This window comes from Phytophthora cinnamomi (assembly GCF_018691715.1).
Source record: "Phytophthora cinnamomi strain GKB4 chromosome Unknown Contig125, whole genome shotgun sequence".
Classification (NCBI taxonomy): Eukaryota; Oomycota; class Peronosporomycetes; order Peronosporales; family Peronosporaceae; genus Phytophthora; species Phytophthora cinnamomi.
Window position 1 is genome coordinate 12,311 of NW_027151058.1, and position 131,874 is coordinate 144,184.

The following is a 131,874-nucleotide window of genomic DNA, read 5'->3' on the forward strand; positions in this document are numbered from 1 at the left end:
GTGCTCCCGGCCATCGAATCGATGATAACATCTTTTCGCGGTATCGGCGTCTGCGCCGGTGCCGTCGCATCGTTCAGCTTGTTATACGCATGAACGATGCGCCATCCGCCCTGTAGCTTTTTGACACAGAACGTCGGAGCACTGTGCGGGGACTTTGATTTCCGCACTTGTCCTGCTTTACGACGACTTTCAAAGAAGTCGTCGATTGCTTTTACTTGCTCTCGCGGCAGTGGCCACTGCCGCGTGACACAGTACTTCGGCAGTGGCCACTGCCGCGTGACACAGTACTTCGTGCCCGGCACGAGATCAATCTCGTGCTGAATGCCCTTATCCTGCGGAAGCTCCGCAGGAATCTCTTCCGGGAGTACGTCTTTGTACTCCCTCAACAGTTCGTAATAGGGATTCGACTTCAGCGAGTCCCAACCTTGTTCCTCGAAGCGCTCTCGCTTCGTCTTCGCACTGAGAGTGTCTTCACTCTCAGTGGTACTTCCCATGAAGAGCTGCCTCAGCTCTTCGCTCTCGCTCTCCGTTCTTTCGCTGTTCGAAAGAACGCAGACTTGCTCGATGCGTCCATCGTGCAAGTCGCGCGTGAAGCGCTTCCAGCTCATGGCTGGAAGCGAAGTCAACTCCGACGCCGTCGTCGGAGGACTAGCGAGTTCCATCTCACGATACTGGAATCCAGTATCGGTGCGCGTCAAGACGCTTAGCGTCTCGACGTCCGGCGTCACCGCCCCAGTCTGCCCAGCAGACTGCTCTTGTTGCGTCTCGGTCCGGACCGAGACTTGCGCAGCGTTTTCCGCTTGCGCCGTTTTCTTGTTGTGCGGAGCCCGGCTCCGCACAGTTGTTCTTCTGGTTCAGGCCCGGCCGTGGACAGTTGTTCGCCGGCGGACCCTTTCCGCGGGCGCGCGGTATCAAGCCCGGCTTGACCGCATTTTCCTTCGCGCAGCCCGGCTGCACGGTAATGAGTTCCTTGGTTGGCAGACCCTGTCTGCGGGCGCACGATATCAAGCCCGGCTTGATCGCATGGCGCTTCGTCGTGCAGCCCGGCTGCACGACAGCTTGCAAATTGCGTCAGTGCGGTACGTTTGCAACCGTCCGCACTGTTTGCAGCGTCAACTCCCGGAGTTGACACGCCTTCGCCACCTCGACGCCATTCATTGGCGGAGCCGACGCGTCGTCGTCGACCTGACCGCTTCGGGTCAGGGACTGTCCCTTACACGCTTGAACGTGGGTGTTGGTTCCCGGAAACAACACATCTTTTTCTTCCGACGTCGGCAGCATTGCCGACGTGGGTCTCGCTTGTGTGCGCCCTCGCGCACCTCTTGGGCACTCCGGGACAGCAGTATTAAGCGCTGTCTCGACTGGTGAGCCGCGGTAACAGGGCCATCGCTCTCTGTTCCGCTGTCGCGTCCGAAGCGCACGAGCGTGCGCTTCTTCCAGTCTATCACCGGATCATGCCGTGCAAGCCACGGCATGCCCATTACCACGTCGAACTTATCGTCCAGGTCCAGGACGATAAAGCGTTCGACAAACACTCGTTGTTTGTACGAGAAGCGCACGTTCACGACGCGCTTCTCGGTCTTCACGATGGCACCTGTTGCCAGTCGTACCTCCAGAAGACTTCGAGGTACATTTACCTCCTCGAAGTCAAGTCTCGACAGGCTTCGTAGCCGAACAAAGTTGTTCGACGCGCCTGAATCTACCAAAGCTCGAAGAGAGTCACTCGCTCTCTTCGAGTAAATCTTCAAGATGACTAGGTTTGGCCTGTCATCTTGTTTCTTGCAGTGAGAGCTGGTCTCACTGGGGGCTGCAGTCCTCAGTGTCGCGTGCCCGATGTCGGCACGCGCGACTGCATTACCAGTAGGGCGCCCCGCGCCTACTGGATGTTCGCGTTTTTTGTTGGTCCGCGGCGATGCCTAGCATCGCCACGACGGCCACCTCCAGGGGGCATGGGAGCTGTGCACTCCCGTACAAAGTGACCGATCCTTCCGCAACGGGAGCATCGCACGTTACCTCCCTGCTGCTGGTAACCAGCAGTTGTTGCGTTCGAGAGGTCCATTGGCTCCGGACCTCCCGTCCTCGCTACCGGGCGTGGTTGCGACCTCGGCACGTTCACATGGAGTTTAGCCTGCCGCAGGCTAAACTCTTCTTGCATGGCAAGAGTAATCACAGCTTCGAGAGTACTCGGGTACTCTCGGAAGAGATAGGTCTTCACAGGCCCATCTCTAAGCCCCTTCATGAACGTGACGACCTTGGTCGCCTCGTCAATCGGGTTAGTCACGATATTTGATACCAAATATCGTGCGCGCTGCGCGTAAGCATGGACGTCATGCTTACCCTGCTGAAGGTCGAGGAATTCCGCCCTCGACCGGAACTCGTTTTGCGGGGGCTCAAACGCTTGTTTGAGCTCCTCTTTGAACACTTCGTACGTGCTGAAGCACGTAGGATTGGAGAGTCGGCGTCCATACGCCCAACTCCTTGCGCGTCCGCCAAGGCAGGACATGGCGAACGCGACCTTCGACAGCGGGTCGACGATGCGTCGAGCCGCTATGGCTGTGTCGAGTTCGACAAGCCATCGGAGGAGAGGCTCGCCCTCTCTTCCCACGTAATTGCTTACGCTCAACTTTAATGGTTGAGCACGCGGTGTCGTCCCTGACGGCGCCGTCACTGAGGAAGCAGCGTCACGCTGCTCCTTCATGATGAACCCCAGAGCAACACCATGTTGCTCCGTCGGCGATAGCGTACGCAGCATTGTAGCTATCGCCGCTTCTCCAATGACTGTTGACAGTCGTTGGAGGGCTTCCCACTCTGGGTCAGACAGGTGGGGGCAGTCAGCGCGTGCAACATGCGTTGCAGGCGTGTTGGAGCTCTCCATGGGCACCTCCGTGCTCATGGGGTTCTCGGCTCCGCGTTCGTACACCGCGTACGAACGTCAAGCAGTCGGTCGCTGGACGGACTACAAAGTGCTACCAGGTGTAGTGGGTCTAACTTGACTCACTACTTTAGCTTACACGTTGCGCAACGTGTAGGAGGAAGCGTAAGTACTTAGTAATTACTTAGGTTAATTATATTTGAATACACAAATATAAGTTAACTTAGACAAGACTCCAAGTAGCTAGTTTAAGGTAAAATGAGAACTGTAATGCTTGTAAATTGATCTTCCTCTAAAATCTGCTAAAAACTGTTTATCATCTATGAAAGGGTTGACAGCGGCTGGCTGTCAGAGCCCCGCTAATATGCATGACTCTGATTGGTAGAAAGATGCTGCTTTCTACCAATAGGATCTTTGGGTATGTGTGGACCACTCATTGTGGTGGTCCACTTCAATGTATCCTTGGTGTGTCTTACACCAATGTGAGGAAGTATCCAAAACTTTTAACAGATAACCTATCTGTTCAATTCACAAGTGGCTTGCAGCCACTTGTGCGTGTAACCCCGTTACAGCAGGGCACCAGACGGCCACTGACCTCACGTTTGTGAGCACCACGCGCACGGCTGTGCCATTCTGGTTGACGATCACACTGGAGACCCAGTTTCGTGTGCGCCGCACCACAAGTCATGCGTCGAGTCGTCCGGTTGCTGCTTACGCAACTTGAACTCTGCGGGGAGCCTACTCGGCAAGCTCATAGGCTCCGCAGGCCCGTCTGTGATGTACAGGCTGTCCCGCGGCATTTCCGTGGCATTCTTCGACCACAGCAACGGAACAGTCACCTCGTCGGGCAGTTTGGCCGTCGAGTTAAACAAGTCGAGTCAGATCCCCGCGGGGATCATGAAGTCGGTCCCCAGGATCAGGTCGACTCCTGCATGATGGTTCATAACCCACACATCGAACTCGTAGGCCACTTCCCAGCCGAGTGTCATCTTCACAGTCGCCTTGGTCTGAGTCGGGACCTTGTATTCCCCAATGCCTTGTACATCGATCTGCATATCTTGGTTCACGACTCGCTGCTTCAGCCGCAGCTTCCGGGCGAATACTTCTGTTGTGACCGTCACATTTGCCCCCGTGTCCAGTAGGATCTTCGTTCGCTGGGCGTTCACCGCTCCCATCACGAGCGCTCTCATTCGAACTCGGCGGTCGAACTTCTGGGACGACCACCACCCCAATCTTTCTCCAGGGAGCAACTTCATAACCTTCGTGGTCGTCACCGACCCTCTCATCCGCCGAGTCACCACTGCACTATTCACTATCGCTCGACGTTCTTCATCCGATCCGTCGAGCTCACTGCCATCACCGTCGTTGTCACTTGCACCGTCACCGTCCTCACTCAGTTCCTCGGGCCATTTTGCTTCGCCAACGAAGGCAAACACGAAGTTCGCTTCTACTGCCAACTCAGCTGACTGTGGCAGCCCGGTGGTGTCCAACCCAGTCAGTGTTGGCGGGCCGCCGAGTTTAAATCACTCGGCGTATAGAGGTCCTGTAGATCATCGGGCACCTTGGACTTGTCGACATTTGCTTTGACAAATGAGGCCAGCTTCTCGTAGCGTTGGAACAGTTCGCATTGCCGTGTATCATGGACGTGCTTGCAGAACTTGCATCGCCAACGGCAGAAGTGGACGGAGTGGTTGGCTCCACCACAGGCGGCACAAGGGCCGTACGGTGGGCGCTCACGGGAGTCACGACGCCCATCATAGTCTCGGCGCTCGGCGGGCCGCCCAGTTCGCTCAGTTGCCCCGGGCGGAACCCGGCGAACATCACCACTCGGTGTCTTCGCCGAGTAGTTGCGATCACCAGACCAACGACCGCGATCGCTCACGTTCCCAGCATCTAGGTAGTCTTCTTTCGAGTCGTCCGCCGAGTCCGAGTAGCTATCATAGCTGTCTTCGCTGCGGTCGCTCTCGGAATCGTACCGAGCCATGCGTCGCCGGCCCGCCACCTCGTACGGATCATCCTCCAGCACTGCTGCTACTGCAAGTCGGCGGTCCCGGCCCTCATCTCGGCGCTGTCGCCGGTCGTCTCGGCAATAATCTCGCCGATCATCTCGGCGATCTCCGCGTCGGTCATCTCGGCGATTTCCGTGTCGGTCATATCGGCGATCTCCTTGTCGGTCATCTCGACGTTCGTCACGCCGGTCGTCTCGGCGGAGGTCACTCCGCCGAGTCGACTCAGACCGCTTCCCATCTTGACTGTATGCCCCCACGAGCCGGTCCCGCTGCTTCTTCCGCTTTTCCCCCAGGATCTTCTGGTTGATAATCTTCTCAACTTTCTTGATGTCGTCGAGTTGCTGCGGATAGAGCAGGTCCATGATGTCGTCGTCTCCACAATTCAGCAAGAAGTGCTCGACGTGATCAGCGGCGTCAGGTCGTTTAGACTCATACTGGATCTTGGCCGACTTCGCGTATCCGTTCAAGCGCATCAGGAAGTCGCACACAGGTTCGTTCTCCTTGCGTCGAGCTGAGTAATAGCGCGTACGTGCTGACTGGTCGAACTGTGAGTAGTAATAGTCCAGGAATGCCTCGCTGAGAAGATTCCACTTCCGCTGAGTCTTCTTCGGCAGCTGACGGTACCATCCTTTCGCCGCTCGACCCAAACTCAGCGAGAACGGCTCGCACCATGCATCTTGTGCGATCCTCGTGCCTTTCATGTCATAGATGAATCGCTTCAACCACTGGAGCAAGTCTTCAGAGCGGTAACGCTTTCCTTCGAACTCGGCGATCCTGTCCAGCGAAGCGTGGGTACGCACTTCCAAGTACTGGGTCCTGTCGATGTCGGTGTCGTCGAAGCTCAGTCGCTTGATTACCGCCTTCGCCGAGTCTTCCGCCGAGTCTTGGTAGTCACTTTCTTCATCGTCGTCGTCTCCGCCGAGGTCTGCTTCGTCCGCCGCGTCGTAGAACTCGGCGTACCGATCCCCACTCGACCTCTCTCTCACAGGAGTCTTCATGCGGGAGTCCTCAAAGTACGGGGTCCCTTCCGTCGCCCGGAACACCTCACGCTGACCTTTCTTCGTCTTCGGCGTCTTCGGCAATGGCATCCTGCTGGGGTCTTCGCCGAGTTGCTGGGGCTCGGCGGTTCGTTTTGCGATCGATTGCCGAGGTCCCGCCGGGTGTTCGAGCCCGAACGCCCATCTCAGTCGCCGTTTCCACCGCATCAACTCCAGCGAGGCTCGCCTTGGGGTCCATTCGTCCAGCATCAAGCTGCTGGGTCGGCTCTTGCACCGATACCCCATTGCCTTCAGAAGCAGCATGGTATCCTCCGCCAACTGGTTGACATCGGTGCTGTTCACGGGCTGGACCAGCTCTGGCCCCATCATAGGCCATTTCGCTTGGGCCGTTGCCACCGGCCCAAACATCACCATCCAATCACTCTGCGTATTCATCTCTTCGTCGAGTCGAGCCAAAACCTTGTTTGCACTCGGCGTATCCGCATTCTTCGTCGCTCGCGGTATTAGCGGCGGACTGTCCCCTGGAGCAACGTCGTCATCATCATCGTCCGCATCATTGCCGAGCTCGGTGGTTAAGTTTCGCTGAACTGGGCGCGGGTTTCCCATGCGCCCAACTTGTAGCGACAACTCCTCGACTTCGTCGAGTAGTTCCGCTGTCGACTTCACCGCGTCATACTCGGCCTTCATCTCCAACTCTTCCTCATCACCACTTCCATGGCCTCGGGCCTCCTCATCGTCAAACGAGACGGAGCGCGTCCCTTCCGCCGTCGCGTCCATAACCATCGCCGCCGTCGAGTCCGTCAAGTTGGTTAGCTCTGCCGAGTTAGCTCTGGCCGTCGCCAGGCTCGGCGTTACAAATCCCTTGACCATCTTCTCTCTCCTTGCTCTTCTCAAACCTTGGTTTGCTGGTACCTTCGAAACACAAGCTCACCCCTGTTCCCGGGTCGCGGCACCAGTTGTGGTGTTGCAGAACACACAAATATCGTCAGATGTGGATCTCCAGCACAAACCACAACAATCGCCGAGTTAGGTCGGCGCTTGTTGGCCTGCGCAGGGGTTGTCCCCTCGCGGTTCGGCCCAACCGGGACAGCGGGTGTCTCGTCTCTCGCCGACACCTGCCAACCAAAGTCCACTCTTCCGGAGATCCGTCGAGCTAGCGGACTCCGTTCACAAACCCCTGTGCCCTCCACCAAGGATGGACGGCGGCGCGCTAACGCTTTTACAGGCCGCCGGGGCAGAAGCAATCCGACTTGAAGAGTAACGGCACCCGGGCTGTCCGGCGTACCGGCTCGCTGAGTTGGCGAGACTTTTCCTTCGCACTTGGCGAGCACCCAATGTAACGGGGTTACACGCACAAGTGGCTGCAAGCCACTTGTGAATTTAACAGATAGGTTATCTGTTAAAAGTTTTGAATACTTCCTCACCTTGGTGTAAGACACACCAAGGATACATTGAAGTGGACCACCACAATGAGTGGTCCACACATACCCAAAGATCCTATTGGTAGAAAGCAGCATCTTTCTACCAATCAGAGTCATGCATATTAGCGGGGCTCTGACAGCCAGCCGCTGTCAACCCTTTCATAGATGATAAACAGTTTTTAGCAGATTTTAGAGGAAGATCAATTTACAAGCATTACAGTTCTCATTTTACCTTAAACTAGCTACTTGGAGTCTTGTCTAAGTTAACTTATATTTGTGTATTCAAATATAATTAACCTAAGTAATTACTAAGTACTTACGCTTCCTCATACACGTTGCGCAACGTGTAAGCTAAAGTAGTGAGTCAAGTTAGACCCACTACACCTGGTAGCACTTTGTAGTCCGTCCAGCGACCGACTGCTTGACGTTCGTACGCGGTGTACGAACGCGGAGCCGAGAACCCCATGAGCACGGAGGTGCCCATGGAGAGCTCCAATACGCCTGCAACGCATGTTGCACGCGCAGACTGCCCCCACCTGTCTGACCCAGAGTGGGAAGCCCTCCAACGACTGTCAACAGTCATTGGAGAAGCGGCGATAGCTACAATGCTGCGTACGCTATCGCCGACGGAGCAACATGGTGTTGCTCTGGGGTTCATCATGAAGGAGCAGCGTGACGCTGCTTCCTCAGTGACGGCGTCGTCAGGGACGACATCGCGTGCTCAACCATTAAAGTTGAGCGTAAGCAATTACGTGGGAAGAGAGGGCGAGCCTCTCCTCCGATGGCTTGTCGAACTCGACACAGCCATAGCGGCTCGACGCATCGTCGACCCGCTGTCGAAGGTCGCGTTCGCCATGTCCTGCCTTGGCGGACGCGCAAGGAGTTGGGCGTATGGACGCCGACTCTCCGATCCTACGTGCTTCAGCACGTACGAAGTGTTCAAAGAGGAGCTCAAACAAGCGTTTGAGCCCCCGCAAAACGAGTTCCGGTCGAGGGCGGAATGTGGTATCGGGAAATGAAGCCGAAGCCAAAACCCAAAGGCGGGACGAGGGACGAAGAAGACTCGAGGCGCCGGCGTTAACTGGCAAGTCACAACCCATCGCCAGTCATTGGACTAAACTCCCTGATCGCTGATTGGCCTAAAATAGGCCGGTGACGATGACTCGTCGACGGTCCCAAGTCAAGCGCGGGTGGTTGCAGCTCGCTAAGTACGGTGCGAACCTACTGGCAAGATCCGAACCTATGAGTCGTCGGCGCCTGTCCCGAGTCGTCGGTGGCGTTTCAGCGGCCGTTTGAGTCGTCGGTAACGCCGCCACGTCGCAGAGAAAGCGCCGAAGAGTCGTGAGTTACAACTGGCGGTCCAAAAACGGACGCGTTTATACTTGATATTTGTATTGATCGATAGGAAACGTAAGAGAAGACCAGATAAGCCTTCGGGCAACAATAACAGAACAATCTTTTCCTCCCAACCACGCAAGGGCGACACCGGTGCCTGCAGTGAACGACCTGCAGCTCAAGGTAAACCTGGTAGGTAGGATTATGACTGTCGGTGGGCACATCTACTAGTGTAGCGTGTGTTCATCCCTGGCAGGGCCAAGAGTTAGTGGCCGGTGTATTGGTAGCGACGAGTCGTCGCCAGGAACTGGAGGAGCGAGAGCGCACTCCATTTATTTCTTCCCGCCGGAGTATAGCTCCGGCACCCTCGTATCACGCCGTAAAAGGCCGGGACCCTTCCTTCTGAGGGCCTGCGAGGTATATTTTGTGTGTGAAGCGTGCTAGCCTTTGCTCGTGGCTAGTGACGCTGAGTCTTCCGTCGGTCGACTAGCGGAAGCTCGGTACACAGGGGAAACATCAACCCGGTGCAAGGGAAAGTTCCTGGGCCTTCAGGTTCTAACCCTAACAAGCCCATTGAGTCTTCGGTGACTCGGTGGGTGTTGTTGGTGGGGAAAGTGTGCCATATATAATTTAGCGCGTGTTCCTACACGACAACTGGTGCCGCGACCCGGGATTGGTGTGACCTTCTGTGTTTCGTGCTACAGCAGGTCGATCGACTTTACGAGCAACCAAGAAGAAGAAGAAGAACAAGAAAAAGAAGAAAAAAGACGAAGAAAGAAGAAAATGGCGAAAGGATCACGTTCAGCGGTACCAGCAACTCCGATGAAGACTGGCGGAACGCGTGGCGACGACTCGACGGCGGCCCTGATCACGCCGCACCTCGACCCGATTGCTGAGCGGACCGTCAGCTTCGACGACTCGATGACTGGATCCGACGCCAAGGACGAAGAAATGGATGAAGACTACGACGATTACCTGGAGGAGAAGGCGCCTGCGCCAGCGGTGGTGACACCCGAGACTCCGGAAGATGCAGTGCTGTCTGCGGGACGCAGCGTGGGCACGCGTTCGTTGTCGCGAAACCTCGCGGTTGAGCTTGACGATGACACGCGCTCCGTGACGCGCAACCTCGCGGATGAACTGGATGATGTGGATGGCCCAGGGCCTGCATATGACGACTTGGAAGACTTTGAAGACGCCGCCGACGACTCGAGGTCACCAGTCCTGACGACGCAAGTGACCGAGCAAACCTCCGGTAACCGGCCGCCACTCAACGGTGACACGCCGGCGGCCAACAAGGTTCTCGGTCGACTATACGAAGAGATGAAGAAGAGCGACTGGGGTGAGCTATTCGAGCCAACGATGACTCGCCAGGCGGTTTGGGCCGATTTGTATCACGAGTTGGCTCGCCCAGTGAGTTCGGTAACAATCGAACAAGTGGTGAAGGAAACCAAACGATTTCTGAAAGCATTGGGTCTTCGGCCTCTGGAGTACCCTTCGCCGTCGACTCTGGAGTGCTGGGTGCCGGCCGAAGCAGGCGCGGAGCTCTGGAAATGGAAGAAGCGACTCCGCACAGCCTTCGGCGTGAACTCGTTCACTCTGGACGACTCGCGGAAGACTCGTGCGACTCGCGAAGTGGTCGACCCGGCTAGCGTACCGCTGCCGACGACTCCAAAGAGGACAATCCGCGAAAACCCCAGCCGAAAACCCACCGGAGGGGTGATTAGCGCGTCAGGAGAGCGATCCCCGTACTTTCAAGACTCCCACATAGTGAGTCCACCAACTACGGGCTACTCAGACCGCGCTGGACGCACCACCGATGACTCAAAATCGGCCAGGGGCACGAAAAGCAACTCAAGACGGAGCACGATCCGCCGCAGCGGGCCCACCGACGACTCGTCGGACGAAGAAGCGGACTTTACCGGCGATGGGGGAGCGCAGATGGGCGAGTACCTGCGCCAAATCCGTGAAGTGACCGAATCCGAGTTGCTTAACGCGACTCCGAGGATCGAGGTGGCAACGCATCGCCCACTGGGGCAGATTAAGGCGTTTTCGGGCACCAGAAACAAGAGCGAGAACTCGATGCAATGGCTTCGCGCCTTTGTCTACGAGATGAAAGGAACACGAGCATCGCCCAACGATTGGTGCATGCCTTTCGAGCTGAGTCTTCGGGACGGCGCTCTACATTGGTACCGACAACTACCCAAGAAGACCAAGCGAACGTGTAGCCTCTTAAGCGAAGCTTTCATCAAGTACTATTGCTCCCAGTTCAGCCAGTCAGCGGAGACTCGCTACTACTCAGCCAAGCGCGAAGACAAGGAACATGTTTGCGACTACCTAAACCGGCTCAATGGCTATGCCAGGAACGCCGGAATTCGGTTTGAGAGCAACGGCCGCAAAGCACGCGACCACGTCAAGCGGTTCCTCGAGACTTGCGGCGACCGAGGACTCGAACGGCGCCTGTGCCACCTGCGCATCTCAGACATACACGAGTTGGAAGAGATGATCCAAGAGATACTGAAGATTGACGAGCGTAGTTCGTCCCGCGAGTCGTCGCCGCCTCACTCTCGAGCTCGGGATGCCTCCCGACGACGCGATGACAGACGTCGCGATGACTCGCGCCGCCACGAGCGCTCGGAGGACGCTCGCCGACGTGATGACCGCCGCCGCGACGAGTCGCGGGATGCTTACAACCGTCGCGACCGACGCGAACGAGATTATGAGCGTCATCGCGACGACTCACGCAATATGCCTCGCGTGAGCCTAGCTGAAGCATCTGTCGCCGATATCGTCGCCGAACTTCATGGACGGGACACGCGAGACACGCGGAGCGAGCTGCAGCAACAACGCCACAGATATGATGGCGACAGCAACAGCGAAGATGGAAGTGAACACGGCAGCGACGACTCACAACGTTGCGGCGAAGACTGGGGTGATAGCTATTCGTCAGACGGAAGCGACCACTACCTTGCGGCAGCCAATGACAACGAACGACGAGTCGCTGCCGAAGGCACGTACGCCCGGTCCGCCAACCGACAACCCTGGGGTGACTCAGCGGGGCGCAGCCAAGGCCGGGACAATCGGCTCCAGAACCGCGGTCACCGCGACGAGAGACCTCGCCAGTATGGATCGTGCGCGGCCTGCGGGGGTCTCTATCACTCGGCGCACTACTGCCGACGTCGGTGCAAGCTGTGCAAACAAGTGCACGACTCCGGAAAATGTGAAGTGTTCCAAGAAATCACCAAGATCATCAAGTCCAAGGTGGACAAGAAAGACGTCACACCCGAGCTCCAAGAACTCCTGTTTTCGGACCATTTAAACTAGGCAGCCCGCCAACTACGACTGGGTTGGTCTCAATCGGGCTGCCACAGTTAGCCGAGCCCGCAATTGAAGCCGAGTGCATCTTTGCATTTGTGGGCGAGTGCGAATGGACGAAGACTGAGCAAAACAACGACATGAAAACGACGGAATTGGAAAAGGAGAGAGGCGATTGCCTCGGTGGAGGTGTATGGTGTGAAGAAGACGATAACGAAGAGGTGGGAGATACCGCCGAAGACTGGCTGACAAGCGCAATACAAGAAGACTCGCGCCGACGACTCGTTCCAGAAGTGCGACTCTTAGCTGGAGAACGGATGGGATGGTGGTCGGCGCAGAAATTTGACAAGCGTGTAAGGATGCGGACACTGGTGAACGGAGCCGTGAACGACTCGCGCACGAGGATATTGCTGGACACTGGGGCAAACGTCAGTGTCATCTCGGAGAAACTTGCCAAGCGACTGAAACTCCGCGAAGTAGTGGGGCATGGACGTTGCATGGATGTACAAGGGATCACCAAGGGCAAGATGATGACGACTCGCCGAGCGAAGGTGAAAGTCACCCTTGGATGGGAACGCGTTTATGTTTTTGAAGTCTGGATAATGGATCACTGCGCCGGGGTAGAAGTGGTGCTTGGCACCGATTTTATGATCCCGGCCGGTATCCGACTGGACCTCCTAAACGCAACGGCCAAGCTCCCCGACGAGGTAATGATCCCGCTGATCAAGACACAAAACATGATGGACGAGGCCGAAGGAAGCCACGTCGCGTACGGTCCGACGAAACCAATGCAAATACCGGGCCATGAATGGGACGAGTTCAAACTACAGCGGCGACAACCCGAGCCGACGACTCACGTGCCGTGGATCCGCCGAACTGAGACGTTCATCCCGACTGTCACCAGGTTCTACAAGGGACGTCCGGTCAGGATTCGACTTACCAACGCCACGGATAGGCTGGCGAGTTGTCCGGTACACTTCCCGGTGATAGTCTGGGTTCCGATTGGGTCGTTGCCGAAGCCTGAAGGCTACGTGCGACTAGATTCCGCAAAGTACAAGGAGTGGCAGGTACTCGCATACGCTGCCGCACGAGACAAGACGCTACTCAAGTGGGAAGCTGAACTCTACCAACAATGGTTGGCCAAGCAGCCTCCAGCGGTGGAACAAGTGCGTTACCCGACACCCAAAGGTATCTTGCAGCGACCTGACGAAGACTCGGCCGAGAAACCACCCGTCAACAGTGAACGTGACAGTGCCGACGACTCGTCGGTGACGGATGAATCAGAATGGATAGCGGAAGAACATCACCGACGACTCGACGCTACTGCCGGCGACTCGACGGGGGTGATGACGACTGACGATGAAGCCATGACTCCAGAAGCAGTTGGATCAGGACTGGAGACTGCTGAGTCGATGGTGCGCCGCGACGAAGACCAAGGACTAGAGTGCAGTCCGAAGAGGCATCCACCGATGACTCAGACTGCACCCAGCCGAGAAGCCGGAGACATCTCAACGACACTCGACCAGACGTTCATAGCAGTAATGCGTGTACTGGCCACGGAAGGTACCGTCGACAGTAGCGACGAGACGGCGGAACACCCGGCAGCGGACATCGAACTGGAGGACTACGCGCATGAATTAGCGTTCCTCCCCGATTTATCGGAGCCGGAGCCAACTACACTCGACTACTCGGCGGCGAACGTCAAGAATCCCGAGTTGTCGGCAGACCAACAAGGGAGCCTGATCGAAGTACTCCGACGCCATGAAAGTATCATGATTGCAAGCGGGAATGCACTCCCACCGCCGGCATATGGCGTTGTCTGCGACATAGATGTGCAAGGGCATGCGCCGATCAAACAGCGGGCCCGACGGATCCCATTCAAGCATCTCAAGAAATTGTACGAACTCCTCAAAGGACTGCTCAAGGCAGGGCTCATCGCGTTCTCGGACAGCCCATGGGCCTCGCCAATCGTCATTGTCCTCAAGAAGAATGGCCAAGACATCCGCCTCTGCATCGACTACAAGATGGTCAACGCGGTAACGGCAATCCTGGAGTACGCCATGCCGCTCGTCGACGACTTGCTCACAGACTTGGAGACTTATCTTTGGTTCTGCTCGCTCGACGCGGCCAGCGGATTCTGGGCCATCCTGATGACTCTACGTGCGCGCAAGCTTTCGGCATTTGTGTGTCCTCTGGGGCACTTCGAGTGGCTACGAATGCCTTTCGGCCTCAAGAATGCGCCGATGATCTACCAACGGATGATAGACAACACGTTGTGGGATTTGTGCAACCGAAGGGCGGCTGGAACGCCTTTGCAGCAAAACTGAAGGCCGCCGAAGACTCGTCAGAACACTGCCGGCGACTCGAGTCGTCGCCTCGCCTACCAGGCACTACAGCGACGACTCGAACCAAGTTTGCAGCTGCCCGCGATGACTCGAAGACAGCTGAACCCATTACTCGACTCATTAACAGCCCCGAAGCCGACGAGTCGTCGCTGGTACCTGTGTTCGACCGGCGATCCTTCGTGGACGATATCTGTTTCGGTGGCGAAGACTTCGACAGTTGTTTGGCGACGCTGGATCGGCTCCTCAGTCGTTTTGAAGAGTGCCAGATCAGCGTCAGCTTTACCAAGAGTACTTTCGTGCAAGGACGCGTTGACTTTCTGTCCCATGAAGTGTCAAAAGACGGCATTCGGCCCGATCCGAAGAAGCTGGACGCGATCACTAAGCTGTCTTTCCCACGAACGAAGAAGGGAATGCAGTCTTTCCTAGGTGCGCTGAATTATTACAACCGCTTCATCCAAGACTTCGCTGTCTACGGCGCGGCGCTGTACCAGCTCAAAGAAGACGATTTCGCGCCAGGGGGTGACCTCACAGTTGCCCGCCGGAGTTTCCAAGCTCTCCAAGACAAGGTTGCGGCAGCGCCGATACTCCGCCACTTCGATCGCACCAAGGAAATACACGTCATGCTGTTCGCAAATGAGTGGGCATTGAGCTCCACGCTGCTACAGTTGCATGATGACAAGTTACACCCTGTTCGCTTCTGCGGACGTGTATTGAAGGATGCCGAGATGAACTATCATGCGGCGGAGAAAGAGGTGCTAGCGCTGTTGCTACTGCTGAAGACTTGCTACACTCAGTTGGCGGGGCGGACAATACGAGTCTACACTCGCTTCTCCACATTGAAATGGATTACCAAGTCGAAGTCACTCTTTGGGAGAGCTGTGCAATTCGCGGTATTGCTCTCCCCATGGCACCTGATCGTCCAGCGAGTCAAGGAGAAGGACTGCGCCTTCACCCAGTTGCTCCAGTCGACGGTGACCAACTTCGTGGATCTCGATGACTCACTGGAACTGGTCGCCCCGCCGACTAAGGGCTCACCGACGACTCGCATGGACCCAAATTTGCTTTATGCACGCCTACCGACGACTCATACAGGCTTCGTGGTCTCTTTCGATGGGTCAGCGAAGACTGAGAAGTACGGTGGTTACGGCAGTTGTTCATGGATCGTGTGGAGCCTTCCGGAGTGGAAAATAGTTATTGCAGCGAACGCTTACCTCGAGAAAACCACGGTCAATATCGCCGAGTACACCGGTATGAACAACGGCGTTCTCGCCGCGATCGAACACGGCGCCGAAGACTTAGTGATCGTGGGAGACTCGAGACTCGCGATCCAGCAATCCATAGGGGTGATAGCTTGCCGGAAGGAATCACTGATGGCACAGCTGAATCATCACAAGGAGATCACAGCACGGTTGCGGTCAGTCAAATACCTGCACGTGGTACGCGAATACAATGCTGCCGCGGACTCGTTGGCAACAGAAGCCTTGGAGTCAAAAGTTTCCAAGGTCATTCTGAGTGAAACCCGGAAAGCAGAGTTAGCCGGACTCAATCGGATACAAGAAGTGATCTACGAGTCGCCGCCGCAAGGATCAGAAGCACAAAACCTGGTTCCAGGAGGCTCTATTCAAATTCTGAACGGCGTCTCAACCGTGAAACGCAAGACGTTTGGTGATTTCGAACGTCCAGAACCTGGAATGCTACTGGCGATGACTCGGGCGCAGACCAAGAGCAAGAAAAAACATGTCCGATTCACACACGACAAGCCGAAGCCACCGCCGAAGACTCACCCTAACCGGAGACCTCCCGAGATTCGACCTCCAGAACCAACTCAAGCTCCACCAGCAGTTCCTAACGCACAAGACATTGATCCTGTGGAAGTCCAAGAAGAGAGACGACGGCGCATAGCTGCTGCACAAGACGAAGAATTACGATGGGCTAACCTGAAGAACGTGTTACGAGGAGATGTCGAGAAACTTGGATACCGAGCCGCCAGAGATGCATGGAAAATCGCAGATAAGTTCGTGTTGTCGGAGGACAATTTGCTACACTACATGGGAACAAGTCGTCGGCGTGATGCTGAGTCGCAAGAGGAGATCTCGCTACGTCTGGTGGTACCCACCACAATGATCCAAGAAGTACGCCAGAACTGCCATGACTCGCTGGAAGGCGGCCATCAGGGTGTGGTGAGAACCTACCAGCGAGTCAAGCGAGATTACTACTGGTTGGGACTCTACACCGACGTGGAGAAGCACGTGAGATCGTGCCCCGATTGCAGCACCAGCAAGAGCCGCCCCCAACTGAAGGGATACTCTCCTGGCAACGTGCTGGCGGAACGGCCTTTCCAGTTAGTGTCTATGGATTTTGTGATACCACTGCCGAAGACTCGGAGGGGCAACACAGCCCTGCTACTCTTCCAATGTTCCTTTACGGGTTTCATCATTGCAAAAGCCATGGCGAATACGAGCGCACTCAAGGTGGCACAAGCATTCGAAGAATGCATATACCGACGATTCGGTGCGCCATCACTTATCCGTCATGACCGCGACCCACGGTTCATGAGCGAAGTGTTCCAAGCGTTTGCAGAAATGATGCAGTCAAGGTCCCGAGCAACGCAGAGTTACCGGCCGCAAGCCAACGGACAGCAAGAACGGTCAGTCAAGACTGTAATGCAATCCGTCAAGGTATACGCCGAAGACCCGCTCCAACAAGACTGGGACGAGATCGTGGAGCGCTTAGTCTTCGCCATCAACAACTCACAAGACACGACTCGGAAGGAAACACCATTCTACTTGGTGCACGGGTGGGATGCCCAGTCAACGCTGAAAGCCATGTCATCCTCGCTCCGACACGGCACGCCAAAGCAGTCAGACGCACTGGCGTGGCGCCGCGAAGTCAACAGACAACAGCAGATTGCTATGGAAATGGCCAAGGAATACCAGGCCACCGAGAAGACTCGCAGAGCCCGGGAACACAACGCCAAACTCAGTAGGAAAGAGAAGACAATACTGGCGAAGACTCGGGATCACGAGTCGTCGGCGGCGGCACAGGACCAACCGTCTACGGGACAAGACACCCCCGTCCCAAGTCACCTGTCGCTCAAACCAAGTACGCATTTGCCACCGACGACTCGCGAGTCGTCGGCAGGTACCCCACACCAACCGTTTGTGGGACAGGGGGGACATGTCTCTCGGGACAGGGTGGATCCACCGAAGACTGGCGGAATTGAGCCGATTGCAGGCCGAAAATCAATGCTGCCGGTCCCATTCGATGTCGGCAGCAGGGTCTGGTTGTACATGGAGAGAGTCAAGCCCGGCCTTACCAAGAAACTGGCACACCGGTGGCATGGACCCTTCCGGATAAAAAAGAGGATCGAAGACTATGCCTTCGAACTCGAGTTACCGGACCGCAGTGGATACCGATTTTACCCAGTCGTCCATATATCCCGACTAAAGCTGGTTGATGAGTTTGGAGATCGACCGAAGACTCGCCTCGCGCCCGGACTCGTCGACGACACGCGACTAGACTTTGACGAAGAACTGCTCCCTGAAAATAGTTGGGAGCCAGATCACGTGGCAGGAGAGTATGAAGTTGAAGCCATCCTCGACGACCGTGTGCCGTTGTCCACGGGAACTGAAAGAGCAGTGCGCGAGTTTAGAGTCAAATGGGTCGGCTACGATGAACCAACGTGGGAGCCAGCCGCTAACCTTTCTTGTGGAGGGCTCCTCTATGATTACCTACGGCGAAAACGAAGTGAACAGCGCCTGCAGATGGTTCAAGTCGCCGACGAAGACTAGGTGGCTATGAGTCACCGCCATGACGACCTGTACTTGGGGCAACGCAGCCCAAGACCACAGACGAAAACAGCTACTGCAGTACTACCTTTTTGCATTTGAAAATTAAACGCTATCAAGACGGACAGCTAAACTCAACGGCAACTCAGAAGCGGAATTGGAAACGAAAACCAAATGGATAGAAGACGCTGCCGACGACTCGCTTGAACCCGACTACAACTCAATCAGGATCGGAGGCAACGGCTGCCCGAGCCAAGACACCAAGCAAGCTCGAGTCATCGGAACCACCAGCAGCATCCAGAACTGGTCCTCCCGGAACAGACGCAGCAGTCGGCGAAGACTCAGACGCAGCAGGAACGCGAGCACCACCAAACTCGGCCACCCATTCTGAGCTCAATTCACCCGGCTGCAGCGACGAACTTGGAACAACTCGACGACCAACATCGACGCGCGAAGAACCAGCCGGGACAAAGAGCGGAGCCGACGGGTTGCATGGGACGAACGTGGTGTTGTAGGGTGCTGCTCCGGCACATCGATCCAGCCGTTCCGCCAAGGCTCCGCAGCATCCAGGGCAGCGACCTCGCTCAACCAGTCGGCAGTCTTGGGCTCCCAAGGCAAGTACTCCAGAGAATACCCGGGCATGGTCGGCTCAAGCATGAACTCGGGCTTCACCTCCGAGAAACCAGGATCCTGGCTGCTGCCCCACTTCCAGGTGTACGGGACCACCTTGGCGCGGAGACGGTCACTGCGTTTGTTGCGCTCGACCACGTATCTCGACCAGGCGGCTTTCAAAGTATCCAAGTCCTTCCTCGTCCGAGTCTTCCGCGCGGCAGTCCAGTCCATCATGTCCAAGTCAGCGGCAACTGCGGAGAACGTAGTCTCCACTGCCTTCGGAAGGATCCAGTGATCACGTTCCCAAAGCGAGAAACCAAGGTCGACGTTGTCCGAGTCGCCGCTCCCACGAAAATTGCTCCAGTACCCCATCACTCGAGTCATCGGCGAAGCCCGCTGGGATACCTTGGAGTCGGGATCAAACTCTGAAGTGTCAAAAAGACACGCTTGAGACGGGAGTCGCCGCCGAAGCTTCTGCCACGGATGATCAGGGTTTTTGTAGTCCGCGAATGCCGCGATACCTTCAGGACTGGAAATAATTCGGAGATCCCGGGGCACCGGTGCAGGCAACCGAGCATTTAGCATCTGGGTCCAGCACTTGAGAGCCCCAGGACGCGTAAAAGGCGGCTCGATGTACGGCACAGCCCACTTAGCCACTTGCTTGGAAAATCGGACGAGGGGTAACTGACCCCGCGCCGGCGACGGCACCATCGGATGACGCCGGGGGCTGGAATCTGACCCAGGGGTGGACGACGAAGTGGCGACGAATCGGCTGCTTCCGGAAGACGCAGACTGGCGTGGAACGGAAGAACGACGGGGTTGTCGACGGTGACTCGTGTGAGTCTTCGGTGGGACAGGAGGTGTTTTCTTAGGCTCCACACCAGCACCTGAGATAGCTCCCGACGACTCGGAACCTGGGAGCTCCAAGAGAGAAGAGGATTGAGGGACGCCCACCGATAACTCAATCACTGATCCAACGACCAAATTCTCCGCCTCCGAACCAGTGTCCGGAAACCACTCGAGAGAAGCGCCAGAATCAACGTGAACTTGCTCGGAAGGAGGAGAAATAGTGCTCGACGAAACAGCATCTTCATCCGATGACTCCACCACACGAGACGGCTTGCGGGAAGGAACAACGGGTGAGCTGTCCGACGAAGACTTGGCAGCGGCCCCGGAGAAGGCGGCACGAGCGGGCGGACCAGTAGATCGCTGAGAACGAGCCCATCGCCCCTTGGGTTTCCGCCTCGACTTGCCCTTGGACGACGAAGCCCTGGAAGCACTCGGGGCTTGCACTGCCAACGCGGGCGGAGACTCTGCGGCCGCAGGAACACTTCCGGAAGACTCGACAACCTCCACCTCCAATTCCAAGCGCTCACCATCTTGAGAAGGAACCCGAGAACCACCAGGAGCTGTCACCGAAGACTCGCGGCTACCACCTCGACGGGAAGAAGACGTACGAGAGCCACGGACAGCGGAAGCTGAGTCTTCGGCGGGGCGGCGAGGTCTCTTACCCGGGCGACTGGCGGACGGACTGCGACGGAGTGACGAGGAACGAACCCGCTTTTGCGACGCCGGACGAGAAACAGAGCTTGACCGACGACGAACATGATGAGAACCGGCTTCCCTTTGCGAGGAACGCTTGCGTGAGCAACCAATCTGCGCAGCGCGTACAGCCCGGTCCGCTTCGATATCGGCAGCACGAGTTCCCGGCGTTGTCTTGTTCGCCTCAGCCGACCGCTCCTCCGACGACAACTCAACATGAGAGTCCGATTCCAGGAACGCAGCACGGGCCAGGTCAACAGCAATGGCATCCTCGGTTCGAGACGGATCCGCATTGGCCAGCATGTCCTTGAGGACCCGCCGAGTCTCGTGGCTAATGTCCAGCAGGTCCCAGTTCAACTCGCCAGTCGACAAACCTGTAAAGCATGAGTCATCGGCAGAATCAGAACACAAGCCAGCACATCCAGCAACACAACGACCAGTACGAACCTTCAGAGATCAGCACGAGGACGTCTGGATCCATGTCTTCAAACTTGACATGCGCCCGAAGAGTCCTGTTGGCGCGCGTAAGCCGCTTCACCTGCTCTTGAAGGTCTTCATTTCGGCGCTGGAGGCGAGTCGACGACGAGTCATCGCCGGCATCCAAGCGAGCCAGAAGATCGTGAAGACGCTTGCTCTGTGCAGTCGACGACGCCACAGCAGCCTTGAACACCGTCTGCTCGCGAGTGAGCTGGAGAGCCATACGCTTGCACTCGTCGTCAGCAACTCTAACGCGGTTCTCCAAGCGGGCGGCCGTCTCGGTGTGCGCATTCACGGCTCCACGAAGACCCTCCATCTCCTGGAGGTAGTGAGCCTCCAGGACCCGCAGACGCTTGACCTCTTTCTTGGAGTGCTCGAGTTCAGCGCGCGCTTGCTTGAGGAACACCATGGTGTTCTCGTGCTTGAACGACTCCTTCATCGCCGAGTTTTCGGCGGCAGCACGTGCAGCTTCAGCGGAGTGCAACTGGCCTCGCATCACGGCCAAATCCAGATTGACGTCATCGTGGACCCCCATGTTGGGCTGAGCCGCCGCCACCACGTCTTCCAGCGAGCGAGCAGCGGCCAAGCGAGAGCCCACGTGGCGGTCCCCACGAATGTTGGGACCCTGGTGCAGAGTGACATTGAGACGACCGATGAGATCCAACCGAGGACCCAACACCGCGATCACGCGCTCCGACGCCTCAGCACTGGCTTCCATGACGATTTGCTCAAGGGCCTCACGCGACACCGTGATCAGCGAGTCGTCGGTGGTGGAACGACTGGCCTCAGCGCTCGAAGTAGAACACCGAGCAGCTTGCTCCGACGACTGGATCGAAACTGAGTCGCCGGCAGCACTACCAACAGGCACATCAACCAGGGAAGTATCCTGAATGACAAGAAATGAAGGCAATAACCATGAAGGTAAGCGAGAGCAGCTCAAGATCAAGGTGCCAGTCAACGAGACGTACCGAAGGAACAGCCGGAGAGGTGGCCAGAGACGCGGACGACTCAGCGGAAGCGTCCAGCGAAGCTTGGCTCGGCGCATCGCCAACAGCGAGTGAGCCCAACTCCGGAGATGACAAGACAACCTGGGAAGCAGACGCACAAAGCCGCCAAGCATCAGCATCTCACGTGAAGCTAACAGAAAGCGAGAAGACGGCAGGAAACTCACCGTGGCCGAACTGGCCGTCGACTCAGCAGCGCTCTCATCCTCAGACACCGCCGACTGCGAGGGAGCAGGAGCAGCAGGCGAACTTCCAGCACCAAGCGAGCTTCCTCGACCTGGCGAAGACTGACCAAGATACCAAGATCCGGGTTAGGAATGAAGACGGCAAGAGAACAAGAAGAAGACGGCTTACCTGGAGCGAAGACCGAGATACACCGAGAGCCCTGAGGGCCGAGTTCACGGCGGACTGGGCAGCGCGCGAAGAACCAACCATGGCACAGGAGCACCCCGACGCTCACCAGCACGCGGCTCGAGTCGCGGTGGGGGCAGTTGTGGTATCGGGAAATGAAGCCGAAGCCAAAACCCAAAGGCGGGACGAGGGACGAAGAAGACTCGAGGCGCCGGCGTTAACTGGCAAGTCACAACCCATCGCCAGTCATTGGACTAAACTCCCTGATCGCTGATTGGCCTAAAATAGGCCGGTGACGATGACTCGTCGACGGTCCCAAGTCAAGCGCGGGCGGTTGCAGCTCGCTAAGTACGGTGCGAACCTACTGGCAAGATCCGAACCTATGAGTCGTCGGCGCCTGTCCCGAGTCGTCGGTGGCGTTTCAGCGGCCGTTTGAGTCGTCGGGAACGCCGCCACGTCGCAGAGAAAGCGCCGAAGAGTCGTGAGTTACACCTGGCGGTCCAAAAACGGACGCGTTTATACTTGATATTTGTATTGATCGATAGGAAACGTAAGAGAAGACCAGATAAGCCTTCGGGCAACAATAACAGAACAATCTTTTCCTCCCAACCACGCAAGGGCGACACCGGTGCCTGCAGTGAACGACCTGCAGCTCAAGGTAAACCTGGTAGGTAGGATTATGACTGTCGGTGGGCACATCTACTAGTGTAGCGTGTGTTCATCCCTGGCAGGGCCAAGAGTTAGTGGCCGGTGTATTGGTAGCGACGAGTCGTCGCCAGGAACTGGAGGAGCGAGAGCGCACTCCATTTATTTCTTCCCGCCGGAGTATAGCTCCGGCACCCTCGTATCACGCCGTAAAAGGCCGGGACCCTTCCTTCTGAGGGCCTGCGAGGTATATTTTGTGTGTGAAGCGTGCTAGCCTTTGCTCGTGGCTAGTGACGCTGAGTCTTCCGTCGGTCGACTAGCGGAAGCTCGGTACACAGGGGAAACATCAACCCGGTGCAAGGGAAAGTTCCTGGGCCTTCAGGTTCTAACCCTAACAAGCCCATTGAGTCTTCGGTGACTCGGTGGGTGTTGTTGGTGGGGAAAGTGTGCCATATATAATTTAGCGCGTGTTCCTACACGACATTGGCCTGTCATCTTGTTTCTTGCAGTGAGAGCTGGTCTCACTGGGGGCTGCAGTCCTCAGTGTCGCGTGTCCGATGTCGGCACGCGCGACTGCATTACCAGTAGGGCGCCCCGCGCCTACTGGATGTTCGCGTTTTTTGTTGGTCCGCGGCGATACCTAGCATCGCCACGACGGCCACCTCCAGGGGGCATGGGAGCTGTGCACTCCCGTGCAAAGTGACCGATCCTTCCGCAACGGAAGCATCGCACGTTACCTCCCTGCTGCTGGTAACCAGCAGTTGTTGCGTTCGAGAGGTCCATTGGCTCCGGACCTCCCGTCCTCGCTACCGGGCGCGGTTGCGGCCTCGGCACGTTCACATGCAGTTTAGCCTGCCGCAGGCTAAACTCTTCTTGCATGGCAAGAGTAATCGCAGCTTCGAGAGTACCCGGGTACTCTCGGAAGAGATAGGTCTTCACAGGCCCATCTCTAAGCCCCTTCATGAACGTGACGACCTTGGTCGCCTCGTCAATCGGGTTAGTCACGATATTTGATACCAAATATCGTGCGCGCTGCGCGTAAGCATGGACGTCATGCTTACCCTGCTGAAGGTCGAGGAACTCCGCCCTCGACCGGAACTCGTTTTGCGGGGGCTCAAACGCTTGTTTGAGCTCCTCTTTGAACACTTCGTACGTGCTGAAGCACGTAGGATCGGAGAGTCGGCGTCCATACGCCCAACTCCTTGCGCGTCCGCCAAGGCAGGACATGGCGAACGCGACCTTCGACAGCGGGTCGACGATGCGTCGAGCCGCTATGGCTGTGTCGAGTTCGACAAGCCATCGGAGGAGAGGCTCGCCCTCTCTTCCCACGTAATTGCTTACGCTCAACTTTAATGGTTGAGCACGCGGTGTCGTCCCTGACGACGACGTCACTGAGGAAGCAGCGTCACGCTGCTCCTTCATGATGAACCCCAGAGCAACACCATGTTGCTCCGTCGGCGATAGCGTACGCAGCATTGTAGCTATCGCCGCTTCTCCAATGACTGTTGACAGTCGTTGGAGGGCCTCCCACTCTGGGTCAGACAGGTGGGGGCAGTCAGCGCGTGCAATATGCGTTGCAGGCGTGTTGGAGCTCTCCATGGGCACCTCCGTGCTCATGTGGTTCTCGGCTCCGCGTTCGTACACCGCGTACGAACGTCAAGCAGTCGGTCGTTGGACGGACTACAAAGTGCTACCGGGTGTAGTGGGTCTAACTTGACTCACTACTTTAGCTTACACGTTGCGCAACGTGTATGAGGAAGTGTAAGTACTTAGTAATTACTTAGGTTAATTATATTTGAGTACACAAATATAAGTTAACTTAGACAAGACTCCAAGTAGCTAGTTTAAGGTAAAATGAGAACTGTATTGCTTGTAAATTGATCTTCCTCTAAAGTCTGCTAAAAAAACTGTTTATCATCTATGAAAGGGTTGACAGCGGCTGGCTGTCAGAGCCCCGCTAATATGCATGTCTCTGATTGGTAGAAAGATGTTGCTTTCTACCAATAGGATCTTTGGGTATGTGTGGACCACTCATTGTGGTGGTCCACTTCAATGTATCCATTGGTGTGTCTTACACCAAGGTGAGGAAGTATCCAAAACTTTTAACAGATAACCTATCTGTTAAATTCACAAGTGGCTTGCAGCCACTTGTGCGTGTAACCCCGTTACATCTCCGATCCAAATGTGAAGCTGACACGACCATGCCGCGCAAGACCCGCCCTAGATTTTTACATACATGCATGTCCACCCTTGAGAGGGGGATGGTGTGACAGGCTACTGTCACACGGGTGCCACCGTGAGTGCGCGGTGGCCAATCACAGTCCCGTATAGGTTTAATGGTTGGGACGGTCTCGAGTGCCGCGACCGTCCCAACACTCAATCAGAGTCTTATTTCCTACGCGCCTGTGCAAGTCGGTAGCGGCCTCAAGCCCGTTACAGTTTTGGTGGAGACGAGAACCTCTACCTGCGTTAATCGCTATAGAGGCCTATACATGGAAACATGAGACAGACGTCTCGGCTTGCTCGTCGATCGCACAGCGATCCAGACAGCCCTATCTTAAAGGAGGCTGCTATACCGACGATTTTTGAGAATGCAGCGCCCGCACGGAGTGCAGACCGACGACAACGGCTCCCAGTCCTTATTGGGCCGGACTGATGCGGTAACGCAGCACTAAACGTCGAGGGCTGTGGTATGATCTTCGCGAAGTCAACTGCGATTTTAGGAGGACATTCTCCGCTCATCTAACTATTGCGTAATTTTCTATCGGATACGTGCCGCGTAGTGCTTAGTGAGATGAAGAAATATCAGCGGAGACACCGTTTGCACACTTTGGTCATTTTTAGCATCACGCAGCGCAGGCGACCGGGGTGGTATTTGAAAATGGTTTGATCATTTCGTGGGCGCTCAAGTGGTCATATTTTTGCTAGTTCTGACCCCCCAATTATATTAAGTGATTCAATATACCGCATCGCATCTCCCATTGGCATCTACGTCAGTGGTGAGCGCGGTGGCGTGAGGTATACATCCATAAGCAGAGTGTGTTTGGCTGCAGCCCGCAGAGTCGCATCGCGGCCAGCTAAGTTCGCATAACGACCCTAACGTGTACTGGGATTTAATCAAGACAGCAGCGGAGTACATATTTACTGAATTATGGGAATAATTCCTCTACAGTACATCGGCACTGTACTGTATTTGCAGTGTGCCAACCATCCAGTGTTGTTTGCCCCGTTGCTGCTCGTTTTCGCTGGCAAGGGTGGACCGACTTGGGACTGTCACAGATGCGGGTATGCATTGAAGTCGGGGATCTGCTGGCTTGCAGCTCGTGCTTGGAGTCCAAGCCTCGGACGACCGCCTCGCGGTGCGGTGGGACTGCAGTGGAAGGTAGGGCCAACGGGGCTCGCGCACCTGGCCAGCACGCCACCACTCGTGCCCAGGGTCGCACCCTATAAGCGCGCAGGCGAGCTCGAGCGGTTCCGATAATGCTGTCTACAGAGGGTCAAAGCGTCCTATGGCGATGGCTGTTGCAGCAGTTGCAGTTGGTGACGATGGTCTCCGCTGCATTATTGAAGGGAGACAGTGTATATGTTGACCACCTTCGCTCAGGCCGCGGCAGATTGTCGACAGGTGGCCACCGCTCCTCGCGTTCATTCCACTTGATTCATCGACTCAAGCACGCAGCCCGGCGAGAGACGCTGTCCGCAGACAAGACCCACTGCGCTCCCTTGCAGTCCTAACGATCACCATCGGGGCCGGATGGGCTGCTTCAGATTGACGCGTTCAAGCATAAAGCTCCAGCCGCATCGCGCGCCGCGAAACGATCGCTTGCACGCCGGGCGCTTCCAGCAACAAACAACAGCAACTTGCTACATGTACCACACACACACACCAGCAGCTAAATTGGCGGCAAAGTGGGGTTCGCAAAAGCGCCGCCGCTACTGCCACCGCTGGACCCATGTGGTCGGCTGTAACGATTGCCACCTACGCTCGCTTGGTCTCTGGGCTCGGAACCACAGCGCCTCGCGTTAGGCAACGACGACTCGCTCCTGCCACGAAAACAGCCCCCTCTGTGTCCTACATCGCCACCCCTGCTCAGCGAGCGAGCGAGGCGTCGCCCGATTGCCTCTCTGCGAAGCCTTCCTCGCGCTGTCGTTGGCGGCAGCCAGGTGGCAGGCGAACCCTGGAGGAAGCGCGCCCTATTACGGTACATGTACGGTGTACGCGAAAGCCGGCGCCGGCAAAGCCTTCGTGCGCTCTCGGGGCGGGTTTAACTCGATGACTACAGGTACAGTAAAAGGGGCTCCGCGGTTCAAGTCGCCGGAAATGCCAGGCTTGCGCATGTCCGGGCTGGAGACCGAGAACGCTCCAGCGGCCTCATCGTAGAGGCATTGTTGAAGCGGCCGCGGCATGTCGCTACATGTGCGAGCATGTGCGAGCAAGCGCGGCGGCGACGGCCGTCGGAAACGCCCCGACGGCGCCTTTATTTAGCGCCGCAGAACGCGTGCCGACGCCGCTCGGAATGCGAGCGAGCGCTGGTACCCGGCCAGCGTGGCGAAATCGGTTTCAGACAAAGCGGTCAAAAAATAGAATCCTGAACTTCAGGACCTGCCGGACGGTCCCACCTGGAGCTAGTCTCCACCATGACACCTGTCAGCATGCGCAGCGCTTCTCTCTGCGGCGCAGGCGAGGTCGCTGCTGTGCGGACGCACCAGGATGTCTAGAGCCCCGCTCCGCCGCACACTCGCCGCCATCCTGCGACCTTAGTCTCCAGCCGGGTGGCGCCAGTTGGCGCTGCCAAGCCAATGTCATGGCTTGATGCCATTCCTGTCGCCGCGTCTCGAGCGTTAGGCTCAGTCCGGTACTGGCGTGCGTCGCGCAGCGACGGGTCAAGTGACGCACGTGGAGCGACCGGATGTCGAGCAAGTCGCCATCCTTGTCGCGTGCCAGCCAATGCTGCTGGTTAAATGCCAGACGATCAGTCGATAGCGCTGGCCGGGTCGCCGCTTGATCATTTCGGAACTCGCTGCAACTCGCACACTCACTTCTTGCCCTCTATCCGCCAACCATGTTGCCGCCTAACTCGCCCACCTACTCCGCCGTCGCCCTGAGCGACGTGCGCTGCTCCGTCGTGGCCACCCGCAAGGTGGCGGGCCACACCGACTACGCCATCCGCGTGCAGACCGACCGCTTCGGCGGCGAGGACCTCGTGTACCGCCGCTTCTCGGCCTTCCTGCAGCTGCAGCAGCTGGCGCGCCGCCACTTCCAGGAGCACGCTGTGTGCTGCGGCGGCGACAAGAGCTGCCTGCTCGCCTCCTGCCTCGAGCGCGTTTTTGTGGACACTGAGTTCCCAGTCATGCAGGGCCGCTTCCTCGGCAAGAACTCCAAGAGCGTCGTGCGCGAGCGCGTGCTGTTCCTCAACGCCTTCCTATTGGAGCTCGAGGAGGCGCTCTGCAAGTGTCCGCCCGTGGTCATGAACCGCTGCGAGAAGCAGGGCTGCAAGATCACCAAGCTGCTCAAGAGCTTCTACGGCTGTCTCGACGTCGCCAACGTTGACGACACCATGTAAACGGGCTACGACACCCACCCGTTACCTACTCCTGTCCCGACATTCAGCCAACTCGTATCACTGTTGCGTGTTCGCGACGCGGGTCCAAGTGACGACTCGGCGGCGCGACATTCGTCTCCACAGAGGTTGACTAGCTTTAAGCAGTGCACCGGCTCCTCCGAACGAAGGAGGGCTACACGAATCTGCGCGGCTTCTGGTGGTATGGTCACAACCCTGTTACATCAATTACTTATTAGGTCGACCAACTCGAAAGCGAGTGTAGATTATCTCCAGCCAGCACATGCACCAGCATGTAGATATTTAACAATTCAGCAAACGCCATTCATGCTACGCACTTCCTTCTTACTTTCCTTCATAAATTTAGCCTCGGGGTCAACCGTCGTCTAGATCTGCGTGAAGAGGCATTTGAAGAACTGATAAAGCGGGCGCAATGGAGCTGGTGACGAAGGTTCGTGACGCCGAGCACTGGGCGCAGGTGTTGGAGAGCAGCGAGAAGAAGCTCGTCGGTAGGGTTTTGTTCTTGAAGAAGGCGAAGAGCTCATCTTCTAAGGTTATAGTGGCAGTTGTCGATGTTCACAAGGACTGGTGTGGCCCGTGCAAGATCGTGGAGCCAACATACAAGCGCTTGGCGACAGACATCGATCACGCGGAGCGTCGACTCATGTTCACGACAGTACGATATAACCTTATACTTTGCCACGTTGATATTGAAATGCTGACATTATCACGTTCCAGCTAAATGTTGGTCTTCATATCGATGGCATCGAGGACACAGGGAGCTGCAAGCCTCGATTCCTGTTTTTTAAGGTTTGCTCTGTATCACGCTGGCTGTCACTTGGTGCTTCGACCAACTAACATTATTGGTCACTGGCGATCAGGATCGCAAGCACATCGCAGATGTGGATGGCGCGAACGCTCCGCAATTGGAGCAGCTTGTCAAGCAACACTTACCGCCTCTCGGAAATGATGACGAAGAAACCTGAACCTGCAGTATAGTCGCTAATGACAACACGAAGCTACACTTTTGCGGCTTAAAGGGACTTTTGTATTACAAGTCGTAAATATTCGGGGGGGGGGGGTCTTGGGGTCTGCGCGAACATTGGCGATCTTGTTTGCAGGTTAGATCGGAGCATTTATCAGCGAGTTTCAAAATATTAAGTACCGGTGCTGTGGCCGCCTGCTGCAAACTTAAGTCGAAGGATCACTTGAGGATGACGAGGAGAAGACAAAACCAGCGTCTTCTTGGCGACCAACTCGGCACCGCTTGCATGCATCCCTGCTGAAGCATTAGTCTTCGATGAATTTTCCTGCTTAAATAGTATTACTGTCAAACCTGTAAGAGAAATTCTGTGACTCGGAAAAGTTATGAGGTTAGCACTGCCTTCATCACAAATAGAGAAGTCAAAGGAACAGGTACGTGGTTGCCTAAATGAGACGAATAGGTGTACAAGTAAGTACACAGCTAAGGAAGCATAACAAAAAGGTGCGAGTTGATGTATCCTACCACAGTTGGTGCATTTCCAGTCCCCCTACACAACAAAGTCCAAATACGTTCTCAAATGTGTCACTATGGACATTTTTGCAAGCATAACAGAACTGTAACCACGTTACCGGCCACCAATCCATGTGTGGGGCGACCTTCTTGGATGACAGTGACACCTTAAGCTGGTAATGCCATCGGAGAGAATCATGAAAGTTAGTAGGATTGCCTACCAGCTCGCTGTGCCTTACTACCATTTGTATGAGTTCGCTCGTGTCAGTGGCCTGGCGAGGATAAAACGTTGGCGTGTTTGCTGATAGCCCAACACTCTGTGTGTAACACAGCCCATCTAAAGGATCCTTGTTGCCCGAAGATAAGCGAAAACCAGCCACAGGTGGTGCTTCCTTCTCTTCAAATGCCTCAGGTTCACTAAACATAACAGAAATGCAGGACCGTGTCAGTGTGGTCAAAGGGACGAAGGCTTCGCAACAACGGCTCACTATTGATGTAGTCCTGATGGAGTGAAGACTGGTAAGGCGTAGTATTTCTTGAACACCCGCCTAGGTTGGTCCACTCCCTCCTCCGTCTTCTTGTGCTCACCATGATTCTCCGTGAGCCCAGGCAGATTTCGCTTGCTGGCTTCAGCATAAGAAAGCTTCCCAAAACGTTCAATAGACTGCGCATTCACTGCAATCATCTCATCCTCCAACGCAGATAGTTCCACTGGTGTAATACTCCAAATAGTGTTGCCAGATTGTAAAGCGTCTTTGTCGAGCTCCTTCACTTCGGGTGCTAGTGGGCTCTTCAGCGACAGCACCGAGAAAGGCTGCGTTAGCTCGCGCATGTCTTCTTCAACTGTAGCACTCCACTTCATGGATGGAGTTTTTAAGCCACGGTCTGCGCTGAACGTCAGTGCGGGTTTCCCCTTCTTCACAATGTGCGATGTTTTGAGGGACGAATGCTGCGGCAACTGCTGGTAGTATCTCTTCGACGCCTCCGCCGCTCTGGGGGATGGCGGCTTGATCACCATATTGTCTCTAGTCGAAGCACCAGCGTCTGTGCTCAACACGTTCGTGATCTCCACTCCAAACCTTCTCGACGGGGCCTCACTGCATGTTGCAGTCGGCTCCAAAGGCGGAAGTGGGGGCGTCTTTCCCGGCCACGAGTTCTCTTCGTCCGACGGGGAGAGCGGCGGAAGTGGCGGGAACACTAGAGACGAAGGCGGAAGCTGGGGTCGCGATGTCGGTGGCGTGAAGTGCTGCGCGTTCTCCTTGTTGGACCCCATGGCTGTCGCTGCTGCTGCGCGTAGGAAAGTGCTGTCGGAGCAGCACAACTCGAAGCAGGAGTGAAGGTCAAACTTCAACTTTCAGTAAGTACGACTACAAAGCAGCATCGAGAGGATGGTACATTGTACCCTTTCTTTTCGCCCCATGTTGGCCACACACAGCTGCTCCGTCGATGCGTCCGCTGCGTCAAGTCGGCGCGCGCGCGCGGCTGCTGCGTGCGCCCCGGGCGCCTCCCCGCCTCGCTGCCCCGCTGTTCATCATTGCAGATGCCCCCTCCGTTTATTCGGCCCTAAATTATCCCGCGTCGGTGAGATTCCTACACGCAGAGCAAGCCGAAACGGAGCTGCTCGAGCCACACTCGACAACTCCCTCTGCTGTTGTGGAGGTTCCCACGAGCAACCAGTCTGAAGCGAACACCGAGCCCACCGCCACACTATTCGGGCGCATCAAGGACTCCAGAACGACTTACCACACGGCGCTGCAGGCGTTCAACGATCTGCGGTCCCGTGGCCTGAAGCTCAGCGAGGGGATGTATCTGTCGCTGCTGTACAAGGCGTCGCGAGAGGGACGGTACGAGCGCGTGTGGGACGACTACATTGCGTTCCAGGAGGACGAGAAGCAGGGAGAAGTGTTCTCGGTGCCCAGATCCCCGTCCACGTGGCCACGACTGACGCAGGCCAGGATGCAGATGCACCGCTTCGTGCTCTGGGCGATGCTTGACACGCAGCGGGAGCAGGCGATGGGATCGTTCTACCAAAGCGAGGTCATCGGAAAGCACAACTTGCTGGGTATCCACGAGGCTGACGCGCTCAACTTCTTGCTGAGGATGGAGTGCACAGCCAAAGTGCTGGACGAGCAGGACCAGGGGCTGCGACAGCGTGTGGAGACACTCCTCAACTCCTTAGACCGCCTCAAGTTACACACAAGCTATTCGTCCACACACGCGCTGTGCAGACTTATTTTTCACCGCCCGGAAATTTTCTTGGAGGAGAATGCGGAAGAGGACCAACAGGGCTCTGAACTCGACGCGGATGCCAAAAAAGCTTCTGGATTCACGGCCGGAAAAATTGGAAAGTGGATCATCGAGTACATGGAGCGATTTCCGAATGCTCTCCGGCTAGACCCGAAGCGACACTCGATTGCTGTAAGTGCTGCCGCAGCTGCAGACCAGCACAACGCGGCAAAGCTGCTGCTAGAGTACGCAGCCAAACATCACGTGCCGATAGACGCAGGCTCCTTCGCGCATGCAGTCGAGAGTGCTCCCGACGAAGTGAGCCGCTTGAAGGTCGCGGATTTGTACATGCACGCCAAGGAAAACGAGCTCATATACACAACGCAGGACACGGATAGCAGCATCATCAATTACCTCCTGCTTCATGCTGTGTGGGATGGCAACTTTAAGCACATGATGGAGCTCCTGCATGAAATGCAGCTGTACAACAACAAAATGAGCAACCGGGTGGTGCGTGAGCTCTTCAAAAGTATTGCGCAGTACCGCGCCAATATCCGCCATTCAGTGATCGGAAGTGACGCACATGACGACCGGAGACGTAGCGCCAGCGACACGACCAAGAAGTTGGCCGAATGCCCAACAATAATGGAGCTGTTCGAACGGTTCCCGGACGCCATTCCGCGCACGGTGCACTCGTTGTCTCAAGGAATCCTCCTGAGTCTGCATGCCGGAGACCTGGCGGTAGCACTTGAGCTCATGCGCGCAGCTCTCTGGGCCGAAGATGTTACGTTGCGGCCAGAAATTTATTCCCAGCTTCTGTATCCCCTGCTCGCAGGCGGCCAGCGCGGAGGAGACGAAGCTAGTGACGCCAGTGTGTTTGACCGTCTGGAGGTGGAGCGGTGCTATGACAAGCAGCACCCGAGGCAACGGACGCACCTGAACTCGCTGATTGTCAACATTTGCCAGTCCAACGACGACCTGTCCACGATGCTGGTGTGCTTGGACCGCTGGCAGGGACAAGGGCACCCGCCAATGAGCCGGCGAGTGATGAAGCGCATGTTTGAGGTGATCTCCAAGCAGATCCAGCAGCTCCAGCAGCAATGCGACGAGGTCACGCCTGGCACGGCGTTCATCGTGGATGGGGTGCAGCTTTCGTACTTGGCGTTCCTGCTGCGGTATCGCAAGATCGTGACGTGGGACGCCTGGACAATAGAGCGCGCGATCGTTCGCGCCCGCACGAGCGGCCTGCAGGCGGACGTGGTCGCGCTGCTGGCGGAGGCTGACTCGCGTAACCTCGTGCTCAACAGCGCTGCCTACGTGGTGTCGCTCTGCGTGCTCGAAGAGGTCGGCGAGCCATTCGCAGTCGTGGCTTGCGCGGAGAGGATGAAAGCGAGCGGCGTGTGGGACAAGACCGTGAGCAAGGACCCGGAGGTGCAAGCGGTCTTGGACCGCGCGTCCGCCAAGCTTGAGCAGGCGCCTCCAGGCCGCGAGCAGTAGATAGCCCCTCCAGTAGACCAGGCGACCTCGGCCAGCAATCAGAGCCTCCATGTTGAACGTCCAGCACTGTCCTTCGGCGCTTATTCCTTTGGCCAAAACATTACTGCGATTCCTGCTCTTCAAGTTGCTCAGCTCATCCCACGCCGAGCGTCTCCGCAGTCGGGTCAGTCGCCATTTGGGTCTGTGCAGCGCAGACGCCCGACACTTGCAGCGCCATGGCCGAGCTGAACTACGCCCTTATGCGCCAAGCCGTGCAGGTGGAGGAGGCCAAGCGCGCGCGACAGCGAGAGCACGTCAAGAACAACTACCATCGAAAGCAGGTGCGCTGGTGAGCCGTCGGCCTCGAGGGTATCTGCTAGCTGGCATCCTAACGCTCTTCGGCTTGGCAGAGCGTGATCAAGGCGCTGCGCCAGGAGATGCAGGGGCTGGAGCACGAGTACTCGCGTACGCTCCAGCGCAAGCAGCAGCAGTTGCAGTGGCGCGAGGTCGCGGAGGCGCTGGGCTGCGACGAGAGCCGCAAGCACTCGGACGACCTCGTGGAGCAGTACATGCAGCTGTCCATCAAGAAGGAGCGACTGCGCCAGGAGAACCAGGAGCTGGCGCTCATGACGGCGAAACACGCCAAGCTCCACCTCAGGGCGGAGAACTTGCTGGCCTCCAACGACCTGCCGCTGCTCAAGCCGCCCACGACGACGGTAGGTACACGCGCTCCTGCTTCTGGGGACCAGGGTGGTCCTCCCTGAGGCCCGTGGGACCGGCGAGGATGGGGTTTTACTCACGCGTGTTTGCTGTCTTGCCCTCCAGTTGAACAGCATGACCTTCGAGCCGATGACGATATCCGAGTGCCACCAAGTCGCCATCGAGGCGTATCAAGAGATCCGCGCGTTCCTCGAGAGCAACAACTACCTGACTACCGGCCACGAGCTGTTCGGGTGGACCGAACAGCGGCGAGAGGCGACGGACCATGTCAAGTTCACACTCAAAAAGAACTTCATGGGCTCCACGCCAGCGGAAATGTCGGCCCGTGCTTGGCGAGTAGTGTCGTCGCCGCAGGGTCTGGCAGGGCTCTATTCGTCCACGATGCGCGTGTCTCTCAAGGTGCTTCAGGTCGTCGACAACCACAACGTCATCATGCACCGTGTGCTTCAACCCGCGCGCACCAAGAAGATGGTTCGATCTCTATTCCTAGTGTCGCGCTTCCACGTGGAGAGCGGCGGCTACATGGTCCTGTTCCGGTCTGTCAATCGCAACCGGCTGCAGAACCGGTGCCATGGCGACATATTCGAGTCTGTGTGGGATGAGGGCGTGGATGACGAGTGGCTTGACTTGTTTGCATGGTACGTGATTGTTGGGGAATCGGTAGTGAAGGAGAGGTTTGTTAATTTTTATTGTGGTCAACTTGTCGTAGGACGCTTTTCGAAGACGTCCCCGAGAACAACAAAGCCCTTACGTTCAGCTACGGCGGTATCGTCTACAGTACGGAAGCAGTCGGGACCCACGTGTGGATGCTGGAGATTTTAATGCTTGCCATCCAGTGGGAGACCAAGGTCGTGGGGCCAACTTTCAAGCTGTGCGCCTGACCCTAACGGGAAGGAAACGACCGTGGCCAACTACGACTACGAATGAATCAATCAAATTAAGGTTTACGAGGAGAAATGAAGTCTAGCATGGTACAGGGTGTCGTTTAGTGCCTCGCAGCGAGGCGCTCGAAGCCGCCCAGCACCGCGTCCACGTCGTCGTGCTCGGCACAGAGCTCCTCGATCTCCGCCGGCGTGAAAGTTTGCGACGAGAGCTCGAAGGCCTCGCCCAGCCGACGGACCTGAGACTCGGCCAGTGTGGCCACGCAGTAGTACTCGATCATCTGCTGGATCTGCGTGCAGCCCATGTAGCCCAGCAGCAGCTTCTTGTTCACGCGGCCGGGACGCACGAGCGCCGGATCGAGCTTCTCCGGGTGGTTCGTCGTCATGATCACGATGCGGCCCGGACAGTCGATGACGCCGTCCAGCACGTTGAGCAGCCCCGACAGGTTGAGCTTGTCGTTGCGCATGTTGTACTTCTTCTCGTCCTCGAGACAGGCCTTGATCATCGAGGACACGAGCTTGTCATCGTCGGACTGCGGCGGCTTGTCGGAGGCGGCTGCGTCTGCGCTCTTGGTGTCCGTCGCTTCGCTCGCGCGCGCCTTGACGATGGAAGACGCGCAGTCGATGTCCTCCATGACGAAGACGGCGTCCTCGAAGCCCATGTCGATGGGCGAGTCCAGCCCCTGCACCGCGAACTTCATGTCGAAGAGCGCGTCGAGCAACTGCTGGTTGGTCTTGATCTTGCCGAGCGAGATGGTGACCACATGCCGCTTGGTGTACTGCGCGATGGCCTTGATGAGGCTGGTCTTGCCCGTGCCGGGCGGGCCGTGCAGCAAGAGGCCGAGCTTGTACGGGAAGCCCTTGATGGCGAACTTGCCCGAGCGCGACGCGAAGTTGTCGAGCAGCTGCAGCACCTGCTGCTTCTCCTCGAAGAAGAGGTTGTCGAACGTCTTCTCTTCGCCCAGCGCGTAGCGCTTGTAGGCGACCACGGGCGTGGTGTTGTTGTCTCCGTCGCTGCTGCCGGTCGCCGTATCCGCTTGGACGTAGAAGTAGCGGGCCTTGTCCTCCACGTGTTTGCGGCGCTCGATGGCCTGGTAGTTCCTGAAGGCCCGGTCGATGATGGCGTCGATGCGCTTGGAGGCGTCGGGCAGGGCCGACTCGAAGCGGAAATTCACCGTCGACTCCTTGACGGTGGCTTTCTTGTCACCGCTGGAGCTCTCGGGCGCGACGGTCTCGTGCTTAAAGTACACGCCCGGCTCGATCTTGATCCACTCGTTGAGCGGGGGCAGCGCCTCGACGTTCAGGCGGTTGACCTCGCCGCAGTACTCGCCGTCGTCGTCGTCACCATTCGAGGACTCGGAGCCCGTCGTGGAGCAGTCGGACTCGCTGACGGCCGCGTCCAGCAGGGCCTTGGTGGTCCTGGGCCTCCTCTTGATCTTCTCGAGCAGCTCGTACTGCGCGTTCTTGCTCTTGAGGTCCAGCACGCCGGCTAGGTAGAGCGAGATGGCCTTCTGCAGCAGGTGGTTCTTCTGGTCGTAGTCCCAGACCTTGCCCCAGCGGTTGAAGCGCTGCTTGACCTCGATGACCCGCGAGACGCGGCGCTCCTCCTTCGGCGGGAAGAGCAGGTGCCTGAGCATGGCGGCGAGCGACTTGGGCGACTGCTGCACGTAGGCCACGACCTTCTGGATGAGCAGTGGCACGAGCATGCAGAGCAGCGTGTCGACCAGCACGTTGTGCGTGCGGAAGGTGTTGATGAGTCCGAACTCGACGGCCGTGGAGCTCATGACGGCGGCGCGACTACTGTAGCGTGGGAGGAGTGTGTTGGGTGGTTCGTGCGACTCGGCGCAAATTTGGAAGTGAACTCTTGATGTTCGAGCTGCAAATGCACTTCCATCGGTCTGTATCATAGTGGCGAGGTGCACCCATTTCCACCGAAGAGGCACTTCGCTCGCTAGCCAATCAGCGGCACTAGTTGAAGTTGCCGTGAATGATGGTGGGTTGAAACCTGCGAGATCGCGTACCATGCGGTCTTGCGACGTATCGGTCACCCGGATCGTATTTGTATGTGAAACCAGTTGCTTCTGTGAATTCATTTATAGGTAGCAACCTAATACGCAGGGAATGGAGTATGCAATTATCACAACACACGGTCTGATCCCCTCACCATCACTCACGCTTTCGATAGTCGAACTTTCTGGGTCTGGGTTCAGGACGGCGGAAAGCTACATGAGTTTGAACACTGACGCACAGACTCGAACGCTTCACCACCGCCTTCGCCTTCGCCTCGAACAGCTCATTGTCCAATTTACCACCCGCGCGGCACGCACACTCACGCCACCCCACCCCACCCCGGCCACTGCACCGCCCGCAAAGCTGACAACCATGGACAACACGACGGCGACGACCCCGCTCAACCCAACGGACGAGTTCCTGCGCGGCCTCAGCACCGGCTACGTCGTGGTGGACGCATTCGTGTGCCTCGTGGTGTCGCTGCTGCTGCAGCAGCTCGTCACGTACCTGCAGGGCTCGGGCGACTCGCTGCTCAGCCGCCTGTACGCGCTGGTCTTCGGGGCGAAGGAGCCCGAGGGCGTATACCGCATCATCGGCATCACGCAGCGCTTTAGCTCCGAGGGCCACAAGATCTGGGACTACGAGCAGAAGAACCATCTGCTGCAGAAGGCCATCTCGCTCTACCTGGCCGACGTGCTGGACCTGACCAACAAGGACGCCAAGTACGATCTGCTGCACCGACCGCAGAAGAAGACCAAGACGCTCGCGGCCAGCGACGACGGCGACACGAGCGAGTCTTCGTACGACTCGAACGGCGACGACTCGGACGACGAGGGCTACTGCGGCGCCGTGGACGGTCTGTGCTGGGAGGCGCTGCCCCAGGAGAACGAGTGGATCGAGGTGGAGGAGGGCATCCAGTTCAAGCACGAGACCGTCGAGCCCGAGGACAAGGAGGAGAAGAAGACCAAGACGCTCACGGAGACCAACGTCAACTTCAAGTTCTTCTCGACGCTGCCCGACGGCTCCGAGCGCATCGACGCGCTGATCAAGCGCGCCTACAAAAACTACCAGGACATGGAGCGCAAGCGGTACACTAAGGACACGCTCCGCTACTACTACATCCAGACTGGCGGACCCAGCATCCTGGACAAGGACGCCCAGGTGAAGTACAAGCGGTACGCGCTGGGCGAGGAGAAGACGTTCGACAACCTCTTCTTCGAGGAGAAGGAGAACGTGGTGCAGCTGCTCGACAACTTCACCAACAAGTCCGGAAAGTTCGCGATCAAGGGGTTCCCGTACAAGCTCGGCCTCTTGCTGCACGGCCCGCCCGGTACAGGCAAAACCAGTCTCATCAAGGCCATCGCCCAACACACACGGCGGCATATCGTGACGATTTCGCTCGGCAAGATCCACACGAACCAGCAGCTGCTCGACGCACTCTTCGACATGAAGTTCGCGGTGCAAGGGCTAGATTCCCCCGTCGAAATGGACTTTGAGGATGTCGTGTTTGTCATGGAGGATATCGACTGCGCGTCTTCCATCGTGAATGCCCGCAGCGACAGCGACACGAAGCCGAGCAAGGCTGATCGCATGTTCGACAGCCAGAAGAAGGCAATGGAGGAGGACCCCGAGGACGGCGTGGCAGGACTGATGGGCCCCATGCTCAAACCGAAGGGTGTTGAAGACAAACTGAGCCTCTCGGGGCTGCTCAATGTACTCGATGGCGTCATCGACTGTCCAGGCCGCATCGTGATCATGACGACGAACCACCCGGAGAAGCTCGACCCGGCGCTCGTGCGTCCCGGCCGCGTGAACAAGAAGTTGCTGCTAGGACACATGGGCCCCGAGCAGGTGCAGCAGATGATCGAGTACTACTGCGACTCAAGTCTGTCCGAGGAGCAGCAAGCGCGTTTGGACGCCCTCGTCGTCGTGAAGCGGACCCAGTTCACACCTGCAGAGGTGGAAGAGTTTTGTGCCGAGTTTGACGATGTTGACTCGATTCTGGGTGGGCTTGAGCGAGCTCATGAGGCCTAGAAGCTACGAGTAAATTTCAAAATACACTAGATGCATTTTTTTCGAATTGCTAGATGATTCAACGAAGCGTTGAAAGCTGGTGAATTGGATCACGCATCCTCAAACTAGGGACAACCATGAGGTTGCTAGCAAATGGAATGCCCAGTAATTAGTTAGTTTATCAGCTTTAGCAACTTGACATTCTCTTGCCGTTCTGCTATTGTACTGGAGACTACTAGATGCCAAGAAGTTGCAGGCTGTGCAGTGATGGCCAAAAATACATTGCTGGGCATTGTAAAAAAGTAAAAAGCACGCAATATCTACTGCAACTACTCTCCGGTCCTGCAGTAAGTACTGCAATACCTGGTTTGTTTGCAATACTATTGCAATACTACTCCTCAACACTAGCGTCGCTGCTGCCGTTGCCCCCCCCCCCTTTCATCGCCACCTAAATACGCTCAACTCCTTCCCGGACAGGTACTGCTCACGAACAAATCCCAGTGGATTAGGTTGAGCACGAATACTCTGCTCGTATCTCTCCATGTAATCATCTCCAATGCAGCTCGCGAGATGCTTCCGCACGTTCGAGAATCCAGACTTCCAAGTCTGTTTGGTCTGGTGGGGCACTTTCGGCATTGATACGAGACCACGCCGTCGGCGAGAGATGTTGCAGTAGAAGCGGACGTCGCCAGGAACGCTGTCGATCGAAAGTGGGCTGGAGTGGAGGGCCATGGCGTCTGCTGGTTAGAAGGCAAAAACCAAAGTGAGACCTGCTCACAGCTCCAGCTAACGAGTTCGCGCCCAAATTTGGAGGCCGAGCTCTCGTGACCACACGCGTCGCAGTTCGCGCCAAAGCGCTCGATGCGTAAATCAGCGGGACCTTTGGATATCACCTTGAAAAGGGATCGTACTGCAATATCCGGCGGCGCTGCAATACGTATTGCAATACCCCAGAGCGCTTGCAATAAAGTATTTCTACTGGTATTGCAAAATGCCAATACCCGCAATACATTTTTGGCCATCACTGAGGCTGTGTATTGCGATAATAGCTTAACTTATCATTGATGCTATACAAAACCCGGAAGAGCTTCCCCATCTAGGCTTCACCTTCGATGTCTACTTCCAGCCTCGACTCCAAGCTGTTTGAAGGATTTCGATCATCGAATCCAAGCGCTTTCGAGTGTCAGAATATGAATTGGCTGTGCCTGTCGAACGATGCCGTAATGTATTTGGTTTTTCAGCGTCCGTTTCTTAGTGCCACGTCTCAACCAGTGCTGCTGAGCACAAGTAAAAGCAGTGTTCTCATCTTGCAATCGCAAAACACGATTTATTAGGTTAGGTTGGTACGTACGACGGAAAAGATACATTAGTTTCTCATCCTACGATTCACGAACATCCTCCACTTCATTTTCCTACCCCAACACAGCCAAATGAAATGCATCTAGTGTATTTTGAAATTTACTCGTAGCTTCTAGGCCTCATGAGCTCGCTCAAGCCCACCCAGAATCGAGTCAACATCGTCAAACTCGGCACAAAACTCTTCCACCTCTGCAGGTGTGAACTGGGTCCGCTTCACGACGACGAGGGCGTCCAAACGCGCTTGCTGCTCCTCGGACAGACTTGAGTCGCAGTAGTACTCGATCATCTGCTGCACCTGCTCGGGGCCCATGTGTCCTAGCAGCAACTTCTTGTTCACGCGGCCGGGACGCACGAGCGCCGGGTCGAGCTTCTCCGGGTGGTTCGTCGTCATGATCACGATGCGGCCTGGACAGTCGATGACGCCATCGAGTACATTGAGCAGCCCCGAGAGGCTCAGTTTGTCTTCAACACCCTTCGGTTTGAGCATGGGGCCCATCAGTCCTGCCACGCCGTCCTCGGGGTCCTCCTCCATTGCCTTCTTCTGGCTGTCGAACATGCGATCAGCCTTGCTCGGCTTCGTGTCGCTGTCGCTGCGGGCATTCACGATGGAAGACGCGCAGTCGATATCCTCCATGACAAACACGACATCCTCAAAGTCCATTTCGACGGGGGAATCTAGCCCTTGCACCGCGAACTTCATGTCGAAGAGTGCGTCGAGCAGCTGCTGGTTCGTGTGGATCTTGCCGAGCGAAATCGTCACGATATGCCGCCGTGTGTGTTGGGCGATGGCCTTGATGAGACTGGTTTTGCCTGTACCGGGCGGGCCGTGCAGCAAGAGGCCGAGCTTGTACGGGAACCCCTTGATCGCGAACTTTCCGGACTTGTTGGTGAAGTTGTCGAGCAGCTGCACCACGTTCTCCTTCTCCTCGAAGAAGAGGTTGTCGAACGTCTTCTCCTCGCCCAGCGCGTACCGCTTGTACTTCACCTGGGCGTCCTTGTCCAGGATGCTGGGTCCGCCAGTCTGGATGTAGTAGTAGCGGAGCGTGTCCTTAGTGTACCGCTTGCGCTCCATGTCCTGGTAGTTTTTGTAGGCGCGCTTGATCAGCGCGTCGATGCGCTCGGAGCCGTCGGGCAGCGTCGAGAAGAACTTGAAGTTGACGTTGGTCTCCGTGAGCGTCTTGGTCTTCTTCTCCTCCTTGTCCTCGGGCTCGACGGTCTCGTGCTTGAACTGGATGCCCTCCTCCACCTCGATCCACTCGTTCTCCTGGGGCAGCGCCTCCCAGCACAGACCGTCCACGGCGCCGCAGTAGCCCTCGTCGTCCGAGTCGTCGCCGTTCGAGTCGTACGAAGACTCGCTCGTGTCGCCGTCGTCGCTGGCCGCGAGCGTCTTGGTCTTCTTCTGCGGTCGGTGCAGCAGATCGTACTTGGCGTCCTTGTTGGTCAGGTCCAGCACGTCGGCCAGGTAGAGCGAGATGGCCTTCTGCAGCAGATGGTTCTTCTGCTCGTAGTCCCAGATCTTGTGGCCCTCGGAGCTAAAGCGCTGCGTGATGCCGATGATGCGGTATACGCCCTCGGGCTCCTTCGCCCCGAAGACCAGCGCGTACAGGCGGCTGAGCAGCGAGTCGCCCGAGCCCTGCAGGTACGTGACGAGCTGCTGCAGCAGCAGCGACACCACGAGGCACACGAATGCGTCCACCACGACGTAGCCGGTGCTGAGGCCGCGCAGGAACTCGTCCGTTGGGTTGAGCGGGGTCGTCGCCGTCGTGTTGTCCATGGTTGTCAGCTTTGCGGGCGGTGCAGTGGCCGGGGTGGGGTGGGGTGGCGTGAGTGTGCGTGCCGCGCGGGTGGTAAATTGGACAATGAGCTGTTCGAGGCGAAGGCGAAGGCGGTGGTGAAGCGTTCGAGTCTGTGCGTCAGTGTTCAAACTCATGTAGCTTTCCGCCGTCCTGAACCCAGACCCAGAAAGTTCGACTATCGAAAGCGTGAGTGATGGTGAGGGGATCAGACCGTGTGTTGTGATAATTGCATACTCCATTCCCTGCGTATTAGGTTGCTACCTATAAATGAATTCACAGAAGCAACTGGTTTCACATACAAATACGATCCGGGTGACCGATACGTCGCAAGACCGCATGGTACGCGATCTCGCAGGTTTCAACCCACCATCATTCACGGCAACTTCAACTAGTGCCGCTGATTGGCTAGCGAGCGAAGTGCCTCTTCGGTGGAAATGGGTGCACCTCGCCACTATGATACAGACCGATGGAAGTGCATTTGCAGCTCGAACATCAAGAGTTCACTTCCAAATTTGCGCCGAGTCGCACGAACCACCCAACACACTCCTCCCACGCTACAGTAGTCGCGCCGCCGTCATGAGCTCCACGGCCGTCGAGTTCGGACTCATCAACACCTTCCGCACGCACAACGTGCTGGTCGACACGCTGCTCTGCATGCTCGTGCCACTGCTCATCCAGAAGGTCGTGGCCTACGTGCAGCAGTCGCCCAAGTCGCTCGCCGCCATGCTCAGGCACCTGCTCTTCCCGCCGAAGGAGGAGCGCCGCGTCTCGCGGGTCATCGAGGTCAAGCAGCGCTTCAACCGCTGGGGCAAGGTCTGGGACTACGACCAGAAGAACCACCTGCTGCAGAAGGCCATCTCGCTCTACCTAGCCGGCGTGCTGGACCTCAAGAGCAAGAACGCGCAGTACGAGCTGCTCGAGAAGATCAAGAGGAGGCCCAGGACCACCAAGGCCCTGCTGGACGCGGCCGTCAGCGAGTCCGACTGCTCCACGACGGGCTCCGAGTCCTCGAATGGTGACGACGACGACGGCGAGTACTGCGGCGAGGTCAACCGCCTGAACGTCGAGGCGCTGCCCCCGCTCAACGAGTGGATCAAGATCGAGCCGGGCGTGTACTTTAAGCACGAGACCGTCGCGCCCGAGAGCTCCAGCGGTGACAAGAAAGCCACCGTCAAGGAGTCGACGGTGAATTTCCGCTTCGAGTCGGCCCTGCCCGACGCCTCCAAGCGCATCGACGCCATCATCGACCGGGCCTTCAGGAACTACCAGGCCATCGAGCGCCGCAAACACGTGGAGGACAAGGCCCGCTACTTCTACGTCCAAGCGGATACGGCGACCGGCAGCAGCGACGGAGACAACAACACCACGCCCGTGGTCGCCTACAAGCGCTACGCGCTGGGCGAAGAGAAGACGTTCGACAACCTCTTCTTCGAGGAGAAGCAGCAGGTGCTGCAGCTGCTCGACAACTTCGCGTCGCGCTCGGGCAAGTTCGCCATCAAGGGCTTCCCGTACAAGCTCGGCCTCTTGCTGCACGGCCCGCCCGGCACGGGCAAGACCAGCCTCATCAAGGCCATCGCGCAGTACACCAAGCGGCATGTGGTCACCATCTCGCTCGGCAAGATCAAGACCAACCAGCAGTTGCTCGACGCGCTCTTCGACATGAAGTTCGCGGTGCAGGGGCTGGACTCGCCCATCGACATGGGCTTCGAGGACGCCGTCTTCGTCATGGAGGACATCGACTGCGCGTCTTCCATCGTCAAGGCGCGCGCGAGCGAAGCGACGGACACCAAGAGCGCAGACGCAGCCGCCTCCGACAAGCCGCCGCAGTCCGACGATGACAAGCTCGTGTCCTCGATGATCAAGGCCTGTCTCGAGGACGAGAAGAAGTACAACATGCGCAACGACAAGCTCAACCTGTCGGGGCTGCTCAACGTGCTGGACGGCGTCATCGACTGTCCGGGCCGCATCGTGATCATGACGACGAACCACCCGGAGAAGCTCGATCCGGCGCTCGTGCGTCCCGGCCGCGTGAACAAGAAGCTGCTGCTGGGCTACATGGGCTGCACGCAGATCCAGCAGATGATCGAGTACTACTGCGTGGCCACACTGGCCGAGTCTCAGGTCCGTCGGCTGGGCGAGGCCTTCGAGCTCTCGTCGCAAACTTTCACGCCGGCGGAGATCGAGGAGCTCTGTGCCGAGCACGACGACGTGGACGCGGTGCTGGGCGGCTTCGAGCGCCTCGCTGCGAGGCACTAAGACAGTACCCTGTATAATAGCATGTATATAAATTCTTAAGCGACCGATGAAAACACATATTTCGGGGTACGATGAATCGGTGCCGCACCAATCTGGTCGCCGCGCTCTGCTGCGGCGCCGCTGCAGTCTCTGGCGCCTTCTCTCCGCTCCCAGACAGCCCACTGCAGAGCGTGGATGGGTCTGCGCTGTTCGTCCTGCAAGACTCGATGGACTCGTCGCTCGCGTGGGCTGAATACGAGCGCTTCCTGCTGTCGAGGAGTCGGGCGACTCCCCTGCTGCTCTACTTCGCCCCCGACCCCACCTGCTTCAACGACGAAGGAGAAGACGAAGGCGAAGACGACCAAGTGCAGACAGCAACCAAGCCTCTCACTCCCGCCCAACAGGCCTGCGTGCGTCATGGGGAGTTGCTGGAATCGGCCATGGAACGCGCAGCAGAGACCCTATCCAGGCCGCAGCCTCCCGTCGTCCGCGTGGATGTCCGCGCGTGGCCCAAGATGCTGCACTATGTGAGTGCAATAGAACTGTGGTAGACTCTGTTGTTGTGCCGCTACTAACGAGACTGGTGCTATCGTTGTGCAGCACCTGGTCTCAACGACGCCGTCGCTGCTGTGGATGCCTGGACGCTCGTCCGGCCGCTTCCAGCGCTACCCGCACGTGGAGACCAACTTCCTGGAGCTGAGCATCAACGGATCGCTGTTTGCGGGAAAATTGAGCGACATCGACTTCAGTGAGGGTCGGGAGGGCCTACAGCAGAGCGGAATGGCCAAAGACGCGGTGGCTGCAGAGGTGACTGCGTTCGTGCGTCTGTGCCAAGAGCGAAGCGGCTACCTTGTGCGCAATGCGCGTGGGGGACTCTCACCAGCGGTGCCAGTCAGCCACAGTCCTGGAGAAGACGCGTTCTCGGTGCTGGAGCTTATTCCGATCTTTGGCTTCCTGGCGTTCATTGCCTTTGTGATCAACGAGAACCGTGAGTTCGTTATGGGGGTGGTGCGCACGAAACTCTTTTGGTTCGTGCTGTGCCTGGGGGTCATCTACGTCGCACTGAGTGGGCTCTTCCACTCGATCATCCACCAGCGAGCCTGGTACTACTTCGGTCGGGTGCATGGCTTCGTGTTCGTTTATCCGAGCTCGCGGCGGCAATTCGTGCTGGAGGGGCTGGTGAATGGCACCTGGAGCTTCTGGCTGTCCCTGGGAGTGATGAGTATTTCGGACGTGGCGCCGACGCTGCGCTCGCGCCTCGCGCGGGAGGAAGTCATTCGTTGGTCGCTGCTGCTCGTGGTCGTCTCGTACATGGCGTTGTATATGACGTTCCTGATGAAGTACAGGTGGTTGGCCTAGAGAGTCCCATGAACTCGAATACAAGGTCTTCTGGTGAGCTAACGAGCAAAATTGATTCTTGAATGTGACGTTTACTTGCATGGCACGGTGATATTTGATCTAGACAGCAACTGGAGACTCGATGACCAGCTCTTTAGATGTTACTGCAGATAGCTGGCTTGTAGACTTGCCGCGCTGGTCTTCCCCAACTTTCTTCGGTCGCTTTTCCAGCCACAGCGAGAGATACACTAGCGCAAGCATGGTCGGAATCTCAATGAGCGCTGCGACGACGCTCATCATTGCTGGGTCGGAATCCAGACCGAAGGTGGCCACGGCGACACCTAACGACAGCTCGTAGTTGTTGCTGGTTGCTGTGAATGCCAGCGTGACGCTCTGTGCGTGCGTGGCGCCGCAAGTCTGGCTCATGAAGAGGGAGCCTGTAAACATGACGACGAAGTAGATCATGAAGGGCACCATCGAAAACAGCACCGAGCCGAAGGTGGTCGTGATGCGTTGGCTCTGCGACGCGAACAGCACCACGATCGTGAACAGCAGCGCAACCACCGCTACGACGTCCAGGCGAGGCGTGAACTCGTCAAAGTACCATGCGTTGCCCTTCCAGCGGCGAAGGAAGACCCACCCCGAGATTCCGAGCACGAAAGGGATGCCCATGTAGATACCCACGTTGCTGGCCACCTCGCCTACAGATATGTGGAGGCTTTCTTGCTCTCGAGAAGCATCGTCGATCCCCATGGCGCTCGGCATCGTGCCGAGGAAGAAGCTCGCGTAGAAGGAGTAGAGCGCCATGGTCCAGACGGAGTTGACGGCGATGAGAGCGGCTCCGTACTCGAGGTCACCCCCCGCGAGGGCGATCCAGATCATGACCATGCCGATGCAGCGGGAGCAGCCCACGAGGCTGAAGCCGGCCATGAAGCCCGTGTCGTCGTGGAAGAAGGCCGCGGCCAGCAAGAACATGAGGAATGGGCCCGCGACCCAATTTTGAGCCGTCGTGAGCAGCAGCAGACGCCAGTCGCGGAACACGGCGCCGACCATTTCCCAGCGGACGTTGGCGAGCGGCGGGTACATCATGGCCAGCAGCCCCGCGCCCACCAGCAGGTTCATGCTCCCCACGGTCGTGGATTCGATGAAGGCGTGCACGGCCGAGAGCTGGCCGAGGCCGATGCCCGCGCCCGCCGAGAGCAGAATCCACAGCGTCAGGAAGCGGTCGAGCACTGACAGTTGGCCAGCGATTCCGCCGCCGGCGGCGGGGCTGTCCTCGTGGTAGTCGCTCTCCACCATGCCTCACGAGCTGCCCAATGAAGAAGTGGATGGCGCACGCCGTCGGTGGTAATGCGGTCGTAAACGCGCTAATCGTTTGTGTATGCAATGCCTGACACGACGCGGAGTTCATCATGGCTGGTGAGTACGGCACGGGGCTTGATTAATTGCTTACTACTTGCTAACTACCTACCTACCTACTTGCTGCCTAGTGGACATGGCCACACGTCTTGCATTTCTTGTTCCAGACCTGGTGGACGTGCGCCACGAAGACCTGACAGTTGCAGGAGCTGCACGTCCCCATCATGCGAGATCTCTCGGCCAGCACCTCCTTGTGCTCCTGGATGCCACGCATGGCTCGGTCCAGCGCCTCATAAAGCGGTCTCGCGGCCATGGGTTGCCCCACTGCTCCGCCGAGCAGCGCACTCGCCTCCAGGTCCTGTCCGTAAAACTTGCGGTTCAGGTCGTTGCGCGTGGCGATCACGGAGCCTTGCAACGAGATGCCTGCATACAGGCCCTTGCTGATCGAGTAGCTGTAGTTGCCGTTGAGCCCGGAGCTGCTGATCGCCGCTGCAGCCGCAGCCGAGCGGCCGTAGGGACCCACGGCGACGTCGAGGCCCGCGCCCAAGTTCACCTGAGGCGAGTGGAAGACCTGCACGGCTGCAGGGGAGCCGAGAATGATCATGACCTCGACGATCTCTCCGCCGATCTCAAAGCCGCCGCCCAGCCCCACCGTGCCAATGGCCGAGGGCGCCGACCACGATCCGTCTGGCAGCCGCGAGATGACAATGCCCGTGCCGACCTTGCCGACCACGAGAAAGCCAGCCTTGATGATCGTCATGATGGCCAAGCCATGGGCGTTCTCGAGCATGGAGATCGGGATGGACCTGTCCCCGGACGCACCCGAGTCGCCCCGGAAGAAGTTGCCGACGATGTCGGCTGCGTTCGTGCACTCCTTCTCCAGCGAGGGCGAGAACGGCACGTGCAGCCTTGACTTGGCTTCGTGCGGCGCCGTCTCCGCGTTCGCCTTGGCGAATCGCGCCACCAAATCCGCTTGCAGCGGACGCAGCTCGGGCGAGCAGTGCAAGCAAACGCGCTGCGGAATGGACGGGTCGTAGCCCCTGGCGCCTTCGATCTGGCCTCCTTCCGGGATCAACAGCATCAGCGGCGAGCAGTTGCCGCAGACGTAGCGGCCGCAAGCACGACTGCAGGCAGCATGAGAGAGAGGAAGTATCAGTTAGTGTCTGAGGATAAGGCATGTATCCCATCAAGTACAATAGCTCACCATTGATGCCGGCGCTTAGTGACGTCGAAGGCCAGCGCGCAGACGTCGCAGTTGGGGTGGTCCGAGTATCGTCCCTTGAGGATCCCGGAGCCGCCGGAGGACGACAGCACGCGTCGCCCACTGCCCTCCTGCCCGCCACTGGACGAGGCCGAGGACGCGGACGAGCCGCGGGCGTTGGCTCCGGCCGGCACAGCTCCGTCTCCGTCCACGTACACGACGGGGATGGCCGGCGGCATGCTGCTGGAGTGCCGGTACAGCAGCGCCTTCTGGTCGCGCTCCTCGAACGACATTTGCTCCTGGAATCGCGGCGGTGTCCGCTGCTGGCTGATCTGCTGCTGCTGCTGCTGCTGCTGCTGCTGCTGCTGTTGCTGTTGCTGGTGCTGGTCATCGGGCGGGTAGGGCGCGCCGCACTCGGAGCAGAAGCGGCCACTGCCGCTAGCCCCGCAGAGAGAACACAGGGGCATGTTTGCTGTTCGGGAGGCCGATTGAGAAATGCGATGGCTCTGTCCGCTGGACTCCAGAGCGAGTACAAATCCAGCAAGTGCGGCTAGGAGGTGTGACTCAATCGGATATTCCGCTGCAACAAGCGGTAAGGCTGGTACAAGACGAAGCGACTTCAATTTGCACGTCTGATCTCTGTCTTACGATGCCTGCGCCTACTGCGGCCATCACTTACTCAACGCCAACACTCGCGCGGCCCACAACAAGCGGCCTATGCCACGAAGGATGTGGGCTCGACGCCCACGCCGCCGCAGTGCTGATGCACCAGCTTGGCGAACTGCAGAGCGAGGGCGTCGGCGTCCTGCTGGGTGTCCGCCTCGGCGTACACGCGCACGGCGTCCTCGGTGCCCGACGCGCGCACGAACGCGCGGCCGCGCTTGTTGGCGTACTCCTGCAGCGCCGCGTCCAGCGCAGCGCGCAGACTCTCCGGGGCCAACACCTTGGTGTCGTCCTCCTCGTCCGACTTGATCACGCTGCGATCCGCGATCTTCACCTTGGTCTGGCGGCTCGGCAGGTCGTTGTAGATAGCGTCCCAGTCGCTGATGTTCCAGTTCTTCTGGACGAGCAGCGCCTCCACGAAGAGCAGGTCGCACATGGCGTCGCCCGTAGCCTGGTTCACGAGCTGCGAGGCGGCCAGCAGCTGCGAGAGCGCCAACTTCTTGCGCTCATCGTGCAGCGTGTTCTCCCACTTGTGCAGCTTGTCCATGAGGGCGTCCTTGAAGACCACCGTGCCGTGGCCGTTGGCCTCGAAGTACACGGCCATGTCGAACTGCGTCGCCTTCTCGTGGCAGTACTTGACGCCGGTCTTCGCCTGCGCCACACGGACGCCCTGCGACTGCAGGTACTGGGTGGCCGCACCGTTAGCGTACGCAGTCATCACGCAGCCGAACGTCACGCCCTCCTGGTCGAGCTCCAGCGCGCGCAGCTTGTCGGCCAGGAACTCGGCGAACAGGCAAGCAATCTTGTTGCCGTCCAGCAGGTGCCACGTGCTCTCGTCGTCGAAGTAGTGGAACACCACGCGGTCGCCGTCGCCGTCCATGCTGCAGTAGCGTCTGCCGCGGTCGCTCTCACGGGTCATATTCGCGGGCGGCTGGCGCGACTTCTCGACGTGCTCGGCGCCGCACTGAAGGTTCAGCTCGCCATCGCTGGGGGTGTTGACGATCTCCAGCCGAAGCGAGTCGCCCAGGTCCTTGGCGAGCTTCGCGACCTGCAGAGCGCCGACACCGTGGGCGCAGTCCACGTACAGCGGCGATCGGGTCTCGAGGCGCTGCGACGGCAGACAAGCAACGCCACGTCAGTCCGCAGCAACAACAACTCTCACCAGATAGCATCTTCCTTCTCACCTTGGAGTCGTGCGTGGCCGTGAGCTGCTTGAAGGCGTCGCTCAGCATGTTGTAGTAGCCAACCTCGGAGGCCCAGTCGCCCTTGTTGTACTGCTCATAGTTCCACTACACAAACAACGCCACACAGCAGCAGCTACAGCATTAGTCCCCACCAGTGCCCAACACACAGCGACGCCCCGTACCATGCGCACGAGGTGGTGCAGCTGCGGGGTCGTCTGCAGCCCGAAGTCCAGCACGTTGCCGCCGACCACGAGCGCGCCCTCGCGCGCGAGCTCCGCCAGGTGCTCGCTGGAAGGGCGCGTGTCCTTGGCGATGAAGACGTTGCCCGTCTGGTCCAGGTCGATCTTCTCGGCGGCCACGACGGCGTCCAGCACCTCCACGACCTTGTCCTGCGGCGCGTTGGCCAGCTGCACGGCGTACTTCTCCCAGCGCTGGTTCAGCATGTCGCCCTTGGGGTCGATGATCTTGAGCCCGTTGTCGCTGGCCGCGTTGTGCGACGCCGTGATCATCACGCCCACGATCTTGCCCGCGCTCTTGGAGCGCAGCACCGCCAGCATGCCCATGCGGTGGCACGTGGACACCAGCAGGCCCGCGTCCTCGCGGAAGCCCGCCGTGCCGTAGCGCAGCTCGCGCGCGCCCAGGCCCTCGGCACGCGGGTACTTGGCGGTCTCCTCGGCCACGCGCGGGGTCTTGTCCAGCACGCTCATGTCTGTCTGCGGTGGTCGGTCTTCTACCTACGGCGCTAGTGCGAATGTGTCAGGAATGAAGCCGCGGCCCCGATCACGACCAAGACATGGGGCGAACGCCGGTCGCCACGGACGCGGATTGGTCAGAAATTATGATACAGCACGGCGATTGGTAGAAAAGAGACCTAGCGATGATACGACGAACTTTTGCAATAGAGACGACTGTCGTTGAACGAAGGTCGTTCGTCCACATCGACAATGCCATGAGCACGAGCGAGCTGAGCCGAAGCGGAGTCGTTGGCTGCGTTGCTACCGAATAAACTTTATAATGGCGCGGGGGCGGGTGGGCGTGCTGTCGACTGATAAATACTCTCCTATGCCTTCGGGCATCGCTGCCTGTGTTGTGTGCGCGGGGCCTTCCACGGCGCGCTCTACTGGGTGTGCTGGCTGGCCGCCTTCTGCGAGGGCAGCGGCGGCGCGCTGGAAAACTGGTGCGGATCAGCCATCCCCTCGTGCGCTGACACGAGGATATCGTCGATGGTCTGCACGGCGTTTTCCACGTTCTGGAACGCGCCAACGAGGTAGTGCAGCTGGCGCAGCAGCACCAGCAGCGCCGCGTCCGTCGCTTGCTTGGCGGCTTCCAGTCGCGTCTTGAGTGCCTGCAATCGCAGCAAAAAGAGCGCAATCAGTTATCGATGCACGCAAGCAGTGTCGAGTGGTAACAGTACATCGCAAACTTACCATCGTGCGTCGATACTGCGCCAAACGACTGGATCGACATGCTGGGCAGGGTGTTGGCTCGCCCGTCACGTCGTCGACTCCCCAGTCACCGCACCCGCTGGACCCAGCTGAGCATCGTCCGCCCAAATAATACGCTTGGAGCGTGTCGAACTCGTCAGCGTTGAACGGCAGCTTGGCGATGTCGGAGATGACTTTGCGGACATGAACCTCCATGGTACTTTCGTAGCGTGGGCTCTTGAGCGACAGTCGCTTCTCGCAAGACCCACCTGAGCGCGGGAAGCGACCCATAGATCCACGCGATGGGATCCGAATTACGCGCGGCGGCCGGTTGGTACTCGTCTTGGATGGAGAGCTGCCCCCGCTGCCACCTGCTGAGCTGGATGCCCCATTGCCCGGACCATTGTGGGGAGGGGGGAGCAGTCCAAGCAATGCATTTGCACTTCCTGAACCCGAGCCACCACTCCCACCTCCGTTGGCGCTACTAATACTACCCGACGACGATCCGGCCTTGAGGTTACCCTCAAGTTTCTGGAACTTGGGATGCTGTACCACCGGCGACGAGCTCTCGCCAGCATCGCTGTCTGCACCTGAATCTGCTCCTGATGTCGTTGACCTATCTGCTGCTGCGTTTCCTGCGTCCTCCGTCGGCTTCCGCTTGTGGCTGGGTGGAATACCCGACGCGGTGGCTTGTGCGGCGACACGTGCATCGTGCAGTCCCTTTAGCACTAATTCGTTGCGAGTAAGTGTATCTGATTCTCTCCTGCCCTCAGTGGAGCTAGAGGGCGCGGGCACCGCAACCACAAGACTCAAATCTACACCTGTTAGCTTGAATAGCACCGAGTGCACATTGGCGTTGATGGCGCCCACGATGCAGGATGCGGCGTAGTTGTTCGCACCCTTGGTCGCTAGGGACGCACCGTTGAGGCTCGGATGCTGGTTCTTTTTCATGTATTGAGTGCTCGCCCAATCGTGACCATCCACAAGCAGGCACAGCAACGCGCGGCTACGAGCCAACCCCACCACGCTGAGCTCGCGCAGCCCCAACAAGGACATGTGGGTGTAGCTCAAGTCCAGCACGCGCAGTTCCGCATTCTGGGCCAGCAGCGCTCCGAATGCGCTAGCGCCCACGTCCCCCAGCGGGTTGTGATCCAGGTACAAGTTCTGCAGTCGATTGGTTCCGCACAAAGATCGAGCTAAGGCGATTGCTCCTTCCTGATCCACGCCGTTCTTCCCGAGCTCCAGCGTCGACAGCGCTACGTGGCCCGTCGCAAAAGCCGAGGCCAAATGGCGCACGCCCGCGCTCCCACCTTTGTTCTGTCCCAGCGTCAGCTCCTCCAGCGACTTGTTCTGCGTAAGGGCGGCGGCCAGACTCTGCATTCCCGCGGCGCCGATGCCATTCGTCCCCAAATACAGCGCTCTGAGCGCCGTGTTGCCCGCGATTCCGTCTGCCAGGAAGCGGGCGCCTTCCTCGCCGATGTTGTTGCCGCTGAGGTGCAGGCTGCGCAGGTGCGTGTTCTTGGTCAGCGCCTGGGCCAGCGCGCGCGCGCCCGCGGGCCCGATCTCGTTGCCCGAGAGATACAAGCTCTCGAGCGACGCGTTGGTCTCGAGCGCCTCGGCGAGCTGCGCCGCGCCCTTGTCCGTGAGGCGGTTGAAGCCGAGGTCTAGCGTGCGCAGCTTGGCCGCGCCGTGGGCCAGCACGTCGCCCAGCAGCCGCGTGCAGGCGTCGCCCAGCGAGAAGCCGCCGAGCTTGAGCACGCTGTAGGGCGCCAGGTCTTTGCGCACGCGCGCGCTCACGGCCTCCCAGTCGGTGGCGGCCTTGGCGGCGGCGTCCACGTCCCGGTAGTATCTTCGGATGTGGTTGTGGATGAGCTCGCGCGACGGGCAGGCGTCGGGCTGCGCGGCCGCGTCGTCGTCCGGCGCGCTGGCGTTGGCGGCGGCGGGCGGCGGCTTGTTCTCCGAGTCGTCGCTGCTGCTGCTGGCGCTGAGGCTGGCGGCCTTGCGCTGCGCCCGGAACTCACGCTCGCTGTACTTGAAGCGCGCGCTCACGTCTCGCATCATCCGGAGGCGAGCGGGCGGCGCGCGGCGGCTGCGGCGGCGGTCTGTACGCGCGAGGCTGCGGTGTGCGTGCGTGTGTGTGTGGTCGTTCGGATCCGCCCGCGCGCGGAAGGCGGAGCAAGAGGCGGCGGCGTCACTCGTCGCTAATGGCGCGAGTGTGAGAGTGCGGCGGCGTTGGCCACGGCTGGAGCTGAAAGGGGAAGGGCTGCGCGATACAGAAACCAAGAGCTGCGAAAAAAGAATGGAGCGTGCGCCCATTGGCGCAAAAGAACCGCGCGCCGACCAATCCCCGTGCGCTTACGCATACAGGCGCGAAAGCGCCAAGGCCGCCGCCGCAGCAGCTGAAGACTGACAGCTTTGGTCACCGGCGATGTATGTGTGCGTGTGCGGCGGGCGGGGGCGAGCGCTTCCCAGCGAAGAAGGAGGTGCGCAGTTGTGCATGGACCCGTAAAATTATAGGTACGTTTGTCCAGCATAAGGACATGTTTTGGGTCGCTTGTCATCTTGGGATTTGTATGTCACTTAAAGTTGTAGCGCCGCTGCTGCGCGCTTCGGCTTTAGTGGCCGGTTCCGCGTGGCCCTGCCCTTGACTGCTTTTCGAACGCGGTGGCGGCGAGAGGGCGGTACGAGTCTTCGCCGAGCAAGCCTGCTCCAGCAGCAGGGCGGGGCGACGAGCATCGCGCAGGTCTGCTGCCTGGCTGGGCTGTCTTGCTGGCGCTGGCGACCGCCCGACCGTCGGCCCATTTTCGGGGTGCAAATTTGCGGGCTGCCTCTGCCGAGCGGCGCCCGCGCGCACGTGGTGCGGGCCGCCCAGCTGCCCAGGGCAGAACGAGGCGCACCGAAGTCACGGCAGCAGCACCAACAGCAGGCGGCGCGCTCCCCACTTGGCTCGCGTGGTGCTTGGAGCGCAGCACTTGTTAAACGGAACTGGACTCTTGCGCGTGTCGTTTTCCGATGCCGCCGGACTCCCCCGCGTTGGCAAACTCCACGAGACTGGAGATCACGCGAGGTTGAGTCCAGCGCGAGCGCACTGCTGCTGCCGGCGCTGCAGGCCGGCAGCGATGAATACAAGCGGCGGCATCGCGTGAGTCAACTTCAGAAGCGAGCCTGAAGAGGGATAGGGCGGCAAATCGCGCCGACGTTGCAAACGGGTTTGTCTGTAAACGAACCGCTGCAGCTGGGCGATATGCGTGTTAGGCCATTTGACTCGAGTCTTCTGCGGAAAGGAGCCCCGCCAGCAGCAGCAGAACTGGTTTACCCTGCCTGCGCGGCTCTCGCTCCGAGCTGGAGCTCTCCCTTCACTGAAAGGCCTTCAGTCGCGGACCGCGACATCTTGCGGCGGAGCGACAGCTCCCGCTCCGACTGCTGACCCGGAGCCCGGTGCCCAATCCCTGTCGCACACCAGCAGCTCCCTCCGGCTCGGCCGGATGAGTGGGTCGCCTCGACTGTCGAGGCCGGCAGTGCTGCAAGGACCTTCAGTCTCCGCAGGCTGCGGCTTTCTGTTTCCCTCGGCGGCGGCCAAGCACTTCAGCCGCCGCGTTGCAGTCCGCGTTTCGTCATGTCGGACGAGTCGTCGACAATTCAGGCAAACTCAGACGGAGATGCGCACTTTTTGAAGCAGAGACGGTCCCAGCAAGTTATCAACAAATTGTTTTGCTGAGAACAAACGCCAAGGTCGTATCGGTATCGATAGCCCTTCAGCTTGGGCTCAAGTGGTTTGACCATGTTGCTGCTACTGCAGCCACCGCGCAGTTTAGCCCGGCGCCCACCACCGCAACGGCGTCGCGACCGGTCCGCTTGATTCATTAATCTCTTTCGCGTCCGCAAGATCGCACTCGGGCATTGCTCGGCGGTATCTTTTTGTCCGCTTCGGCGAGAGAAGCGAATTCGTCCGCGTCCACGCACGAGACCGGAGTGCACCACTTGATTCACGCCGATCCCAAGCAGCATCGACTGTCTTTCTCGAACGCTTCGTCACTTGGATGAGCGGTTCTCTTTAGCGGCGTAAGCCGCCGGGATGGCCCATCGTTTGCTGGCGCAGGTCCGCGACGAGCGAGCCGCAAGCGACCAAGCAGAAAACAGAAAGCGCGCGGGGTGTTAACGATCTACAGCGCGACGAAGGCAGAGACCGCGAACATTGCAAAGCTCGAGATGCGGCCACCCGTGTCTATCCTGCACCGCGGGCTCGCGCTTCTGTTTGCGGCGGCGGCAGCGGTCGAAGTTCGTGTTGTAGCCTCGATGCGGGTGTAGTTCTACGAATTGCAAACCGCAAGGGTCCACTTTGGACATGGGTCCACTTTGGACATTGCCTACACGCTAGCTTACTTTTCCTCTTGTTGCTCTTGCTTGCAGCTCTACACGCATCTATTCTGCCACTGTGCGACGAACCAAACAAGCACATTCGCCAGCGATGTTCGGTTCTGTCTAGGAACCGTTGGTACAACGACACTGGCAGCGCCATCGTCACACCAACTATATTTCAGATATTCGGTGATATCGTGGCGCTTGCCAAGTTAAAGAGCAACTAGCTACGGTGTTCGCTACCAGTGCAGTGTTTGCTGGCAGGCTATGATTTGTCATTTGACGGGCATGGTTGTGCCAGACTGTAGGTTTGGAGAAGTACACCATTGCGAACCGAGTATTCTTTTTCGCTATTCAGAGGCTCGCTCAGCGCTGTGTTCTGTTGGTTATGGCAGTGGCGACCACGCTCAAGGCGAGGTGCGCTGGCACCAAATACAGGAAAAGAAACAATAATAAGGAAACAAATGGGTCAAAACCGGGCTCCAATAATTCAAATGTTCGTCCAATAGTTATTTTCAGAGATACGAAATTGCTCGCCCAGCATATATTCAATTATTGCCGTTTCAAACCCATTTTTTCTATCGCATTTTCAAAAAAATAATCCGACTCGACATTTCTAAAAGAGGGAATTTGCGATATTCGAAATCAAGTCCGAAATATGTGATTTCGGACTTTATCAATTAAGGGCGCCCGAAATTGGGTCGGGTACAACCCATTCCCGAAATTAACTTGACGAGTGTCTCAAACAGGCGGACAGAAGATCGCGCCATAAATCTTTCTGGATCCGGAAGAAACTGTTTTGCATACTTCCGTCGATATACAAATTTGTGCGTAGTATGTAAAATTTGTGCGTAGTGCGCATAAATATGGAAAAGTTTTAGAATGTGTGTTCTTCTAAAGCAGTACAATAATTGTACTGTAAATAAATAGTTTTAACTGGGACTCCAACATTTGACTTTGTCCAATAATTCTTTAAATTAATATGAAACAATTTCTCAGAGTATATTCAATTATTGATTTCAAACCCAATTTTCTTTTATCGCATTTTTAAAAAATATAATCCGCCTTGAAGGGGAGTTTGTAATTTGGTCATTTGCAATTTGGTCAGGTATTTGACTGGGAATTTGCAATTGGGTCAGTCAGGGTTTTCGAAACTTGGAATTACATCTTCCTAAATTAGAATAACTAACCTGCAGCCATGCAAGCGATGTCCATCCACCACTCCACAACATATTTTCGCTTCCAGATCAGGAGTCCTAGTCATGTAGGACGCATACGAAGATGTGGAGCTAGCCGTTTGCATATGCGCGATACTGCGTTGTTCACGGGTTTGCTCACAATGAGCTTATTGATAAGCCCTCAAATCGACGCGACTTCTTAACAAGTAGTCTGCTCATCACATGCCGAGTGTTTCTTCCATGTTGCGCACACGGATCTACGCCAGTGGCTGATGGTGCAGATGAGGTTTCCGGTAGCTCCATGACTTCTATGCTATATGGTGTGGAGTGGTGGGTTGCATGCATGGCTGCAGGCAACATGGCTGCAGGTTAGCTATTCTAATTTTAGGAGTGCCATAATTCCAAATTTCGAAAGTCCTGACTGACCCAATTGCAAATTCCCCTTTCTAAAAACTCAGACTCGGACACACCATCCACACGCTGGGCTTGAAGCCACCGTCGGCGGCAGCGTTCCCCTCGCGAGGCAGCGGCGGCGATGAGCAAGGAGGCGCTGGTGACGTCGCTGGCGCGCGAGATGGACCGCGTGGCGCGCAACGCCGAGAACTGGCAGGAGCGCATGGCGGCGCTGGGCGAGATGCAGCGCGCCTTCGAGCAGCTGGAGCGCGACCCGCCCGCGGGCACCGTGGCCGCCAGCCTGAGCACGGAGGTGTGGAAGACGCTGCGGCCGCTCAAGGGCATGGTGCAGGACCTGCGCTCGCAGATCGTCAAGGAGGTCTGCGCGCTGCTCACGACCGTGTCGCGCGTGACGCGGGACGCCATGGCCCCGTTCCTGCGCGACGTGCTGCCCACGCTCGTGGAGGTGCGCGGCAGCGGCAACAAGGTCTGCGGCACGTACTGCGGCGAGTGCCTGGAGGCCGTGGTCACGCAGACGGTGGTCAAGGGCGCCACGCTGCGGCTCTTCGTGGACATCCTGCTCGAGAGCAAGAACAAGCTCATCCGGCTGTGCTGCATCTCGTGTCTGCGCCGCGCGCTGGTGACGTGGAGCCCCGTGATGGACAAGAGCGACGTCCAGCAGCTCGAGAAGGGGCTGCAGCACGCGCTGTACGACGCCAGCTCCTCCTGCCGCGCGCAGGCGCACGAGCTGTTCCTGGCCTTCCACACGCTCTTCCCCAAGCGCGCGCTGGTCGTCATGAGCATGGTCGACTACAAAATCCAGAAGCGCCTCGAGGCGCTCGTGTCCTCGGACGTGGCCGAGTCCGTGCGGGGCGCGGGCTCGGCGTCGAACGCCAGTGTGGACGACAACGTGGCGCCGGTGCAGCAGGTGCAGGCGCTGGCGGGGCTCAACTTGGACGTCGGAGACCGCGTCTGCATCCCGGACAAGGAGCTCTTCGGCTTCGTGCGGTTTCTGGGCGAAATTCTGGGCGTCAAAGGAGTGTGGGTGGGCATCGAGCTGGACGAGGCGTACGGCAAGAATGACGGCAGTGTTAAGGGGCGCTACTACTTCCGCTGCAAGCCGAAGCATGGCGTTTTCGCCCGCCCACACCAGGTGTTCCTTACCATGTCGGGCGCTAAGCTGCACGAACACCAGTTACAACAGCAGCAGCAGATTCAAGACGGCCTGGGCGATAGTTTCGACCAAAGGGGTGCTGCTAGTGCAGCAGAGCTCGGAGACGAAGCGAACGAGGGAATTCAACCGCCGTTGACACCGGAGGGGACTGCGTCATCTTTCCCTAGCACCCCGCCGCCAGCGCCTGCGCCTTCTTCATCGTTGAACTTGCCGGCTCCGACCGATACGCCGGAGCCCTCTAAGCTCAGCCTCGTGCTGAGCCGAGCCTCCGTGGCTCACCGACGGTACCTGAACCGCCTACTTATCCACATCCGCGCGGAGTTGGAGGAGCACGAGCGTTTTGAGAATTACGGAGCAACCGCTAGCTCGGCTGATGCAGTCCAGTACTTGCAGCAACTTCAAAACAGCGCGCAGGACAAGATCGTTCTCTCCGATGAGTTTATCCAGCAGATCATTCAGGCGCAGCAAGCCGCGCGAGAGTCATAAAGAAGTAAAAAAAACTAGTAGCAACTCGCATCAGTACAAAAATCTGGAGATGGCTGGGGGTGTCCTAGTCTGACCAGGCTGTCGTTGATGAAATTCTCCAGGTGAGGCGGTGATGATGCTGTACAGCTCCAAAACTTTTTGTTGAGTATTACACCGTTGTATTTCGCTCTGAAGTCACGTGGGGGAAGGACGGGCGATCCAACGGGCTCGGATACTTCGCGTCTGACGGCTCAGGGTCGACGAAGCTATCTGTCGACTTGTCTAACCGTTCATCTCTCGAGGCCTTGCCGTGTCTGTCATTATCGTCGCTCTCTAGAAAGCTTCGTGAAGCAAACGATAGGCGTCGGTCGTAACTTCCATCGAGCATCGTTCCTCGCCCATTTGAAGCCCACGATGATACGCTAGCGGAGGCGGGGTCACTCAACATTGTCCCCCCTCGCGGGTTGCTACTCGATAGCCAACCGTCATCGCTCAAAAATGTGGTCCCGCGCTCGGACCACCAGAAGCTTGCACTGCCATAGCCGTCCTCACTCATTTGGGTTGGATTGCTTTCTTCACTTGACACTGATGCCACCGATGCGGACGATGCGGGCAATAGCATCGAACCCGTGGTGGAACTTGCAGCACGAACGAGTAGTGAGCGATGCTTCCCGTCGCCCTTCTTTTTGCTTTTCCTTGATGTCGTGGTCATGCCTGGGTACAGACCAGTTTCCTGGAAAATGGTTTGCTTTTCTCGCTCAATGGCAAGTCGCGCCTCGGCCACAACTTCTGAAACATGCTTATCAATAAATTTCTTCGCCGCAGAAGCCTTCAGCTCTTCAAGCAACCGCTGGTCACTTTGAGCTGATCCACCGACTTCAGTAGCTGATGCTTCCAGATCGTCCCTGCTGCTACTCACGCTGCTGCCGCTAGCAGTGCGCCTATGCTTCTTAACGTTTTGTAGCTGGGCATGTGCATCTGATAGGAGCTTCTTCTGACCGATTCGCTTTGCAAGCCAGTCCTGTGCTTCACCCCGCGCCTCCTGTGCAACAAGTGTCAGGGTTGCCCGCTCTTCTTCTCGCAGATATTCCAGTGTCATTGGTGACAGCGTTGGCGGCCGTGGAAGCGCTCTAAGATATTGAGCCGTCTCCAAAGGCACCGACTCAGGAGGTGGGCGTGGGACGGTGATCCGAAGTGGTGGCGGCACTCGCGATTCTGTTGTGTGCGTCGAGGTATCCAAGGGTGTGTACTCACTGGAGAACGACTTGTACGGAGGCATCCGCTCACCGCTAGCAGAAGTTGAATACAGCGGAGGTGGTCTCTGCTGCTGTCGGCTGTCATCTCCCAGTGCTATCTCCATATTGGAGGCAATAGTAACCGGTCGACGATCCCCAGACGGGCTGTCGACGTCAACCCCACTTCGCTCTCTTCTCCACACCTCCATCAACCTAGACCGTGCATCACGAGGGCTGACGCCCCACTGATCGGCCACGTCCGAATGGGCCGAGTGCTCGAGCTCAGGGTCGTCCAATAAGCACGCGAGTAACTCGGGATCGCGCACATCAAAGTGCACCGCGAGTTGTAGCAGCCCAACACGAGCACGCGGCATCAGTGCTCTTGTCCGTGCGCCTCCACGCACAAGTGCACGAAATGCCGCGGAATTCTCCGACTCCAGGGCCAGCATCAAGGGATTGTGCGGGCACGAATTCACCAGCGAAATAGCACTTGGTCTTGCTTCACTATGCGAAAAAAAATCACTCGACTCGTTGTCTCCTTCGTCTTCATACGCGTTGCCTTCCGTCCAGAGATTTAAATCTTGGCTGAATCGCAGAAACAGCTCGATGAAAGTTTCACCACACTCCTCGCGCAGAGCAATGTGAAGTGGGGCTAGACCAGCATTGTTCCAGTTTCCGGCGTCGACACGTTCCTGGAGAAGCAATTCCACGACAAGACCCATATCAGCACTATGGGGCCACGCACTTGCTACATGAAGCGCCGAATCGCCTAATAAATTCGTCATCTCTAAAAGCTGAGCGCAAATTGGTCTTACAGCTGGGCTTCGCACTTGAAGCTCACGGGAAGCGTACAACACCAACAGGGCGTTTTCAGCCGCACCTGCAGCTAATGCAGCATGCAACGGCGTCTCTGCACGAGGACCCATTGGACGTACGAGTACCTGAGCTGCCGCACTAGCATCGGAGTTCAATAAAAATGCCAACAGTAATCGAAGCAACGTCGAAGAAGAGGGGCCACCGGATGCCGCCACGTGAAGCGGAGAGCCTGCCGTCAGCTCATCGTCCTTGCAGACTTTTGGTGGGGTGGATTTCGACGGAGTTGCAGTTGTCGGTAGATGAACAACCAAAGGTAGTGTCGATAGAGACACAGAGGTGGGCATCGTACCACCACCTACGACTTCGGTCACTGCAGACTTGACGCTGAGCTGAAGAATTCTCACGACAAGCGCTTGGATCCCTCGGAGGAGAAACATACAGATATCTCTATCTTCCTTGCTCTTTGCATCATCTTCATTCATAGAAAACGACGTTGTTTTGTTTCCGTCTCGGCGAGATGCTTCTCGTTTCAGTTGCTTCCAGTCCCCTTCACTTCGGGATTTCGCGCGATCACGTGTCCAGGTAGACGGGAACGAGTTTGAACTCGCTGATCGGGCTTTCTTTTGGACACTACAATTTTTACCTGCGGCATCCGTGCTTCCACCAGAATTGCGTCTGGAAACGCCCGAGTTGTTGAATTTCCCACTGACACTAGCACCAGCTCTGGTACTCGCTCCCAGCCATGAACTTATCTGCACCAGCAGAGGAAGGAGCCGCGCGGGGTACAACTGCCGTTGACTATCTTTGTCTTGACTAATGCAGTCAAGGAAAAGAGCTGCCAGTTCGAGTTGTCCAGCTTGGAAGGCCAGCATCACCACAGGTCGTCCTGTTTCACCGTCGACCCACCAATTCTTACTTCCAGCTTGGTTTTGCCTCTTTTGGTATTGCTCTACGAGTGCTGCAGCTAGAGCGTACAAGCCGTAGCGGACTGCGAGTGCCAGCGGCGACGCACCTCGCGTATCAACCGCATAAATATCCGCTTTATGAGCAATCAAAGCTGCTGCCGCGAGCTCCATCCCTGACTTGATGGCAATATGAAGAGCACTGTCATCATCGCCAATGACCTCTTTCCCTTCCACATCCTCCTCGTTTCCACTTTCCCGCTTCTCCACAAATGCGTGATTCCATTTGCAACCCGAACCAGAAGGAGAGGCACCAGAAGCGAGCAGCAGCGCGACGACTTCTTGTTGACCGCTCTTGAGTGCTAATGACAAGGGCGTGTCGTTGCTCCCACGGCGACCAGCTCGCCCATCAAGGCCTCCAGTTGGTGCTGAGTGACGGTATACTTGAATAAGTCGCGCTATTAGGGCCACGGGCGCTCGTACTTGGATTGCAAGATGCAGCGCCGTGTTCCCAAAAGCATCATATGACCGCGGATCTACCGCACCTCCTGCCACCAAGGCATCTACAACACGCCATTGTCGCGCAACGAGCGCAATATGCACTACAGGTTCACCACGTGCGTCGCATTGATGTACTGCCTGGGCATTGGTCGAGAGTGCTGCTTCCACAAGCATCAGCGCCACGGACTCTTTGCCCGCCTTTATGGCTATGTGAAGTGCCGTGTCGCCTGCCGCGTTGACATGATCCAGGCAGGTTACCAGTTGCCGACTCGACGATCTGCCTTGGGTTCCTGAGGAACCACCAGTTCCCGTCACAACGAGTAGTTGCTTAACCCCCTCGAGATCACCAAGCCAGCAAAAATACATAAGCAAATTCCATCGAACCCCGTCATCTGCTTGCACTTCACAACACTGAAACGTGGCACTTTCGTCGCCATCGCTTTCAACCTTGTCGAGAAGGAGCAGCCTCTTTCGCAATCGCCGTCGTTGATGGTGCTCCTCACTCTTCTCCTTCTTTTCGCTCGACGGAGATGTAAAAACCACCTGGGTCGCGTAGTCCCAATACAGGAGGCTGCACGGGTCTGCACCAGCATTAAGTAGCACGGCAATCATACTCTCGAAGCTGGGCACACGAGGGTCTTGCAAGAACGCGAGTTGCAATGCTGTCACCATTCCCCGCGGCGGCTGCTTAACCTGACTGCGTCTTCGCGACGTATCTTTCCCGTCTTTGGGTAGTGAGACACGAGGGATGCGCATGCGAACGTTCACCTTGGCACCAGCAGCGATATATCGACGCATTTTGGTCATTGATGGCAGACGGTCTCGCCGAGAAAGTTCAAGGTAGAGCGCGAAGGTGGCAACATGATTCCTGATTGACACGAGCGCATCGGACGCCTCGCCTCCACCGAGAATAAGAGTCTTGATGTCTTGGCTGGCAGAGCCAGAAGGGTTGCTGTGGCTGTTCGAGGACGGCGCGAGCGTCGACTGAAACTTGAGCGTCAGGGCCGCCTTACGAGCCGAAGCTGACTCGCCATCACTTACATGCGCGAGCTGCAACGACACCAGATCCTGCAGATCGTACATCTTGGTGTTAGCTGCTGCCCCTGCAGTTGTGACCGCCGGCGAGGACGCCGAACTGGAGCCGTCACCTCCACGACTGCTTGTGCCGGTCGCAGAAGCACCAGATCCAGAAGTCGACGAGTGCCCGTGGCGGAAACTCCTGGAGGTCAGGCTGCGCTTGTGTATCTCCAGCACGCCCCAGCGCAGCAGCAGGTGGCGCGCGCGCCAGCGTCCGAGCCAGCTCTTCGACTTCTTCATCACTTCGGCCTTGAACTCGCGCACCACCGGAGCGGCAGCCGCAGTGGCCGCGTCCTCGGAGCCGTTGTCACTGCCGCCGCCAGTCGCGCCCGGGACGAACGTGGCGATGCTGGGACGGCGCTCCGGCTTGGGCTCAACGCAGGGCTCGAGCGGGAACGGATCTTTCGCAACAAGCCTCGTGCTGCCGTACTGGCGCACCAGCACGCGCCTCAAGGCGTCGAACGTGACGGCCACCACGTCGTCATCGGCGCGGCCGCCCTCCTCGTCCTGCTGCTGCTGCTGCTGCGGCTCTGCGTGCGTCCTGTCGCCGTCCTTCTTCTTGGCCAGCGACGCGCACAGCGCCGAGAAGGCCGCGGGCTGCTGCTCGTACTGCGGGAAGTAGAGCCCCAGGAAGTCGCGCAGCTCGGCGCGGCGCCATCTGGTCTCTCTGCTGTCGGCGGGTCTGCTGCTGCCGCCGCCGCCGCTGCTGTGGGCGAGCGCCGCCGCCTCGAACGTGTTGCGCAGAGCCTCCAGCAAGGCGTCTTGGAAGCTGCGCGTCGGCGGCTGCGCCAGCTCCTCGCGCGCCTGCAGCAGCTGCGCGTGCGCCGTCGCGAGCGCCTTGTCGAGCGCCGCCATGGGCTGCGAGGCGGGGGCGGCTAGAGGCCGCAGCTACAGGCACGCAGGCAGCGGTCGCAGCAGTCGGGGAGCATGAACCCGACGGCAAATGATTGCACAGGGGGATTTTATAGGGTATAAGCCGTTGGAGCAAAATACCCACAAAGTTTGCGCAGACATGGCACAGCGTGCCATTTCGACAGGTTAGGGGTGGGGGAAGCCGGACCGGTCCGCGGTTAACCGCGCATCCGATGGCCCGCGGGCGCAGCACCAGCCATTCGCCGCCAGCGCCACAGCTCCGCCCACATTGCCGCCTGCCAACCCGGGCAGCTCCATTTCGCCTTTAAGAAAAAACTAAAGACAACCATGGCTGTCGGTGAGTGACCTTTTCCGATAGGGCAATGCGCAGCGAGCGTCCGTCGTCTCGTCGCTCCCCCCCCCCCACAGCGACGACGAAACAGAGCAGGCGAAGCCAGTAGCAGCAGCCAGCAGGAAACGAAATGAGCGATGCACGAGCGTTGAAAAGCGCCTTCCGCCGATACAGACACAGACCGCAGCGAAGGGGGCAGGGAGGGACCGCACCAACGGGACTTTAACGGCGACGGGCGGTTGCGACAACCGCCAGTGCAGGAAACAACAAAGCAATGCCAGCGAGCGCCGCGACCTCTCTAACTAGCGGTGGATCTTTCGTGTGACTGACTGCAGGAAAGAACAAACGCCTGACTAAGGGCAAGAAGGGCGGCAAGAAGAAAGTGTACGTCGCAGCACTGATCAGCGCAATTTTTAGGCCCGATGTTGGGTCTTGTTCATTCTAGCGCACGGGATCCTAATTGTGTGCCGTTTCCCACCATTTCAGCGTTGACCCGTTCGCCCGCAAGGACTGGTACGATGTGAAGGCGCCCGCCATCTTCTCGGAGCGCACCTGCGGCAAGACCCTGGTGAACCGCACTGCCGGCACCAAGATCGCGTCGGAGGGCCTCCGCGGCCGTGTGTTCGAGGTCTGCCTCGCTGACCTGAACAAGGACGAGGACCAGGCTTTCCGCAAGATCCGCCTCTGCGCCGAGGAGATCCAGGGCAACCAGGTTGTGACTGGCTTCCACGGCATGGACTTCACCCGCGACAAGCTGTGCTCGCTGATCCGCAAGTGGCAGACCCTGATCGAGGCCTTCGTGGACGTCAAGACTACGGACGGCTACCTGGTGCGTCTGTTCTGCATCGCCTTCACCAAGAAGCGCCCGAACCAGATCAAGAAGACTACCTACGCCAAGACGGCCCAGATCCGCGCCATCCGCAAGAAGATGACGTCGATCATGACGGAGGAGGCCTCCAAGTGCGACATCAAGGACCTGTTCCTCAAGTTCGTGCCGGAGATCATTGGCAAGGAGATCGAGAAGGCCACCCAGGGTATCTACCCGCTCCAGAACGTGTACATCCGCAAGTGCAAGATCCTCAAGAAGCCCAAGTTCGACCTGGTGCGTCTGATGGAGCTCCACGAGGGCGGTGCCGAGGAGAAGGGCGCCAAGGTCGCCCGCGAGGAGGACCAGCTGGTGGAGTCGATGGCTGGCGCCGGTGGCCGTCTGTAAGCGCGTCCATTTGCGTGACAGCTCGGTGACTCAGTTGGGCATGGTTTTTGTTGTCGGCGAAGGAAGGAAAGCGGCCTGGGCTTCGCGCCCGAGCAGTACTTGTTTCTAAGACGATGGAGAATAAAGGCGAAATTCTAATCCAATTGGTGTTCCACGGCAGGCGTTACTGTGTGAGTCACCAATTGTACTTTGTAGCAGCTAGCCTCGCGTTTGCCTTTAGATACACAGTTCTTGCAGTCTCATGATAACTCTTCCTCTTCAGCGGAATCTAAAACCCTTTGCAGGAAAGGCAAGCCAAGCTATGCTTGTCAAGGGCTGAGTCAGTCGCCCGCCATGCGTTTTCGTAGGTCAGACCTGCCATTCCGCATTCAGACGACTGGTAGCCACGGACGACCGAGACCATGGCAGCCCGCGTGACCAAGCTCTTCCTGCAGAACTGCGCCACGGAGAAGGAGGACACCAGCAAGTCCGGCAAGCGCTCGGCAGCCAAGGGCAAGGCGACCGCCGTCCAGGCCGCGTCGTCCAATAACGCCAAGAGGAAGCTGCGTCAGAAGGGCAAGAAGGTCTCCGCCAAGGTGCGCGTGCTCGAAGAGGCACGGCGCGAGCTGGAGCAGGCCGACCGCACGGCCGAGAACCTGCGCAAGCTCAAAACCAAGGCACCCACCAAGTCACAGCGCCTCATGGCCAAGGTAGAGCGCTCTCCTGCCGAAATAGTCGTTGTCACGTGCTCCTAACGCCTTCGCCGTTTTGGTTTTACTCTTGTCAGGTTCTTGCTCAGCGGAATGCCGCCTTCCGGTAAACTATCTCGACTTCACTTGCAATTGCACGTGAGACAACTCCATCAAGACACAGCGTTCCATCGTAACGTAGATCTGACAGGAGCAAGAACTGACACAACCTGCAAGCCCTTAAGAGTCAGCGAAACTGGTCGGGCTAGTTGGGACTTAGCTCTTCGCTTCGTTTTTACCTGCGAGAACAATGCAAAACTGTGGCGCAAGTAGCACGTGTACACCAATACGCATTCTTTCACCATATCCTGAGAGTTTTCTTTCGTGCCGTTGGGTTAAACCTGACTCGTGTTCTTAGCTGCTTGAGGACAAGCGCTGATGTACCAGCCGTCAACGCACGAAAGGGGGTTTGCTTTTCTGGTTCTTCTGCCCGACAGTCTTGACGCTTCCTTTTTTACTCGTCGTGCTTGCCGGCCGTGGAAGGCTTGATACCGCTCTGGTGCACGTTTACCTTCACCGTGTCCAGGTCCTTAAAGTCATCCTATAATCGCAGCAGCAACAGCGACGACAACTTCATAAGGAGAGAGCCCCACCATTTGGCAATGAGCCGGGGGAGAGAAAAGAGAGCCTTCCTTGACAGGCGGCGCGTACCCGGCTCATCTGGTAGAAGGTGTAGCCGAAGACGGCGGACGCGAAGGTGGCGAGGCTGCCACCGAGGATGAAGTTCTTGGCGCGGACTGACAGAGTCATGGCGATGGACGAGGTCTAGAAGGAACTGCTTGTCTTTTGTTTGGGCCTCACACTCGCTTAGCTACGATTATGTATGCCACACCATCAACGCGATCTTGTTCGAAGGTGATCGTCCCATGCAGGAAGCTTCACGACAGCACCAATGTACCTTCAAAGTTGTCCGATGCCATACAAGTATCCCGTCGTTAACAGCGCACATTGACATTCTTCAGCGCGCGAGCCCCAGCACAAGGGCGAAATCTGGCCTTGCATCCGATTCAAAACACGACAAGCACGCCGCAACTGTGTTCGGCCACTTCTTGGTCACCTGGAATCCAGGCTGGATGGCAGACGGACAGCAAAGTGCCAATCCGTTCTGCACGCGGCGTGAATACACAGCACACCAGCAGCTCGGATTGCCATGCCAGGCCTCACCAAGCGCACCTGCCCCGCAGGGGGCGAGGCACTGCTAAGCAGCACCCATAACAAACAGTCACGCGCACTGCAGTGGTGGTGGACAGGGGGGATATCCAGGTGTAGCCATCATGTCTCTGTAGTTTGAAGTGTCCGTCGTCCTCCCCATCATTGAGTCTGCATTCGGTTGCGGCAAGGCAAGCCCCGCCATCAGCGTCAGTTCCCTTCGGTGTCCTGGGCGAACGGCACCCTGCCACACCCAGCTCGGCAGCAGCGAGCAGCGAGCATCAACGTGGCGGGTAGCGTGACGGAGCAAATATAGCGTGGCGGGGCAAATATAGCTGGGACAGCGGTTTCTCGGCTCCTGTAGCCATTCCGGCCGGATTCACGCTCGCAGCGATTGGACCCCGAGGCGGCGTAAACAGTGCCGACTTTCGGCCAATCCCCGCGAGTGCACGGGACCCACAGAGCAGAAGTCAGCCATTCCAGCTCTAACGGCCAAGGCCGCCGGTCTATTCTCGCCCCCGCGCGTCGCCGTCGCCACCCGCCCGCCGCCGCCCGCTCGACCGACGGACCAGCCAACGGAGATGGCGTCGTACCTGCCCTTCGCGCAGAAGAACCCGTTCCGCACCAAGCGGAAAATGTCGGGGCCCGTGGGCTCCTGGGGCCCGCTGGACGAGAAGAACCCCGCGGCGTGGCCCGAGGTCAACGGCAGCCCTGTGACCGTCGGGGGCGGCCGCAGCCCCAGGCACTGGTGCGACTCGGTGGACTATCGCGAGGTAGCCAGCTTTGTGCTCTTCGCGCTTTACATGGTGGCCGACGTGGGCCTCGGCGTCATGGTCTGGGTCACCTTCTTCAAGTTCATCGTCGAACCCGACCAGCACCGCACGCGCGCCACGTGGGGCGGCATTTGGATGCTCTTCGCCGGCACCTTCTTCTACGTGCGGCGCCTCGTGCGCTCGCGCGTGGACGTGCACCTGCGCGGCATGATGGACCACGCCGAAATTTTCGTGGCCATGTCGCTCGTCATGGTCTTCTCCGTCAACATCGCCTTCTACCTGCACGTGCCCACCACCACGCCGCTCAAGGACCTGGGATTCATGCTCATCCCCGAGCAGGGTCTCCACTCCAAGTGGCGCCCCGTGAGCGACATCTTGACGGCAGGTGTTCCCGTCATGTTCCTGCTGCAGACCATCTTCATGACGCGCCCCAACCGATGCCGCATCGTGTCGTCGTTCTTCCGTATCGCCACGGTCTGCTACTTCCTGCGCATGCTGACGGTGTCCGTCACGTCGCTTCCTGGACCTGCACCGCACTGCCGCGCCGGTAGCCCAGACTACCACCCGCCGCAAACATGGATCGATATTGTTACGCGCGTCGGACCTATCTACGGCAACTACAACTCGTGCGGCGACCTTATTTTCTCGGGTCACATGGCATACACGAACTCGGCCGTGCTGCTGTACCTGCGAACGCTGGACCGCAACTTTGCCGGAATTACCGCCTCCAAGATCCGATGGGCGTGCGGCATGGCGTATCTTACGATCTTGGCGGCGCTGTGCATTGCCGGCCGCAAGCACTACACAGTGGACGTCGTGCTCGGTCTCATCATCTCGACGCTGGTGTTCTTCCACTTCGAGCACAGCTGGACACCTTTATGCTTCCAGGTGCCGCACGGACTGCTGCCGGTGGGCGAGCTGCAGCGGCTTTATGGCTCGCAGTGGCAGAAGCGCTTCAGCATGGACGTGACGGACGAGGCGCTGAACGAGATGGACGACGCCGAGGGCAACGAGGAGTCTCGACGACTGCTCAAGAAGAACGCGTCGACGTATAACCAGGTACAGCTCATCTGCTGAGCGGCGTTAGTGGGCTGCCGCCGCCTTGCTCTGCCTCCAGAGAGGGCCCCTCGAACGTGTTCCTCGAAGGCCAGGGTGAGACGGAGTTTATGGATCGGCTCTGCTAGATTAATGCGCAACAGGCCCCGTTAGTGTCTCTTGTGTCCGCCGTCTTGTGCATGAAAGCCACGGAGGCCTGTGCATCGGCAGCACCGGTCACCTCAGCGGATACCACGCGACAAATACACACTCCATTTTTGACCTTGCCCGCCTCGAGCGCCAACGTGATGTGCGCGTCAGCAGGTGCTCAACCCGCGCAGTAATTGCAGGCCAGTTAGCGTGCTGGTGATGCGCCACCAAACCCATCGGAGCGCTGGGCACATACATAGCAGCGAATGTTACCAAGTCTACCTCCATGGGGAGCCACAGCTGCCAGCGCCGGCCTCGTCAAGTTTGACAAGGCAGCAGCTGTGGAAAGACACGAAACGTCCCGTCGTATTTCTGCAGCCAATAGAAACGCTAGAAGAAACCTTGAAGCGCGTTGATTGGCCTCCGATTCTCAAATGTCGTGTCCCGAGTGAGAAATTCATCCTCGGCCTTCTTCCATGTTGAACTCGCTCACAACCGAAACCAGCGCGCGAGGCTCAAGCGACACACTGCTCCCGAGATCGCCACCCCCCGCCCCGCCCCGCCACCGCTTATGACCACGACGGCCACCGCCAAACCCAAGGCCAAGTTCTCCAGTCGCAACCTCAGCGCCGTCTTCAAGGCGCCGCTGGGGACCAAGCCTCTGTCGGACAATGCCGCCGGACCGCTGCAGCGCCCCAGCAACCGCCTCGTGGTGCTGGGCCGAGCGGCCGTGGCTGCCCCCGCGCCGCTCAACACGCCCAGTCTAAAGCGGGAGAGCCAGGTGCACGACATGCATGTGAGTCTCGTGCCCGCGGGCTCCAACTGGGCCGAGAAACCCAAGGAGAACGAGGCTGTGGAGCCGTCGATCGCCCCCGCCGAGGTGGCAGTGCCCACAGCGCCACCAGAGAAGGCCTGGACGCCCGAGAGTGTGGCCGAACACCTGCACACCGGCGGCGCACCCGCTCGCCCCAAGGCGACTGCCGGGAGCTGCGGCCGCTGGGGAGACGACGCCGTGGAGCACGACATCGTCCAGAACGACATTCGGCGTCAGAGACAGAAGGAAAGAGACTTCCCGGACTTGAAGGAGGCAGTCGAGGAATCGAAGATGCCTCACACGCAAGGCCAAGCCCCTGCTGTTGACAGGTCGCCCTCCATGGGCCCGCAGCATCCAGAGCAGCACCACGGAAGAGCGACGGGACGTTGGGCCCACTTTAACGAGCAGGAGGAGGCGCGTCACCCTATGCATGAAGATCGCTGGTCGCGAGACCGCTATGGGCGAGACGAAGACGATCGTTGGTCGCGCGACCGATACGGACGAGATGAAGACGATCGCTGGTCGCGGGACCGATACTCGCGCTATGACGACGGCTATGGAAGAGAACGCCGGCCTTACTACGAATCTTCTCGTGGCGACAGCGCAATCTCACCCGTCCCTAACGACAGCCGCACGCACTTCAGCCGCAGTGATGCTCGCTTTGATATGGTGGCGTCTGGTGACCGTGACCGAGTTTTGAGCCACAGCCCGCACCGTATGGACTGGGGCAGTAGCCGCCTTGGGCGTCGTGACGGGCGTTCGACCTCCCCCGCTGCTCAGAATGAACATGGAGCCGAGCGTATTCACGCTCAGCAACCAGCTCGGTCGTTGAATCAGTCGCCAGCACTAGCTCCGACGACTCCTCCGCTGACAGCGGAAGCGGCACCTGCAAGAGCGATGAACTGGCGCAACCTGTCGTCGCCTGACCATGGCCCTGATCGTGCGTGGGGAGCACCGCGTCGTACAGAGAATGCGTGGTCGAAGGATAGCGAACCGCGTACTCCCGTGGCCGAGGAGGTCAGTAGCAGCACAGAGTCGTCGTCGAACTCGTCTGCGAGCAGCAGTCCCAGTCCTGCGCAGCTGGTTCAGCTACTGAAGCGACCGAAGATGCTGTTTGACCCTAAAACGGGCGGCATGGTGAGCGCTGAAGACACGGCAGCGGCAGGTAAGCGGCAAGCAACTGGCCGTAAGGGCAATGAAGGTAGAGACCGAGAGACCGCAAATGCCTCCACAGTGCCAAAACCAGCTCCGTCGCAGTCTCAAAACATCGCTTTGGCGAGCAATGCTTCAGCGAACGTATCGCCTTCGAAGAAGGCTGAAGAAGTAGAAGCCCCAGCTTTTGCCCGCCCCGACGATGCTTCTGGTATGCCTCAAGTGACTGCTAGTACAGTAATCGCTGTCAACAATGTGGAAGTGGTTGTCGAAGACAAGCCAAGCGCTAGCACGCCGTCCACCTCATCTACAGATAAGACCCTCGACAGTGAACATGGTGGGGCGACTTTGACGACAAAAAAGACGATGGGTCCCGGCAACAAGCGCGCAGAAGCTGTAGCTGGTCCTGGAACACCGAAACCCAGTCGGGCATCACGATCGAAGAATGGCTCAAAGGCAAAAGCTGGGGAAGCCACCGATCGCGGCAAGCGCGGCGTCTTGGCGCGGAACGACCGTCGATCTACTGGATCCAGCAAAGGAGGACAAAATCGCGCCAAGGCGTCCGGCCGGGAAGTCAGGGAAGTAAACGGGCAGAAGATGAAGGTGGACCCCAAGGACGTTGCGGTGCTGAAGCAGGTTGTAGAGGGATCCAGCGGCGGCGTCGTGGTGACTACGGATGAGCAGGAAGGCATCGAGGTGAGCCCCGAGAGCGACGGCTTCGAGACGGTCAAGTCGCGGAGAGTTGTGCTGTCGGAGAAGAAGCAGCGCCGGCAGCGACTGTCGTCGGCGGAGGCAGCTGCGCCCACCACTCGCGCGCCTGAGTTGGCTGGAGAACAGAAGAGCGCACGTGCGTCGCCGGAGGAGCACGCCGGTGCGCAGAGCAAGGGGGAGGAGGTGCACGAAAACTTTGGCATGGTGGCGGCGAAGGAGGTCGGCGCGCAGCAGCGCTCGTCCAAGCCGCGTGGGACCGTCCGCAAGCACCGCGACAACAATGCCGAGCAGGGCGCCAAGGACCGGAAGCCCAGGCCGGCGTCGAAGGGGAAGCAGCAGCCGAAGCAATCAGCGCGAGGTGCTGGCCAGACGAAGAGCAAACAGGCAGCGGCGAAAGCTGTTGGCCTGGACCGCGGCAACACCGCGGCTTCAGCGGAGACTGCGGTGCCGGCCGTAGCGAAGCCCACCGAGCAGGTGCCCGGGGAGGCCCCCGCGGAGTCCCCAGCCTCGAAGAAGCGGTCTCAGTACGTGAAGGTGGGTGCGCCGAAGCCGAAGCGGGAGCAGAGACCCAAGAGGGAGAAGCAGGGTGCCGAGACGAAGCGGAATTCGAACGAACGTAAGACACCGTCGTCGTCGTCGACCGCCGCCGCACCAGCGCGGAAGACAGAGCCGGAGCCGGCCAAGCGCCAGCGCGCGGCGGTCGAGAAGGCGGCGGCGGCGGCGGCGGCGAAGGTGCGGCCCAAGCAGGTGCGGCAGGTGTACGTGGTGAAGACGCCCGCGCCGGCCAGCGCGACGTCCACCGCCGCGTAATAGCGTTAGGAGATAGCTGCGGGCAGGAAGAGTTCACTATTGTATTGTACCAATAAGCTCGGCGGCGCCGCCAGCTCCAGCTGGTGTCACGTTGAAGTTGCCTTCAACCGCAGCTTTATGCGTATCCTGGGGGCGTCCGCATCGCTTCGACGCGACGACTAGCTCAATCAACACGCGGCCTGGATTCCCGCGATGACTGCCTGGGCTCGGGCGCTGGCGGCCACGAAGGTCTGGCGGCAGCGGCGGCCGGCGGCGCTGACTACGGGGATGCGGGCGGGATCAGCGACCGTCGTCGCGAACAAGACCGAGCTGCTGCCATCCGCGGGGCCGGCTCCGAATGCTTTTACGACCGGCGACCTGAAATCAGACCGCCTTGACTCAAGGCGGGATGCATGTACAGGGCGAGGCGAGGCAGGGGCTCTTCTGCGCTGGGGGCAAGTTGAAGCGGTCTCCGGCCTGCGGGCGTGACGGCATGAGAATCCGCGTGCAACTCCATCCAGTGACGAGCGGCGCGAGTCAGCGCAGAGTGGCGCCCGTGTGTCAGCCCTGGCGGACGAAGACGAAGACGGTGTAGCCAGCAGCAGCAGCAGCAGCGCTGCAGCCCCGCGGCAGAGCGGGCGGGTGAGCGAGCGACCATCTCGCGCGTCGAGGCCGAGCGCCTCAGGTTTGAATTTGCGCGCTCCAGACCAAGCCACTGACAGCCCCAGTCTCCGCTCCACGGCACGCGATGCAGTGCACCACCGCCATCCCCGTCATCACCACCGCCGCCGGCAGCCCGGACAGAGCTGCCGCGCCGCCGCCGCCGCGCGAGGTGGCGCCCTTCCTCAAGAGCCTGCGCCGCATGCTGCAGGACGAGAGCGACGCCGTGCTGCGCTGGACGCCCGACGGCCGCGCCTTCGAGATCCACGACATGGACGAGATGATGGCGCGCGTGCTGCCCAAGTACTTCAAGCACTGCAAGTACACGAGCTTCCAGCGGCAGCTCAACTACTTCAACTTCCGCAAGTGGACCAAGTCCAAGGCCGTCGTCTGCACCTTCTCGAACGACTTCTTCCTGCGCGACCAGCCCGAGCTCGCCTGGCGGATCACGCGCAAGAAGTCGCTCAGCCCGCACGCGCACGCCAAGTACCGGGCCGCCCGGGCCGCGGCCGTGCCCTACTGGAAGAGGGAACACGGCGGCGCCGTGCTGCCGGCGGCCGTCGCGGCCTTCGACGGCGTGCAGATGCTGCTGCCCGACAGCAGGTGCCGCCTGCCCTTCCCGCCCATGTCCGTGGACGCCGCCGACCTCATGCTCAAGCAGCACGACGTCCGCCTCGCGCAGCCCAGCCGGCGCTGCTACAGCAGCAGCAGCTTCAACATGGCCGACCCGTACGCCACCGCCACGACCCGCGGCTACGACGCGCCCAACAGCGGCGGCGGCGAGCAGACCGAGCCGCTCGACTGGATCGACTGCCTGCTGCCGCCCGCCACGGACGACAGCTACCTGTGCATGTACCCGCCGGCCGCCACCGTGGCGGTGAGCCCCATCAACATGCGCAAGAGCTTCGAGTTCGTGCCCACCAGTCTGTGAACGCCCGTGTAAAAGTATACGTAGTCTGTAGCAGGCTGCGCCGCCGCCCGGAAGAGCGCGAGCACGCCCGCTCCGAGTCTGTAAGTAAGACAAACGCACATTTGTATCTACGTTCCCAGCTCTGACCTCGCTTCCTCCTCCTCCTCCTCCTCGCCGCCGCAGCCGTCGCGGGAGAAGACAGCCCTCAACCCAGACACGGATGGAGACACGCGAGGCTTCCCCAGCTCCTCTCGGTGCAGCGGTCTCCGTACTCCTGCTCTGGGTTGACGAGAGCCTTTCCGGCTTCTCGCCATCAACGCGCCGTCGCTGATCGCCGCGCTCGCAATTAAATTTCGCCGTCATCTGAGTCTGCGGCACCGCTGCAGACAGTCGAGCGGCGTGCAGCTGCAGCGTCCGGTTACATCTCGCGCTGGAGGCGAGAGGCGTCCGTCTCGCGCACGAAGGCCTTCACCAGCTCGCGGTAGCCCTGCGCCATGTCGGCGGTGGCGCGCGCGCTCTGCTCCAGCGCGCGCGCGAGCGCCAGCAGCACGCTGCGCTGCTCAGCCAGGGCCAAGGACGGCGTGTCGGTGCCGTGCTGCGTCAGCTGCTGCTCCAGCGCCCGGCACCGCGCGGTCTGCTCCTGGAACATCGTAATCAGGTCCTGGAAGCCGCGCGCCATGCCCGCCGCCGCCGCCGCGCTCTGCTCCACCGAGCGCTCCAGCGAGCGGCCGTAGTCGCCGCCCACAGGCGGCTCCCGGTCTTGGCGGCCCTCGCCCCTGTCGCCTCTGTCGTCCGCAGCCAAGTCGGCGCTGCGCTTCCGCTTCTGGGGCAGCGCGGGCGAGCGCGCCACCGCTTCCTCCCTCGGCCGCGTCTCCACGCGCTCCGTCGTCGCCGATGTGGCCCGCACTCCAGCAACAGCAGCAGCAGCAGCAAGCTCCTGCTCCTGCTCCGCTTCGTCCTCGCTCAGCTCCGGCTCCAGTTCTTCCGCCTCCTCCTCTTCCTGGAGTTGCTGCTGCTGCTGCTGCTGTTGCAGCCGCTGCCCCGCCTTCACGCGCCGATGCTGTGCCGCTCCAGCGTCGCCCAGAATCCGCTGCATGCGCGAGGCGAAGACCCACGGCAGCTTGCCCTTGAACGCGTGCGCCTTGGGCCTGCGCGTCTTGACGTCGCCCCACCAGGCGTCGCCCATGCCGGCGCCGTCGGCCGCGAAGCCTGGCTGCGCGCTGAGCCAGCGGAACTCGCCGTAGTCGCCGCGCAGGTTCTTGAACTTGACGGCCACCTGCCGCTCCGTCCAGGGCTGCTCCCGGGGGAAGCTCGCGTTCAGCTCGCGCGTCAGCCGCGCGCGCGCGTGCTCCTTGAGCAGCACGCCGTTGCCCGCCACGTTCTGCGCGTCGGCGTGCAGCTCCACGTACAGGTCCAGCAGCCGCAGAATCTCCGACTCGAGGAACAGCACCATGCCGAAGGACGCGATACAAACTCCAAGTCACGAATCAGACGGTTTGGCGACGGACAATAACTGGCTGCAGACGGTACAGTGAGTTGAAGTTGCAGCGCTGTTGATGTCGTCGTGGGCAAGTTGTCGGCCGAGGATGCGGGGCAGGCCTCACCCAGGCTGCAGCCTGCAGCAGGAGCCGTCGAACTCGCCTGTCTTAGAAGGCGGTCGAGGCTATCCTCCCTTTCGCTGCTCACTTGAGGCGCGTGCTGGAACACGAAGAGTTTTCATCCTCTGGCTGCTGCTCAGGAGGAAGGTGGAGGCTGTACATGTAGTAGCTTTTGCATCCAGCGAGCAGCGAGCCTGGCGCTGTGGACACTTCCGCTTGACGCCATGTCCACGCGCTGCATCCTCGGCAACTCGCCCCATTTGACCATGCCGCTGTGCAGTGTACTACCCGTCACCAGCAGTTGTTCCGGTGGTGGCACGGCAGCACGTCCAGTTGAGTCGAGCCAGCAGCTATTGCGTTCCCGACGATAGGAGCGCTGTTCGGCGCCGTGCCGCACACTCAGCCCCTGGACGTGCTTGTTGCGCGTGACTGACTGACTCATTCGAGGCAGCAGCAGCCTGGTCGCCCTCCGTCCAACACCAGCAGCGAACGAACTGTCCAAGCGCCGAGTCGACTGGCCCTCTGCGTTAACTACGGCGTTAGGCAGCCCTCACACGCCCAGCAGAGCGCAGCGCAGCACTCGCCAAGCGTCCTGGCCGCCACTGCCTCCGCCTCGAGGCCTGCATCTCATATCTCAACTTCTAGTCTAGGTTTCAGTATCGTCCCCCAATAGAGCGGTCGTTTCAGGCTCCACACTCCACTCCGCATCGCATCGCGCCATCGCCCAAGTTGAAGCGCGCGGCCGAGGCGAGGCGAGGGCCGAGGAGAGGAGGACGAATGGGCTGCATCCTGACCAAAGTCTGCCTCGAGGAAGGTGCGCGGCTCTTGTGTGTGGAGGAAGGAGCTCTTCATGTCGAGACTTGACGACTCACGTGCTGCTGTCTGTGCTTCCAGACCTGCTGATGCTGGGGGGAGACGGCGCGCAGCCGCGCGAGGACCCGGCGGCGCCGCGCGCGCGTCGCCTGTCCCGCGCCAAGACGACGCTGCTGGTGCTGGAGCCGGCGGCAGCGCCGGCCTCGCCCGTGAAGCTCAAGGAGCCGGAGGACTCCGAGCCGCCCGCGCTGCTCGTGTACGCGGGCGGCGTGCCGGGCGTGGCGCTGGACGCGGACCGCGTGGAGCTCCCCGAGTTCACGGGCGTGCGTGACGGCGGCTACCGCTCCGGCAGCGGGCGCCTGCGCTGGGGCTCGCGCTCGCGCGCGGGCAACGACCCGCTGCGGCGGCGCAAGGAGAACCAGGACGCGCTCTGCGTGTGCGACGCCGTGGCGGGCGACAGCGGCGCCACCTTCTTCTCGGTCTTCGACGGCCACGGGCCGCAGGGCGCGTTCGTGAGCCACTTCGTGCGCGAGCAGTACCATCGCGCGGTGGCCGACGCGTACGCGGAGCTCGTCCCGCGCGCGTCAGCCGGCAACGGCAGTAGCAACAGCAATGGCAACGCGGCCAGCGCGCTGACGAGGAAGGCCAGCGTCTCGCGCGACGTCATGTCGGAGCTCTTCCAGCAGGCGGCGCGGACGGTGGTGGACAGGCTGGCGGACAGCGCCATCGACATTAGTGTGAGCGGCACCACGGCGGTGGCCATGCTGGTGCGCGGGAAGGACGTATTTATTGCCAACCTCGGGGACAGCAGAGCTGTCGTCGCGAGGTTCGCGGAGGAGCAGCAGCGCTACGTGCTGCACTGCGAGACAAAAGACCACAAGCCCGACGACCCCGAGGAGTGCGCGCGGATAGAGCGCAGCAACGGGCGCGTGTTCGAGTGGGGGTCCTACCGCGTGTGGCTGCAGGACGTGGACATGCCCGGGCTGGCCATGTCGAGGTCCTTCGGCGACTCGGTGGCCAAGACCGTGGGCGTGACGGCGGAGCCGGACGTGACGATTGTCGAGAGACTGCAATTCAGCAGTACCGACGTGAAGAGCGACGAGCGACCGGCGGCTTTCGCCGTGCTCGCCAGCGACGGCATCTGGGAGTTCATGAGCACGGACGAGTGCATCGATTTTGTGGCCGCGTGTATCGTGGAGTCGGGGATGTCGCCGCAGGAGGCGTGTACAGCACTAGTAGAGGAGGCATGCGACCGATGGGACGCCGAAGAGGACGTCATCGATGACATCACTGCTGCGGTTGTCTTCTTCTGAGCAAGTAATTATTTGTTCGGCCCAGTGGAAGCGGAATTGGTTGCGAAGCCTCACCTGAGCACTGGCCAGCGCAAGGAGGGAATTTCCCTAGCCTTGACGAAGGTGCTGGTGTGTCCAACTTGCAATGCTCCCAACGCTGGAAATTGCCATTTTTGGATGCTGCTTTCAGCGCTACCGTCCATACTGCTTCTCGTCGGGCCTGAACCTGTTGGGCATGTACACACGCTATCCCCAAGGACTTAAGACCAGATAGACCTATTGCTTTTCGAGGCAAGCACACGCAAGAGTATATTTATTTCACTGAGGTGCATGCAGTGTGCTTCGTGGACTAATTGGCGATTGATGTGCTTAGCTGGCGAATACCGTACGCGAGGCCTGCTGCCTCTTCGAGCTGAAACGGATGTCCGGGAAGTTTTTAAGCGCCGAAATAGCCGTCGCTCTGCTTGCCAACGCCCGAGGACTACGGACGAGCGATTCTTGTTATCGCTCGAGTGCGGCGGCACCTGTCAACACTCGTCGTCCTCCGTGGCACCAATTGCCAGGACGTCGGGTGTGTGGATGCTGCCATGGTCAAGCACGAGTGGCCACAACTCTCCGAGTTTCGAGACCACGCAGTGAGCGGAGTTGTGTTGCCGCATACGCCGGCGAATGACATTCTGGAGGAGAAAATCGTGCGGGATGCCCAACGAAGCGGGCTGTCCAACCTCTCAGTCCCGCGACGCACCTCCATCTTCCCGGCTTTCTCGAGAAGACTTTCCCGTGCAATACAAGTAAAGCCCAAACCAACGGCCGAATCTCGTATAGATAACGTGACTCCAACGCGGAGACATCGGCCGTGGTCTCTAGTTGTTGTGACTGAACGTTTTAAACGCTGGATTATTGTGCGAAAGAAGTGGTGTACTCCTGCGAACGTCCTGGCTGCATCGAGCTTCGCGGATTCCATGTACATTTTGATAAGTGCACCATTACGTATTGGGTTCTTTTTCGATCCATGGCAAAATTCCCCGCAGCACGATGTGTGGAGACTCGAGCTAGTTATATTCACTATATTTGACGTCACTGGAAGTATCTTGCGAGTTTGGAACTCGCGAGCGCAGTTGTCTATAGGTGCTCGCCTTATCCTGAAACGCAGAGTGAGCCAATCTGAATTGGCACCCCAACAAGAAGATGATGGCGATGGTGAAGAAGAGCAGCAAGGGAAAACCACCAGCACTCGCAGCATCAGAAGCACCACCAGTAGCAGCAAGAGGAGAATATTACCCGATGGCTGGATTTCGTGGACAATCTTGCTGGTATACTGTATTCCCTGGGAACTTTTGATGCTGCTTGGTTTGCGCGGCCAGCGCATTAATATCCTCCACATTTTCGGAGTATTACGTCTTCTCACGGCTCACAGTCAAATAGGCTCTCAGCTTGCGGCGGCGATAGGTGGTATACCCCAGAAGCTGGCCTCGGGGACGGTGGCCAACGTGATGGTGCTATTTTTCTATGGGGTGTATTTCTGCCATGTTGCTGCGTCCGGATACATGCTGGTAGCTCACTGGGAGTGTGGGCTAGAGTTTACGAGGTGTGAAGTAACCCCTAGTTCATCAGGATGTTGGGTACTTCGAGATCGTCTTGACAAAGGCTCACAGCTCCGACAGTACGTACGTACGCTTTACTGGGCGTGCAAGACTGTGGTAACACTGGGACAGGGAGACGTCATACCTGTTACGTTAGCTGAAACGACTTATCGGATCGTGATTCAGTTCTTTGCCGGGCTTTGGGTCACAGCTATCCTAACAGCGTACACGTTTTTCTTCACTCACAAAGATGCCAACATGACCAGCAACATCAGCACTCGCCTCGATCAAGCACTTCATGTAAGAAACTTGCTCTCTAGAATGCCACAGCTTACGTTTTTCACTGACCTGTCTCGTAATCCTTCTGTCGAACGTAGTTTCTGATAGCCCGAAAGGCTCCGACACAGCTCATCGCGTCCGTGGACACGTACTTCCAGTACATGCAGCGCACTCGCAACGGAGTAGAAGAAGAGCTTATTTTGGCGGCGTTGCCGCCACATTATCGCGCACAATGCTCGCACTATGTGCGCTATAAAGCGATAGCACCCCTGACAATTTTTCGCCGGCGAAAAGGTGCCTTCCTGCGTACTGTGATGGGGGCATTAATTCGCGACGTGTATGCTCCAGGCCAAACCTTGCTACTACCTGGACAAACAGATGAAATGTTCATTGTGGCATGTGGTGAAGTGAGATTGATCGACTCACGCGGAGCATGCGCTGGGCGGATACTGCCAGGTAACGCCTATGCTGAATATGCTCTGTTTGAAAGGCATTTAGCTCGGCATCGGGTTGAGGCAGCTACTTTCTCAGAAGTTTGGTATCTGCCATCGAAGTCATTCAAGGCAGCGCTGGCGAAGCATTTTTCTAAACTGGTCTACGCTTCGCTGCTACTGCAGCAGTTCGGGACGAAGAATTTGGCCAGTAGCGATGACCGTGGATGGCCTCCCCAAAATGAGGATGGTGCGCGTTTGGATTCAGTTACGTCGATGAAGACTCGAGCACGGGAATCCAAGGTTTTTGGCCACGGGAGTCTGCTTCTTCAAGCTGTGGAAGCACGAAAGTTACGTATTACTGCAGCTACGATAGCGGCAGCGACCACTGTACCGAACACGGATCGCATTTTATCAGGCAGGGTGGCACAGCTTGTTATTTCCAAATTGGCGGCACGCCGACTGCCCAATTCACTTTTCAGACGACGATGGACACTTGCAGAATGCCTTCTCTTGCTTTACCTTCTCGGAGAGGTACCGTACCACCTTGCTTTCCAGCGTGGCTTTGGACTATTAAATGGCGTTGCAGGGTCTGGAGGAGATGCCACCACCCCAAGAAGCTTTCAAATCGCCAGTTTTCTGGTGTCGCTTTGCGTGGAGATATTTTTCTACGTTGACTTGATGCTGAGGGTATTCTACTTTGTACGGCCATACCCTGGACAAGAAATAAATGACGAATTTATGGGTACCTCGACGCGGGTGAAAGAGCACGATGCAACGGTTGGATCGTCGTTAAACGTCCCAAGTCCGGCGTTAGCAACTCGGAGCTCGCAGATATTTCAGCTGTACTTGCAGCACGAAAGTCTAATGCTGGAATTTTTTGCTCTTGCACCGGCTGCATTGATCTGGGATATTTTGCCTAAAGAACTCTTCAGTAGACGCAATGTTCACGTTTTTAGGGGTCTACGCTTGCTGCGCCTACTGCGAGTACGAAAACTACGCAGGAAGCTCCGCGGGGTAATGACAGAGCGTGGCTATAGGCCAGCACTTCGACTGCTGGCTGAAGTGGTGATTTTTTGCACAGCGACATCCCATGCCGCTGCTTGTATCTTTTTCGCGGTAGCGGATCGAACATCGTTCGAGGGTGGACTACCAGTTAAAGGCGTGGCACCGTACTCACTATCATATCCGATGTGCCTGGAGGATGCAAGCCGTTTCGACAATTGTACATGGTATATGTACGACCGCAGCACCTTTGACATGGACGCACCGTACTTGCGTTCGATGTTGTGGAGTATCGTTCTGCTATCCACAGTTGGGTTTGGCGACATCGTGGCCTTTTCAACTCGAGAGTGTATTGTGGATGCGCTGTGGATCTTCTTCGGTGCCAATATCTGCTACATCACGAGTTGCGCGTTATCCAGCGTTTTGGCTCAGATAAACGTTTTAACCACTATCCGCCACGACCGACTTGAGAGCATCAACGTACTACTCATGAGCCCCAGCATGGCTTCGGTATCTGATGCTACAAAGCGCACCGTTCGTAGTTACTACGAGGCTAAATGGAAATTGAATGGTAGTGCGGTGGGCGACCTCGAGGTTCTTGAACATCTACCACGTTCATTGCGCCGCGCTGTATCTTCGCAGTTGTACGTTCCAGATTTGCGTCGCTGCGTACTTTTCATTGATGAATGTGGTCTCCGTGCAGCCAACCAGAACGGTGACGCTGCACTCTTCATGCAGCAACTGTCGTTAATTATCACGTGTGAGCACTTCCTTCGCAATGTGACGGTTATTAAAGAGGGCCACTTAGCGACTGAATTCTTTGTGATCCTCAGTGGTGAAGTGGAGTGCCTGCTACCGCCTGTACCTCTGGAGCCAAATGCAAGCCCAACAAAACATGTATCAACAACGCGCATGACAAGACAATCGATCCATCATGCGGCTACAGCAGCTATGAGGCGAACGCGTGCCAGCGCCCGAATGGCTAGGAATTTCACGGCGTCGACATTACAGGGTGGGCTACTCAAAGAAGGGTCTGCGTTGATGAGGCCTTATATCCGGGCCCCGTTCCAGCCCATTGACGAGGAAGCATACTCCTTGCGATCTCGGTCCTCGGTAACGTCGACACGTTCTTCAATCACAGCTTCGCATCACATGATGAAACCAGTGCTTTTTGAGTCGTCAAGTGAGAGCCTCCCAAAGTTACTTCGCTACGGCAGTTTAAAGCTCGTCATGGGTGCACTACGGGATCCTACCGCGGCCGATGCAGCTTCCGTCCCAATCTCTGTGCTAAAACAACATGACTACTTTGGGGAAGAAAGTTTGTCCGGTATTCCCAAGGTGTACGAGGTGAGTATCCGTGCGGTATCGAGTGCTCGGGTTGCTGTGATAAAGCGCCGAGACTTCCTGGTTTTGGCGGCGCGCTTTCCGCATTATGTTGCTCGCCTTCGCGCTCGAAAAGCAGCGCTGCGTACCAAGACGAAAAGTTTGGTAGCAGCACATCGGGTCAACTTTCAGAGTGAACGCAACAAGAAACTTGTTCGAGTGCTGGGAACCTGCACGTCACTCTATGTTGATAGCAGCAAGTCGAAGCTGGAGAAGCGCGGAGCGCGCGTACTGGATCCAACACAGTCATTTGCTCGGTGGTGGCATCGCGGAATTGGTTTTATCCTCGTGTACAACTTCTACGTTGTCATATTTCGGCTGGCGTTCCTCCCGTACCCGGACACGACAAGCATGGGACTCCTCACGGGCATCGACTACACCTGGGACATACTGCTCTTTGCTGACGTATTCCTGAAGTACGGACACTTGGGTTACATTGAGTTTGGCGAGGTCGTGCTCGATCCCGAGGCAATTAAGAGGCGTTACCGTGCTAGTGGTCTTTTGTGGCAAGACTGTTTGGGCATGCTTCCGCTATACTACCGTGGCGATACATTTATTATGAGTGCCGCTCGTTTGCCACGTTTGTTGCGCTGTCTACAACTTGGCGAATTGCTTCAGGAGGTGCACACGGAAATTCAGGAACGATTCTTGCGCGGCAATGCCGTGCTCTTAAGTGTGTTCGACCTGGTCAAATTTTTCATGATCTTCGTGTCCACGGCCCACTACATTGCTAGCTTATATTACCTGCTAGGATGGGCACAACTCAAGATGGGACTGGTGACAACAAGCTGGGTCTCAGTTGACCTGGTGCTAAGACAAAACCCAGGCAGCCCGATGGTGCACTACATGCGCTCGATGTACTGGTGTCTATCTTCCGTAAGTCTGGACTAATCTCTTTCTCCACATCGAATCTGGTTGATCTAACTCTTGATATCTGTTTGTAACTTGCAGTTTACTGTAGATTGCTTCGGCGACATCCTAGCGCGGAATTTCCTGGAGTCCTGTTACGAGCTGTTCACGTGCGTACTTGGGTGGGTTTTCATCGGACAGGTTATTGGACGCATCAATGCTCTGATGATCACCCTTGACAAGACTCAAAAACTCCGAAATGATCGTGTGGAGGACTTCCAACAATATGCAAAACAGCGGGCGCTGCCTACTCATTTACGCCAGCGCGCCATGAAGGGCCTCGTTGCTCAGGCTCAGTGCCAGCTAGAGCTCGACCTGCATTCCACATTTCGAGACCTGCCTGGCGTACTACGAGCGCTTGTTGCAGTCGAAATGTACAGTGGAGTTCTTCAGCCACTACCCGAGTTTGCAGCGTTGAGTCTCGCTCAACTGGAGGTGGTGGCACGTGCGCTGGTTCTCGAAGTTTATCTGCCTGGTGACATCATCTGCGAGGCCAACCGTGTGGGCACTCGGTTGTACATTATGAAGCATGGCTGTGCCGAGCGTGTCTCTCCCCGTACAGGCATCGTATACGGTGCGCTCACGGATGGAGCAGTCTTTGGTGAGTTCTCGTTCTTCCTGTCAGGTGCCAGACGGCTCTTCTTGGTTCGTGCAGTTCGAACCTGCCAAGTTCTCCAGCTTCACCGCCGCGTCTGGGATCGCCTGTGGCCACCTGCAATCCGAGCGCAAGTGGAGCACAGTGTACTTGATGTGGTAACGCACAAGTACAGACACACGGCTTGGGGCTTCTTGAATATTGCAAAGAATTTCTACATCAAGAATGACTCCCCCGTGCCATCGTTGGGGCCAAAGCGTGGAACCACCGTGTTACGACGGGTGTTTCCGGTTCTAAAGACATCTAAACCCAGGGAATCAATCAGGCGCGCATCAAAACCTGCTCTAGCTACTCGCGCTAGCGCCAGTGGAGCAAGCGCTTTGCTGCCAGCACCGTTACGAGTCCCTTTTCGCAAACGCATGTCAGGATCCGATGCTTCTAACGTTTCCGAGAAGGCCGATATACTAGAATCGTATCACAGCATACTGGAGTCGTACAGAAGTACTCGTGAAACACGCGATGGGCAGCTTGGAACGCCAGCAGACCCAACACTGGGGATATCAAGACAAATGCCAGTAGCCAACCCACCACCTGTTGCCTCGCCTCCGAATTTTATAACGACAGAGGAGGCATCTACTATCATCCCTCTTGTCCGCTTGTCGGCGAGTACTGAGCTGCGATGGAAGCGACATGAAAAGCGCCTTCGTGCCATCCAAGTTTTTCATGTGGATTGGGGATATGTTCAAGACGACTTGCGAGGCGTTCGAGAGGTGGGGGGAGTGACAAGGAGAATTGAGCAGCGACGAGTTTCAATAACCGTGCCACCCTCTTACAACGAAATGCGAGCGAGTCAACTGGAGACTACGGCCAAGAAGAATCGAGTTCCTATAAAGCGACGACACTCGATCCAGTCCGACCCGACTGATCTGAGGTCGAAGTTCAAGCTGTCCCCTTCGGAGGTGAGTATCCTGGAGCAGCGCATGACGACGCCACCGCCGACTGCATCAAAGACCCGTTCGTATCCTACAATGCTGGCTCAAACAGTAGCGTCCCGAACTCGTACTATACAGCTCTCGCAGAAATGGTGGTCGCGACGGTGGCAAAGCCATGGCAAAGTGACTCCATTTGCCTCGACGATGAAAGCGGCGGACGTCCAACTGGCGCTCCAGGGCTCGCCGTATTCCATTTGGGCATCTCCGAGTACTCGAGCTGCGCGGTTCGAGCAAAATACTCGCTTCCGAGACGTGTGGGCCTCCGTCATGCTGGCTGTGACGCTCTACTACTTGATATTCATCCCGCTGCAAGCCGGGTTCTTGGATGGCGTACTCAACGGGACCGACAACGAAGCCGTTGTCATCACCTGGATTGCTTTGGAGTACCTGCTCACGGATATACCCTGCGTCGTTGACTTCGTGCTGCACCGCAGCTATTTCGTCTACCAGACCAGCACTGGTGAAGTCGTCACGGACCCAGAACGGATCGCACGTCACTATTGGCAGCGTGGCTGGTACGCGGTGGACGTGGTGTCGATGCTGCCAATGGAGCTCGTAATGCTCGCAGGGGTAGTGAGTCTGAGGCAAGCTGGTTACGCACCTCCGCCTGCCAAGACGTCGGCGTGGCCTCTGTTGTTCAGTCCAACGGGTGGACTGGTGAACTGGCACACGTTCACCTTCATGCGTATGAACAGGTTCCTGCGTATCGTGCACTTGCGGTCACTGAGTGATCAACTGCAGCGCTTTTTGCTGTACGACAGACGCTTGAGACGCCTCACTCCGAGCATTTGCTACCTTGTCCGTCTCGCGGTGGACTTCTTGTTGGGGACGCATTGGCTTTCGTGCCTGTTTTACGGAGTGTCCTACCTGACATACGACGATGGAGAGCAGTCGTGGCTAACCACCCCGGACATGTTGGCTTTCGGGAACGGCGTTCGCAACCTGGCAGACATCCGAAAGGTGTCACTCGCTCAGTCATACCTGCGCACGTACCACTTCAGCATCGGTGCCATCACCACGGTCTGCTACGGCGACATCTTGCCTATGAACGCCCAGGAGACTCAAGCAACGATGGCGGTGATCTTCATTTCGGTGGGCATCTTCAGCATGCTGTCGGGCGGCTTCTACAAGTACTTCGACATGGAGCTGGGGCGTCGTGCCGAGTACGAGGAGAAGGTTGCTCAGGTGGGGCACTTCCTGCACTTCCACCGGTTCCCGACCGATACGTGGCGGCAGATGCAGGTCTACTTCGCTCTCTCGTGGCGTGAGAGTCGTGGCAGACGCGAGCGAGAGCTGCTGCGAGGACTGCCGCCTTCGGTGCGGCAGGACTTGGCGCAGCACGTCCACGCCAGTCTGCTCAAGAACGTGGCTCTCTTCGCGCGCTGCGACCGCACGTTCGCGCGCGCCATCATCGCGGCGCTGCAGCACGAGTTCTTCGTCCGCAACGATGTCATCATCCAGCGTGGCGACATGGAGCGGAGCTTGTACATCGTCGAGAGCGGCATCGTGCTCATCTCGGCGGTGCGAAAGCGCCACGCGCAGCCCGACGGCGACGGCGCCGTCCCAGCAGAGGATGAAGACGACCACGAAGCCTCCGGGAACGATGAGAGCAGCTCGTCCAAGATCTCCGTCAACGAGTGGGTCAAGGTGAGCGTGCGGGCGTCGCTGCGTCTGCGCAAGTCGAGGAAGGCGAGCCCCGACGCCCAGCAGCCCAAGGGCCCGAGGCAGCGCCAGAAGAGTTTGGTGGCGTTCATGTCCCCCACGGGGACCGTGTCCGACATCAACAACCAGACGGAGCGCGAGGAGAAGATCTACAAGGGCCCGTTCGACTACTTCGGCGAGCGCTCGCTGCTGTTCGGCACGCCGCGCAACGCCACGTGCATGGCGCTGTGCGTCACGAGTTTGTTCGTGCTCACGAGCGCGCGCTTCGAAGCCATCCTGGACGAGTTCCCGCACGAGCGCAGCAACAGCGTCAGCGCCTGGGTCATGACGCGCACGCCGGCCAAGGTGTCCGCCGACGAGCAGCAGTAGACGAGGAGGCGAGCGGACGGACTCAACGACGTTTGCATGGTTAACCTCCTTCGACAATGACTATCAATTCAAAACTATAGGGGTAGAACTACAAACCGAATCAAGAGCTCCATTCCTCCTCTCGCTGCTGCCATCTAACCGTTGGCTCGCATCGCAGCAAGGCAGGCGTCTTAGAAGAAGAGGGCCGTGGCCAGCGCCAGCAGCGTTGACATGAGCACGGCCGACACGCCGTTCACGGCGGCGCCGCTCGAGCTCGATTTGCCGCTGGTGCCCGACGAGGTCGAGTCCTTGGTGGACGAGCTGTCGGCCGAGGCGTCGCCCGTGCCGCCGTTCTCGCCCACGGCCTTCTCGAGCGTGGGGAAGGTCCAGTCGCTGGGCGGCGTCTCGCACGCGTCCGAGGTCGAGTTGCAGACCGTGCACGTGGAGCCGTAGAGCTCGCGCTTGCAGCCCGTGTCCGTGTTGCACTTCTTGACGTTCAGGTAGCAGGCCGGGTTCTCGGCCGCCAGCTCGGCGGGCGTGGGCAGCGGCAGCATGTGCGCGATGATGTCCGAGTCGAGGCCCGACGTCTCGATGAGGCCGTTGGTCAGGTTGTAGTAGGCCTCCACGAGCTTCGTGGCGCGCTCCGAGTTGGCGTCCTCGTCCTGCGGGTTCTCCCAGAAGGCGATGCCGTCGATCCACTCGCCGTCGGTCGTGGCCTCGAACTCGACGCCGCCGTCCTCGCAGAACTCCGAGAAGTTGGCGTACGTCTCGCCCGTCGTGTTGCTCACCATGGACGTGATGCCCACGAGGTCGTCGATCAGGATGAAGCCCAGCACGCGGTACGCGAAGGTGCAGCTCACGCCGTCGGGCATGACGCCGATGTCGCACAGGCCCTGGCGCGTGCTCGCGCGGCACTCGCTCGTCTTGGCGCTCCACTCCTGCAGCGGGCACGTGTTGGGGAACGAGTACCAGACGTTGTTCGGGTAGGGCGCGCGCGGGTCCGTCTCCTTCGTGGTGCCGCCCACGAAGGGCCCGACCTCCGGCTCGCCCTCGTCGCCGTTGAAGTAGTAGCAGGCCGTGGGGAAGACCTCGCCGCCCGAGGACGTGGTGGAGCTGGGCGTGCAGCGGCCCGAGTCCAGGGCCAGCATCGTGCCGTACTCGTTCTGGCTGGCCACGTCCTCGTACAGCGCCAGCGTCTCGTTCGTCTGCGCGATGGCGTACTCGTAGAACACGACGTACGTCATGTCGTTCTTGCGCGTGCAGCGCTCCTCCTCCGAGCGCGTGTCGTAGTTGATGCCCTCGGCCTGCACGTACATGAGCGCGCCCTCCACCGACGCCGTGTTCACCGTGTCCATGAGCCCCACGTACGCGGCGTTGGCGTCGTCGTAGTACGACGACACGAAGCGCTGCAGCTCCGTGTTCCACACGGGCATGTCGCTCTGCACGCGCGCCTGCACCACGTGCACGGGCGTCATGTGGTACGAGTCCGACTTGGCCTCCTTGGCGCCCGAGCTCGAGCCCGTGGACAGCGAGCTCATGAAGTCGTTGGCGCCCGAGCCGCTCGACGTCGTCGTCGTCGTCTTCTTGGTGGTGCTGGACGACGAGCCCGAGGACGTGGTGGCGGCCGACGAGGCCGACACGGTGCCGGCGCTCGACTCGGACGACTGCGTCGAGGCCGCGCGCGTGGCCACGGCCATGGTGGCCACGAGGGCCAGCGTCGAGAACACCTTCATGTCTTTAGAGAGAGCGGGGAACGGAAGGCTCTTGTAATCTGCGAGCTCGTGCACTCGAGAACGCAAATTGGAGATTGAGCGCCTGGGCTGGGCACAGCAGCCCATGCACATCAATCAATCGCCACGCGCGAGCCAGTTCGCGCGGTCCGGCTGGATTCGGCAAGCGGACGACTGCCAGATGGCTGACAGGAGCTGATCTCCGGCCTCTACGCGTGTGTGTACGCCACGCTGCAACCCTGTCATAGCTGAGACGGAGGTCGAACGGAGGATCGGAGTGCTGCCGAGCTGGAGCGCGGGCTGGTGCTGCAAGCATCGCTGTCGACGATAGAGACTTTTTTTCCTTTCCTTCTTCGTCACGAACGCGAGTGCGACTCAAAAGGCGATCCTAGTGCATCCGCTGACGACAAAGGGCGAGATTCGCTCGCCGTGCTCGCATTACATTGTGAGATATGTTGGAGTCGCTCTGCGCCGAGAGCCCAAAGTCTCACGCTGCAGGGCACCTTGAGGAGTGCCACCGCTTCCCGGCGCAATGCGGCGACGCGCCCTCTACCAGCTTTGCGTCGGGTGTCAATGCGCTGCTGACACGGGCAACGCACGCGCCGCCGATGGTCGATCGCTGCGAGAGAAACATGGGCGGCAGCGACGGCGAGCAATCTGCCAGCCGAGTACTGTGTCCGATATACTCGGCACTGCAAGCAGCAGGAGGCAGTAGCTTCCTCCCTTCCTCCCTCGTCTTTGCCCGGCCAGTTGAGGTGCTGAGCCGTGGGTGCAACCTCTGTGGCTGCCGCGGCCATTACTGCCGCGCCCCGGACGCACATGGGCCTCTGGTGTTCGCCTGTGTCGCCGGAGAACGCGGCCATCGGCTGTGGCTGCGCCGACGCCGCCGATACATGTACCAGCGTCGCCAGGATGTGGCGGGGGCGGAACGGAGGCCGTGGACAGCCTGCTTTAATCTCCGCAGACGCGATGAAGGATTAAGCGGATTCTGTCATGTGGCGCCCATAACGCCAAACGATGGCTCGCTGCACCCATGTTTGATCACGTTGATGGCCATCGAAACATGTATTTCGCGTCCTGCGTGGCGTCTGGCTCGGTGGACAGCCGCCAGCCGCTTGCGCTCAACTGAGTAAGGCGGTGCTGTCATGGATGTGAGTCAAAGGTATCGCACGCAGGTGTATGCGCCTCGGTGTGTCGGCCCCGCTTTCTGCGAGGGTTTTGCTGTTTGGCAGGGGCTGCAACCACGGCCCAACAGAGCCACTCGCGACAGTCGTGCATGGAGCGCGGCGACTTCGCGCGCGCGGGATCGGCCGCACCACGCCATGTTGCTCCTCTGCTGGCAGTGCGCGGTCTCAAATCGCAAAGCTTCAACGTGTGCAAACCCCGACGATGAGGCGACCGGCGCACAGAAGCGTGGCCACAATGCGACGACGGAGGGCTCTCTGCAGAGACTCAGCAGTGAGTTCCACGATGTATCAGCGGTTGACCCGCATCACTTCCAGCGCCCTTTGGTTTCGGTGGGACCGCTGTCCGCACAGGCCTAACGACGGAGTCCCTTACTGCTGCAGCTGGCAACTCGCTCCGAAATATTACGCACTGCGCTGTTCGTTGGACCAGCCCGCGACAGCGTGCTGCTGTCATCGGATCAGCCCAACGGAGACCGTCGCAGGCTGCGAGTCGCGAGATCAGGTTGGTGCTCGGTGGCAGGGTGAGGACAACGCCCAATGCCTTGCTTGAGTGTGGTAGGGACCTCGGTCCAGACCGCATTGTTGTAGCAGCGTCAGTCTAAAACAACGGTGTAGGTACCCGTCGACCTAAGCTCCAAATTGTTGCTGTCATGGTGCAATTCAAGCCTTCAACACTGCAACCCAAAACCAATGCCTGTCAATTGTACCAAGAGCAACAACTTGGTAAATACCTCGAGAAAGTAGGCAGCAAGGTTGCCTCTCGACCCAAACGGCAGCATTGCTCTCCACGCCGCCAGATCCGCAGCTCGCTCTCCGTCCCCAGTCACCACCGTAGATCCAAGTCCGCGGCCATGAACGCAGGGGGCAACGCGGCGCAATTTCTCGCCATCCGCATCGGGCATCTGCGCCGCGTGACGGCCCACGTCCGTGGCATCCTGTCCGCCGAACAGGCCTCCGCAGCGCCGGCGATTCCCGGGCGCGAGCAGCAGCTGCAGTTCCTCCGCGAGGCGGAGCAGGCCCTTGCAGAGCTGGAGCAGGCGCACCGCTCCATCGAAGCCGAGCACGCCCGGAACCAGCGCTTCATCGACGGCCTGGCAGCCCGCCTCGCGACGCAGGTGCACCTCATGTGGGCCCAGGCGCTCGTTTACGCCGAGCTGAGCGACCAGCTGCGCGGCCTCACGGGCGAGCGCTCGCGGCGCTCGAACAAACGCTCGCGCTCCGTGTACGAGGGGGAGACGGACTCCGAGTGTTAACTCGCTGCAAATGCAACACAATATACCGGTAATGAATGGGGAGGTTGTTGCCATCCACTTGCCTTTCAAAAAGTTGTTCTTCACTTCAACAATTGCTGTCCCAAGAAGTGTCCCATTTTTCACACAACATACTGTGGGAAAAGTGACTGGCAGCCAGCCGCAGTCAGAGGCAATAAACAGCACCAGCACCAGCTCGCAGCAACTCGTAGGACGATGGCGCAAGGCAGCGGCTACCTGAAGAAGGGCAAGAAGGGCGTCAAGAACGCGGGCTCCAAGCCCTCCAAGAAGGCCGTCAGCTACTCGCACAAGAAGTCGGCCGCCAAGTTCACCAAGAAAGGCAGTACGTGGCCGCAGTCTCTATCTGTCCTGCAAACCACGTGCAGTTAGTTGCCACACCTCTAACGCTCTCTCTCTCTCTCTCTCCGATACTGCTCGGCCAGACCCGACGACGGAGATCCGGCGCGGCTGCAGCGGCATGAAGAACAACGGCAGCAAGGCCGTGACGGGCTTCATCAACCAGAACCTGGAGAACATCATGGCCAGCCGCGTGCTGCAGGCGGGCACGACGCTGGCGCTGAGCGACGTCAAGGCGCACGGCAAGGAGCGGCTCAAGGAGATCAACCAGCACGCGCGCACCAAGAAGAAGAGCCGCGTGGCGCAGAAGCTGGCGGCGCTGGAGCGCTCCATCAAGGAGCAGGAGGAGGGCGGTACTCGGCGCAAGCGCCCCACGGCCGCGGCGGTCGTCCCGCACGCGTCCTAACGGACTACAAGTAGCTCCTGGCCACATTTTATTCCCTTTATGTGAACTCTCTACTCTTCTAGATGACGGCCTTGGGCTTCCTCTCTGCTGCTGTTGCTGTTGCTGTTGCTGTTGCTGTTGCTGTTGCTGTTGCTGTTGCTGTTGCTGTTGCTGTTGCTGCTACTGCTGGGACTGGGGACAGGGGCGGCGTGACCAAGCCTGCCGCCGCGTCATCGTCTATCGACGCGGCGACGGCTTCCAGCGCGATGGTGGTGGCCACCTCGATCACAGAGGGAGACGCGGGGCTCGGGGCCGCCGGCGTCCCTCCTGGCGCCTTCTTGCCCTTGAACGTGCTGGACTCCGGGAACAGGTGCAGCAGGAGCTCGTCCGCGATACTGAAGAGCAGGTTCTTGACGAACACCTCGTGCTGCAAGAACTCGTGCAGCTTGAGCGCGGCGTTCGAGCACGCCGTGTCGCCGAAGAGCGAGACCGCCTTCGACGGGAAGCTGGCGAGGATGGCCTCCAGGCACTCCTTGCGTAGCACTTGCATGTCGGGCGCGGGCGGCGGAGGCACGTTGGCTTCGCTCGGGTCGGGGAAAATGTATATCCGCAGGTCTCCGATCCAGCCGGAGAGCTTCTTCGGGTCCGTGAAGGAGAGGAACTGCCGCTCCAGCATGCGGAAGTGCGAGGCGCCCAGGAAGGCCTTGATGAAAGACCGCGTCATCGAGAAAATCTGGCGGCGCACCATGCCGATGCCGTCGAACTCGAACACCTCGCCTAGCACCGCGAACAAGCTCACCTCGATCTTTTGCAAGACTCGCATCTTCGTCTCCTTCGAGTTGGCGTCCGGCGCGATCCACCGTCCCTTCTTCCACTTGCCGTTCTCCACCAGCATCCCGCCAGTGCCATTCACTCCAACGCCCCCTCCAGCTACACCGCCCAGCACACCTCCACCGGAATTTGCTGCAGACGGAGAGGTCGGATTATCGCTTCCTTCCCATCCGGACAACGACGTGCTGCCTGCGGTGAGAGGCGTGCCGTACGCGTTCGCGAGCAACAGAAACTTCTGCACGACCGAGCTCTGGCACAATGTATCGCACGCCAGCAACTGTTGCAGGAACTGCTCCAGAACGTACAGCCGCTTCTCGTACGTTAACGTAGCCGCCGCTACCGTCTTCAGCGATGGCTTGATGGAATTCATCTCCATGTAGTCAACACCACGCAAATGGCACGCCTGGCACCCCACTCCGCACTTCTTCTCTTGCTTCTTGAGCTTGTCAGCGAGCTGCTTCTCCAACGCTTCGAAGTCGTGGAAGGTCTTGATAACACTCCACGCGTAGGCGCTGTCGTCCTTCACCTTGACTGTGACTTCGAACTTGGTGCTTCCGGCGCGGATAATGGTGGGGCTTAACGGGCTCGCCGGCTGCCCTGGAGATGCGGGATCACCCGAGTTGCTGCCGTTACTCGTGCCGGTAGGAGAAGCTAAATGGTTGGGGCTGCTGTTGGCACTATTGCCGTTAGCAGAGCTGCCAGACGGACTGGAGCTGAATAAATCGGACATTTCGCGCTCGCGTTCCTTGACCAAATACTTGCCGACGTGAGCTTCTATACGCAGCTTGTACTTGCTCACAAGACGATCGTAACAATTTCCACACACGTGCGCTTTCTTGGACGACTCGAGCGGTGGTGGATACACCATGAACGCGTAAAAGTCCAGGCACGAAACGCATACGCGCTGATGACAACTATGGCAAGTTCCCACCCCTGATTTTGACGCTGGCAATGCTTTCAAACAGCGGAAGCACAAATTTTCTTCATCGTCATCATCGTTTTCATACAAAGCCGCTTGATCATCGTCCACGGAAGTTTTTGTAGATAGCCCAGAATCTGTAGCAGTGGACTTCGTGCTCTTGTTAGAAATTCCGCGCCGCAGGGATGGAATAGATGCGCGAGCCTTCATAAAAGCCGAAGCGGTTCTTGACGTCTGCTGTAAATCGTCTGACTCAAGCATTCTTAGCGTTGATTCCCTGATGGGACTGTCCGGCATATCTTTGTCGAAGCTCTTCGATCTTCTTCTCAACAACGACTTCGCTGTTGTGATTCCCTTTTCGTTCTTCTTATCTCGTTTCAAAGCGTTAAACCGCTGTTTCAGCTTTCTTGCTCTGCCCAGCCCATTGGGAACCGTCGATACACCAAAGCCATTAGGAGACACAGGCGGAGTTGGAAGTGCCAAGACTGGGGGAAGCTGGCATCGCCGACGGACCCATTGCCGCCGCCGAACGGAATCAAACTTCTTCTCCTTCTCGTGGAAATTGTCTTCAAAGGTTTTAGCGTATTCCCACGTCGAGTTCGGCGCTTCACTGTCAGACGACTCCCCTGCATCGTTACCTGCATTCTCAAGTACCCAATCGTCTTCCCAAATCCACTCGGACGACGGGAGCTCCTGCCATCGTTTATCTGTAGCTTTCACCCATCCTTTCGTAGGGACATAGCGCTCCGTCTCCCATACTCGTTCCAATACTCGGACTGAAGCACTGGGAGAAGTCGCCCCTCGAGCTCGCCACTGGTTCGAGGGAGATACTCTAAGTTCTTGATCGATCTCAGTCTGTCTACCGAGGAGAGTAGGAACGTCAAGACAAATCTTGACTTTATCAAGCTGCGACAGAGTCACCAGCACGGATTCCATTAGTGCGCTGTCGTTCAAAAGGCAAAAATTCTCGTAGAACGACTCCGTGATGTCGCTGTGTGCATAAAGCTCCGTACAGAAGGCCCCTAGTAATCCCTTCTCGAGAGCGATCAATATCCATTGAACACCCCGTGTCGAAACATGCGACTCACTCGGGCTGCAATGTGGACAGTGAGACGCAACGAACCTCCAGTGAGCGTTATACAATTCCGCTCCTGGTCTATCTCGTGAAAGATATTCCCAGTAATATTGGTTGTCGTCATCGTCTCCATCCGAGTCACCTCCGCGGTCGGTATCCATGCTGTCACGACGCGGAGAACCCAAACCAAGTTTTGGCATTGGTACAGAAGAGCGCCGCTTGGTAGTTGGGGATAACGGAGGAGTTGAAGGCTCTTTGCGCTCGAAGTCTTCTTCTGAAGCCGGCGCCTTTGACTCACGGTTGCGAAAACCCAGCATGAAAACGTCTTCCATCGCTGAAAGTAGCTCGTACAACTCACGCGATCGCGCTGAATTCCGCATCTCAGGACAATCATCATACAATTTTACGTACCTTGCCACCGCCTTCTCCATGTGCACAACAACACGGTCCCGCACCACCGCCATCTTTATAGACCCGCTTGCCGTTCTCGAAGTTGTCTCTTCCTCTTCGTCACTCATAGGGCTTAATAGCGGGTTCAACGAGCCCATTGTATGTGCATTACTACGACCTCGGTTTTCACCGGTAGGCGTAACTGCACCGTCATCGAACGAAGAAGTTGGAGAACTGGCACCAGACTCTCCTCGCTTCCACGCCTTTTGCAGTAGCTGTCCAGGCTTGCGAATCATTCGGGCTGCTGCCCCCGCACCGGCACTGAGAGGAGGCGCTGACATAGGCTCCATCCGGAAGCGCCTCTTTACCTTGCCTATAGACGTGTTTAAACTGGTGCCGATGTTAGCCTTGGCATTCTTCAGGTCATCCATGTGTACGCTGATTCGATCGCCAGTCATTTTGTGCGACAGTAGCCCGCCTGGAATCAATCCGCGAGGATTCATCATTTTTGCCGCCTTGGCCACGTTAAGACGATCATCCATTGCAAAGATTGACGGCATCGCTTTCTTTTCGCCAGTAGATCCGCCTGAGCCAGCTGCAAATACAGCGCTACCAAACGCAAATGGATTACTTGAGTCGGCCCAGTCATCTCCTTCAAATACCATTTCGGCTGCGCCTGCTGCAGCTGAGGATACACCACTCGCTACTGCCTCAATTACAGCTTGGAACGCTGCTTCAGCCTGTTCGCCGCTACGTCTGCTTGCTTTGTACAGGAAACTGGATGTCGTCCGGAATTTGTTCAGCGTCAAGCTCGGCATCATCGCAACTCCGTTTGACCCCGACATCGTGGGCGACATCGGTCCCGTATCTTCTTTATCGTCGACAAATGCTTGAAGACAAGCCAGCAAGACTTCGTTGGCGTAGCGCGGCTGCGAGTACTCTGACAGGGGCTTGAGGACCTTGAACGCCACTATTTCACGCAGTAAATTCATAGCGATAGATACGAACACGTTCGTGTCGTGCTGCTGACCGAATTGAGGCCGCAACTGAGTCAGCAGCTGCGCCGCTACATGGCGGAGGTACGCCGCCTCCGCGTTTTCACCTGCATTCTTCTTACCAGAACTGCTACCTGAACATGTCGGCGAATTAACGGTCGCCTGTGAGGACGACGAAGCCCCAGTGCCCACGCAGCCAGGATGAACAAACGGCGACCTCTGCACAAACGCGGTGACGTACTCCTGTCGCTTGAGCAGATTGGACTCATTGTCGTCGCCTTCGAACACGCTCGGGTACTCGTCCGCCAGCTGCGCGTAGGCCTCTCGGAACCACCCCAGGTGCAGCCTGAGCAGCTCCAGGCTCTTGGCCACCATCGTGAGGGCCTGCGACGGGTCGATCTCCAGTACGCGTGACGCCACGGCGCCCAGCAGGTCTGCGAGCAGGAACTTGACGTCGTTCGGGAACTCCTCGTTGGGGGAGATGGCCTGGAACCAGAAGTTGACGTAGTCCTTCACGATGAGCTGCACCAGCGCCGCGATCTCGTCGCAGATCTCGGGCGGCAGGCTCCAGGACGTGCGCAGGTGCGCCACGATGGGCAGGCGCTTGAGCACCCTCAGCTGGAAGCCGGCGTCGGTCATGCAGCCGCCCGAGGCCGGCGGCGACAGCGCGTAGTCGCCCCCCGCGCTGCCGCTGCTGCGCGGGCCACCGCCGAGCGGCCCAGCAGCGCCGCCGTGGGTGCCGCTGCCCACGCGGCTGCGGTAGCGGCTGTAGTACTTGAACTTGAGCAGCGCCTGATCCAGCAGCTCCTGCTCCTTCTGCAGTTGGTACGAGCGCAGCACCCACCAGAAGCTGCCGCTGCCCACGAGCAGCACGCCGAGCTGCAGCAGCCTCGTGGCCGTCCACCACGCGGCGCGCAGCAGCAGCAGCGCCGCCCACGAGTAGCGCGCGCCCAGCAGCAGCAGCGCCGCGAGCGCCAACAGCCAGTGGGGCGGCCGCATCCGCAATACTGATGTGTTGTGCGCAGGGGATTTACAGGCTCCGGCACGCGCGTCGCGGGGGAACTGGGCACCGGCAGAGAGCGCAGACGCAGGGGGGTCCGATGGGCGCCGGCAGCATGCACGCGGACCCGCGCAGCCAGAGATCTTGGGGGTCCGGCGCGAGCACAGCGAGCGGCTCTCTTCTTGGGCTTTGCGCCGCGGGCTTGACGGGACACTTACGAACCTGTCTAAACTTGTGAAGCCTGTCTATACTTGGCTTCACAAGTATAGACAGGTTCATAAAGCTGAGATGGGATCACTTTTCGAGTTTGCCGGGGTTTTGGTCGGATTGGAGGAAAATGCGGAGCGTGTACCTGAAAAGCGGTACCGTTTCATCTGTGGCTGCGAGCATGGCGTTGGCATTGAGCGAGCCCCTTCGTCTTCCTCGCAGTATCGGACCGACTAGCATGAGCTTGTGGCGCGGATCGAGCGCGCTCGCCGGCCGGGCGCTGCGCCAGACGTCGGCGCGCGCGTCGTCGCTGTCGACGGCCGCGGCCCCCGCCGCTGCTGCTGAGGCCGTGGCCGGCGCGGAGGCCGCCGCCTGGTCGCCCGAGAAGAAGCGCACGGGCCTGCTGGCCGTCAAGATCGGCATGATGCCCGTGTGGGACCACTTCGGCTACCGCCACAACTGCACGGTGCTGCAGGTGGAGGAGTGCCAGGTGACGCAGGTGAAGACGGCGGACCGCCACGGCTTCAACGCGCTGCAGCTCGGCGTGGGCCTGCGCAAGCCCAAGAACGTGAGCAAGCCCGTGCTGGGCCACCTGGCCAAGGCGGGCGTGGCGGCCAAGCGCCAGCTGCAGGAGTTCCGCGTGTCCGAGGACGCGCTGCTGCCGCTGGGCACCACGCTCTCGGCGCTGCACTTCAACGCCGGCCAGTTCGTGGACGTGTGCGGCGTCAGCAAGGGCAAGGGCTTCCAGGGCGTCATGAAGCTGCACAACTTCGCGGGCCAGCCGGCCTCGCACGGTAACTCCAAGACGCAGCGCCACATGGGCTCCACGGGCCAGTGCCAGGACCCCGGCAAGGTCTTCAAGGGCAAGAAGATGCCTGGCCGCATGGGCGGCAACCGCGTCACGCGCGACAACCTCTGGATCGCCAAGATCGACGTGGAGCGCAACCTCATCTACGTCAAGGGCAGCGTGCCCGGCAACAACGGCGGCATCGTGCGCGTCACGGACGCGCGCAAGAAGAAGCCGGCGGCGCCGCTCCCGTACCCGACCTTTGTGCCGGCCGAGGGCGAGGCTCTGCCCTCGGAGGTCTTGGCGCCGCACGGTGACGTTGACCCGTACCACTACGACGAGAACTAGAGAAGGACCAGCGGAGACCGGTAAGCAGATCGAGACTGGGGAGGAGCGGCCATCGGTAGAGCGGCCCGTGTGGGCTCGCATGGGTGGACGTTCTCATGTGGAAATCGAAATTGTGTTTGCCATCTTCTCCTGTGGGGTACTGGTCTTCGGGCTGTTGCTGGTAGGTGCGTTTGATGCCGGTGTTGTGCATTGATACTAAGGTATCGCAGGCCACAGATATCTGGTACCTGCACGATCGAAGCGCATCCTGTAAGCGGTCGTCGTTGCCTGGGGACGAAGGAATGATCAGCCATGCTTTGAGCTGGTAGGAGTAGGTGCCTGCGGAGTTTGGTATTCCCGTTGTTGAGGAAGACTCCATGCACGTGACGAGCCGGAGGTCTAAGTTAGTCGCGAGTTGGTCGTTACCTTTTGCTATTATTTGCAGGGATGCACGTCGGTGGAGAGACCAAGTGATGCGGTAACCAGGATGCCTGCTGGAAGTTCGGACCTGGAGCGGCGGAAGCAGGCACTGCGGAAAAGACTTGCGTTAGACTTCCAGCCGCTCCGGGACACGCTATCCAAGGGACTCGAGCTGCTCGTAGACGTACGATGGCAGCATTACATGTACAGGAATTGGTTTTGCAAGTGATGCACTAACATGACTTTCTTGATGCCAGCCCGAGGCGGCCGTGTTCTGCACTGCGGCGGTGGAGGGCTTTTGCAATGCGCTCTTCGCGATAGCCATCAAGCATCTCGCAGAGGCCCCAGTGACTCGAACAGGGCCGCCGGACACCAAGATCACCGTGTTCCATCTGCAGGTGGCTCTGCGCAGCCACCCAGAGCTGGCCGAGTTGCTGCAACGGGCGGAAAGTGCTCGGATGGCGCTGGAGTTCTTCCTGGACGACGCTACATCTCGCGCGCTCTACGAGCGGAAGCTCATTGCAAGTCGTGAAGCCAAACACCTGGTTGAGGGCTCTGCAGCACCTCGATATGAGCACGAGGAGGAAGGAAGCAGCGGACGAAGTGGGCGAAATGCTCAGCAAAAAGCCGAGGAAGAGGAGTTGATCCGCCGTCACGAACGCACGCGATCCGAGTGGCAAAAGCGCGAGGATGACCCGTTCTCGGAGGTGGACTTTGCCATGGTGCTCAAGTGCGTGCACCCGGCCTTCACCCTGTCGTATAACGCCACAATGCTTCTGAGCGCCCTCGTACGTGAGCTGCTGAACGAAGTATGTGCCCGTGCAGACGTTGATGTACTGCAGCGTCGCCGCCATCCACCCGAGTTGTTGCTCGGGGACATGCAGGGACCACTGCTTGAAGTATTCTGCGGAGTTTCCACTGGTAAAACGATTGTGCTTGAGATGGGATCACTACCCGACATGGGGCCACTGGGCACTCAGATCTCCAAAACTGCCATCGAGTGTCTCGCACGATATCGACTGCAGTCTCGACGTGGCAAGACCCTCACGCTGCACTTCCGCGTTTACCAACCGGGAAGCAGCTCGGCTCTACAGCCATTGCATGTGCTGCCGGACGTGGTGAGAGACACCCCGTTCGCGAAGCTGCTAGCTCAGATTCGTAGCAAGTGTCATCTTCCTGTGAGCTTGGGCCATCGAGGTGGCACGTTCAGTGACACCAGAGGGCACAGCGAGTTCATCGCCATCTATCGAGCACACCAAGTGGAGCCCACGGCCACTCCCGCAACGCTGGCCATGCCGACTGGGGCAGTCGTGTACCTTGTGGTGCGAAGGTGGTGGGATCTTACCCGGCGCACGGAAGCCCGACGCGGGTTATTGTCGTCGCAACGCCCCCAGGACGCACTGGTGAGGTCACTGGTGGCAAGCACGGAGTCCAAGGTGAAGAAGGTGCTTCGTGCCGCCGGGGTCAGCGCGTACTCCAGTGAAGAATCTCTGCAGCAGACACGAGCAAAGCGTGGTTTGGCTGGCAACGCGAGCAGCAGCTCACTGTTGTCGACGTCTAATAGCTCAATCGGCTTGTCTAAGAGCCCATCGCGGCTGCCGGCAACGCAGGAGGAGGACAGTCTTTCGGTGTTGCTTCGCGAGCGTGCTGCTGCGAGACGAGAGAAGGAGCTCGAGAAGCGGCAGTCCGTTGCCAGTAGCAACAACAACAACAACAACTTGGGCGAGGACACGGACAGCGAAGACGCAAGTGGTCTCTTTGCTCGACAGCCTTCAAGAGCTCGGTCCACCGATACCCTGGACGACGCATGGCTCGAATTTGAGGCGTTGAACAAGAGTGTGCGCTCGACCACGGAGCGTCTGGCGCAATGGACACATAAGGCGGCGGAGGAGGAATCGCCTAAAGCTTCTCTGCAGCGGTTCCAGTCGGTCGAGAGCGTGTGGCGGGCCCGACTACAGGCGACACAAGAGCTGGCGAGTCAGACGCGAGCGGCTCACAAGCTCGCGACGCGGATGCTGAGCCTCGCCAGAGAAGCGAGCAGTTCGTCCACGACGTGATGTAGCCGTTTAAATAAGTCTGGACCGAGGACGCGGCACGGCAGTGCTGGGCGGCTCAGCGTCGCTCTCAGGCATCTGCGTATCGGAGAGAACAAAATTGTATGGTCCCTTTTGCTGCCCAGGAAATGCCCTCCTGATAAGCTCTCCCTTCCTCCGTATTAACTAGGAAAACATGCTAATCGCCTACCTACCGTAGTCGATCAGCAACACTTCACGATGTGGGGAGCACCGCTTGCTGTTAGACCTGGAACAACATCTCGAAGGTCTTAATGGCGATGACCGTTGAGGCCTCGGACCATGTCTGCGCTGCAGTCGACACTCCGGTACAGTTCGCACTTGCGCGCCACCAGTGGTCTGGAACGACGGCATCAGAAACGGCTTAAAGTTCACCTGAGGCCCAGCTAGCAACCATGCGGTGAAAGACTTGGCGACACCTTGCCATCCACTGTGGACTCCACAGCCTTGCACTCCATCGTCTGCAGGTGCCATATGAAGATCGAATTCGATGACAGTGGGATAGGGGACCTGATTACTGCAAAGCCAGATTACTATTGAAGAAAGTGCGTCAGTGCCCCGTCTGACACGACATAGACTATCCATCGGTCCGTTTGAAGCTCGAGCATCATCAGCGTGACTTCCCGTTACGCACGCTTGCAAATCTGTTGTCAACCCTTACACATTCAATCATCACTGTGGGTCTTCTCCCTGGCATGGAGAGGCCCTTCGAAGGATAGGCGTCCTGCCAACACTGCTGCTGCTGCGCGGAAATAGCCGCTCCTAAAGGTGTACATGGAGGCTGCGACGCGGGGTGACATGCGCTCGTGCGGCGGGCGAATGCCGTAACGCTGTGCGCCTGCCAGGCTACTTACCCTTCGATCCTGCTTGCCTGCTGCGATACAACCTACACTCGCTCGCTGACCCGCCCAGAAACGGTTGCGCTGGGGCGCCCCGTCGCTCGACACGCATGGCTTAGTCGAGTCTCGGGCGTGGGCTCGTCTGCGCGCCTCATCGTTACGCCGTTGCAGCAAGACGGTTGAAGCGACCGCACCGTGCGTGGCGGGTAAGATCGTGTGCTAAAAAAATTGGCCGGCTGGCGGCAGCGCGCGCCAAGAAGCGAGCGAGGTGGCGGGCCGTTGCGCGCGAGTATTACTTACTGTACGAGCAGTGCCAGGCTTGCCGTATCGCATGGTGTCGGCAGCAGCAACAGTTGTGCTTTCGGCGTCCTTCGTGCGGCGGCCGCGATCCTATCCTGCTGTCGCGAGTATCCGGGAGTGAAACGCCCTGAGGGCTGAGCGACAAGGGGATGGGCGGCCGAAGTGAGTGAGAACACCGGTCGCGCAGCGATGCGCCGCAGCGCAGCCACAGGATCGCCTTTGCCTGTCGTCGCCGTCGTCGTCCGCCTGGCCTGATCCCTAGCAGTCAGTCAGGAAATCGTCGCTGCCGGCAGCCAGCAGCCGAGATTCGCAGGAGCGATGCTCGATGCGCTGCCTGCCTGCCGGCCAGCCTGCATGGGATCGCGACTTTTTGCATGGGTTATATCTCACGCACCCAAAAATACGGGCAGATTCGTCGACGTTCTGGTCGGTCGGTGTGTGCTGTGCTGTGCTGGCCGGCCAAGGCAAGCCACCACGGCCGGCCTTCCTTTTTCGCAGATGTGCTGCGGGCGGCGTTAACCCCTCATCTGCTGGGATAGGGCGGCCTTCCATTTGATGACACACGCGCGAGGCGCACCCCTTCGCGAGCGTGGCACCTGGCGGATCGCACGTCGAGTGATGGGCTTCGGCCCGGCTGCGCGCCTTCGATTCGGAATGGATCCACTCGCTCGCGCGGACGAGAGCCGGGCGCCGACAATAGAAACACCCGGAACGGCCGAAACTGATAAGCGCAATCCGCCGCGCGCCACGTTTCACCAGGCCTGTCTGAGTTGAGCCCGCCCGCTCCCGTTTCAGCTCAGCGAGCGAGCTCTCCTGGTGCGACAGCCGGCGCCCATGCCATCACCACCACCACCCCGCCCACGTCCACGCCAGCCAGCCGTTGCCCGGCCCCGCACCGAGCCCTTCTCTGCCTGCGAGGAGTTGGTTCCCCCGAAAGCACCAGGCCAGATTTGTCCAACGTCGCTTTGAAGAAGAGAGCAGAAGCGCAGCAGCAGGATCTGGACGCGTGCGACCAGAAGAGCCACCGCACCCACCGCGCCAGCAAGCATGACGACACCCAAACACGCACCACCACCACGGCAACTGGCCGCAAAGTGCAGCTCACATTCCAATTCGCACCGTTGCCAGCAGCAACAGCAGCAACCACTCAGAAGCTCAATCAGAGACCAGCAAGCAGTATGACCTCGCCCGCAGCTAGCAGCAGCAGTAGCGTCGCCGCCGCCCCCGCGTCGCCCCTGTCAGTGAAGCGCCCCGCGCTGTCGCCGCGCAAGCGCAAGCTCAGCGACGTCTCCTCCTCAGTCGCGGAGGCCGCGTCCCCCACGTCGCTGGACGAGGTGGTCGGCGCCGCCGGCTCGCCGCTCGAGGAGCGCGTGATCTCGCCGAAGAAGAAGGCCCGCGCCGAGGAGCGCGCCAGCAGCGGCGACCTCAGCAAGTGGGAGAGCCACGTGGTGGCCAGCATCGCCAGCGCGCTCGACCTGGACTGCACCGACGACAAGCAGAGCAGCAGCGCCTTGTGCGTCGAGCCCATCGCGTTCTGGGCGGCGCCTGCGGGCGACCTGGCCGCGGACGAGCTGCAGATCCTGCGCCAATTCCTGGCATGATCGGTCTCCTTCCTACCAGTCAAGTGAGATGAATGAACTCCAGGCGCACACACATACACATGCAAGCAATCAAGCAAGTATGCTAGCTGCCAGCGACGGCTCCGCGAGCTTCCACGCCGAGCCGCAGTCGACCAAACTGGTGCAAGCACATTGCAGCTGCAGCAGCAACGGCAATACAGCGCCTGCACAGCGCATCGCCGCGCCAACTCCTGTCCGATAGACGCAGCAGCGACAGACCCAAGGCAGCGCCGCCGCCACCATCAGTACAGTAGCCGAGGACAGTATAACAGTCTCCCTATTTAACACGAGCGACGATCGTTCGCATCTTGGCATTATTATTCGATGGGGTTGCAGTTATTTTGCAGTTGTGTTTTTTTTCATGAGGTTCTGTTGGTTCCTTCATGAGCAAGCCTGTCTGGTGCAACTTGAGTTTCTTTGCGAAGAAGCCTGGCGACACGATCGCATATCCGTAGAATAGAACAGAGTTCGTATTGCTGGCGGCAATTTGCTGCTGCCGCCGCCTGCTCTCAGCCGGGGTATCGCTGGTGTCGCTGGTGTCGCTCCCGAGTGTACGTATATGTATCAACTAGTTGATTCAACTGCACATGCGCGAGACGGTCTCGGCTCGCGCATCGCGTGCATGCATCGCTCGCTTGCAGATTGCAACTTGCATGTCAAGCGGCGGCGACGACGGGACTACTTTACGGCGACCGACCGCGGCGTCGTGACACTTCAACCTCCGCGCCCGCGATCATCCGCTCCCGTCGCGGTTCCCAGCTGCTGGGCGCTCGATGGAGAACCGAGCAATCCCATCCAGTGCGCCAGTGCGATCGCCGGCCGCTCGATCACTCACTCAGTCCGTTCCACGCGGGGCGAGTCTTCCGGAGCCACCTGCCTGCAATCGGTGCCGTTGCCGCCGCCGCCGAACGACCACACGAACCGGGCCGCGCTTACTCAGATACGCTTCCTCGCTCGTCCTACGTAGCGCCACGCATGACACTCATCGCAAAGCACGGCAGGCAGTGATGGCAGCAGCGCCAGCCGCGGACACCGCTGGCAGCAACTCTCTTTTGTTTTCAAAAACGGTGACGCTCGCTCTGCGGCGCAGCGATGCAAGTCGCAGACTCTCGCTCTATTGCCGCCTAGCGCGGATGCTCTTTTGCGCATCTTCTCCACCCTTGCTGCCGCTATTCTGCTCGAGTTCTGCTTCGCTGCTGTTGCCCTGCTCCGCCTCCGTCTCGCTCACTGCCGGCGACTCGGCGACCGAGTTGAAGCGCTGCAAGAACGTCCCGAGCGCGCCAAAGAAGCCCTCGTGGTGGAAGAACTGCGCTTGCATCTCTCCTTTCGACCAGAAACTGATGGCGTAGGCCAACTGCCTGCACGCCAACTCGTTGCGACGCAAGAAGTTGCCAGAGAAGTAGATCCGCTTAGTCTCAACGCGACGAGCGTTTAGGAACGCCAGCTGACCCAAGTTCTGCGTGATCATAAACAGCAGCGAGCGCGCTAGATCGGCGTCGCGCGGAGGGTGAGGCGGGCGGCGAGCGCCAGCCTTACCGAAGCTGCTGGCCACGGTATCTGGCTTGAGCTGGAACTGCTCGTAGCCGGAGGTGCCGTATATATCGCCTACGGTCATGTCCACCTCGTTCGAGTCGCCTTCAACGCTAGCGTCCATTGCCTCGTCGAATGTGCGCAGCTTGGAGAGTGCACGACACAGACCCAGGAAGGTGCCACCACCTAGACTCGTGCCTGACACGCGCTCGTACTGCGCTTCGCCGGTGATCTTGAGAATACTCACACCAGAGCCGATGTTCACGAGCAGGAATGGGTACAGCTCGTGCTTGTCCGGCTTCGGGAGCATTTTCTTCGTTGCGCTCCCGAGTCCATGTGTGTCTGGGACCACGTCCACGAAGGTGTAGCACTCGTTGGGGGCGTGCCGCAGCACGAAGTTGAGTCCTTGAATAATTGCATCCATCTCGTCCGCCTTCTCCAGCTCAATGCCCAGGCGTGAGTCGAACAGCGAAGAAAACTGCAGCAACACGACACAAGGAGGTAAGTGCACCAGTCCTAAGCAGCACCCAAGTCGCACGCGGCGCCGCACCTTGAAGGCACCGCCGCCCGTGCACGCGATCTTCTTGATGTATCGGTGGAAGAAGCGGCGGCGCACAAAGTCCGTGACCTCGTCCATCTTGGCCGTCGGGAAGCTGCAGCAAAACAAAGAAGCAGGCAGGCAGACAAGAAAGCTCAGCTCACCCGGCTGCAGCTACCAGCTCTACAACTCGCACGCACTTGATGAAGTGGATGGTGCCGCCCAGCTCGGGCACGAACATCTGCAGCCGCTCCTCGCGCTGGGCCTCGTCAGTGGCGTGCAGACTCATGATGAAGTCGTCGATGAGCGGCAGACTGCCCTCCACGCGCCTCCGCTCGCTGGCCGTCAGCGGATCGGAGCGGTTGAGCTGGCGCTCCATCTGGCGGCGCTGGGCCGCCGCCGCGCCGTCCGCCGACTGGAAGTAGACCATCTTGGCCAGCGTGCCGCCGATGTCGAGCCCGAAGAGGCGGCCGCAGTCGGCCGACTTGGCGTTCAGGATGTGCAGGTGGAAGCGGCGCAGCTTGCGGCGGCGCGCGATGATCAGCCCCGCGATGCAGGACGCGCCGAACAGGAACACGCGCGTCCAGAACGCCTCGTGCCGCGCGCGAGCTGGCGTCGCCATAGCTGCCCGGCGTACGCCGTAGGAGAGGGAGGGGGAAGCGTGTCAAGCGGGCGATCTGGGTTCGGCTCTAATTCATGTGGTTGACGCCAAAGATGCCTTTCATGTTAAGTGCGAAATCAGTCATGGGTACACTGTAGCTGCAGAACAAATTATTCGGAACAATCGAGCCTTGATTTGAACGAGTAGAATTTTAGCTGAAACGAAAGCGTGCAGAGCGCGCCGCCTGGGTGATTTGGGAGCGCAAAAAGAGCTGAGGATCCAGCAGCAGAATCCTGCTAAGCTTACCCTAGAATGGAGCTTCAACTATGCAGCATGAATCATGCTACATGATCGGTCGGAGTCCGACTCGGACGGAGGAATCATGCATCGTGATGATGAGCCGGGAGAGGACAGCAGTGGGACCGAAATCAGGAGGGGGATGCGCTTTTTCTGAGGCACGCGAGAATCAGGTCGTTTGCAGTCCGCCCTTGCCTTGCCTTGCCTTGCAGCTGGCCGTCGCCACGACAGGCGGGGCACTTGCCACACACACATGTGCACCCACCCCGCACAATCCTTATACATGTATGTATCACCGTCAGCAGCGTACAACTGAACACAGCTGCAGCCAGCCACGAGGGCGCTGTGATATCGTCTTCAAGCAACCTCACTTCCAACGCTCACCGTTTCCATTTTTCCACTTGACCGCACCGTCCCTTGCGTTAGTGAGCCGCGGCTCTTGTCGCGTGAGACCTTGCGTGGTTATGCGATCCGCCCGGAGCAAATTTCTTACACACGCTCCACGTGGCCGACAGTCCGCTTTACACATGCGCTTGAAGTCAGCGCGGTCTCGTCGTCGCTGCAGCGGCGCCCGTGATCTCGTGATCATCAGGCTGATGGTCTTCGCCCGCTCTTTCCTCTCCATAAGTTATGGACGAGAGAGGTTGACCAGCACAACAAATCGTGGGTCACCTCAACAACGCATCCACAGCACAATAAACATACAATTTCCTTGTACTGTACATATAAGAGAATGTCGCATGGGGATGGATGTCATTGTGACCCAGCCGCGCTCCGCTTGGCCCCTCCGGCGCCCCCGCGGTTCGCTTCGCTCGCGCTATAAAGATAACATATTCTGGCGACTGCAATGCATGTATCGCCGGAATGCTCATCGCTGGGCCCGCCTCCGCAAATACAGCGCGGGGTTGCTGCGGCTACGCTCCTCGCAACTGCTCGCTTTAGTCGCCCCTTCCCGATTTGTGCTGAGTCGCATTTTATTGTGTTCATTTGGATCATATGGTGTTTATGATATTTTCTCGTTATGGACCATAACGCGGGAGCGGAAGGATCCGGTGCAGTGGGATCGCCCGTGTGATTTGCGTCGTGCGTCAGAGGGTAAAATTAATCAGATTGGACATTCTATTACTTCAACTTCGGTGGACGCAGTGTAATCCCACGTTCTGGCGGTGAGAATGGGCTCCGTCCGCGGCCGCCACCAGCATGTCGCGCTGTGCAAGGCTTGCACTGCACGGCCCAGGCAGGTGCTGAAGCTAGCTTCCTTCCTCTGCCAGGATTCTATGCAGAGACTTGGCCGTTCACGACAGGCTGGCGGCAACAGCACGAACATGAATCATTCGCTGCCAGCCTATACAGTACACACACGCGCTGCGGCCGATTTAACGAAGCCGATTGCGCAGCATCCGCAATAGAGCGAGAGTCTGCGGCTTGCATCGCTGCGCCGCAGAGCGAGCGTCACCGTTTTTGAAAACAAAAGAGAGTTGCTGCCAGCGGTGTCCGCGGCTGGCGCTGCTGCCATCACTGCCTGCCGTGCTTTGCGATGAGTGTCATGCGTGGCGCTACGTAGGACGAGCGAGGAAGCGTATCTGAGTAAGCGCGGCCCGGTTCGTGTGGTCGTTCGGCGGCGGCGGCAACGGCACCGATTGCAGGCAGGTGGCTCCGGAAGACTCGCCCCGCGTGGAACGGACTGAGTGAGTGATCGAGCGGCCGGCGATCGCACTGGCGCACTGGATGGGATTGCTCGGTTCTCCATCGAGCGCCCAGCAGCTGGGAACCGCGACGGGAGCGGATGATCGCGGGCGCGGAGGTTGAAGTGTCACGACGCCGCGGTCGGTCGCCGTAAAGTAGTCCCGTCGTCGCCGCCGCTTGACATGCAAGTTGCAATCTGCAAGCGAGCGATGCATGCACGCGATGCGCGAGCCGAGACCGTCTCGCGCATGTGCAGTTGAATCAACTAGTTGATACATATACGTACACTCGGGAGCGACACCAGCGACACCAGCGATACCCCGGCTGAGAGCAGGCGGCGGCAGCAGCAAATTGCCGCCAGCAATACGAACTCTGTTCTATTCTACGGATATGCGATCGTGTCGCCAGGCTTCTTCGCAAAGAAACTCAAGTTGCACCAGACAGGCTTGCTCATGAAGGAACCAACAGAACCTCATGAAAAAAAACACAACTGCAAAATAACTGCAACCCCATCGAATAATAATGCCAAGATGCGAACGATCGTCGCTCGTGTTAAATAGGGAGACTGTTATACTGTCCTCGGCTACTGTACTGATGGTGGCGGCGGCGCTGCCTTGGGTCTGTCGCTGCTGCGTCTATCGGACAGGAGTTGGCGCGGCGATGCGCTGTGCAGGCGCTGTATTGCCGTTGCTGCTGCAGCTGCAATGTGCTTGCACCAGTTTGGTCGACTGCGGCTCGGCGTGGAAGCTCGCGGAGCCGTCGCTGGCAGCTAGCATACTTGCTTGATTGCTTGCATGTGTATGTGTGTGCGCCTGGAGTTCATTCATCTCACTTGACTGGTAGGAAGGAGACCGATCATGCCAGGAATTGGCGCAGGATCTGCAGCTCGTCCGCGGCCAGGTCGCCCGCAGGCGCCGCCCAGAACGCGATGGGCTCGACGCACAAGGCGCTGCTGCTCTGCTTGTCGTCGGTGCAGTCCAGGTCGAGCGCGCTGGCGATGCTGGCCACCACGTGGCTCTCCCACTTGCTGAGGTCGCCGCTGCTGGCGCGCTCCTCGGCGCGGGCCTTCTTCTTCGGCGAGATCACGCGCTCCTCGAGCGGCGAGCCGGCGGCGCCGACCACCTCGTCCAGCGACGTGGGGGACGCGGCCTCCGCGACTGAGGAGGAGACGTCGCTGAGCTTGCGCTTGCGCGGCGACAGCGCGGGGCGCTTCACTGACAGGGGCGACGCGGGGGCGGCGGCGACGCTACTGCTGCTGCTAGCTGCGGGCGAGGTCATACTGCTTGCTGGTCTCTGATTGAGCTTCTGAGTGGTTGCTGCTGTTGCTGCTGGCAACGGTGCGAATTGGAATGTGAGCTGCACTTTGCGGCCAGTTGCCGTGGTGGTGGTGCGTGTTTGGGTGTCGTCATGCTTGCTGGCGCGGTGGGTGCGGTGGCTCTTCTGGTCGCACGCGTCCAGATCCTGCTGCTGCGCTTCTGCTCTCTTCTTCAAAGCGACGTTGGACAAATCTGGCCTGGTGCTTTCGGGGGAACCAACTCCTCGCAGGCAGAGAAGGGCTCGGTGCGGGGCCGGGCAACGGCTGGCTGGCGTGGACGTGGGCGGGGTGGTGGTGGTGATGGCATGGGCGCCGGCTGTCGCACCAGGAGAGCTCGCTCGCTGAGCTGAAACGGGAGCGGGCGGGCTCAACTCAGACAGGCCTGGTGAAACGTGGCGCGCGGCGGATTGCGCTTATCAGTTTCGGCCGTTCCGGGTGTTTCTATTGTCGGCGCCCGGCTCTCGTCCGCGCGAGCGAGTGGATCCATTCCGAATCGAAGGCGCGCAGCCGGGCCGAAGCCCATCACTCGACGTGCGATCCGCCAGGTGCCACGCTCGCGAAGGGGTGCGCCTCGCGCGTGTGTCATCAAATGGAAGGCCGCCCTATCCCAGCAGATGAGGGGTTAACGCCGCCCGCAGCACATCTGCGAAAAAGGAAGGCCGGCCGTGGTGGCTTGCCTTGGCCGGCCAGCACAGCACAGCACACACCGACCGACCAGAACGTCGACGAATCTGCCCGTATTTTTGGGTGCGTGAGATATAACCCATGCAAAAAGTCGCGATCCCATGCAGGCTGGCCGGCAGGCAGGCAGCACATCGAGCATCGCTCCTGCGAATCTCGGCTGCTGGCTGCCGGCAGCGACGATTTCCTGACTGACTGCTAGGGATCAGGCCAGGCGGACGACGACGGCGACGACAGGCAAAGGCGATCCTGTGGCTGCGCTGCGGCGCATCGCTGCGCGACCGGTGTTCTCACTCACTTCGGCCGCCCATCCCCTTGTCGCTCAGCCCTCAGGGCGTTTCACTCCCGGATACTCGCGACAGCAGGATAGGATCGCGGCCGCCGCACGAAGGACGCCGAAAGCACAACTGTTGCTGCTGCCGACACCATGCAATACGGCAAGCCTGGCACTGCTCGTACAGTAAGTAATACTCGCGCGCAACGGCCCGCCACCTCGCTCGCTTCTTGGCGCGCGCTGCCGCCAGCCGGCCAATTTTTTTAGCACACGATCTTACCCGCCACGCACGGTGCGGTCGCTTCAACCGTCTTGCTGCAACGGCGTAACGATGAGGCGCGCAGACGAGCCCACGCCCGAGACTCGACTAAGCCATGCGTGTCGAGCGACGGGGCGCCCCAGCGCAACCGTTTCTGGGCGGGTCAGCGAGCGAGTGTAGGTTGTATCGCAGCAGGCCAGCAGGATCGAAGGGTAAGTAGCCTGGCAGGCGCACAGCGTTACGGCATTCGCCCGCCGCAAAGCAGCAGCAGCGTTGGCAGGACACCTATCCTTCGAAGGGCCTCTCCATGCCAGGCAGAAGACGTGCAGCAAGGAGCAGGTCGGTGGAAGACTTCCACTGGAAGTTGCCGTTGCGGTAGCGGCTGGATTTGCCTAGGGCAGTCACACCGCAGCTGCGAGAGCTCAGGCACGATGCCGAGATTCGTCTGCGGTGGACAGATGGACAGTCCATCCGGCACGTGGAGGACACAGGCTGTGTCGGGCGCTGATACATGTGTACAGTCATCCTCGTCGACAGACCGCGGCAGCTGGCCCTTGGCGGTGAAAGGCAAGGCCAAGCGATCGCGACGCGGCGGCTGCTGTCCTTACGGAGTTCCCACATGTCGTCAAATGACAGCGAGCCGCTCGAGGGAGGCGCACGCGGGTTGGACGTTCCATTGACTGCAAGCCTTGTCAGCGCGCGCAGCGTGTCGCGGGTTGAGCTTCCCGGTTTGCATGTTAGGGAGCGCTTGCTTGCTGGATAGACGCAGCGAGTCACCGGATACACGCGCGGTTGCCGCATCGCATCGCATACGTGTAATAGCCGAAGGCCGTTGCAACTTGCAAGTGGTCATCATCAAGCGGTGAATAAGACTGGGTTGCAGGTGGATTTTTGCACCTTCATCCCTGGCGACCCCATTGCGCTTCGAGTCGAAGCCTTCGACGCGCTAGGCTTAGGCGGTCTTGTCCAGGCTCTGGGAAGGCGACGGCGGGTTAGTTCAACCACGCCGCGAGTTCGCATTTGGGAAACTGTCGGCGTTCCGGGTTCAACAGCAACCTCGGTCACAGCGCGGAGGATGCCATGGCTACGGCGGTGCGTTAGCTAGCCAGGCGACAGAGTGTAATATACGTACGGTAGCACTGTACTCGTCACACCGACGTCTTCGCTTGCATAAGGCCATACGAGTCGTATTACGATCATGTGCTTGAACGCCGTGGTGAGTACGTGGCCGCCACGCGTCTGACCCCGACCTTGGCCAGCAAGCACGCCTTGGACCAGCTAAATTTGTGTACTGTAGCATGGGCAAGATCGGCGCGAAGAAACACCTGCGGTCGCCATGTCAAGGCCCATAAAGGCTGAAGAGCTAAGGAACTGCATCTGGCCGCTGCCTGGAATGCAGCTCGAGACGGCGGAAACTCACTGCCACGAGCGCTTCTCTGCCATCCTAGATCTCCGAAGAAACGGCAGCGAGAACTTCTCGAGAAGACCTGCGGTCACGACTCGCCACCAACGGCGCTGTCCGGCGGGCGCGGGCGCGAAGCAGCAGAGCACCAGCTGAGCCCGCGTCAAAGCGAATCTTCACATAGAACGGCTCCAAAGCCATTATCCGAAACCACTTGTTTCTTGTATGGCGTTATCCCCATCCCTTGCAATAGTTGAGCACATGTCGCACGCTCGCCGCCGCTGCGTCCGGTTGAAATAGCCCCTCTCGCCGCCTGTGGCAAGTCGAAGCGCGGCACTTGGAGCAGAACGCCAACTTCCACTTGCTGTGGCCCACACCGCCGCGCTCATACTGAAACCAAGACGATCGCGCATCAAAATTAACCGCCCCGATTTGCACCAACTGCCGCGCATGCGAGCCAAGCCAAGGCAAGACGAAGCCACTGATGCTGCTGTGCCGCTCGCCATTCCTGCATCCTCCCCGCTCGAGCCCAGTCGCTCCCCTGCTGCTTCGTACCAGTATCGCCGCCATGAACTCCGCTCTGCGTCGCGCGCGCCCCTCCCTTCTAAGTCTGACCCGCCAGCTGCACGGCTTGGCGTCCGCTGTGCCTCCCGCCGTCGCCGCCTCCGCGCCGGTGCCCGGCCAGCGCCGCAAGAGCACGGCGGCCGAGAGCGCCGCCGCCATCGCGCAGGCCGAGGCCACGCGCGGCCCGCGCTGCAGCCCCGGGCTCGTGGTCTTCGACAAAGACGGCACGCTCATCGACTTCACGCTCATGTGGGGCGGCTGGGTCGAGTCGCAGGCCTGGAAGGTCGAGATGACCACGGGGCTGCCCGTGCGCGAGAAGCTGTTCGCAGCCATGGGCTACGACTGGATCAGCCGCTCCATCAAGTCCAAGGGCGCGCTGTGCTGCACGCCCATGGGCGAGCTCTACAAGCTCGCGGTGCGCGTGCTGGTGGCCGAGGGCATGCGCCAGTCCAAGGCCGACGAGGTCATCCGGCAGTGCTGGAGCATGCCCGACCCCGTGGTCACGAGCCGCCCGCTCGCCAACATCCCGGCGCTCTTCCGCACCATCAAGAAGATGGACATGAAGATCGCCGTGTGCACCACGGACGACCGCCAGCCCACGATCGACACGCTCGAGCACCTGGGCGTCTCCGACATGGTGGACGCGCTGGCCTGCGGCGACGACGGCCTGCCCGCCAAGCCCGCGGGCGAGCAGATCTGGACCATCTGCCAGCAGCTCGGCGTGGAGCCGCGGAACACCATCATGGTAGGGGACACGTCCACGGACATGCTGCTGGGCAAGAACGCCGGCTGCGGGCTGTCCATTGGTGTGCTGGGCGGCGCGTCGTCGATCGACGACTTGGCAGAAGACGCCGACGTGCTCGTGCCCTCCATCGACCGGGTCATCAAGGTACTATTCCAGTACGGCCAGCAGGCCAAGCGCTTTGGTGATGCCTAATGCAGCAAAGCATACCTCTAGACACAGTTTGATCCCCCAATAAATACCAGCTTAGCTGTCTACGGACAGTCTGCGCCTACACTACTACGGCAGCGCCACGAGGACGACAGCCATGTTGTCGAGGCTTCCGCGAACGTATCCCTCTGTGAGCAGCTCAGTGGCGAGATCGTTCAGCGATGCATCGTCAGTATCGTGCTGAGCTCCTGCTAATGCACTCCTAAGCTTACGCTTTTCCACGAGGAAGCGCACCACGTCTTCATTGTTTATGGTTTCCCATACCCCGTCACTGGCGATGACAAGAACCCCACCGGATGAACGCTCGCCTAGTCTCGCGTGGAAGACGGATGGCTCGGCCGTCACGTACTTGCGCAAATGGCGGTCACCCAGGCTGCGCGATACTGCTAGCTGCCCAACCACTCTCCAAAGACCTGAAAAGCTCACAAACCCTCCACTAGACTCAATTCGCGAGCGCTCCGTCGGGTCGTTCGGCCAGTGGTCCATGCTTAGCGGCACTACATCGACTTCAAGTGCTTTCGCACGGGCTTGATATGTGTCCGCAGACATGCCCGGTAGCCACGCTAGTGCGCGCGAATCACCCACATTTGCACTAACAACCCGGTGCTCTCTATGAAAATGAAGCACCACTGTCAACGTGCACCCCGAGAAATATTCGCCGACTGCTGCAGTCCCGTTGGAGAGTGAACCAGCAGCATTCGTCGCTGACTCCAGATTGCCATCGCCTGCCAATCCATCAAGTGACTGCAGGAAGCGTTCGTGCAATTCCAGGAAGGTCTGGCGTAGCGCAAACTTTTCGGCCAGCTCACGCTCAGCGGATACGCCTGCCTCCTTCGTCATGGGAATCGCGGCGAAGTGCCGGTACAACACGCGTGGCAGATTTTCTACCACAAACGTAGCTGCTGCTGAGCCCAAGTGGCCATCCACGACAGCATAAAGGTCAAAGTCGAGAGGTTGGAACGATTTCGAGTCGTCTCGTTCGGTCTGCCATCTTTGATGCAGCTGCTGCTCGGTGAGCACCAGGACAAAATCCTCCATGTACTTCTTCCGGCCTTGAAACAATGCTACGCCCACTGCAGAATGCTGCGGTGGTAATGACCCGTACAAGGGCTGCGACTCGGTCTGTATAGCAGCGGAGATCAGGGGAGCTTCAAATTCACAGAAGCTGGAGTTGACGTCATGTCGACGTGCATGGGCGTGTTGCTCGCAGCTTTGAGCAGTGGAAAATGCTCGGCCGCAACGCGGACAAATAAACCGATCTGGTAGCTCGTACTTGGCGCGAACCACGGAAGCAAAGGTGCTTTCTCGCGTGCGTTGTGTCTCGAGGTAGAGTTCATGAAGCAGCAGGTCTTGGTGCGTGGCAAACCGGCGACCAGACTCCTTGCACACGTATGGTCCACGGAAGTACGCGTGCTGCAAGGCGTCCTCAGCTGAGATACGTTCGGACGGATGCCACTGAAGCAGGCGCCACATCAAGTCTAGCCCCCAGGTGTCCTCGAGTCCGCGCTTGAGCGGATCACGCTCCACCACCGTTTGGTTGAAGCGTCCGAAGTGGCAGCTCTCGCTCACCAACGCGTATTTGTCCCACAACGAGCGTAGCTGTCGCGGTGCTGGCAGGAAGATGCAGAACTCCTGTGTGAGCACGTGCAACAAGTAAGCCTTGGTACGCCATCCGGAGTCTTCATCGTCATGTCTTCCGTGTCTGTGTCGGCGGCGACGCTGCTGAGCATCAAGCACCACGTCCAGCTTTGCTCTTTCGCGAGGCGAGATCAAAAACACTTGCGGGGAGCCCAAGACCATCTCCAAGAAGACGACGCCGACAGACCATAGGTCGTACGCCTCGGGGGCTGTGTAGTCGTACGGCTGGCCGTTGTCACTAAACAACACTTCGGGGGGCTGGTACTCGCGAGTTTCTTCAGCTTGAGATGGCCCGCCGGACGCCGTAGAGCCATCACTTCCACCTCCTGCCGCGTATAGGTTATGTAGTGTGTAGTCATCGACGGCAGAGCCAAAGTCTGCTAGCTTGACGAGAGGCATCGGTGGCACTGTGGAGCTGGTAGATGAAGGTGGAATCGACACCAGGATATTCGACGGCTTGATGTCACGGTGTGTAATTCCACGCGCATGCAGGGCTGCCACTGCCTGGAGCAGTTGACGCATGATCTCTCGCAAGACGTTTTCGCCTCGGGCGTCGGTGCGGAGCTTCTCCCAAAAGTGCGACGGCTGCAGCACCACTCCAGCCCCAGCGTCACCATGTTCATCAGCGCCGTACACAACCTCGAGCTTCTCGTACAAATACTGCCGTAGCGACTTCCCCTCATCGTAGAAGACAAGCCAAAGCTCTGGCGTCGTGCGATGGACCTCCCCAGTCTCCACCGCCTTTGCCGGTCGGAAGAAGTACTCCACGAACCGCGCGACGTGGTGTTCGCCTTGCAGTAGCGCTCCGAAATGCGCCTCGCGCAAACCCATCTGCGCCATGCTCTCGCCTAGCTCGAGGAACAGCCTCTTCAGCACGAAATGCTCTTCTCGCCCACCCGTGCCATGTCGACGCGTAGCTCGCCACACTTCCCCGTGAGACCCGGCGTCGAACTTCTTCTTGAGGCGGTAGTGGGCGTTCACGTAGATCCGCTCGGCCTCCTCCGTCACGTATTGGTACTCGAGCACCGGTCCTTCCGGGCTGCTGCTGTGGTCTCCGAATGCTCCTGCACTGTCTGAGGACTCGGGCGGAGGCAGCGGCGGAACGGGAAAACGCTGCGAGACAGACGCTGCTCCGGGCAGCGGGCACACCGGCGCCGAGCGCGGGTGCTCGGACTCGGACTCGGCGTCGCTCGGCGCGGTGCTCCATGGCACGATCTCCATCCTGACTCGCGTCTGCATGGGCCACTGGGTCTGCTGTGTGTGCTGGTGCTTGCACACGCCCAGCAGACCCGAGCGCTCCACCAGCTCGTAGCCTTCGACGGTCAGGCCGGGCCGCAGCGGGTCGCTCACCGCCACGCAGGCAGTGGCGTCGTCGGCCACGCGGCGAGGAACGCGCGCCACTTGGCTGAACCACGCGCGGTCCGTCAGCAGCTTGCGCGAAGTGACATCGGCCACGGGCACCTCCATGGCCAGCGCCACAGACTGCAGCAGCAACAGCAGCAGCAGCAGCCCTGCCATGCCGGATTCGTACAGAGGTTACGTGGCGAGGGTTGGCGTGCGATAGGCAAATGCAGACAGGAGAGATTGGTCTCCGCACGATCAATATCGGATACCGTGATGGAGGTCGCGACTACTGCGGGGCGAATGAGTAGTGAATGAGTAGTTTTATTGACATGACTGGCGCGGCGAGCGGGCCGGGAGGAGGGGGGCGGGCTAGAAGCTAGCTGGACCGCCCACCCCGCTCCATGCTCACTTGCCAGGCCCCCACCGTTTCCTCCTGACGCTGGCGCAGTCGTGCCAGTCCCTGTTATCTGTCTTTGTAGTTCTCAAATAATAGCCAAAACTTTAAACTCATCCATCCACCCCTGCCCCTGTGTCTTCGTTGCGCCTTCATCCGCCGCTTTCGGTGCCCGCTGTTCGCCGCTGCCTATCTTTCATGTTCCGTCATTACCTGTTTAGCTTTTTTCTCTTCTTGCTTTGTGTGTGTCGTTCTCTGTGTACCGTAGTAGCTGCTGCCGGGTCGGTCGGGAGCGCGCCAAGAGTGTGGCTGGGGTGGCGTGGCATGCGCGCTGCCTGGGTCGCCTAGCTGCCCTGGCGTTCTCTATCGCAACGCAACTTCCATCCATCCGTTTGCTGCACTCTAGGACGCGTCCGGCTTCTCGTCCTCGTCCTCGTCCGACAGCACGACGTCTAATGATTCTACTGCGTTTGAAGCCGACAGCCGGACTGCCATCGACAGGTTCGCCTCGCTCGAGTTGTTGGCCTCATCGTCCGGGTCCGACTCCTCCGTCTTCGCGCTGCTATCCAATACTTTCCCATCCGAGACAAGTCCGGACGGTGCCGATGAGACGTCGTCCGTGTCGTAGCCCATGTTGTAGTACATGGTGTACGTCTCCTGTGCTTTCTGCTGAATCAGCGTATTCCAGTGTCCTGTTATTGCCCGCTGCAAGAACGGCTTGATCACATCGAACATGCCCTGCCCCAACTTTTCGTACTCATTCATGATGCGCAAGCACGACGGGGAACTCCAGCACGAGATAGCACGCTCTGCAACCTGGAACTGGTCACTAATCATGCACTGCCCCAATCTCCGAGCAAGTTTCGGTGATATCGAATCAAAGTCTGTCTCTGCCAAGACGTGCTCGAGCATCTCCTCAAACTCCACAATGAAAATCACCTCCTTGAACGAGTTACCCACCGGCCAGTACTTCAGCAAACCGCGGACGATAGGCGTAAAGAGCGTATGATCCTTGGACACGTACTGAATCATGCAGTACGCGAGCTGCTGGTGATACGAGATGAAGGCAGGCGTGGAGTGCAGCGGGATCAGCGCCTTCTCCAGCAGCACCACGTGCTCCTGTTTGATCGGGCACGCAAAGCCGTTGACGATACTGCCGAGGATTTCCAGCAGCTCCGCCACGCCGTAGTGGTTCGACGTCTCATAAATATACTCGTAGAACGTGTTGGCAATCTCCTTGCGGATGGCCGACCGCCGCTGCGTGAGTTTATAGTACAGTCGATGAAGCACTCCCTTCAGTACCTGCCGCTCCTTAAACGACGGCGTCTTGAACAGATTGACAAGCTGCGCGATAAATCGCAAGGGGAAAAACTCCTTGCGCACGTGCTTCTCTAACTTGTCGATGTGCTCGATCGCCTTCAGCAGCAGGTCGTAGCAGGCCGAGAGCAGTCCCCACAACTGCTCCTCCGTCGTGTATTCCGAATATTTGTCCATCGGGTTCTCTAGCATACTCGTCTCTTCCGGGCTCGGCTCCTCCACAAAGATGTTGCCAGGCGACGTTGACTGCAGCTTTGCGAACGGCCGGAAAATGTAGCACCCCACAACGTGAAGCAGCTCCACGAAAAGTTGCGGGTCATCCAGGATCATCGGGAACGAGTCGCAGTAGCTGTTCAGGTCGCACAGCGTGGTCAATCGCTTCTCGTTCAGGTCGAAGAGTTCCACTGCCGTATACCCTGAATCCTCCTTGCGCGGCATGCAGAACGCCACCTTCTGGCGGAAGTAGAAAGTCCGCTTGTAGGGCACTGCGTCCTCCAGCGCGGGCGTATTGAACAGAGACTCCAGCGGCTCTGTCACCAGCAGCATTTTCCGGTCCGCCGTCGTCGGCATCGCAGCCGACGTCAAGCTGCTCATCCAGACGCTCAGGTCTGCCTCGCTCTTGGCCATCAGGTAGATAGGTCGGTATCCCTGCAGCACGATGCCTGGTCAGACTATTCTACTCACACACACAGGCGACTCCTCTTTCTACTCTGCTAAAACGTACCGGGTGGCAGATTTCGAAGCAGTTCTGCCGCTTAAACCTGGCTGAGTCAATGGGGGTGATCCGCACGCCCTGCAGCGGGATGACGCCGCGCGGGTACGAGTCCTCTCCGGACTGCACAGCCAACAGATCAATGGTCAGCCGCGCCTAAAAAATGCACCAATAACAATGTATCTGTCGGCCCGTACCGTGCCCGACACGTAGTAGAAGAGCGAGTGGCCCTTGAGCACCATGAGGCGCTTCTTCCACGTCTTGAAGTGGTTGGCCTGCTTGATGAGCACGCCCGACTTGGAGATGGGCGCCTGGAAGTCGTCCAGGTAGCTCTGCACGCCGTCGGCGGCGTTGGCGGCCGCGCCGTTGCCCAGCTGCTGCTGGTTGGAGAAGGGCACAATGAGGCTAGGCCTCTTGGACAGCAGGCTCTGGTGCGGGTCGCCCGCCCCGGCCGAGCGCGGGTCGTCGCGCGAGAAGGGCATGTGGCCGTTGAAGCTGTGGTGCTTGACGAAGTTCTGCAGGCCGCCGCCGCCGTTGGCGCTGTGGCCGCTGCTGGTGGTGGCGCCGTCGCTGGGGCTGCTCTGGTTGTAGCCGCTGCTCGTGCCGCTGCTCGTGCTGTCGCTGCGCTTGTCCTTCTCGTGCTGCCGCGACGAGCTGCCGATGGACGAGTACATCTTGCGGAAGAAGCCGCTCTTCTCGCCCTTGGCGCCCTTGTCGCCGCGCTGCGCCATGGCTGTCCGAGTGCGGGCGGAGGCGAGGGGAGCTCTGGCCGGAGTGACGGGGGTCTGACTCCCTTCCTACGCGCTCTCTCTCTCTCTCTCTCTCTCTCTCCTCGGCAGAGCGCGGCGTCGTATACCGCAGTGGGGGGTTAAAGCCCGGCAAGCACTGTGTGTATTGCTGAAATGTCTAAAGTTGAGATTGCGTGTCTATTTTTTTAGAAAACAGGCCACTGACTCCCTCCGGACCGTTACAGCCTCGCATATGGCGGGCTGTATGCGCGCGCTGCGAGCAGGACTTTACCGAGATAAGCTCGGATACACAGCTGAGAATGACTTATTACCCGCGAGGTTCCCCGCGGCGTGGGGCGGCGCAGCAGAAACGGGCCGTGGTGTGCAGCACACCACACGGCCAGCGTTACGGGTGCGATGCAAGAGACCAGCAAGCGTCGCTCGTCGCTGCTTGCAGGAACCCCGTGTCGTGCCGTCGACCTGCACAGCAGCGGCATCAGCTCTTGTCTGCGCTGTGCATTCTGTGCCAGTGCCACCGCCACGCGGGCCGCGAAATACCCGCTGCCTGAAGTCCATCTCTGCAATGGAGCAGCGTCAGACTAGGATGTAGTAGTCGAGTCAACCTTTTGCGGGCCGCTCCGCCGAAAGCAGGTGGGGGCGCTCGATGCCCTTTTGGAGCGCTCTGCACTGCAGTGACAGGTGGCCTTGCCGACATAGCAGAAGGCGTCGGAGAGCGTTAGTGCCTGAGGCGGACCATGCAAGGTTTGCGGCAAGTTGCCTTTTCACCGGTATACCGGTCTCACGTTGAAGCTGACCGCCCGCCAAAGCCACCTGGCGGTGACCACAGCAAACCTTCGCACAAGTAAACTAAAGCCATTGACAAGGGAGAGCTGGATGCTCTGATCGGAGACCACGTTACTGGCGAACTTGCTGGAGAAACTCATCGAGACGGCAATGACAGTTTGTCTCGCTTTCGTTAGTCGAGCGGGTATTTTTTTACGTCCACATTTGCCATCGTTGGCCAGTGTGCCAATTGTCTTCGAGTGGCAGAAAAGCACGCTGCCGCCTTGGCGTGTATTATAGTTGTTACTTGTTCCTTACAGCGCTGGGTGTGTTGGAGTGAGCATGGTTTTTGGTCATGCGGCACGCCACAGCAAGCGCTTGTGCGTCGGAGAACTCGAAAGTAGACGTCGCACCACCACAACAGCAAGCGCCAGAACCCAACGTGACGCATTTCAGTCACGACCAGCGCGGGCTCTTGCGAAACCAAAGCGCGATACGATTGTTTTTGCTCCTGTTCGTAGCAGATCACCTTCACTCAGGCCGCGCGCGCGTGCCTCGCTTGAAATAGCAATGCGACCGGCGGGAGCATTACTGCTACCATGTTCATCGTACACGGCGGCATCCCAGAGCTCCGTCCCAAAAGAACACTCGAGCACAGCACCACAACGCTTTTAGCTGGGAGCGGCTGGCTATTTTGGTGCGGTAGCCATTATTCCCATCGTTGCGTACTGTGCTGCCCGTTTCTGAGGATAATAACCACTGGGTGCGATAAGATCAACTACTGCACTGGTGCCGTTGCCGTTGCCGCAATTCCCCCACGAACCACCACGCCACCGCAAACAAGCGCACCGCATGCAGGCAGGCTGATTCGGGCCAGGCAGCACCGAGAAACCCAGCTGAAAGGCGCGGGCGGTGGTCGGCATGACTTTGCCGTGTCCTGCTCGTCAAAGGCAACTTTTTACAGCTGCAGCTCGTGGTTCGGAGTCGGAAACGGTCCGCATGCTCATACTTTTTCAGGAGGCGAAACGTCGCGGGTGCAGCGCCACGCGGCCGACGAACTTTATGCCGCGTGACCAACCAGCGTCGCCCAGGAACGCTGTATATGTATCTAGCACCACCTCTGAGTTCGAAGGCAACGTGGCGAGTCTCGTCCTGCTCGAGCTAGAGCACTAGTTCGATGCCAATGCTCGAGGCGCTCGATGCTGCTCGTTAGACAAGAACAGCGACAGTGAGTCATCCCCACGGGGCGAGCTCGCGGCGCACAGTAACGCAATTTATTCATGGAAAGATACGTTTCGGCGTTTCGGCCGTCAAGCCGGCCTCGAAATAGCTCGGCCAACGGACGCTCTGCTCCGTCGCATTCGCGATTCCGCGCGGCAGTACTTGCGTCCGTTGTCTCCGCTCATTTACAGACTTCCCCGCCGGCCGACCATGGCGTCCATCGCGCGAACAGAGCTGCACGCCATCGCAACGGCCAGTCCACCTCGCCCCGAAGACACGGCGGTGCTCATCCGCGGCGGCCGGGGCCGCGGTCGCCGCATGCGCGTCATCTCCAAGACCAAGCTGCCGCGCATGAACAACAGCGAGCGCGGCAAGTTCTACCGCCAAAAGTACCGCGAGTACGAGGAGCAACTCGAGCGAGACGTGCAGCGGCTGCAGAGTGAGGTGCACGAACTGCAGCACCTGCTCGAGCTGCGTCAGCTCCTGCCGCAGCAGTATCCGCGCGTGGGGCTGGACGAGGTGCGGGCGGCCACACAGGTCGTGTACGAAGGCTTGGTGCGGCTTCACGAGCGCTGGGCGTCGATCGACCGCGGCTCGGAATCACCCGCTGCCGCCTTGGTTCAGGCAAGCTCGGACGAGATTCGATCTGCGGAGCGAGTGCACGCCCAAAAGTACTTGCCGCTCTGTCCGTCGCAGTCCGAGTACTTCATCACGCGGCATCAGAACGTCTCGACGCCGATGCTGTTCAAGCTCGAATCGGTCGAGATCCAGGGCCCCAGCGACAGCAGAATCGTCGTCGCCCACGGCCGACTGTACGCCCAGTACCGACCAGCAGACGTCGATGTGCTCTTCCCTGTCATCCGCCACAACAAGCACCTCGCCGCACGACTACTGGCGAGGGAAGTCGCGTACGGCTGCACATACCGCTTCCACACCTCAGCGCCGTTTGACGCGGGGGACTTGGTCTTTGTAAGTGTCGAGCTGGACGCTGTCGGAGGTCTGCTGGCTATGATCCCCAATGTCCACTGCGTCGAAGCGCTTCTGGACCTGATGACCCACTCGGAACACTCGAGTGGGCTGGTCGCTGGCAACTCCATCGAATCCAGAACAAGTAGTGTTAGCCATGTCTGCTACGATCGCTCCCCATCACCTACAGGCCGCGCTCGTCCGTCCCAGCAAAACTTCACCTCATCACCGCCTCGGCCCATGCAGCTGGCCTTCATATTGAGCTAGACGTATTCAATAGACTTTTTGAAACCAACCACCTCCACGTGTCACGTCACGACTGAGTCAGCTACTTCGATCCGGAGTGATGTCCTGCACGACTTGAGCCAAGACTAGAAAACGGCACTGCGATGCGGTCAGCCTGGGGAACCAAAGGGCACACATCGTTAATGTATTTACACGGAAACTTACAAGGGGCAGCGAACAACGACGCCACCGCCCGCATAGATAATAATGACAACTAAATCATACCGGAGTGCGATAGCTTTGCATGGACTGGAACGGCGTCTCCTGCACTTCCTTCGGTGAGTTCTTGTGACGCGCACTGCCGTCGAACAACGACTCGATGTCCTCCAGCAATATGCCGGTTGTCTCCGGGCACATGTAGTATACGAACACACCGCTAATAACACACGTGCCGGAGAACAAAAAGAACACACCGTTGATGTTCAGAGACGGAAAGAGCTTGACGACCCACGTCATGACCACGCCCATGAGCCAATTGGCCATCGTGGAGAGCGACACTGCGATGGATCGCACATTGAGTGGAAATATCTCGGCGGGGTAGATCCAGCACACAGGGCCCCACGAGATGGCGAAGTTGAAGACGAAAAACGAGGTGGCCACGATAATGGCGTAGCCTGACGACTTTGAGCAGCCTGCACTCTCGGTGTTACCGTCACAACCAAGAGTGAACAAAATGGCAGACACCAGGTGGCCGACCACCATGCCGACGGCGCCAATCAGCAGCAACTGCCGGCGGCCATACGTGTCCACCCACCGCATGGCGGGAATGGTGCTCACGAAGTTCACGATCGAAAGGATGAGCACTGACAAAATACCGTCTCCAACCACATCCTTGAAAATCAGACCGCCGTACGTGAAGACGGGGTTGATTCCTGTGGCCTGCTGCAGCACCTGCAGCAGCATGGCAATGATCACGCGCTTGAGAACTGACGGCTCCATGAGTTCCTTGTAGCCTCCGGGCTGTCCTTCCCTTGCGATCTGCGCGCCGATGGCTCGGAGCTCTCGTCCAATTTTCCGGGTCTGTCGCAGCTGCTTCAGCACAGCGGATGCCGCGTCCTTGCCCTTGTGCAGGTACGTCCATCGAGGGCTCTCCGGCACGAAGAAGATGCCGAGCATGACGACGATGGGGGCCGCCATGGCAACGCCGTTGGTGATTCTCCAGCCTCGCGCGTGGTTCTCGATGATCTGGTTCACGATATTCGCAGAGAGCAGCCCCGTGACGACGGTCATTTGCATGAAGCCCGAGAGGAAGCCGCGCAGCTCCTTGGGGGCCATCTCGGCGCCGAACAGCGGGAGCGAGAACGACGAGTTGCCGACGCCCATGCCCTGGATGAACCGCGCGATGAGCAGCGAGCCGTGCGCCTGACTGGGGCAGAAGGCGAGCCACGACGTGCCCAGGCAGAAGAGCGAGCCGGCCTGGAAGATGGTGAGGCGGCGGCCGAACTTGTCGGCGATCCAGCCGCCGATGATGGCGCCCACCATGCAGCCGATGTTGTATGTCATGTTGTACCAGAGCGTGTAGTCCACCCAGCGCTGCGGCAGCTCGTTGGTGGCGCGCGTGCAGTCCGTCATAGTCTGGCCGTGCCAGCCCACGCAGAAGTCGTTGAGGAACGACTCCATGACCAGCACGCCGCCCGTCACGCCCTGGTCATAGCCGAAGAAGATGCCGCCCAGCGACGCAAAGATGCACACGATGATGGCGTACGTGCGGTTTCCCTCGGTGGGCGTCATGTCCTGGCGCCCCTGGTCGTCGTAGAAGTTCATCGCCACGCCCACCATCTCGACCTGCTACTGTGTGTCCCTGTCGGTCCGGCGGCGTCTGTCTGTGTGTCTGTCTGTGTCTGATATGCGCCCTGCGCGTCTGATTCCGGTGTATTTACGGTCTGACCGGCTGAAACGTATGCGCGCTATGGCCTCGAGTACTCGCCGCGAACTCTGTCAATCCAAGCCGACGACGCTGCTCGTCGAACGCTGTGGGCAGCATGCGGTGGAAGTGAGAGTGAGTGAACGGCGCCGCGGCGGCCAAAAACACGGGACCACTTCCGGCGACAACGCGTGCACTGCAGCACTTTATGTATCCAGTGTGGGCTGCAGCCCGGTGACACTGGTAACACAGCCTCTAATAATAAATACGTATGCGAGAATGCATGCATAAGGCTGAGACAGCGGCTGGCGCGAGGTCTTTTCGCGCAAGTTCAAGTCTCAGTTTAGCGTCGTGACGCGCTTGCGACACAGCGGTGCGTCGGCGGTTTGCACCGCATGTTCGTGTCTTGTGTGTCAATAAGATCAGGGACTGGGCAAGTGCAACCCTAAAAGGCGTGTGATGGGCCGATTTAATTATGCTGAGTCAGTATGTTTGCTGTTTTCGCTTTAGGAAATGACCCTCTGTGCACTGAGTTAGAGGATCGCAAAATGGTGACGTTGATTACTTGGCAGACATCCAAGCAGCACCAAGGAGCATCATGAAGCTCGCGCTGCCATTTCGCCAGTGCGGGCCTCAGCGGTGCTGCGGAGCTGAGGGCTGCGGCACCACGGCAAGAGCGGCAGCACGGCGCGGGCGCCGATCAGCAGATCTACGTCCTGCAGCTGTCGACCTGACAGCGCGGAGTCGGCACCGCATGACGCGGCAAGCCCCGGATCGACAGCCGGTGCCATGGCCACGTGGGGCGGTGCTGCGCGAGCCTCAACGACAGACGGCGAACGACCACGCTTGGTCATGTGGCGCGGCGTTGCCAACATCTCATTAAATTTTGGGGTACAGTGACGCAGGTTCAATTGCCGCCTGCACCTCGACTTCAAGTCGACGACTTGTAGACGCACCACCACCACCACCACCTTCAAGACCAATAGGAAAACACGCATTGGCGTGACGCCATGGACTGTGAGCATCGGTTGGCGGCCCTGAGCAAGATGTCTGATAACACCCCAGTAGCGAGTGCAATTCCGGTGTTCGAGATCTTTTTGACTGCAACACCGACAAGCGCGACGATCTCACGACGATATCGTCGCTCGTACCATTCACTCAGAGACGTCAGCTCCTGTTTGCTACACCAACAATGTTAACCTAGTTAAGTCGATGCTATAGGTGTCTACTGCAACCAGTAGGGATGGCTCTCGTGTAGGAGGGGTACCTTGCTTTCGACCAAGCTACCGGTAGTCGATTTCAACACTTGCTCATATTTCACCAAGCTTCAAGATTCGCATGTACGCAGCAAGACCGATCGGAGTCTCGTTCTGTCCTAACTGTGGCGGTGAGCGCTTCTGCACGCGCTGCGGCGATCATAATCTACAAGTTCAATCACGGTGTCCACAAGCACTGCACGTCTCGAAGACACCCCCACTGCCAAGTCGTCCAACCTTGCGCCGGACAAGATAGTTGCGCTGCCACTGAATCGTGGTGTGGCCAAACACTGGGAAGCGACCTGTGCTGCATGATCTTCAACTCAGGGCACCTGAGACCGTCCAGGATTGGTCGAAATAGACGCATACAAACGCCAAGTCAGACCTCGGACTCTTATCCGAGCAGCTCCGCCGTTTCGAATCCTCAGGTGGTTGATGGAAGTGCCGGAGCCCGACGAGCCTCCTCCGCGCGCGTCGTCTCGGCCCATGGCGGCGGCAGCGCGCGTGGCCACGCCGCACCTGGGATTCATCGGCCGCCAGCGCAGCAGCAGCCTGGACAACGAGCGCTCGTGGCGCCCGGCCAGCGGCTTTGCGAGCAAGCACCAGGCCGAGCTGGAGGCCAAGCGCCTGCAGCGCGAGCGCCAGCTGCAGCGCGCCCGTCAGATGCAGCAGATGCAGGAGGAGAAGAAGCGGCGCGAGGCCGAGCTGGCCAAGGGCCCCAAGCCCAACGACCACGTGATCGTGGAGGAGGGCGAGTGGAAGACCGTGGTGTCGCACGGCCGGCGCGCGCGCAACGACCGCCGGACGACGCCCGCGACCGCCGGCATCTTTCTGCCGCTGCCTCCGGGGCCCCCCGTGCTCAGACCCGCCCAGTCGCTCGACGCGCTGTCGGTGTCTGCTGCCGTGAGCGCAGGGCGGTCCTTGAGCCAGGACGAGATGGAGACCGCCGACTTGGCGAGAAGGAAACGGAGGCAGCAGATGAAGCGGCGGCAGAAAACGCCGTCGCAGAGAGAGGAAACGAAACTGCAGAGCGTGGGCGGCGTGCCGCACCCGTCGCTACTAGGAGAAGTGATGTTCGCGCGCCGCAGCAGCTTACAGAGGCTCGCGGACAAGCTGCACGTGGACGACGCGGCTGCAGTACACAGCACCAGGCAGGCGAACGGAAACGCGCAACGCCGCAGCCCTACGGGCGTAGTGAACTCGCCTGACGGCGCAGCCCGGAAAGCCAAGAGCCCTTCGTCGGCGGCTGGGCATCATCAGAGAGGGCACTACCACAATGACAGCGCGGAGTTGAGCCCGCGCGGACACGCGCAACACCCAGGAGGAAACAGAGCGAACCGTCGGTCGTCGTCGAGGTTAGACTCGCCCCGGTCGCCGCGCTCAGGGTCAGACTCGCACGGGTCCCCGCGTCCGAGGAAGTGCGGCGACAAACGCGACTTTTTCTTCCGGAACCTGGACTACGACCTCCGGAGCCAGCTTCAAGTGGACGAGGTCGCGGAGTTCAGCGTCACCGACTTCGAAATGGCAACGAAGATCTCTCAGGCAGTGTTGGATCTGTTCGCGCCGCCGAAGGACGACACTACTTCAGAGAGCGGTAACGAGGACCACGAAGATGCGAGCACGGCCACCGAAGAGCGCAAAAAGTATCCGCTCGTGGTAACAGACGGCACCGCGTGTGTTGGAGGCAACGTGTTGTCCTTTTGCGACTTCTTCACACACGTGAACGCCATTGAAAATGATTCCACGCGCGTCCAGATGCTGCGGCACAATTTGCAGGTGCTACGGAAGACGAATGCTAGGTGCATCTACGCGAATTACCTCGACGTCATGCTCGAGTTGCAACAGGACGTGGTGTTTCTGGATCCACCATGGGGTGGCCCCGAATACAAGGACCTTGAGAAGGTGGACCTGTTTCTCGGAGGTCTCCCACTGCACGAGATCTGCGCGCGTCTGCAGGGGAGCACCAAGTGCATCGTGCTGAAGGTGCCGAGCAACTTTGACGGCGACAAGTTCTCGAAGCTCGTACCAGGCAAGGTCGTGATCCGGCGGGACCTCAAGAAGATGCATCTCGTGCTGCTCGACTTCCGGTAGGGTTTCGATGCTAGCAAGATGCACACACACAATGTAATTAGCTATGGGTTAGTACTCCCAACAGCAGCATACGCAAGTCCCAGTCGCCCTTGTTTGATCTCCTTCACATCGCTCTGCATCGCTGATGCATTACCGAGAAAGCTGCCAAGCAGCTTTGTTCACGCCTTCCGATTTCTCTACAATTGGTCGGCCAGGACAAACCTTCTCGAAACACTAGTGGTGCCCTTCACGAACAAAGTGAACCATTTCCAAGTGCTATTGAAAGCGAACTCAGCGACAGTGTACATGTAGTAGCGCTCGCTGTTTCTAATCTGCAGTACCAGTGCTAAACTAAGTATTTGGGTTTGTTCGGGACTCGGATGGCGTGTAACCTCGGCCGAGGTTCCACCACCGCCTTGACTCGATCTTTATGCCATCTTTCGGAAGTTTTGAGGTCGACATCTCAGTCCAGCCAACGCCTGCTGCGTTCGCTGGTTTGAGAGATCCCAGTCTTCCCGCTACGAAAAAAACTGGAAGACGTGCAACGTGTTTGCAGAGTGATTCGGAGGCTGCACTGAAGTGCAGTCTGACCAAAAGACCCTGATCTTGTGCCTGTGCGAGAGCTCTGCAGTACAACGCTAGATTTGGCCTACTTTGTGGCGCACGACATTGATCAGTAAATCTGTCGACAGGAAGGCATAAGCTAGCGAAGCCGTGGATGTGTTTGCGAAGACCGTCGGGGTTTCGGAAACTGGTGCAAACATATTATAAGACCCGTGGCGCGATGGGCTTGGGGCGGACGTCGAGTCCAGACGCTTTTCGCAGTTTGGAGTGACAATGCGGTGAGTTCCGAACTGCAGATTGCAGTCGACAAAATGGTTGGACGGCCGTTTTACTTCAAGCTTGGAATTGACCCTCAGACGAGCGATGCACAGCTAGCTACAGCCAAAGTTGCTATCGACGCTATTCCAGCACTAAAGGATGTAACGTGCTTGGGCAAAAGTGGCTGCTGGTCAGTCGTATTCGGTGGCACCAGTAAAGCCGATGTGGCACGACTTGGTACTCGAGGAAGCTGATCGCACAGGTATCCACATCGATGACCACAATTCGCAGCCCTGCGCCTCCGCGGACAGTTCCAGCCCTCAGTCTTCGGAGTGTTGTCGCGGTATGAAGAAGTTATGTCCCCCTCACGTCGCACAATGAGACAGGAAGTACTTTGCTGAATTTGTGTTATTATTGCAGAACTGAAACGTGTTTGCACCGTAGCGGGAATGCTTCAGGACAACACTAACACTCCCTTCAGCATTTTACCATCGTGTGGTTGCTGTATTAGCATGAGACTCATATATGTATGATACGGCACGTCCTAGAACGATGTTTGACGATTCTCATCCTCAAGTTCCGTTTGACAGGCTGAGGCACAAGAAGTTGTCAATGTGCTACGGGTCGATTCCGCTCGCGGCAGACGCGCCAACCGCGAATGAAAAGCGCAGACACCAAGCACAGTAGTGGAAGCGGCAACGCAGCAAGCAAGCGGCGATAATCAGAATCATGAGTACTAGTATGAAGTTGCTCCCCGTACCTTCACTCCAGCGCGGAGATCCTTACAAGAGAAATCGTCAACTCAACGCAAGTTGTGCCATTGGATTCGACTTGTCCTCGCTCATATCGGCTCCTATAACCCCCGTAATTGTGAAGTTCTATTGTAAATTATATCCCCAACTCGCACGGACCAGCGACAACGCGCGCTTGGCATCAGTGACAATTTCAAGCGGGCAGTCTTCGAGTTGAAGTTGGTGTGCGCCACTCCACAACCGTACTTAGAGCGTCTCCAATTTGGCGCGCGGCGTGTGAAGGCAAGCGACCACCAACCCAACCCAACCAGCTCCATACAAAGCACAACACAATCGGCAGGTCGACAGCGAAGCGGCTCACTTCGTTCCGCACTCGACTGCAGCCGCGGCCCTCGCCTGCCCCACCCACTAGGCACAGACGCACAGAGAGAGAGAGAGGGACCTTCACTCCGCATGTCGTTCGGCGGGTTCGGCAGCTCGAACGCGCCCGCGAGCGGCGGCTTCGGGGGCTTCGGCTCGACCGGCACCAGCGGCGGCTTCGGCAGCTCCGCGGCCGCGTCCCCGTTCGGCGGCGGCGGCGCGACCACCGGCGGCTTCGGCTCCGCCGCCGGCACGTCGGCCTTCGGCGCGGCCGCCGCCAAGCCGGCCTTCGGGGGCTTCGGGGCCGCCGCGCCGGCCGCAGCAGGCGGCTTCGGCACGCAGCAGACGGGCGCCGCGGGCTTCGGCGGCTTCGGCGCGGCGGCGGCGCCCTCCTCGGGCTTCGGCGCGGCCGCGGCCCCCGCCACCACGTCGGGCTTCGGCGCCACGTCGGCGTTCGGCGGCGGCGCGACCACCGGCGGCTTCGGCTCCGCCGCCGGCGCGTCGGCCTTCGGGGCCAGCACGCCGTTCGGCGCCAAGCCGGCGGCCAGCCCCAGCCCCTTCGGCTCCACGAGCGCCTTCGGCGGCGGCGCGGCCACCACCAGCGCGTTCGGAGCAGGCGCGTCGACCGGTGGCTTCGGCACGC

General features: G+C 58.9%; 41 protein-coding genes across 47 annotated transcripts in view; 25 read left to right on the top strand and 16 right to left on the bottom strand.

The window, feature by feature from the left end:
* Positions 1-4,903: 4,903 nt before the first annotated feature.
* On the bottom strand, positions 4,904-5,119 carry IUM83_18013 (uncharacterized protein; the record flags this gene model as incomplete). Its single annotated transcript, XM_067942986.1, has 1 exon — positions 4,904-5,119. The coding sequence occupies one exon, from the start codon at positions 5,117-5,119 to the stop codon at positions 4,904-4,906; it is 216 nt and encodes a 71-aa protein (XP_067780774.1).
* Positions 5,120-27,774: 22,655 nt separating this feature from the next.
* Positions 27,775-28,275, top strand: IUM83_18014 (Brefeldin A-inhibited guanine nucleotide-exchange protein 1; the record flags this gene model as incomplete). The annotated part of the gene is made up of 1 exon (XM_067942987.1): positions 27,775-28,275. The coding sequence occupies one exon, from the start codon at positions 27,775-27,777 to the stop codon at positions 28,273-28,275; it is 501 nt and encodes a 166-aa protein (XP_067780775.1).
* A 430-nt stretch (positions 28,276-28,705) lies between these two features.
* Positions 28,706-29,258, top strand: IUM83_18015 (thioredoxin/dynein outer arm protein; the record flags this gene model as incomplete). Its single annotated transcript, XM_067942988.1, has 3 exons — positions 28,706-28,948; positions 29,011-29,082; positions 29,154-29,258. 3 exons carry the CDS (start codon positions 28,706-28,708, stop codon positions 29,256-29,258), a joined length of 420 nt encoding a protein of 139 aa, XP_067780776.1.
* A 418-nt stretch (positions 29,259-29,676) lies between these two features.
* On the bottom strand, positions 29,677-31,040 carry IUM83_18016 (uncharacterized protein; the record flags this gene model as incomplete). 2 transcript variants are annotated; one of them, XM_067942989.1, is made up of 4 exons in its annotated part: positions 29,677-29,700; positions 29,780-29,804; positions 30,148-30,184; positions 30,356-31,040. In XM_067942989.1, 4 exons carry the CDS (start codon positions 31,038-31,040, stop codon positions 29,677-29,679), a joined length of 771 nt encoding a protein of 256 aa, XP_067780778.1. The 2 variants fall into 2 exon arrangements, with proteins under 2 accessions (XP_067780778.1, XP_067780777.1); XM_067942990.1 differs by having other exon boundaries at positions 30,098-30,184; positions 30,256-31,040.
* A 173-nt stretch (positions 31,041-31,213) lies between these two features.
* Positions 31,214-33,490, top strand: IUM83_18017 (uncharacterized protein; the record flags this gene model as incomplete). Its single annotated transcript, XM_067942991.1, has 1 exon — positions 31,214-33,490. The coding sequence occupies one exon, from the start codon at positions 31,214-31,216 to the stop codon at positions 33,488-33,490; it is 2,277 nt and encodes a 758-aa protein (XP_067780779.1).
* Positions 33,491-33,705: 215 nt separating this feature from the next.
* IUM83_18018 (Arrestin domain-containing protein A) lies at positions 33,706-35,070 on the top strand (the record flags this gene model as incomplete). Its single annotated transcript, XM_067942992.1, has 4 exons — positions 33,706-33,810; positions 33,880-34,185; positions 34,295-34,827; positions 34,899-35,070. 4 exons carry the CDS (start codon positions 33,706-33,708, stop codon positions 35,068-35,070), a joined length of 1,116 nt encoding a protein of 371 aa, XP_067780819.1.
* A 104-nt stretch (positions 35,071-35,174) lies between these two features.
* On the bottom strand, positions 35,175-36,854 carry IUM83_18019 (mitochondrial chaperone BCS1-B; the record flags this gene model as incomplete). Its single annotated transcript, XM_067942993.1, has 1 exon — positions 35,175-36,854. One exon carries the CDS (start codon positions 36,852-36,854, stop codon positions 35,175-35,177), a length of 1,680 nt encoding a protein of 559 aa, XP_067780773.1.
* Positions 36,855-37,452: 598 nt separating this feature from the next.
* On the top strand, positions 37,453-39,114 carry IUM83_18020 (Arrestin domain-containing protein A; the record flags this gene model as incomplete). The annotated part of the gene is made up of 1 exon (XM_067942994.1): positions 37,453-39,114. One exon carries the CDS (start codon positions 37,453-37,455, stop codon positions 39,112-39,114), a length of 1,662 nt encoding a protein of 553 aa, XP_067780738.1.
* A 1,353-nt stretch (positions 39,115-40,467) lies between these two features.
* IUM83_18021 (Arrestin domain-containing protein A) lies at positions 40,468-42,226 on the bottom strand (the record flags this gene model as incomplete). Of its 2 annotated transcripts, XM_067942995.1 has the most annotated exons (2): positions 40,468-40,472; positions 40,759-42,226. In XM_067942995.1, the coding sequence occupies 2 exons, from the start codon at positions 42,224-42,226 to the stop codon at positions 40,468-40,470; spliced, it is 1,473 nt and encodes a 490-aa protein (XP_067780736.1). The 2 variants fall into 2 exon arrangements, with proteins under 2 accessions (XP_067780736.1, XP_067780737.1); XM_067942996.1 differs by lacking the exon at positions 40,468-40,472 and having other exon boundaries at positions 40,565-42,226.
* A 598-nt stretch (positions 42,227-42,824) lies between these two features.
* On the top strand, positions 42,825-44,504 carry IUM83_18022 (mitochondrial chaperone BCS1-B; the record flags this gene model as incomplete). Its single annotated transcript, XM_067942997.1, has 1 exon — positions 42,825-44,504. One exon carries the CDS (start codon positions 42,825-42,827, stop codon positions 44,502-44,504), a length of 1,680 nt encoding a protein of 559 aa, XP_067780740.1.
* A 206-nt stretch (positions 44,505-44,710) lies between these two features.
* On the top strand, positions 44,711-45,842 carry IUM83_18023 (Oligosaccharyl transferase complex, subunit OST3/OST6; the record flags this gene model as incomplete). Its single annotated transcript, XM_067942998.1, has 2 exons — positions 44,711-45,010; positions 45,084-45,842. 2 exons carry the CDS (start codon positions 44,711-44,713, stop codon positions 45,840-45,842), a joined length of 1,059 nt encoding a protein of 352 aa, XP_067780739.1.
* A 99-nt stretch (positions 45,843-45,941) lies between these two features.
* IUM83_18024 (arsenical-resistance protein) lies at positions 45,942-47,120 on the bottom strand (the record flags this gene model as incomplete). Its single annotated transcript, XM_067942999.1, has 1 exon — positions 45,942-47,120. The coding sequence occupies one exon, from the start codon at positions 47,118-47,120 to the stop codon at positions 45,942-45,944; it is 1,179 nt and encodes a 392-aa protein (XP_067780729.1).
* Positions 47,121-47,307: 187 nt separating this feature from the next.
* On the bottom strand, positions 47,308-48,848 carry IUM83_18025 (phosphoacetylglucosamine mutase; the record flags this gene model as incomplete). The annotated part of the gene is made up of 2 exons (XM_067943000.1): positions 47,308-48,304; positions 48,385-48,848. 2 exons carry the CDS (start codon positions 48,846-48,848, stop codon positions 47,308-47,310), a joined length of 1,461 nt encoding a protein of 486 aa, XP_067780802.1.
* Positions 48,849-49,096: 248 nt separating this feature from the next.
* On the bottom strand, positions 49,097-53,713 carry IUM83_18026 (the record flags this gene model as incomplete). Of its 5 annotated transcripts, XM_067943002.1 has the most annotated exons (6): positions 49,097-50,152; positions 50,229-50,333; positions 50,411-50,941; positions 51,493-51,573; positions 51,656-52,098; positions 52,573-53,713. In XM_067943002.1, the coding sequence occupies 6 exons, from the start codon at positions 53,711-53,713 to the stop codon at positions 49,097-49,099; spliced, it is 3,357 nt and encodes a 1,118-aa protein (XP_067780734.1). The 5 variants fall into 5 exon arrangements, with proteins under 5 accessions (XP_067780734.1, XP_067780731.1, XP_067780735.1 ...); XM_067943001.1 differs by lacking the exons at positions 51,493-51,573; positions 51,656-52,098; positions 52,573-53,713 and having other exon boundaries at positions 50,411-50,935; XM_067943004.1 differs by lacking the exons at positions 49,097-50,152; positions 50,229-50,333; positions 50,411-50,941 and having other exon boundaries at positions 51,346-51,573.
* Positions 53,714-57,724: 4,011 nt separating this feature from the next.
* Positions 57,725-59,242, top strand: IUM83_18027 (CAP-Gly domain-containing linker protein 1; the record flags this gene model as incomplete). The annotated part of the gene is made up of 1 exon (XM_067943006.1): positions 57,725-59,242. The coding sequence occupies one exon, from the start codon at positions 57,725-57,727 to the stop codon at positions 59,240-59,242; it is 1,518 nt and encodes a 505-aa protein (XP_067780730.1).
* A 3,687-nt stretch (positions 59,243-62,929) lies between these two features.
* Positions 62,930-64,607, bottom strand: IUM83_18028 (ATP-dependent RNA helicase eIF4A; the record flags this gene model as incomplete). Its single annotated transcript, XM_067943007.1, has 2 exons — positions 62,930-62,965; positions 63,060-64,607. The coding sequence occupies 2 exons, from the start codon at positions 64,605-64,607 to the stop codon at positions 62,930-62,932; spliced, it is 1,584 nt and encodes a 527-aa protein (XP_067780764.1).
* A 345-nt stretch (positions 64,608-64,952) lies between these two features.
* Positions 64,953-66,169, top strand: IUM83_18029 (40S ribosomal protein S3a; the record flags this gene model as incomplete). The annotated part of the gene is made up of 3 exons (XM_067943008.1): positions 64,953-64,962; positions 65,292-65,340; positions 65,443-66,169. The coding sequence occupies 3 exons, from the start codon at positions 64,953-64,955 to the stop codon at positions 66,167-66,169; spliced, it is 786 nt and encodes a 261-aa protein (XP_067780772.1).
* Positions 66,170-66,570: 401 nt separating this feature from the next.
* IUM83_18030 (lysosomal cobalamin transporter) lies at positions 66,571-66,968 on the top strand (the record flags this gene model as incomplete). Its single annotated transcript, XM_067943009.1, has 2 exons — positions 66,571-66,858; positions 66,936-66,968. 2 exons carry the CDS (start codon positions 66,571-66,573, stop codon positions 66,966-66,968), a joined length of 321 nt encoding a protein of 106 aa, XP_067780814.1.
* A 1,659-nt stretch (positions 66,969-68,627) lies between these two features.
* IUM83_18031 (putative transmembrane protein) lies at positions 68,628-69,896 on the top strand (the record flags this gene model as incomplete). The annotated part of the gene is made up of 1 exon (XM_067943010.1): positions 68,628-69,896. One exon carries the CDS (start codon positions 68,628-68,630, stop codon positions 69,894-69,896), a length of 1,269 nt encoding a protein of 422 aa, XP_067780815.1.
* Positions 69,897-70,575: 679 nt separating this feature from the next.
* Positions 70,576-73,491, top strand: IUM83_18032 (Phosphatidylcholine:ceramide cholinephosphotransferase 1; the record flags this gene model as incomplete). The annotated part of the gene is made up of 1 exon (XM_067943011.1): positions 70,576-73,491. One exon carries the CDS (start codon positions 70,576-70,578, stop codon positions 73,489-73,491), a length of 2,916 nt encoding a protein of 971 aa, XP_067780817.1.
* Positions 73,492-74,218: 727 nt separating this feature from the next.
* IUM83_18033 (HSF-type DNA-binding protein) lies at positions 74,219-75,061 on the top strand (the record flags this gene model as incomplete). Its single annotated transcript, XM_067943012.1, has 1 exon — positions 74,219-75,061. The coding sequence occupies one exon, from the start codon at positions 74,219-74,221 to the stop codon at positions 75,059-75,061; it is 843 nt and encodes a 280-aa protein (XP_067780822.1).
* A 397-nt stretch (positions 75,062-75,458) lies between these two features.
* On the bottom strand, positions 75,459-76,493 carry IUM83_18034 (Endoplasmic reticulum-Golgi intermediate compartment protein 1; the record flags this gene model as incomplete). The annotated part of the gene is made up of 1 exon (XM_067943013.1): positions 75,459-76,493. The coding sequence occupies one exon, from the start codon at positions 76,491-76,493 to the stop codon at positions 75,459-75,461; it is 1,035 nt and encodes a 344-aa protein (XP_067780781.1).
* Positions 76,494-77,415: 922 nt separating this feature from the next.
* On the top strand, positions 77,416-78,764 carry IUM83_18035 (putative protein phosphatase 2C; the record flags this gene model as incomplete). The annotated part of the gene is made up of 2 exons (XM_067943014.1): positions 77,416-77,452; positions 77,533-78,764. The coding sequence occupies 2 exons, from the start codon at positions 77,416-77,418 to the stop codon at positions 78,762-78,764; spliced, it is 1,269 nt and encodes a 422-aa protein (XP_067780782.1).
* A 5,011-nt stretch (positions 78,765-83,775) lies between these two features.
* IUM83_18036 (Voltage-gated Ion Channel (VIC) Superfamily) lies at positions 83,776-85,090 on the top strand (the record flags this gene model as incomplete). The annotated part of the gene is made up of 3 exons (XM_067943015.1): positions 83,776-84,300; positions 84,376-84,907; positions 84,966-85,090. 3 exons carry the CDS (start codon positions 83,776-83,778, stop codon positions 85,088-85,090), a joined length of 1,182 nt encoding a protein of 393 aa, XP_067780824.1.
* A 974-nt stretch (positions 85,091-86,064) lies between these two features.
* On the top strand, positions 86,065-87,951 carry IUM83_18037 (Voltage-gated Ion Channel (VIC) Superfamily; the record flags this gene model as incomplete). The annotated part of the gene is made up of 1 exon (XM_067943016.1): positions 86,065-87,951. The coding sequence occupies one exon, from the start codon at positions 86,065-86,067 to the stop codon at positions 87,949-87,951; it is 1,887 nt and encodes a 628-aa protein (XP_067780818.1).
* Positions 87,952-88,121: 170 nt separating this feature from the next.
* On the bottom strand, positions 88,122-89,663 carry IUM83_18038 (NADH dehydrogenase complex I; the record flags this gene model as incomplete). Its single annotated transcript, XM_067943017.1, has 1 exon — positions 88,122-89,663. One exon carries the CDS (start codon positions 89,661-89,663, stop codon positions 88,122-88,124), a length of 1,542 nt encoding a protein of 513 aa, XP_067780783.1.
* A 2,035-nt stretch (positions 89,664-91,698) lies between these two features.
* On the top strand, positions 91,699-92,100 carry IUM83_18039 (uncharacterized protein; the record flags this gene model as incomplete). Its single annotated transcript, XM_067943018.1, has 1 exon — positions 91,699-92,100. One exon carries the CDS (start codon positions 91,699-91,701, stop codon positions 92,098-92,100), a length of 402 nt encoding a protein of 133 aa, XP_067780784.1.
* A 213-nt stretch (positions 92,101-92,313) lies between these two features.
* Positions 92,314-92,860, top strand: IUM83_18040 (uncharacterized protein; the record flags this gene model as incomplete). Its single annotated transcript, XM_067943019.1, has 2 exons — positions 92,314-92,440; positions 92,541-92,860. The coding sequence occupies 2 exons, from the start codon at positions 92,314-92,316 to the stop codon at positions 92,858-92,860; spliced, it is 447 nt and encodes a 148-aa protein (XP_067780746.1).
* A 58-nt stretch (positions 92,861-92,918) lies between these two features.
* IUM83_18041 (tectonin beta-propeller repeat-containing) lies at positions 92,919-98,048 on the bottom strand (the record flags this gene model as incomplete). Its single annotated transcript, XM_067943020.1, has 2 exons — positions 92,919-94,574; positions 96,717-98,048. 2 exons carry the CDS (start codon positions 98,046-98,048, stop codon positions 92,919-92,921), a joined length of 2,988 nt encoding a protein of 995 aa, XP_067780823.1.
* A 446-nt stretch (positions 98,049-98,494) lies between these two features.
* Positions 98,495-99,391, top strand: IUM83_18042 (50S ribosomal protein L3; the record flags this gene model as incomplete). The annotated part of the gene is made up of 1 exon (XM_067943021.1): positions 98,495-99,391. One exon carries the CDS (start codon positions 98,495-98,497, stop codon positions 99,389-99,391), a length of 897 nt encoding a protein of 298 aa, XP_067780745.1.
* A 301-nt stretch (positions 99,392-99,692) lies between these two features.
* IUM83_18043 (uncharacterized protein) lies at positions 99,693-101,847 on the top strand (the record flags this gene model as incomplete). Its single annotated transcript, XM_067943022.1, has 3 exons — positions 99,693-99,695; positions 99,816-99,974; positions 100,048-101,847. 3 exons carry the CDS (start codon positions 99,693-99,695, stop codon positions 101,845-101,847), a joined length of 1,962 nt encoding a protein of 653 aa, XP_067780744.1.
* A 2,332-nt stretch (positions 101,848-104,179) lies between these two features.
* Positions 104,180-104,602, top strand: IUM83_18044 (uncharacterized protein; the record flags this gene model as incomplete). The annotated part of the gene is made up of 1 exon (XM_067943023.1): positions 104,180-104,602. One exon carries the CDS (start codon positions 104,180-104,182, stop codon positions 104,600-104,602), a length of 423 nt encoding a protein of 140 aa, XP_067780743.1.
* Positions 104,603-105,734: 1,132 nt separating this feature from the next.
* On the bottom strand, positions 105,735-107,310 carry IUM83_18045 (pantothenate kinase; the record flags this gene model as incomplete). Its single annotated transcript, XM_067943024.1, has 3 exons — positions 105,735-106,628; positions 106,701-106,803; positions 106,889-107,310. The coding sequence occupies 3 exons, from the start codon at positions 107,308-107,310 to the stop codon at positions 105,735-105,737; spliced, it is 1,419 nt and encodes a 472-aa protein (XP_067780742.1).
* A 2,817-nt stretch (positions 107,311-110,127) lies between these two features.
* IUM83_18046 (uncharacterized protein) lies at positions 110,128-110,550 on the bottom strand (the record flags this gene model as incomplete). Its single annotated transcript, XM_067943025.1, has 1 exon — positions 110,128-110,550. The coding sequence occupies one exon, from the start codon at positions 110,548-110,550 to the stop codon at positions 110,128-110,130; it is 423 nt and encodes a 140-aa protein (XP_067780741.1).
* Positions 110,551-113,771: 3,221 nt separating this feature from the next.
* Positions 113,772-114,704, top strand: IUM83_18047 (HAD-like domain; the record flags this gene model as incomplete). Its single annotated transcript, XM_067943026.1, has 1 exon — positions 113,772-114,704. The coding sequence occupies one exon, from the start codon at positions 113,772-113,774 to the stop codon at positions 114,702-114,704; it is 933 nt and encodes a 310-aa protein (XP_067780727.1).
* Positions 114,705-114,788: 84 nt separating this feature from the next.
* On the bottom strand, positions 114,789-117,875 carry IUM83_18048 (serine/threonine protein kinase; the record flags this gene model as incomplete). The annotated part of the gene is made up of 1 exon (XM_067943027.1): positions 114,789-117,875. One exon carries the CDS (start codon positions 117,873-117,875, stop codon positions 114,789-114,791), a length of 3,087 nt encoding a protein of 1,028 aa, XP_067780825.1.
* A 622-nt stretch (positions 117,876-118,497) lies between these two features.
* On the bottom strand, positions 118,498-120,855 carry IUM83_18049 (putative serine/threonine protein phosphatase 2A 59 kDa regulatory subunit B' gamma; the record flags this gene model as incomplete). Its single annotated transcript, XM_067943028.1, has 3 exons — positions 118,498-120,060; positions 120,137-120,247; positions 120,322-120,855. The coding sequence occupies 3 exons, from the start codon at positions 120,853-120,855 to the stop codon at positions 118,498-118,500; spliced, it is 2,208 nt and encodes a 735-aa protein (XP_067780747.1).
* A 2,211-nt stretch (positions 120,856-123,066) lies between these two features.
* Positions 123,067-124,089, top strand: IUM83_18050 (ABC transporter G family member 31; the record flags this gene model as incomplete). Its single annotated transcript, XM_067943029.1, has 1 exon — positions 123,067-124,089. One exon carries the CDS (start codon positions 123,067-123,069, stop codon positions 124,087-124,089), a length of 1,023 nt encoding a protein of 340 aa, XP_067780789.1.
* A 61-nt stretch (positions 124,090-124,150) lies between these two features.
* On the bottom strand, positions 124,151-125,886 carry IUM83_18051 (Major Facilitator Superfamily (MFS); the record flags this gene model as incomplete). Its single annotated transcript, XM_067943030.1, has 3 exons — positions 124,151-124,222; positions 124,333-124,405; positions 125,618-125,886. 3 exons carry the CDS (start codon positions 125,884-125,886, stop codon positions 124,151-124,153), a joined length of 414 nt encoding a protein of 137 aa, XP_067780790.1.
* A 1,827-nt stretch (positions 125,887-127,713) lies between these two features.
* On the top strand, positions 127,714-129,318 carry IUM83_18052 (rna methylase; the record flags this gene model as incomplete). Its single annotated transcript, XM_067943031.1, has 2 exons — positions 127,714-128,364; positions 128,770-129,318. The coding sequence occupies 2 exons, from the start codon at positions 127,714-127,716 to the stop codon at positions 129,316-129,318; spliced, it is 1,200 nt and encodes a 399-aa protein (XP_067780791.1).
* A 2,006-nt stretch (positions 129,319-131,324) lies between these two features.
* IUM83_18053 (putative nuclear pore complex protein) overlaps positions 131,325-131,874 on the top strand; it is a gene marked incomplete at both ends in the record, with an annotated part of 6,201 nt that continues 5,651 nt past the window's right edge. Inside the window, one exon of the mRNA XM_067943032.1 lies at positions 131,325-131,874. This exon is cut by the window's right edge and continues 663 nt beyond it. Within this exon, the coding sequence (XP_067780792.1) occupies positions 131,325-131,874 (550 nt within the window).